This window comes from Syngnathus scovelli, chromosome 13, assembly GCF_024217435.2.
Source record: "Syngnathus scovelli strain Florida chromosome 13, RoL_Ssco_1.2, whole genome shotgun sequence".
In the NCBI taxonomy this organism is placed as follows: domain Eukaryota; kingdom Metazoa; phylum Chordata; class Actinopteri; order Syngnathiformes; family Syngnathidae; genus Syngnathus; species Syngnathus scovelli.
The window spans coordinates 7193489-7328400 of record NC_090859.1 but is presented as its reverse complement, the minus strand read 5'-3'; the positions used below and the strand labels follow the sequence as shown (position 1 = coordinate 7328400).

At 39.9% G+C, this 134912-nt stretch overlaps 6 protein-coding genes across 7 annotated transcripts; 4 read left to right on the top strand and 2 right to left on the bottom strand.

Moving 5' to 3' along the window:
- The first annotated feature begins 597 nt into the window (after positions 1-597).
- On the top strand, positions 598-10987 carry ghrb (growth hormone receptor b). Of its 2 annotated transcripts, none has more exons than XM_049738027.1 (9): positions 598-812; positions 2137-2215; positions 6121-6256; positions 6769-6947; positions 7115-7293; positions 8049-8193; positions 8539-8629; positions 8827-8896; positions 9082-10987. In XM_049738027.1, the coding sequence occupies exons 1-9, from the start codon at positions 630-632 to the stop codon at positions 9946-9948; spliced, it is 1929 nt and encodes a 642-aa protein (XP_049593984.1). In that variant the 5' UTR covers positions 598-629; the 3' UTR covers positions 9949-10987. The 2 variants fall into 2 exon arrangements, with proteins under 2 accessions (XP_049593984.1, XP_049593985.1); XM_049738028.2 differs by lacking the exon at positions 598-812 and adding an exon at positions 828-1133.
- A 1100-nt stretch (positions 10988-12087) lies between these two features.
- Positions 12088-15363, top strand: LOC125979443 (coiled-coil domain-containing protein 152). Its single transcript, XM_049737675.2, has 8 exons — positions 12088-12266; positions 12386-12491; positions 13040-13108; positions 13298-13362; positions 13445-13580; positions 13985-14112; positions 14350-14451; positions 14632-15363. The coding sequence occupies exons 1-8, from the start codon at positions 12204-12206 to the stop codon at positions 14755-14757; spliced, it is 795 nt and encodes a 264-aa protein (XP_049593632.1). The 5' UTR covers positions 12088-12203; the 3' UTR covers positions 14758-15363.
- Positions 15364-16222: 859 nt separating this feature from the next.
- Positions 16223-19399, top strand: nim1kb (NIM1 serine/threonine protein kinase). The gene is made up of 4 exons (XM_049738237.1): positions 16223-16378; positions 16636-16919; positions 17450-17718; positions 18307-19399. The coding sequence occupies exons 2-4, from the start codon at positions 16646-16648 to the stop codon at positions 19069-19071; spliced, it is 1308 nt and encodes a 435-aa protein (XP_049594194.1). The 5' UTR covers positions 16223-16378; positions 16636-16645; the 3' UTR covers positions 19072-19399.
- A 1322-nt stretch (positions 19400-20721) lies between these two features.
- Positions 20722-22166, bottom strand: LOC125979729 (growth arrest and DNA damage-inducible protein GADD45 gamma). Its single transcript, XM_049738238.2, has 3 exons — positions 21934-22166; positions 21636-21843; positions 20722-21542 (listed from the first exon to the last, which is right to left on the bottom strand). The coding sequence occupies exons 1-3, from the start codon at positions 22074-22076 to the stop codon at positions 21429-21431; spliced, it is 465 nt and encodes a 154-aa protein (XP_049594195.1). The 5' UTR covers positions 22077-22166; the 3' UTR covers positions 20722-21428.
- A 4405-nt stretch (positions 22167-26571) lies between these two features.
- On the top strand, positions 26572-28165 carry LOC125979429 (growth arrest and DNA damage-inducible protein GADD45 gamma-like). The gene is made up of 3 exons (XM_049737638.2): positions 26572-26842; positions 26967-27174; positions 27268-28165. Exons 1-3 carry the CDS (start codon positions 26742-26744, stop codon positions 27379-27381), a joined length of 423 nt encoding a protein of 140 aa, XP_049593595.1. The 5' UTR covers positions 26572-26741; the 3' UTR covers positions 27382-28165.
- Positions 28166-57167: 29002 nt separating this feature from the next.
- LOC125979463 (ephrin-A5b) lies at positions 57168-115224 on the bottom strand. The gene is made up of 5 exons (XM_049737699.1): positions 114539-115224; positions 66670-66962; positions 61349-61414; positions 61182-61262; positions 57168-60022 (listed from the first exon to the last, which is right to left on the bottom strand). The coding sequence occupies exons 1-5, from the start codon at positions 114655-114657 to the stop codon at positions 59898-59900; spliced, it is 684 nt and encodes a 227-aa protein (XP_049593656.1). The 5' UTR covers positions 114658-115224; the 3' UTR covers positions 57168-59897.
- Between the last annotated feature and the right edge of the window lie 19688 nt (positions 115225-134912).

Here is a 134912-nt window from a genome sequence, read left to right as displayed (position 1 = left end):
GGTGCTGAGCTCACTGCCAGGCAAGATCAATTTTATTTATCTATAGATTGTATTCCAATTTGACCCCTTGTAACACCTTTTATTGTTTTTGGTGTTATAATAGTACTACTGTATGTTTGAACTGTATGTTTGTTATTAATGGAAAACTACTTATGGGGGGTGGGATCTCGCAAATTTGCCTAAAATAACTATTTAATACTGAATTATGTTAAACAAAAAATTAAGGACTTTTATGTTGATATTCAGGCTGAACCTACATGGCTCTATTTTGGTGTACAGCGCACAAGTCTAGCACGTTTGTCTTTTTGGTCTCATTATGTCAAAAGGTGAGCAAGCATAATGAGGACTTTTGGGCTCTTAAAACACAAAAGGTAAGAAAGTTTATTTCCAACTTTTTTTTTTGAGTCATGCATGAGAAAAAATGGAAAAACTAATAATTCGTCCTTTTCAAAGGTTGAAATGCTCAGGCATGTTTCCTCGAGGAAGAGGACTCTTGACAATTCCTAAAATGGTGGCAACGCCCCTGTTGGCTTTATACGCGTCCTATTTCTCGCAGTTCCTGGAAATCTAACTTTTATAGCGCTTCCCAAGTTTCACCAACAGGTGGCGCACACAACATCAAGTTTTAAATGGTACAGCGCTGTACACTACACGGATTTGCCTTATTGATCGCCACACTTCTAGGTTGTCGTACCCGGTTGCAATCTCCTGGTGTTATTGAGGAAGTTCAGTCTTGCAAATTTTGTGTGGTCGACTCAACGAAACCGATGGAATCGCGTGGCTGTGAAACGCTTGTTTTCCACTTCTCAGCGGTGAGTGAGTGACTTCAAGTCAGCTCTCGTGTTTCACTTGTGTGTTTCTTCTGCATGTTTACAACTTGGTTTAATCATCTCGTGTCTCATAATCGTCTAATTTACGTGGTTGATAGTATGCTATAATAAGGCAAGTTGCAACTCTTCATTCAGTTTTTATTGTTTTGGCTTTTCTATGGGAATGTTGCACAATCCTCGAGAGCACGTCAAGGGAATAATCCAGCGAAAGCAGCGAAAACTATCTGGAGTGGATGTAAACAGAATGTTCTCCAATCTTGGTCAACAGGCTGTGTTTGTTCTCCGAGTTCGAGTTTTCCATACGTATGCGTTACTTGCAAATTGTGCCAGGTTGAGGCATGAAAACCCACTAATGTTCCTGTGTGTGTCTGCGTGTGTGTGCGTGTGTGTGCATATTATATTGCCATATATTGCTTGTTTTGTGATGTGTGTGCGTGCGTGTGTGTGCGTGCATATTATATTGCTATATATTGCTTGTTTTGTGGTGTGTGTGTGTGTGTGTGTGCGCGTGCGTGCACGCGCATACTATATTGCTATATACAGTGATCCCTCGCTACTTCGCGTTTTGTTTATCTCGGCTTCACTACATCCTGGATTTTTTTTTTCCAGATTAAAAAAAATCATTTAAAAGTCAAAATAAAACTTCTAAATTGAGGAAACACGTATCTAACCTTTAGGACAATGTAGTATTGCTCCAAATGTTCGTTTACATTCCTTTAGAAGTCCGTTTTTGCGTGTTAGCACGATCGCGAATTAGCATCTTTCCGCTCACTCGTTAGCCAGCCCAGTACTTCTTCTTGGTGATCGTACTTCGCAGATTTCACTTACCGCGGGTGGTTTTTGGAACCAATTATCCGCGATAAACGAGGGATTACTGTATTGCTTGTTTTGTGGTGTGTGTGTGTGTGCATATCATATTGCTATATATTGCTTGTTTTGTGATGTGTGTGTGCGTGTGCGTGTATGTGTTGGAGGAAGTTACGGGGTTAAATCCGAATCTAATTGGTTAGATAATTTGTATTTTGTCTTGCATCTACTTAGTATGTATGTACTGTGTGCTTCCTCTTTTAGGAATGAAACACTGCTGAACTTGAGTCAAGACCCCATAAGTGATTTCATTTTTTTATTAGTTGTAGATTAAATAAAGAGGGAAGATATTTTCTGGGAGTGTGAAGTTCTCTTATGCTTGAAATGAAGACAGGACGGAGTGCCCCTGATGCACATCGCAGATGTGCTATTCCGTGAGGATTCGATTATGTGGGCTATACTGAGCAATGAACGCACTTGCCATATGTTTCCTTCACAGATCAACATAATGGCTGCTGGTTTCTTCCTTTTTCTTTACTGCATCACCGCCTCAGCGTTGGAATCTGGTTCCGTCCAAGGTATGTTTTTTACAGATAAGGATTTATTTACTCAGCATTGTTTTGGTTTATTTGTTTAAGATACCTTGATAAATGGATTTGGGGAAACTCTCAGAGGAAAGTACAGTAATAATTAAATACAGGGTATTAGAGAAGCATTTTTGGGGGATTTTAAAACCCTGTGTTTTTATTAGATTCCAATGCAATTCAAATTGTAGGAGTTTATCCAAGAGCTTGTATAGTTGGAGAGTCCCGGGTTGGTGGTAAAATGCACTGAACAACCGCAAAACCCTCCACATGGAGAACAGCCTGCAGATTTCTAGGAAAATGGCTTCCCAGGAATTCTGCAGAGCAAAGATAGTCCTAACAATGGGAAGTTGTTTAAAGTGCGAAACCTCTCAACACCACAAAAAAAGCTTTGTGTACATGGATCCCATTTTATCCCTAGACATAAATTAGGTCCCCATTGACCATTCACATCCCAACATCCTGTGCTGCTTCTTGTTATGTAACTCTGTCTGCTTATGGTGGAGGATATTTTCCTAGTCTGGAATACCTACCATAGATTTCCGTCATGTAATTTGTAAGATGTTCAGCAGAAGTTGAGAGAAAGTAAAAAGCAAAATTGGATGCAGTACCTGATTACAATACAATAACAATAATAATACAATAACAGATGTTCATTAGAAATATTGTACAAAGTGTACGGACTGTATATTTTGCCCCAGATCATTGGAAAATGAATTGGTTGCTGTTTCCCTGGCGAAGTTAGAGCATCAACATCTTTGTACTTTTAGAGTAAAGGTTTTCTGGTGCTGGTCCCTCTTGGCTACTTTCCTCACATTGACATTAGCCAGGAAAAATAAGATGGTTTCATTGTGATTTGCTCATGTTTTGGAATGTGACACATTTTGCTGGTATTTTTTAATTTGGTACAAGCAAATGCTTAATTTCTTTTTGTTGGTGTATAATTTCTGTCTGAAATCAAGATTTAGTGATCATGGTTTCTGTGGGACAAGGAATAGTAAGTAACATGAATATTTTCAACAGTAAATGAATTAAATTACATGGACTAAATAAAAGCTCTGCACGGAATTTCATTTTTAACTGGAGCAGTCATTCTAGTGAAAATGAATTAACCATAATTAATCAATCAGTTGAAGTTAAATTATGTGTTTAGAAGAACCACAAGCACTATGAGCTCACTTGAATGTTGATGGAAGAGATTCTATTTGGTAGACAACTCAAGGGACAATATAGTTAGCACACAGTAATTATTATCAGGTCAGTACAAACAAAGAAAACACACTAACATGTAAATTATTATTATTGGCTTTCGAAGGTATTGTTCATTGTTGTCTAAAGCATTGGTCCCCAACCTTATTTGTGCCACGGACCGGTTACCTGTGGCGATAAATCCATATTTTAAGTAGGACTCCAGAAATGTTCTTTTAAATGCATCTTTCATTTTCTTAGAAGTCGTAACCTCTCCTTCTTCCGTCTCCTCATTGGGATTTTTTCCCTTTCCGAAGAAGCTTTCCAAACATCTCTGTTTCTTGCTGAACTGACAGATGTAATTGGGAGAGAAACGCCAAATTTTTCATATTTTTCAAAATAAATTCTTACTCGTTTTTGCTAGCTTTGCGGGCTCGAATGGGGAAACTTGTCACGTGACCGGGATGAGCGTCTTGACCTGACCGGTACCGGTCCGCGGCCCGGTGGTTGGGGAACTCCGGTCTAAAGGAAACCTAAAAAAAAGGTCATTCCCAGCTCTCCTATAACTATGAGGATCTGAATTAATCAAAGTACAATGAAGGAGGATATTTCTTTTCATCTTTTAGACTTTTGCAGCCTGCGGTAAGAAAAAAGTACAGCCTAAAAATAAAAATCGGCCTCGTAAACATGTTTACTTCTCAAAGTTCTGCTTTCCGAAAGAGTAATTGGCCATACATATTGCCATCTCAGAAATGTGTCTTGAGGCTTTAAGTGTGAACAGGCTGACGAGTCTAGTACGCTCTTGTTCTCTGACAAAGATTGAGCAAGCACATACTTTGACATGGAGCCAAAAGAATGCAGTCTGCTCAGTTAGCTGGTTAACACTATTTTAAATTTAAGTTCTTACAAAAAGCCCATCTCAATGTGTTGCACTGTGTTTGTTACACAGTCATTGTCAAGGTACAAGAATACAGTTTTATAAATAAATCCAGGATAGCCAAATATTGTGGTGTTCTTCTGGTATCCTACTCACAACAATCTTTAACAAGGTGGATGCCCGATCCTTATCTCTAAATCACAATAGTAAATGGCTATTTGGTGTATTACTCTTCATTGATTTAGGTCATACCTGTAACAAAAGCTTGTGTGTGAGTCTCGGCGTTCCCCCAGGGCTCAGGTCTAAGAACTTTATTGTTTTTGTTGTGTTTGCTGTGTGCAGCTCGTGTCATGGTTTTGTCATCCTGTTTCATGCAAAAGATATGGTAGATTCCTATTCCTTTGAAAGAGGTGGTTTTATAAATGTAAAAAACAAAAAAAATGGCGCTCATTTATTTCAATGAAATGAACTAAGGTGGCGTTTGCTTTGGAGTCTTTACATAGTACCTCTCGTGTGCACTTGAGCTCCCTTTGAGAACTGATGGTCATTAATTTAGATAAATAATAAAAAATAAATTAATTAAATAAAAAATTAAATAAATGTGTTTTATAACTAAAACAACTGACAAGATCCATCAATGGATGGAATGATGAATGGACAACTGACAAGAATGCCACTGTTTTAAACATTTCAGGACCTTGAAACAGTAATTCATGTTATTTACTTAGTGAGCATGGTTAGACTAGTCGGAGCGCATAGAATATATTGTTAAAAAAATTAGTTGACTTTCTCTTTAAGGTCCAATGTAGTGAGATAACACACGACACATGTTTTGGAACTGCTGGAAGAAGCTGTAGAGAACACAGGCAAGCACAATGGGGGTGGGGGATAATTGATTTTTCCCTGCATCCTCAACCCAGCTATTTCCTGGTAGTAGTTTGTCCTGTTGTAAACAGATTATGTTTTAAATATAAAGCATTTCAGAAAATCTGGATTTTCATTTGCGATGTAATGATTTAGAGCAGGGGTGTCAAACTCATTTTTTTCGCGGGCCGCATTGTAGTCATAGCTTCTTTCGGAGGGCCATTATGACTGTCAACCCAAATAATTGTATGAGCACCTCATATTATATACAGTAAAAGCTACAAAACTGACAAATAATTTGTTTTCAAATCAGACGAGTAAAAACTGGTCAAATATATATATAAAAAAAGATATTATTAAAAGTGAAGACAATTTGCAATTCTAGTAATGACACAAATTTGATGCACAATTTGTCTTCGTGGGCCACATAAAATGATGTGGCGGTCTGGATCTGGCCCACGGGCCTTGAGTTTGACACCTGTGATTTAGAGCATCGACACAGAAGCATTTAACAGATCCACAGTCTACAATTTTACTGGAGTTTACCTACTGATTAACGTCCTGCAGTCGAGTAACTGATTAACCCAGCAAACTAGTAGTGACTAGTTTTCCCTGGTTCCCTCTTTAGTTGTTTGCTTCAGTGTGCATGAATACAGCTCACTCGAATGTCAAGAACCCAGACAAACATATGATTCATCTTTTTGTTGACCTGTCTTTACCCTGTAAATTTGATCTAAAAAATGTGTCCTAGTAAAGATAGAAAATAGCTGCTTCTAAGAGGCGCGGCAGTATAATGTGGCAGCTTGCGCTGAAGAGCAGTAAAATGACTTCCAGGAAAATGGGAGTGTTTACACTGTGGCTTAGCAAGGGCTCAGTTACCCCATTAAGAAGCTTCACTCCAAGGCAAAAGCTGTCAAATTTTGCAGGGAATATTTTTTTTTTCTCATTCTTTTCTTTTGTGCTTTCCTAGACTCACCCATTAAGTACCCACATCTCACTGACTGTGTATCTGCCAACATGGAGACTTTCTACTGCAGATGGGATGTTGGTACGTTGCAGAACATCTCCAAGCCAGAAGATGTGCGCTTATTCTACATTATCAAATTGTAAGCAAACAAGTCCTGTCTAGATTAACAAAGTTAACAAACTCAAACAACAGGGCCCTGAAATGGAAATATTTCTTTTGATAATGTATTTAACTAAGATTTTTTTAGAAACTACTAAATGTAGCATCTTTTATAAAATTATCTGCATTCTCAAAAATGTATTCACAAAGTGATACCCACAAACCTCTAGCTAATTGTTTTACATTGTCTCTAAAAAAAAATTATACTCGTACATCTGTCTTGCATGAGCTAAAATAAAATAAAAACAATGGTTTGTTGCTTATCAATCAAAGCCAAACAAATTTACACTGACTTTTTTTCTGTACAATTTTACATTAAAGCATTTACTTTGTACTCAAATATTTACTATTTTAACCAGAGATAGATGTTTAACTAGTTTTAATAATTAAAAGACATGCTCGTTGTTCCCACCATCAATTGTTATTTGCAGTCACCTCTTAGTACACAATGTAAATGATCACATATGATTGTATTCTTTACCATCCTTGCAGACCCCTGTCCACATATTCTAAAGAGTGGAGTGAGTGTCCTCATTACTCCACAGAGAGGTTCAACGAGTGTTTCTTCAATGAAAACCATACTTCTGTCTGGATAGATTACACCATTCAGCTCCGCTCAAGAGATCAAACTATCCTCTATGATGAGAAACACTTTAATGTTGAGGACATTGGTAAGTTTGGTACAACTTACTATCTGACTATCATTATCCACTTCAGTAGAGGGTGATTAAAATAATTGATTTCGAAAAATTAAAAAAATATTTTAAAAAAGCACAAGGAGAAATAGTTTGACAAAAGTATCATGAAGAAATAATAATCAAAAAGTATTTCTTTGCAGTGCAACCCGATCCGCCTCTCGGGCTGAACTGGACATTGCTGAATATGAGTTTGACTGGCAGCTTCTATGATATCATGCTCAGTTGGGAGCCGCCTCCATCTGCAGATGTGAAGATGGGATGGATGACATTGCAGTATGAGGTCCAACACCGCAAAGTTAATTCTGAACGCTGGGATACGGTGAGTGTTGAATGTGATTTACTGGTTTTTCCGCACTTTGGGTTAAAAGGCGCAGACTCAATTCCGGGGGCTTTTCTGTACTTAATCCACACATTATAGGGCGCATGCATGCCATGATTTACGGTAAAAAAAATTAACATCACAGGAGCAAGGCAGTCAGTTTCGTTGTACTTGCACGTACTCTACGTGTTACGTACAATCCTCTGATTGGTCTACTGCCCCGATCTACGTAAAATGTAATGTCCTCTAATTGGTTCATCGGTTGCCTGTATATTACGTCTCAAAACAAAACAACTTTACAGATTTGCACAAATGATAGTATTTATTCATCAATGGCGGCGGAGGTACGTACATACTGTATGCGTTACGTACAGTCCTCTGATTGTTTTTTTGCCCCGATCTACGTAAAACGTAATGTCCTCTGATTGGTTCATCGGGTCTACATATTACACATGTATATTACGGAAGCCAGATAAAACAACTTTACAGATTTTGGAATTTGGTCCACACACAAGGCACACCCTTTTAAAAGGCGCACCTTCGTTTTTGGAGAAAATGAAAGGTTTTTAAGTGCGCCCTTTGGTGCGTAAAATACGGTATATATGTTTGATACTTTGCTATATTAAGCCGCTCTCCAACAGAGGAAGCTTGTTCTCCATTTAGACAAGTTGTTTGCTATTTTGTTTTCTATATCATTAATGATACCTAGTATTTGAAATATAAATACCCAATTGTGTCCATTCTGTTGCCCACAGGCGGAGCTTGTAAAAACCACACATTGTTCCCTGTATGGGCTTCAAAGTAATGTAAATTATGAAGTTCGGGTTCGCTGCAAAAAGCTCGGCGAGAAGAAGTTCGGAGGGTTCAGTGACTCTATATTCGTCCACGCCACATCTGAAGGTAAAAACGTTGACAGGAGATCTACTGAAATGGGAAAAATAGCAATGACACACGTTTGTTTTATTTTGTTTTGTAGGGCACAAGTAATGTTAGGGTTAGTAGAACCAAGTAATGTTTATTAATGTCAAATATGCCACTTCTGCCAATAAATTTGATTTGAAAAATTTTTGATTTAATTGAAATACATGTATTATACTAATTTAAATTCCTCAAAGGGGGACAGTTATTTTATACTCTGTATATTCTGTTGTACACTGCAAGTGAACCAGACACATGCAGGTTTACACCGATTTTTTTTCCTGTTCTTTTTTCCAATTATAAACAATATAAATTTTACTTTTCTAGTATCGAGATTTCCTTTGTTGGCTTTACTCCTCTTTGGCACCTTGTGCTTGGTAGCCATCCTGATGTTGGTCATCTTATCGCAGCAGCAAAAGTAAGTAGTTAGCTAATAAAACAAGTTTATACGTATATGATAGACAGTTTCGGGTTTGTCATTCAAAAAGCGACAATGCAAGTTCACAAAAAACTTGAGTAATGATTAACAAAAAAAAATGTTTAACAGTAAACGGTGTGCCAGAATTTCTGGTTACAGTTATTTGCATTTAACATTTTCCCATTTTCTTATTAAAGATTGATGGTCATTCTTCTCCCACCTGTTCCTGGACCTAAAATAAGAGGAATTGACCCTGAGCTACTCAAGGTATCTGTGGCTTTACTGGATTTTGACTTGCATGCAAACAGGATTGGCCGAAAACATTTATTTATATCTGTAATGATGTTTCAAGACCCATTTTTGAGTAATCTCAATTATTATTGATGTAATTAATGGAATTATAAAAAAAATGTTAACATCTGTATCAAAGTTGTATTTTTATAATCCCATAGAAGGGGAAGATAAAGGAGTTGACATCCATCCTGGGCTGTCCTCCTGACCTGAGACCAGAGCTGTACACCAATGACCCCTGGGTGGAATTCATCGATCTGGACTTTGAGGAACAGAGCGACAAACTAACAAACCTGGACACGGTGTTTCTCATGGATCGATCTCTGTTTTCCAACTGTTCAAATCTTTCCATCGGTTTCAGGGATGATGACTCAGGTCATGCAAGCTGCTGTGATCCTGATCTTACTAATGATGCAGAAACATCACATTTGAATTCTCTTGCCACAAACCAAATCCGCAATAGAGATCCGGCTACTACTTCTGGACCTTGCTTTGCAAGCCCAAGCGCCACAGCAGGAGATCTTCCTTCAGAAGACCCTGTCAGGCAGGCTTTGTATACACAGGTAAGTGAGATTAAGCCATCTGGGAAAGTCCTGTTGTCTCCTGAGGATGAGATGGAGAAAAACACAGTCAACGATGCTGAAGAAATCAAAACGGCAGAAAAAAAGGAGGACAAGAACACTTTCCAGCTCCGTGGAATATATAGCTCGGAGGTCAATGCAGTAAAAACGAGCCCATCTTTACCTGTATGCAATTTCAATGACTTATGTTCAACTGGTGAGGACTTGAGTTCGATCACATGTTCATCATCGGAGAACTACCAAAACCCTTCCCATGAATCATTTCCAAATCCCACATCCCACCTTCCCCCAACTCCTGTTTATACCGTAGTAGAGGATGTCGATAGACAAAACAGCCTCGTACTAACGCCAAATTCAATACCTACCCCACAGCTGACAATCTCAAAGGACATGCCGACACCTGATGGCTACCTGACCCCAGACCTTTTGGGAAATATTACACCATAAACATGCAATGACCTTCTAAAATTAAAATTATTCAGTCAACAACAGCGACAAACTCCTAAAACTGTCTTTGTGATTAATGACTGAGTCTTTTGCTTCAGTGTTGAATTTCAGTTCACCGAAAATAGAAAGGGATGACCATCCTGCTGCTATCTATGTGACCTGTGGTCTATGCTGCCCCTAGTGGCAAAGATGTGTATTACTTTATAAACAAAAGGGAACTGAAAGATGAGCCAGAGCTGGAATCTGTTGCCATAATTCTATACTGTGAGCCGCCACATATGTGTGGTTAAAGATTCATAAATTTGCTTATTTACACAGCTATAGTTGTTTGACCCTATTTTTTGTTGTTCATGAAACATTTTGGCCATTTTTTGCTGTTTTTATGGTCAAGTCAGAGCAATTACTTCAGATGGGATCTTGATGCTGTTAATTTCATGTTTTTTTTTTTTTGGGCTGTGTTTGAGATGTCTTGTTATGTTGTCAGTCCTTAATTGCCTATGCAGTCAAAGTGAAATTGAAAGTATCTTTTTGCCTCGCTTTCTTACTAATACCAGGTGAAATCTACGTTGCCTATAGTTTCCCTGCATCCCTGTATTTTTTTTTTTTGTTGTAAAGGAAGAGTTTATTGACTCAATCTTTGATCGATTCTGCTATATTTTTCATCTATGCGATTGTCGGGAGTTCACTGTATTGTACCACCTCTTCTGAATATGTCTCCGTGATTTAGTTCTTGAAGGCAAATTATTAGCCATCTGCTATCAAACAATTTCATTTTCCTTTTTTTTTTTGAATAATTAAAGGCCTCTGTACAGCTGCAGTTCTAAATAAAACTATACTTTTAAATCTGACATTTTAAATGTAAGTAGTCCTTCACATAAACAGGTTCTGTAAATGCTGAAAACAATTTCTTGACTGTATAAAGAGGGTTGTAGCTATTTTATATTCTGGGTCAACATTCATGTCACTTAAATTCCCCAAACTTCACACATCTTGGTATGGTTTTGTTCAGCTATAATAAAAATGTCTACTGTCAATGTGATTTCTGAGCACTATCTGCATTTGAATGTTCTCAAGTTCTTGTACTGTGTAATTCATCTATCCATTCATTTTCTATAGCGCTTGTCCCCACAGGGGCCGCGGACGTGCAGGAGCCTATCCCTGCAGTCATCGGGCAGTAAGCGGGGACACCCTGAACCGGTTGCCAGCCAATCACAGGGCACAGAGATGAACAACCATTCGCTCATGCACTCACACCTAGGGGCAATTTGGAGTGCTCAATCGGCCTACCAAGCATGTTTTTGGGATGTGGGAAGAAACCGGAGCGCCCGGAAAAACCCACGTTGGTACGGGGAGAACATTCAAACTCCACACTGGGAGGCCCGGAGGAGGAATCAAACCCGCACCCTCCTAACTGTGAGGCGGACGTGCTAACCAGTGCTCCACTGCCCTGTGTATTTCATACATGCAAAAATTGCAAATCCAATGATCAGCATATCCATATCTAATTTGTGCCAGTCCTCATTTTATGACATTTCTTTTAGCCAAGACCCTCTTTTCAGATGTGCCCTGGAGGGATAGAATTGGAATTAGAATTATTAGTCACTATAGTACTTGATTTGCAGTACTTGGGCGGTAACTACAAATACACAATTATTTTTTTTAGGTAGAATGTCATGTGCAATATTTATTTATTTATTTATTTATCCATCCATCCATCCATTTTCTGAACCGCTAAGTCCCCACGGGGGTCGCGGACGTGCTGGAGCCTATCCTAGCCGTCATCGGGCAGTAGGCGGGGGACACCCTGAACCGGTTGCCAGCCAATCGCAGGGCACACAGACACAAACAACCATTCGCACACGCACTCACACCTAGGGACAATTTGGAGTGATCAATCGGCCTACCAAGCATGTTTTTGGGATGTGGGAGGAAACCGGAGTGCCCGGAGAAAACCCACGCGGGCTCGGGGAGAACATGCAAACTCCGCACAGGGAGGGCCGGAGGTGGGGTCGAACCCGCACCCTCCTAACTGTGAGGCGGACGTGCTACCCAGTGCTCCACCGAGCCGCCTATTTATTTATTTATTTATTTATTTATTTATTTATTTATTTATTTATTTATTTATTTATTTATTTATTTATATTTGCTTCAATGGTTGTGCAGCGAGTCATCGGTGCCTGTTACTCGGACGCATTTAAGCTAATCCTCCCCTGCTTCAAGATATTTTAACGCTTATTTCGTACCATATCTTCTACATGGCACTGTTAAATGGAATTAATCTTGACAAATTAACAGAGGAATTCATCGTACTCGAAAATGTAAGTTAATATTTAACTTTTGTCTCCAGGCCAATTTTAGCGTGGTGATTCTGTATGTACAGAACTGCAAAACAGGTCTATACCGAATGTGTTAATAAAAAAAAGGTTTGTACGCGCAGACAATTACAGATTTAAATGGTAAAACCATCTTGCTGGAGACGATGCTGGAAGACGCCAACAGACAAGTGAAATTTTACGAGACCAAAGAGAAAGCAGTGACTGAGGGTGAGTTTCTGTTTTGTTTTTTTTAAACCTCGTGGTTCATTTGATGTTGATGTGACACGGTTATGTATGTATTACGTAATTAAAGTACAGTATTGAAGGTATACAGCACCAATGTCAATTTAAAGGCCCGGGGGCCAGATACGGCCCGCCACATCATTTTATGTGGCCCGGGAAGACAAATTGTGCATCAAATTCTTGTCATTACTAGAATTGTAAATTGTCTTCACTTTTCATATCTTTTTTTTTTTTGTTTTTTATATTTGACCATTTTTTACTCGTCTGATTTGAAAACGAGTTATTTGTCAGTTTGTTTTGTAGCTTTTACTGTATATAATATGAGGTGCTCATACATTTCTTTGGGTTGACAGTCATAATGGCCCTCCGAAAGAAGCTATGACTACAATGCGGCCGGCGAAAAAAATTTGTTTGACCACCCTGGTATACAGCATGCCTTGATGAGGCGTTGTTGTTTTTCTGAGGCGTTTATTTGTCGCCTCCTGCTGGACATTTTACAAAAACGATTGTGTCTCTGATCAATTTTTTCTCAGAAAGAGATGCCCTTCTTGTCACAGTGAACCAGCTACAACAGGCTTTGCAGGAGCAGTGCGACCTCAGAGGTAACACAAGTGCATGTATAAGGAAACTATTGTTACTTTGGACATTGTAACTGGTTCAAAAAGATGTCAATTCTTTTCTGTAGGGTGTATCACCAATGTATTGAACTGTATATAACATCACAACATAACTAATGTTTCAGTTTCGCCTATATAAGAATCATAACGCAATTGTTTATTTTCTCACACTAGTGGAAAATGAGACACTGAAAAGCAATATGGAAATCTTGAAGCAACAAAGCAAACGAAAAGCAGAGGTAATATTTGATTATCAGTGAAAACTGGCCTTGATTCAAGAGCTCCTTTTCCACTTTTTGTATGTGCTTGTCTTTCTATCAGGATGGAGAGGCTGAGCTCCAACGACTGCTCTGTGAAATGAAAGCACACAAAGACAGCCACAAGAGGAGGCTAGAGACTGTCAAGCAAGAGTGCAGGAGGCAGGTGGAGGAGACCCACAAAGAAGCTTGCAGTCAATGTAAGAGCAGTAAACAATATTCTCACGTGAGAAATTTCATTGAGCACTTTTACTAAACCATTAGAATACATGACACATGCAAGTAGTCTGGTAAAAAAAAAAAAAAAAAATGTTGCAGACATGTGGGCTTTAGGCAATGGATTCACAATCAAGGCAACTGTAACATGCAGTTCCTTCATGCATCACAAAATTGAAAGTCTGTGCAATTGAGAATTGAACACATTCAGAATGCTTTTTTTTTTTTAACACGACAGTACCACATGAATGTCACTGAAAACAGTTTAAAATATTTTTATCAGGATGAACACTTTCACTTTCTTGATATTATTCTTGGTATGAATAGTTAAGCAGTATTCAAGGCTAACTTAATTTTAAGGTCAGTGATGGAATGTCTATTATTGCAGTGCAAGCCAAAGAGGTTGAAGTTATGAAGTTAATGGAGCAAAAAGATCTGGATCTGGAGGAGATGAAAACAAAGCTGAAGGACCAGGAGAGAAAACAGCAAAGCGAGCTTCTGAAGCTGCAAATTGAGGTAAATTAAATGTTGGTCCTCCATCACTGTTGATTGAAATATCGTCTGTTGTTTTTTTTCTGTGGCGTTCAAACCACCAGAAAAAGTAGTAAAGTGCAAAGTCAGCAGTGCAGCTCTCATAACAAGTACCATCAAAATGCAAAGAAAAATTATGCTGCTACATACAGTTGCTTTAAAGTAATTTATTTGTACTTCTGTCATGAGTTTTGAATGATGTTGGTTCATTTTATTTTGTAGTTTGGTGAAAAGTTGGGGAGAATCCAGAATACTGCTCAGATGAGCCAACACCAGCAGAAAGAACATGAATCCGTTCTTTCTGCACAAAATTTCTTCAAAAGGGTGAGCATGTTTTTATTCATTTATATTTATGTTCTAAAGCAATTCTCAAAGTCAAAGTTTCATTGAATTAGAAAAAAATATGGCAACATTGTTTTAAACCATCATTGTTAGCTTGGTAAATATTCTGAGAATTGTAATCTTGGTTATTGAGTATATGGTCTGTGCTTGTTTGTCCATTAGAAGCTGCAATTCATTCAGGAAGAAAAGAACAAAGAGATTGGGGTTCTACGTCAGAGAATTAAAGAGCTGGAAGACAACCAGCGCATTGGCAACCTCTGCAGCCGTTCGAAGAAAAGAAGAACCTAAACTGTTTACACGTTAATAGCACTAATAGGCTACTGGCCTGCCAGTTCCGAAGGTTCGTGTTTCCTGGGTGTTTACATTTACTTCTTATTTGAATTCAAGTTTTTGACTTCCCGTGGGGTCATTTAACAGGATAATTGTCTCCCATGCACGATGTATTGTCACACATTGATCTGCAGCGTGACTGCCATTCTGGCAGGTGACCAGTGTGCTGAGATCACAGTTAAACACAGGCTTTATTCCTGTCTAAGGCCTTAATCCAATCAGACACTTGAAGCGGTTGACGGCTGGCAGGCGGAGGACTAAGTAGAAAAACACGAGACCATTTGACTTTCAAAATTCTATTCTGTTGATCTTTCCCCAGTTCATTTCAACTCATTTTATGATTTTTTTAAGTTAGCGCAACTCAGAATCACTAATTGTATGTGTGTGCGTGTCTCCAGCAAAGAACGATTTGGTACTTATTTGATGCATTGGTTAGTGAATGATTCAAAAACTGTTCATTTTCAATTGGAATGATTGCACCTTGATTCGATATGGTACGGATGAAACATCTGTCGAGTTCATTGATGTGTAACAGCTTATTAAATTCTCTCCAACCCCCCCAAAGTTCATACTAATTAGATTCAAAGAAACAAAAAATCACAAGCAACATCAAACCAATTTATACCTGGTGCGCATCGCTCATGATAATTCATAATATTTATGCAGAATTGAAATGATCTTTCATGCAACTATCCTTCCATATGCTATAGCGCTTGTCCTTGTTAATGTTACTGGTAGTGATGGGAAATGAAGCTTCAAATATGCTTCATGAAGCAGTTGTTATATTTTTCCCCCCCTCAAGAAGGCACTCTCTGTTCAAAATTGGGTTAAAAGTATACCGACTTGACATTTCTAAAATGCCTTTATTTCTAGTTGTATGTAGTTCTCCCTCCTGACTTTGGGAAAGAAGCAGGGGACACGCTAGACTGGTCACCAGCCAATAGTAAATAATCATTTTCTATTTGTTTAATTTTTGTAAAATCAGATCCTTGATAGGCTAAACATTGTCATGAAAAGTAAAGGTAAAGGTTCAGGGTTTTGCTGTCTGTCTCACCGTGTCAGAACACCTGAATGGAGAAGCTCCTCCCGGTAAAGCTTTGACATGATGCTCTGTAATCTCATTATCTGTGCTACTCACACGCGTTTGAGTAGGAGCCCAACGCTAAGCTCACCTAGAACATTGTGTAATACAGTTGCGTAACAATTCATCTCACAAAAGCTAACAAGTTACTTGTCACCGCATTCAATACAACCACACACAGCAGCCATTTTTCACCTTTATCACATTTATTATTAAAAAAAGGTTGTGCCTCATTTTTTGTTGTGAACCAATATCTGCGTTTTCAGAGGGTTGGGGCAAACTAAAACAGGATTATAGCTCAGGACACCAGCATAAGACATCCTCCCTCAATGAGCCAAAAGGATGGGTGGAGGTGAGGGGTGTGGCCTGAGAAACCTTCGTCCTCTTCATTAGTATTGTAGCGCATTGGAGGCTGTGATGGGTAACAATTCCAAAGTTTGGAGTTAGTTTTACCCCCCAGTATGGTGTTTTGACATCTACCAGCAGTTTGGAAACTTGGTAAGAATATACAGTTCTTAAATATGGCTTTGCATTCATCTGTGTAGTGTTTGATACTTTATTGTATAGCCGGGGTGTCCAAACGACATTCTGCCGTCCACTTTTAGTGTTGTGCAGCATACATTTTTGCAAACGGAGTTCTATAGTCACCAAGACCCCCTTGGTCATAGCTTGCTATTCACTACACTCATGGTTGCATTTGCAATGACATTGGAATATTGTTCTGTTGTCTAAAATTTACCATGATGGGTTTGCAGATCATCAAAAATGCCAGCTGGACAGATCCAGGTAACAAGCCCCAAACTCCACCATAGCCTTTACTGCCTTACAGACAGCTCAGACCCTGAACAGGAGGGAGAGGAAGCAGATGGTCCACAATGTCTTACCCCGCTGCAGAAGCTCACGATGGACATGCACAAGGATGACAGAATCATCAAGGAACTTGTCATCGGCCGCAGGGTCGGCTTCTACAAAGTTAGAGGAGAGATTGGCCACGGGACCTTCTCTAGAGTCAAACTGGCTTTTCATGCTCTCACAAAAGGTACCTGCAATATTGAGCTCAATATTGTGAGTTTGTGATTATTTACTCAAAATAATTGATTTGAGTAAAACTGTAAATTCTATTTGCAATGCACGTTTCTACCGTCAAGATACTCAAAGCATTTTAATTCGGTTCTCTCAACCATATTTTGATGACACAGCATCAGGGGCAGCAACTGAGTTACGGTTTTAAGTTGTGTTTTCGTATTTCTTCTTATCAAGATGTATTGTTAGGTTCTACCGTGTTCACCTTCTGTATAGAAAAAAGGATGTATGGATGGATGGTGATGTAGCTAAAAAGAATAATGCAAATCAATCAAAATATACATCAATAATCATTTAATTAATGCTAGCTGTTGCTGTTATTTGTTTGTGTGACCAGAATTTATTTTCATTCATTCCATCAGTGTAAATTTAAATTTGTTTCTGATTTAACACAAAACCATCATCCATTTTTTAATATCCTCATTTTTTCAAGGTTATTCATCCAAACAGCCAATGTGTTTGAATTCTTATTATGTGTCCTCATAGACAAAGTGGCCCTTAAGATCCTGGACAAGTCAAGATTTGACAATCAGGCCCAGCGGCTTCTCTCCAGAGAAGTCAGCAACATGAACTCCATCCAGCACCCGAATGTGATCCGTCTCTATGAAGTGGTGGAGACGCCAAGCCGCCTCTACCTGGTGCTGGAGTATGCTGGTGGGGGAGACCTTCACAACATAATTTGCAATCAGGGAAAACTGGCAGACAACACCAGCAAGATTACATTCTCGCAAATCCTCTCTGCTATTAAATTCATGGTGAGTCAGCGCAGTGAGCATTCACGCCACTCACAAAAGTTTGGATAATTTGATGGAATTTTAGGATGAACATAAAATACACTCGCTTAATTTGAGTTAAATGAAAACAATTAAGGGGGCACTGGTTAGCACATCGGCCTCCCAGTTAGGCGGGTGCGGGTTCAATTTCACCTCCGGCCATCCCTGTGTGGAGTTTGCATGTTCTCCCCGTCCATCCCTGCGTGAGTTTTACCCGGGAACTCCAGTTTCCTCCCACATCCCAAAAACATGCTTGGAAGGCCAACTGAGCACTCCAAATTGCCCAATTGATGGATGGATGGATGGATGGATGGATGGATGGATGGATGGATGGATGGATGGATGGATGGATGGATGGATGGATGGATGGATGGATGGATGGATGGATGGATGGATGGATGGATGGATGGATGGATGGATGGATGGATGGATGGATGGATGGATGGATGGATGGATGCAAAATCCTCAACTTTTCGTCAAGTATTATAACCAGGATTCTACCATAGAATATCCAATATTGATGTTTTCAGTCTTCAGAAACAAAACTATCCGTAATGATTTACCTTGCAGCACAATAATAACATCATCCACCGAGACCTGAAGGCAGAGAATGTTCTGTTCACCGCCAGCGCCTGTGTCAAAGTGGCAGACTTTGGATTCAGCAAGCAGATTTCCAACCGCAATGATACACTCGACACCTTCTGCGGCTCACCTCCGTATGCCGCCCCGGAGCTCTTCAAAGACGAGTGCTACCTGGGCCCTCCTGTGGACGTATGGGCAATGGGGGTGCTCCTTTTCTTCATGGTGACGGGCACCATGCCGTTCCGTGCTGACACAATGGGCAAGCTGAGGCGCTGCGTCATCCAGGGCACCTACAGCATCCCGCCTTGGGTTCCTGGTCCCTGTCAGAGGCTCATCAGGGGTATCCTAAAAGCAGATCCCATTGAGCGTTATGCTGTTGACCAGATGCTGGGTTGTGATTGGCTTTTACCTGTGGAATTCCCCTGGTCGTTAGCATCTCCTGAACCAGCGAGCCCTCTGCAAGGACTCTTGGATTCCAAAAGTAGAGACTTTGTGAAGGAAGAGGAGATGGGGGAGGTCAGGTACTCCCTGGAGAAGCTCGGCTTTACCTCGGCACACCTACGGAATAATCAACTGAATGATAGTCGCAGCCCCGTTACAGGCGTCTATCGAATCCTGCAGCACCGAGCGCAAAGAAGGAGAGGGTGCGACAGCCTGCCAGTGGTACGAGGGATGGTGCGGGACCCCAAGCGGGAGGGACTTCGAGCATATCGGGGCCTCAGGCACACCTCCAAGCTCTGTGTGATTTCTTAATATGAAGGTCTGCTCAAACTGGTGATTTTATTTACACAAGTTTTGTGTTTATATTGATTTAAATATTTCTTCGATTTAATTAATTACCTTGACAACCAATCAGTGGAGCACATTAAGAAAGCAACTAATCAGTTTTGAGGACCCTAGATGCCTTTCCAATAGATGCCAAAGGTCTTATTAATTCTTTTTATTATTATTGTAATGCAAATAATGTTTTTTTTTTGTAATTCTCTCTTTGGTTCCTTAATTCTAAATATCTGATGTTGTTGTATTCTTATTTGTTTGTTATTCAATATATTTAAAAAATATATATATGAGTTCCATTCCAGTGTGTTTTTCAGTCGTGTGTGTCACGAATCTGGGAATGAAGGACCCAAGTGCAAGGAAGCAAAGATGTGGGGCTGTGGCTCAGCGAAGAAATATTTAATTAAAAGGAAACACACATTTAAAAAAAAAAACAAGGCTCTACTGGTCAAGGAAAAGCTGAAGAAACAGAGTTGATTGAACTAACTCAGATCAGCTGTCAAAGTCTCCCATCTCAGAATAAGTCTTATCAGAGTTCAGGGATAGACTCAGAGTATGTTGAACCTGCTTTCTGGAATACCCCGCAGGAAAACATAACAGACAAAAAGAAAAAGAACCAAAGTACAAATCAGAACCAAACAAACAACATAACAGTGTGTGTGCGTGTGTGCGTGCATGTGTCCATCCGTGCATGCCTGCCCTGGGTTGAGAGCGTATTCAAGACGTGTTTTGGAAGCCTGCTACTAAGACTAAGGCATACTAAATGAATTAAAACATCCAAATACTGAACTGTATAATCTTTTAATCGTCTTTTAAAGTCACAATAGAACCAATTTGGTCCATGATGTATACATTATGACCTCACAAAGAATGTATAAATGATTCTGTAAATTTCTTTATGGAAAAACAAAAAATAAGCCAAATACAATTTGTGCTCCAAAGACAGTTGGTAAGAGAGCCCCAATTGAGTCACGTAAGTTTTATTCTTCCATCGAGCAGGTGGCAGAGTTACTGCCGCACCCAAACACAGCTGAAACTGCGTCCTTGTGTGGGCTGTTTACCAAAGGTCCAACAAGTTCCTGCGAGTAAACAATAGTCCTATAACAGCAGCTGGCAGGACACCAGATGCTGCGCGGTCAGGACCCCTCTCTTTTTCACAACCGACCCAGACCAGCTAGACGGGCCCACCAAATCCAATGTGTCACTTTTTTTTTTCTATACAGGACCACTCACTAAAGCCTCAGCTCCTCCCCTTTCAGCCATGCCCTCGCCGACCCCCTCCTGGAGGAACAGCAGATGGTGTGGCGTGGTTGTGGAGACATCTGCAGGGCAGACAATGGGGGCTCTGTCCGGGTTGCTGGAGCTGACAGGCCCGGAGCTGCGCTATTGTGTTTGTAAGCTTTACACATGCAGATTAAATGATGGGTGAGGGAGGGGTGCGGTTGTTCTTGTGCTGCAGGGGGACAGCATTGAGCAGATGACTGACCGTAGCCCCCCTTTCAGGCAAATTTTCTGAGTTTAAAACTTTTATTAGGACACGCACTCCTCCGGTCCTGCAACCCCATTTGCCAATAGACACTTTGCATCACTGCAAGAGAGAAAAAAAACCCCCAATACAAGCCAAAGTTATAATTGTATTTTTTTTATTCAGCTTTTCCACAAATTTTCCAACAATATCAGATTTTTTTCCACAAGTGACATACTCTTTAGTACAATTCTTTTATATTTAGCATTAATTTAATTCAGCCATATTCTAAAGTGAAACCTTTAGGGAACAGGCATAGTTTTTTTTTTCAATATTTATCTTTTTTTTTGTCGTTGTTAAACTTCTAAAGTGAAACCTTTAGAGAATTAAGACAATTCTGGAAAGTGGGAAACATTTTCGCTGACTGCAACTGTTGCCATGTTGCTCAGTCTTGCAAGAGGCCATGGTTAAAAAGTCTCTTTTTAACAAGTCCTCTTCCTCAGCACCGCTTCTTCTCCTGCTGCGCGTGCTTCAACGAGCGACGTGCTGCGTGCATGAACGAGATATCTGCGCACGCACACGCCGCTTCTCCTTCCTCTCCAAACCTCATCCGCACAAAGAATGAGGGTCGATGTGTCGCTCTTGAGGCATACCTGACCTCATTCACATAAAGAATGAGAGTCATCTTGGCATGGACGGGACAAGAAGCGACGGTTCACGGGGGCCCCTCGGGCCGGCGCCGTGCTGCCTGGATTGGGAATCCTCCTCAGGAGTATCCAGGGATGAGCAGAGACAGCCTCATCCTGTCCATAAGGATGAGTCTTTGCTACTTGCAGGGAAGCTTCACATGGAGGAGCCCAATCCCGCATCAACGTCCAGGGAGGCTGATTTCGGGAACCCAGTCGTTCAGATTCCGGCTCTCCTCACAGAACAGGTGCAGCTTCTCCAGAGAGGGGTCCTCCCAAGCCCCTTCAGATGGATTCTGTTATAACAGAACGAGGAGAAGAAATTTAGAAGGTGTCCCCATTTCACACATAATAAAAACCTTTGCATTGGTGTCAGGAGTTCTACGTACCGTGATGAGGACACAGTGAGCATCTTCGATCTGCTCCGACTTGCCAGCAACAATCTCAGACAGACGTTGCTTGTCGCTCACTCTGACGATGCTGATGTCATTGTCGAAACAGAAGGACTGGATGAGGGTGAAGTGAATCTGCAGCGCAATGTCACACTCGAAATCCTCATCCACGGCAAGCACGCAGAAGGACACACTGTCTGGATCACTGTTCAAAGAAGAAAAAAAATTATAAGCATCTCCAAAGTAAACAATGCTACACGTTTTGTGCAGATTTTGTGTTCTATAAAATACTTACAGATTCATCACTTTGGCGCACTCGTAAACTCCTACAGTGAGGGAGTCGTTGTCCATGGCAGTAACCAGCACTTCTTCCAGGGCTTTGCCGGTGCACTGAGCACGCTCAGTGGATTTCTGGGTGAGAACTTCCTCGAGAGTCATGTTGATGAGGTTCCTCAGAAGCACAGACAGGTAGCTATGAAAGGCTGTGTGGGTTTGATCCGCAGAAAGAGCAGAGTGCCCTCGGAGGAGAGGCTTGTGCCTTTTATACAGAGCAGCTTGTAAAAGAGCTTCCCTCTGATTGGCTGTGGCCGCGTGTATTGGTATGATAATACTATTGTCACACTTCTGGCTCGTGGCAGATTGATGGGGGTCATCGAGCCACGCACGCTCCCCCTTTGGGATGCAACAGCCTGGCCCGAATCTAAAAATAGCCTAATATACGCACACAAAACTGTGGTTGCTTCTTCTTTTGTGGAACTTGCAAAAGAAAAATCACGTGACTCGGGGTGAGCGAGTTCTTGCACCAACTATTCAACCCAAAACATAAAGTGTGTCACGCCCGTGCCACTTCGCTCAGCCACACCCCTTTCGTTACCGTAATGTCTGTCACCTGCTTCCTCTTGTTACCCTGTGTATTTAAGCCCTGCCCGTGTGTTTCTCCCTGTCGGTGTCTACTGTTGTGTCCATTCCTGTTCGTGCCCAGTGTTCCTGTTCGTGTCATCTGGTTTTCCCTCGGTCTGTCTGAAGGCTCACGGTCAGAATTTTAATCTTGTCCAAGGGGACTTCATGTCGGTCAGTCTGTCTGTTTTGCTGGCCGTGAGTCTTCCTCCCGTCTGTGTCGTTCGTTCCCCACCTGCCTCCCTTCCAACTCCTTTTCCCTGCAATAAATCCTGGTTCAAGCTGCATTTGGTCGCCCTGGCTCAACTCATTCCTGACAGAAGACACCGACCATCACAGCGACCAGCGCTTGGACCAACCCTTTGCCGGCTCCCGCAACTGCTGCATGGTCGCCAAGGAGATGAGTTCAAGCGACGCAAGATGCACGGTTGCCCCCCCCCAAAAACAGATCCGACGGCGCGAATCCAGCAGCCGCCACTTGTTCCGGCGGCGCGGATCCAGCGGCTGTCACCGTCGGCCTTCAACGGTGCATGACGCACGGCCGCCCCCCGATCCAGTCCCGACGGCGCGGATGCTGTGGCCGCCACCAGTTCCGGCGGCGCAGATCCAGCGGCCGTCACCCAGTTGGCTTCAACGGCGCATGACACACGGCCGCCCCCCGATCCAGTACCGACGGCGCGGATGCTGCGGCCGCCACCAGTTCCGGCGGCGTGGATCCAGCGGCCGTCACCCAGTCGGCCTTCGGCGGTGTGTGACGTGCGGCCACCTCCCCATTTCCTCCCGGCCCATGTTGGACAGTCTTGGGTTTTTTTTCTTTTTTGGAACGTCGGGAGCCGTCCCTTGTGGGGGGGGTACTGTCACGCCCGTGCCACTTCGCTCAGCCACACCCCTTTCGTTACCGTAATGTCTGTCACCTGCTTCCTCTTGTTACCCTGTGTATTTAAGCCCTGCCCGTGTGTTTCTCCCTGTCGGTGTCTACTGTTGTGTCCATTCCTGTTCGTGCCCAGTGTTCCTGTTCGTGTCATCTGGTTTTCCCTCGGTCTGTCTGAAGGCTCACGGTCAGAATTTTAATCTTGTCCAAGGGGACTTCATGTCGGTCAGTCTGTCTGTTTTGCTGGCCGTGAGTCTTCCTCCCGTCTGTGTCGTTCGTTCCCCACCTGCCTCCCTTCCAACTCCTTTTCCCTGCAATAAATCCTGGTTCAAGCTGCATTTGGTCGCCCTGGCTCAACTCATTCCTGACAAAGTGAAGATTTAGACTTGTATTGCGGTTGTTGAATTTTTTTGTAAATGTAGCTTTCATTATTATTATTAATATTATTATTATTTTTTATTTTTTTAATGTTCTTAATGGCATAAAGAAAGTGTGCAACCCCCCCAGCTCTCCCCCAGCAGCCCATGTAGAGAAAGGGCAGGTGGACGATGCCATCTGTGGACTCGGGGCTGGCCTGACCATAAAGCAGCCCTATTGTGTGTGCAGAAAAGCTTTCCATTATCACAGTTTCTATACAAATGCAAATGAGCAGCGCGTGCCAGAACGTTGTGCGTGCTGCTGCATCGGTCACGCAGACCACGTGATTATCAGCTGTACACAAAAATCCTTGACTTTTTTTTTTTTTTATTTCATTATTTTTACGCTGCGGAGCTCCTATGGAAGGGACTGCTTTCAACTTCAAAACGTTTAATGCAAATAGCACACTTCTTTGCAATTTGCTCAAATGTGACCCAACAAGTAGCCTTTTGCTCTGATTATGCTTTTGGAAGCATAATACTGCAATTCTGGTGAATTCATAACATTATCTTATTGTTGCATATATTGCATTTCTAACCCCTATCTAAATAGTCATTAGGCGTAAATGAGTGATGTGGTGAAGAGGCGGTGCAGAACTCAGGTTAGGACAGATTGATTCCCTCCATTGTTCAACTGAAGGCAAAACGGCAGATGGAGAAGTGTCGCGATGCCCCCCACAAACCCAGGTCAACCCCAACCCCGGGGCGCCACACGGATCTTTTGTCCACAACTTTGCATGTGTTGCCCTGTCTGAGTTTTGATTAAATTTGAATGCCAAAGAGGTCACAGTTGCAGTTTGCGCTCCTAACATTTACAATGAAAAGTGCAACCTGCCAAAGGCGCAATAACGGTGATAAAAATCGCCTGCATGTGTGTATACTCTCAACATGCGTAAAGAATGTTTAGAGTGTGTTGTCTATAACAACAAACGCTTATCGGGAGATTATTGCGGCAACAAAAAAGTGTTTACTTGCAAACTTGCAACTTTCAGTATCTGTCCCGCATGTGCGCTCGTCATGCAGGTTCAGCTGCAAGAGGCTCACGCAGTCGTATATGAAGCTATTTGATGGCGCAGGCGCGTGCAAATCGATACGATCCTTTTGTGGCTTCAGCACATCTGTTTCACGGAGGCCTCCTCAGCCGGTTGTCGCGCGTCACAGGTGTTGGTTTTGGGGACGAGCTTCTGATCTGGTGACCCGCTGCGACTCAGAAACCCCCACGCTCATTGGAGAGCTGACGCATAAATCAGCAAGGGGAAAAAAAAGGACTGGTCAGATTATATTTAAAAGTAAAAGGTAAAAAAAAAAAAAAAAAAAGAATCGCTGCATGACCATCACTACTAACGCTGTGCTTACACAAGAAATACAAATCTGGTGTTTACTTTTTTATGAATCTTTCTGAAAAATTTAAATCTGCCAAACACATAGAGAACTATAAATCAACATATACTGCGCAGAGCTGAACGTATTTATTATATTATTCACAATCCAAAGTTTGTAATTGAAAGAAATAAAAAAGTGCCTCGATCGTGTGCGGCCCACGATGCGCAGCAGGTGCTGGCCGACTTCCTTTGTCCACCCTTCCCTAGGGGGACAGATGGCGCCCCTCGGTCGTCATGGAGATCGATGCAGACTGCGAGATAAGACACGGAGGCATATCTCCAGATGCCACGCGCCTCGACTGAGGTCCGTCTTTGCGTATGCAAACTAGTGGCGCGTGCCACTGCATTTGACTTATACATGCGAGCATGTCCTCCTCCGAAATTGTAAAAGTCCAACTCAGATGATACGTCTCAAAGAACTTGCCAAGAAGCAGACAATTTTCATTTCCTTCTTTCTCTCTTTTTTTTTCATTTGATCAATGCCGCACTACTTCATGACCAATATTGTTACCGAGAAATTGAAAATGTTGTATTACAATATTCTGTACTATTCCCTATATTTTCATAACTTTGCTTAATGCATCATCTTTCCCTGGGATTAAATCAATTATCAAGGTATTATAAACAGCTTTTAAGAAATATCATTACCTTGGAAAATTCCTTTGACGCCAATGTTGTCTTCATGCTCTGCACGGGCTGCAGAACAATGCCATCAAATGGAATTGCGGTTGTTTTTTATTAAGTTGCACGTCTACTATGGTTCAATATTTTTCTGGAAAAATAAGCTCCCAAAGTTACTGTTACTTTGAAACTTCTGAATTAAAAAAGCCATCATGCTGGAATTTCGGCACTCAAGTGTTACTATGTGTGAGTTGTCATTTCAAGTAAAAGTAAAGAAAGTGCAATTGTTATTTACAATTATAAATGCTAAGATGCATGCACCTGTATCATGACTCACTTTGGCATCATACTTTCATCATTAAAGTAACATGTCATTTTATTTTGTTAACTTAAGACTTGTATTTTTATATGACCATTAGGAATGGTACAAAAATCTTAAAACATTTCCTGTACAGTCAACAAACATATGACCCTAAATTTTGTTCCATTATTTCTTTTGGAAAATGTTCCTAGCAGATTTACAAAAGATTTATACATCATGGCATCTAAAAAGTCTGAAATGTCTACAAATATGTTTAAACATCCACAACCTCACCATGTTGATTTAAAAAAAAAAAAACTTTGACATAAGGGTTTTCCTCTTGTGTGGTTTCATTATTCCAAAATCATCGAAAGGTCAAAAAGTCTCGTCTGATCCTTTCATTCAAAGGATGCCGCCCCGACTTTGGAAGAGTTCTAAAGGCACGCGTCCCAGAGGCAGACGGAGGGCAGCAGGGCTGTTGTAGCCATTGTGCCTGAACGAGCCAATCAGACAGCAAGCGTGTGCCGGGACTATAGTATAAAAAGTGGCAGGGTCTTTGAATACAGCACAAATAGCTCACCAACAACTGAATCGTAAGATACCCTACAACTCACCATGCAGTCTGCTGGAAAATCTCTGAAGGAAGCGCTGCTCTGCGCTAAGGGCGAAGATCGACTCACCGTTGGGGTCTATGAGAGTGCAAAAATAATGACCGAGTAAGTTGGAATAAATTTCTGCCGAACATTTCACATTTTGTCTGCTTGGATTCTCTATCATCACCAAGATAATCAAATCAGTTGCAGCAGCTAACCATGCGTTTTTTTTTCTATGCTTCAACAGTGATCCAGACAGTGTGTCCTTCTGCGTGCTTGCCGTGGATGAGGATTTCGAGTGTGACATTGCGCTGCAGATCCACTTCACCCTCATCCAGTCCTTCTGCTTCGACAATGACATCAGCATCGTCAGAGTGAGCGACAAGCAACGTCTGTCTGAGATTGTTGCTGGCAAGTCTGAGCAGCTCGAAGATGCTCACTGTGTCCTCATCACGGTACGTAGAGCTCCTCGCACCAATGCAAAGGTTTTTATTATGTGTGAAATGGGGGCACCGTCTAAATTATTTCTCCTCTTTCTGTCTTAACAGAATCCATCTGAAGGGGCTTGGGAGGACCCCTCTCTGGAAAAGCTGCACCTGTTTTGCGAGGAGAGCCGGCGTCTGAATGACTGGGTTCCCGAAATCAGCCTCCCCGGACGCTGATGTGGGATTGGGCTCTCCTATGTGAAGCTTCTCATGTAGCAAAGACTCATCCTGATTGACAGGATGAGGCTGTCTCTGCTCATCCCTGGATACTCCTGAGGAGGATTCCCAATCCAGGCAGCACGGCGCCGGCCCGAGGGGCCCCCGTGGAACCGTCGCTTATTGTCCCGTCCATGCCAAGATGACTCTCATTCTTTGTGTGAATGAAGTCAGGTATGCCTCAAGAGCGACACATCGACCCTCATTCTTTGTGCGGATGAGGTTTGGAGAGGAAGGAGAAGCGGCGTGTGCGTGCGGTGATATCTCGTTCATGCACGCAGCACACGTCGCTCGTTGAAGCACGCGCAGCAGGAGAAGAAGCGGTGCTGAGGAAGAGGACTTGTTAAAAAGAGACTTTTTAACCTTGGCCTCTTGCAAGACTGAGCAACATGGCAACAGTTGCAGTCAGCGAAAATATTTCCCACTTTCCAGAATTGTCTTAATTCTCTAAAGGTTTCACTTTAGAAGTTTAACAATGACAAAAAAAAACCCCAAGATAAATACTGAAAAAAAAAACTATGCCTGTTGCCTAAAGGTTTCACTTTAGAATATGGCTGAATAATGAAAAATAATAGGGAAAAAAATCCAGATGTTTACTTAATTAACTAGTATTGATCTATGATGTTTTAGCAAACAGCAAATGTGTTGTAAAAGAAAAAAAATGTTTTCACTTTGTCAAATGATTTGCCATATTAGATGCAGATGAAAAAATATTTTTAAGGAAGAAATAAAATGTTTTAATTCATCACATTGGTCTTTCCTCCCCCCCACTGCCAACGTGGGTGCCATGCCGGCATGTTGGTTAGATAGGCTGCTCCATCGTGCTGAAATATCAAGTCTTTACACTTGTGATAAGAACATTCTACTATCACAAAAAAAAATCATGAAAGTATAAAATTTATGAGGTATTAGATGAGCTACCATAAAAATGACCTTCAAGACTGTTGAAATTAGTTGTATAGATAAACAGTCACAGTTTTGGGTCATTTTAACCTGTCAAACTCAATATCTGGTATTCAATGGACACTATCCTGCATGTTTTTTCTATCAATAAAAGCAAAAAAAAAAAAAAATCTGACTCAAAATTGCAACCATCTATGTTTCTAGACTCAGAACCACCACAACATTTGAAATCTTAATCTTACTCGTGACAAAATCTACTACATACCACCCAAACGCTAATGCAGCGTAATTAAAGTGACATTTTGGACTTGGCACGCGTGCTTTATTCTCTTGCGCCGTCGCAATTCAAACATTTCCACTAGTCCTTTGTGACTTTGAATTCAGACTCTAAAGTCAAACTGACCTTCAAAGTCTTGTGTCACCATTGCAAAGTCAACAGCTGCTGTAGTCTCCACGCCCCACTGTCACACACAAAGCAAGACCAGCTGAAACGCAATCAGCACTTTAAATCTCCTCGGCAACCCACCCGGCACTCACTCCATCTGCTTTTCAGTTTAATGAGCTGACGAAAGAGAGGGTGAAGGGTAGTGATGATGTCGGCTTCTGCAATTCAGCGATGGGTGACAGTAGCTTGAGGAAAATTAGCACATCTCAAGTCACAACACTGCAGAGTTCCAGCATGATGAAACTATTTGAATATCATGCATTTTGAAAGGACAGTGAACCTCAATTTATTGTTTTAAAAACATTCTCGATCCACCCACAGGGGTGAGACCATGGACTATAATTCTGTACGTAAAAGTTTGTTCATCCTATATGCCACATGTGTCAAAGTCAAGGCCCGGGGGCCAGATACGGCCCGCCACATCATTTTATGTGGCCCGCGAGGAAAAATTGTGCATCAAATTTGTGTCATTACTAGAATTGCAAATTGTCTTCACTTTTAATAATATCTTTTTTTTTTTAATATTTGGCCAGTTTTTACTCATCTGATTCATCTGATTTGAAAACGAGTTATTTGTCAGTTTGTTTTGTAGCTTTTACTGTATATAATATGAGGTGCTCATACATTTATTTGGGTTGACAGTCATAATGGCCATCCGAAAGAAGCTATGACTACAATGCGGCCTGCGAAAAAAATGAGTTTGACACCCCTGCTATATGCTTTAAACACATTTAAACTCAGCACCTGTTCTCACTTGCGCAGCTCTCTAAATATCAGGCAAAACATGTTTTTTTTTCAAACCATTTATTTTAATTCTCAGCTGCAGTTTATATTACAAAAATAGGATATAAAGCAAAAGTTTAATATTGACACAAACTGTTCAAAACACCAAAACATATAATTTGTCTCATTACATTTTTCTAGCTCAATGCTAATATACAATGTGAAGTGGCATAGACAGGCTAACAGAAATTAGCATATATGTTACGTAAGAATAAACCTTCCAACAACTTTAACACAAATCGAACAACTTATACAAACAATGCATGCAAAAGACATGTATATGCAAAAGTATTGTTACAAACATCACCTGAACAACTTCAACCTGAGAAACATTAGCCCGCTTTCTAAACTACGCCATAAAGAGGTCCACTGCTGCAGCCACATGCTGCTTCTCAAGTGTCCCTCCTCCATCACCCCCCCCCCCCCCCCCCCCCCAAATCCTTTCTATGTGCAAGAGAACACCAGCAGATGGTTCTGATGGACAGCATTCAGTGTGCGTGTGGGCTCTATGCATCTCCAATTAACCTAATTGAATGATTAAATTAATTATTAAAGAAAGCATTTAATGTAAATATTCTCATTGCTGCCAGTAAGCCAGCACACACATTAGCAGCAATTTAAATATGTTTTGATCATAGTAAAAACTCTGTATATCATCATATTGTTAGGTACATTTTATGAATAACAGATATTTTTTTATTATGTTCTTATAGAGGCCGTCTGGTAACTATGCTAATGCAATATAATGCTGCATCATTACCATGAAAAACAGATGCACACCCGCACATGCACACACACACAGCTGTTGCAAAAACAGTGGAGTGCCCTACCATGCAAGTACTGCAAGTTGGGGCCCTCAAGGCTTTCATACAAACGCAGCAGCAGTGATGGTGGATGCACATTTATAACAACAACAACAACAACAACAACAACTATGAATCACATTTGGAGTTCACTGACATTTACAGCAATATCAACTACCCTCATAATAACGGCTATACTGAATTGTTCAATTAATGTCAGTTTTAATTCAAACCACAATTGACTTTATAAAGTCTTTTATTGGATGTCATTATATTGTATAAGCGGCCATAAGGTTCTGGTCCTGTCTTTTATATTGGGCAGTAAGTGTCACACTTTTTCTAAGGTTTGAGGATTTATTTTGATTTGTTAATGATTAAATGTCAACCCTCATGATTAAACTTTGTAGGCAAAGTCCAAAGCTGCAAAAAAACATTATCTTCCAACTCCTCATGTGTTTCAGCTTTTTATTTCATTTAATTATTATTTTGAGAGGGACAATGCACATTGATGAAGAAGTTAAATGTTAGCATACAGCTGATTTACATTTGTAGACCCCGGACAGGTGAAATAAAAAATAGACATATCGGGAAGAAAATTCTTAAATAATTCATACGTTCATATTTACACAACAGTCTAGTTATATGGTTTGCTGCCGTAATTAACTCGTAACAAGCACACTTGACTCTTTCTTTTTTACGGTTCACTATCTGCCAAACTGCACACAGCACACTCAGCGATGGCAGCAAAGACGTTATGGTTCCTAAAGTACAAAAAACATCAGAGCACCATCTTGTAACGTGAAAAAATTTAGAAGTTGTAGCACTTGTATGTCAAGGCACTTGTATGTCAAGGCACAAGTGTGTAGGATCTGTATTTTCACCTATTGGTGGTTCTGGACTATCTACCCAGTGTTAATTGTGTGTGTATGCGGAATGCCAGTTACTAAGTCCTAAGTTATTTTCTCTTTTGATATACACTAAAACCACAGGTGAGTTTTTGCTTTAACATGTACTCATGCATTTATTGTAAACACTACAATGAGTTTGTGTCGTGCGTCTGTGTTTGTGTGCTGCAGAAAGGTGGCTAAATGTGTTTGTTCCGCACCCCCTCCACAACTCGACTCGCCAAAACAAAACTCAGACAAAAGCTACAGCCAACACTTCTGCACCCTCCTCAATGGATGCAAAGAGCAGAAAAATGAGGGGAGGGGCCTTCAACAAAAGTGCATGGGGACCTTGGACCTCTCTCCTCTTTTGTGCTAAAGACAAGAGAGGTCCAATAGCAGCTGCTGCGGCTGCATTGGACATTTGAGACGGTTCCTTTCACCCCAAACACAAAGTCTGGAGCTGTGAGTGTGCAGGCTGCAGGGTGGGATGGGGTGTGGGTGGATTCAGTGAGGGGAGGGGTTGGGGCACACAAAACCCAAGGCACACTTTGCCAGATCATCGTGCTGACTCGTTATTCAGCCAGCAAATCAACAGAAGGAGGAGGAGGACTTAAAGTGCAGGAAGAAGCCTTTAAAGTTGTGAGGCGCATCAGTCACAGAACAAAAGAGGCCTCCGGGTCGACCATATGGATGCACGCATATCATCTGTTTTCCAAAGAAATCCAGTCTGAGCCAATAGCAGCTTTAGCTTGCCTTCATATTTACCTAGTGACAGCAAGACTGGTTTCTGATTGGTTCTATATGGGTGTCCTAGCAAAGGGTCTCAATTAGTTGATTAGCTGGTGGTGCTTTTTTTTTCTTCAGTTTGTTGAGTAAACCTCATTAACATGTGCACGTGAAAAGTGCACACTCAGGAATCATTTCACAACTGATTAAAGTTGCTTCATCTCGGGGACAAATATTTATATAATCATTTAGAATGCCACTTATGAGCGCATACATAGTATAAAAATACATGTTGGATTGCAGGTAAAACTGGATTAGGTACAGATGACAAAAAAATAACAGAATCAAGGCACAGTAGTACAAAAGGTCATATTCAAATTGGTATTTGTCACCAATCAAGCGTACGTCATCACTTGAAAGTGCCAGTGGCATTTCGTAAAGTGAGGTAATTTGAGGCACCACATTCTGTTGAAACACTTTGCTTGTGCTTATTCTGCCACCAAACGGTGATGTGGAAATACTGCATGTTGAAATTGCGTTGCTCCTTTTTGGTTTTATAGGATGCAATACTACCACCTTGTGGTAGCAAATTTTCTCACTGGACTTTAATTACTACGAGAGTTATAACATTGATAACTTTAAAATTAACATTAAGAATTAAAATTAGGATGAATACCCCACAAACAATCCATGGGAATAACCAGAGAAGATCCAAACATATAAAGCATCTAGAATTATTTTTGCTACACTTGACCCTGTACTACCTTTTGTGTAAGCAAAAATTACAGTAATAAGTACTGTATGTGTGGCGATGACTAGCTCATTCTCTGTTTTTCAAACTTACAAATTTACAGAACACAGAGTTGTCAGATCAACAATGTGTCTGACCTCATTCTTTGCAACAAGGTGCCATAATGAACTGACTTTTAACTGTATGTAAACTCTGATAATGGTTCTTTCCTTCTCATTCCCAATTTCTCGTCATTCTGTGTGTGTGCGTGTTTGTGTGTTAGTGGGTGGGTATGCTCACAAAAGACTGGAAGTCATTTCAGAAAGAAATTAACACCACTGTCCAATACTCTATCCCTCCCGACACCACAAATTGGATTCATTCACTTCACCGACTCTGGGTTTCAGTAAATTACAGGACTCAAAGCCTCCCTACAGCTTGTCATAAACAGACACTCCAATACGAAACAATGTCTCAACTAATACTCTAGTTTTAGACATTTTGTGAATGATATTTCATGAAAACAAATACTACATGGCTTAGATTTGTGTGTGAGAAATGAAAAAGTTGCTTATCCTGATGAACGATCATGCGGGAACCTGTCCCAAATAATTTAGGTTGAGAGGCGGGATTCCCAGTCAATTCCCCGAAAAATAGAGACAAAATGAAAATGATAAAAAAAAAAAGTAATTTATTTGGCTTTTTTTCTGTGATCCCATAAAAAAATGAAATCAGCCAGCACTTCCGAATTTTATTTGAAAGTCTGAAAGTTGTTTTCAAACTATTCAAATTGTTTAGCCACAATCTCATATCCCCACGGTCTAACCAGTGTACCACTGTGCCGCCTGGCATAAAATTCACATATTTTATTCATTACATTTCGCAAGGACAACACCATGATACAAATATTAAACATAGCTGTGCTTGGGTTTGGCTCTTAGAACCATTTCTGCAATTTTTAACCTGACATCAACTCTCATATTCTAGCCCCATTACCTCCCTGCATTCACGCATAATCAAACAAATTAGCCTTTATGCAAATGAGATGGCAATCAATTATGTTAAAAGCCTGGTATAAATGACAGCCATAATTAAACTCATAATACTGGTAGAGATATTAGTGGAGCGTAATGATAATGCATATGTAGGAGAATGTTGCATGTGCTCTAGGAAGATGCAAAAAAAAAAAAGTAGCTGGTGAGCTGTTTTTTTTCTTCAAAATTTTTGTATTTTGTTCAAAAAATCTAATTTCTTGTCACTTTAAAGTAATGTACATCTGTTCAAAATTCATTTAACAACAAACACTTGCCAGACAAAGTAACTATGACTTTGTCCGGCAAATGTTTGACATGAAGGTTTCACTGTGCTACACATTATTCTATCGAATCAAATTGAATCTACTGGTTACATACTCACATCCAGCAATTAGCCTTTTCTTCATAGTGTGCGAAGGAAATTGCAAGCCCTCACTGATATAACCTTTTAATTATCAATGTTTAACAAAGGTCAATCACATGTCTCCTGTGACCTATTATGTTATTTTTCAGAACATGTGACATTTGGCTTGCTCATATCATTAGTTTTGCTGACTGCTTTGTATCCAAACCTCTGGCTGTTTAATTAACCTTCCTATATGCCATACATGTCACATAGATGGGTTACTATGGCATCAAATGAAACAACAAAAACACCTAGGAAGAGGCAACAAAAAATGAAGAGATTTTGTGTTGCTGCGCTCCGGAGTAAATAAACAAATAAATGAATATTCATGTGTAGATCAGTAAAGGTTAGTTATGGTTATAAATCTTGAGCAGACAAGATGATACGCTGATGCTTGTTGGTGTCTCTAATGCTTTGCTGTCTCCATTATCTCCTACTCATTTGGAGCAGGATATGGATCGTTATTGTTATCACTCCACCGCTGCGGTTCAGAGTCTGATATCACCGTCCAATGGGATCGCAGAAACCGCTCACGCTCGCTGCCTTGGCTGACTTCGAAGGGTGACAAATATGACAATTACTTTGTGTATTAGGAGTTGGCCCTTGTTTCTATTGCGTATAAACAGGCTGGCATGACTGAGGTATCTCATAAATTCTGTGAGGCACAGTGTACTTGAATTTTTAAATTCTTACAATCCTACTGAGATATCTTTGACGGTCCAGACACATGAATAAGTCTGGCGGGAGGCCAGAAAGCATCAACAGGTATACAAAGTGGATCGTATGCTATCTGGAGTATAGATCCAAGAGATAATATTTCTGCATGACACCAGAATGACATTAAATCAGACACGCTGTAACGCAAATGTAATATATGAATCAAAACACGACGCTCCAGGAGAGACCTTGACTGCTGAGCGGGATGAAATACACCGTATGTGTTTGGATATGCTCCGTAAATTGATTTCTGAGAGATCCTCTTCATTGTTTTTTTTTTCCGAAAGACTATATAGACTCACACAGAGAGTGGTGATTCATCCAACAAAAACGAGAAGCACATTCTCTGTGTCTTAATAACTTAATAATATTTTCTCTTTTTCAACTTTCTATTGCGATATCATAAATTGACTGTAATGTACCAAAAGAGTTTGCTGCAACAGATCGAAAAATATTTGTTTTAAGTTTTGGTGAAGTAGCATGAAGCTCATCAGTCAAGGTTATTTCTCCATTCCGGGATCCAAGTAACTAAGCAATTGCATGTTTGTGGTCATGTGGTGGCTCAGGTTTTATGTGTTGCGGCAGCTGCTGTTTTTGTTAGAAGACTGTATTGCATTCAAAACATGTGCTCTGCAAAATTCGTCCTCATTCTTCAAGAAATAACATACCAAAAAACAAAAGAAAGTACCGTTCATCTTTAGGCCTATCCCAACTCTGTTTACGAAAACTGTTAATGTTGTCAGGGTAATTAATACCTTAACATCATTTGAAGAAAAGTCATTCTGTGATGATTGCAGGATGATGATGTCACAGGAGAGACAAAAGATTACATCCTGCATCATATGCAAATGAGAAATACTTTCATGTTCCACAGATATGTACCTTCATATATCAGATGTAATCCATTTTTACAGTGATGTTGTCCTCATCACACCAGTAATTGTGGTCATTATGCTTCTCCTGATTTGATTCTTATCTCATCGCCTGGTGGTAAGTGAATATATTTATGAGTGGGGGGGGAAATTGCTGTTAAATGACTTTCACTTATTTTCGATGCAAAGTCGTATTCAGTCATTGCCTGAGATACTCAGATGGTTTCTGAATTAGAATTAGAGCAAAAGTTGGTATCCAAGCTTTATTCTTGGTTTAGTTTACTGCTCTCCAGGTGGTTGATTTGTTACCACATCTGGTTTATAGTTCTGATGTTGGAGGTTTAAATTCAGGCTCTGGCCTTTCTGTGTGCAGTTTATATGATGCCCATGTGCTTGCTTGGATTATATTATATTATATTATATTATATTATATTATATTATATTATATTATACTATATCATCCATCCATCCATCCATCCATCCATCCATCCATCCATCCATCCATCCATCCATCCATCCATCCATCCATCCATCCATCCATCCATCCATCCATCCATCCAGCCATCCATCCATCCATCCATCCATCCATCCATCCATCCATCCATCCATCCATCCATCCATCCATCCATCCATCCATTTTCTGAACCGCTTAGTCCCCACGGGGGTCGCGGGCGTGCTGGAGCCTATCCCAGCCGTCAACGGGCAGTAGGCGTTGGACACCCTGAACCGGTTGCCAGCCAATCGCAGGGATATTATATTATATTATACTATATTATACTATACTATATTAATTGTATTGTATTGTGTTGTGTTGTGTTGTGTTGTGTTGTGTTGTGTTGTGTTGTGTTGTGTTGTGTTGTGTTGTGTTGTATTGTGTTGTGTTGTGTTGTGTTGTGTTGTGTTGTGTTGTATTGTATTGTGTTGTATTATATTATACTATATTATCGTCACCAGTCACAGTTATCGAGTGCCTTCATCTTAAAGTCAGCTGGGATAGGCTCCACGTTACTCACAATAACCAGTATAGAAATGGTTGGCTCATGGATGGGAGTTTCTTTTACAATTGCAACAAGCTGGAAAGGTCAGTCGAACTGTTGTTCGTGATTAACAGCAGATGTAAGATTCACATGAGCAATAACATGTTTCCTGATTTTAAAAATTCTTCTTGTATTTCACAGTTAGCCTATATATTTTTTTAATTTAACTTAAAGTGTGTTTGTAATGATTGCAGGCAGACTGTTTATTGGACTTCGATGATTATTTATGTCGAGACCTAAGTGAAAACATGTTTTCATATCGTCAAACATACAGGACTGGCATCCACATGGACACTTTATTTTCCGCTCAGGAATTTTTTTTCTTCCTGGCAACCTGGTGAGTCCTTCCCATGCTCAACGGATGACTGATACCCGATCTGGTCCAAGACCCATGAGACCCTCATTTAAGTCAAACTGAATGCTTTTGTGATTAATAAATGATGGTTTAAATGGACCACAAGTAAGCATGGTTTGAGTTAGCTCTCTGCTGAGGAATGCGACACATATACTGTAACGGAAATAAAAAAGGTCTACAAAGCTGGTTTGGCCAATTGGTGCTCTTGGTAATGTTCCATTGATGTTTACTTCTTTTTTTAAATATGTCAAAACAATACACTAATACAATATGTATACTGCTTATGAAAAGACTCACACTTGAGGTCTCAAAACCTGACAAAATGTGATAAAGTCTCAAAGGTTACATACATTTATTTTCAATTTTTTTTTAATGTTTTAAAAACAGCATTGAACAATTACACTCTGCTGACTGACAAATGATTTTTGGGGTGTTTTGGGGGAGGCGGGGCTTGCATGAGCTGAAGCCCCGGGGGCCTTCTCACTCAGAAGGGACTGCTTCTCATGTCATGACCCTGAGGTGACACTCACTATTTCTCACTTCCTACGATACGCATTTTCCCACCGACATAATGACAGTGTTGGATCACCTGAACGGAACTTCCAATGTCAGTATTGTCTCTTTATCTAAAGTGAAAGTCTCATTAGGGTGGTTGAAAAATAATAAGATAATTCTTTGGTTAAAATGGAAATTCTCATTTCCTTACCAAAGTTAGTGTATATTGTTTGCTACTTTTCACGTGTACCTCCCTGGAGAGTTGGTCATGCACAGTTAAATGAATTTTAATGACCACTTACGATACACATCTCTGAACGAGGTATCGATTGAACGAGGACCCCTTGTTTTAATGAAGCAGTGTAAACGCTTGAGCAAACTCACCCTAAGCCACAAATAAAGGAAAGCTCAAGAGATGCGTGTAATATTTCCCCAGTTATGAATTAAATGCTATTGTATGCTTATGAGTAATGGCCTGCCTAAAAAATGTATAGCACATGGACTCTGAGGACAATGTTTACTGCCCTTTGAATAATTCATAACAGTAAGGTCACATTAAAATGCATAAATAAAATTGCAGCTGTTACCGAGGATGTTATTTTTCCGCAACTATACATAATGTCCTGGCTAGAAGGTATTTTTGTCGAGCCATAAGCTGCATCAATCTTGAGGATCCGTCTTAAAATGCTGGGTTAAGAACAACCCTACGTGGGTTAAAAAAAAAAATGCACAAAATAATTTTTTTGTACAAAACAAGCCAACAAATAGAGTTGTTTTTTTTGCAAAATGATTTTAGCCAACTTCCTGGATCGGTTCAGTTTTTAGCCTAGCAGTTTTAATGATGTTGCTTTTATTTGTTAACCTGACTTACTTTCCAATAACAATAAGAAATTCTTTGCACCGCCGGTCGATTATCCTGGAAACTTACTATGGAGTCAACAGCATTGGCTACATATAAATGTTTGCTTTTTAAATCATCTTTATATAGTTGCAATCATCACATATTTTACCTAAGCAGGAGGACAGAAATAAAACACGTAAAAATCACATTAATTGAGGTCAGCGAAACTTGTTTGCATAAAATGGTGAAATCAAGCAGCAAGGGCAAGTTGTATTGTCAATGTTGGTGGCACCATTGACTTTTCATGTCCACTTCCTTTAGACCTCGTTCTAAATTTAGATCACAGGATTGTAATAATGGGCTGATAAATTGACTTGGCAGGGCCTAATATAAGGAAATCCCAAGAGAAAAGATCGACTGTCGAGGTTATAATCATCCTCAGGGAAAGATCAGCAAAAACTTCTAAGGAGGAAATGAATGTATCATGATTCATAGGAAAGTAACTTGATGTGTGTTCGATCTTGCACAGCAGCATCACCTTCACTTGGATAATATATATATTTTTTATATTGATTTAACTCTTAAGTAGCACAGTGAGGTAGTGATTTGTTTTAGTTGTGATTCGCATAGTTCTGGGCTCGGGCCTTCCATTTTTTTGTGTTTGTAGATTAGCCCAAAGATTTATTGGAACCTCACAGCCTTATTTGCAATTAATTACTGGGTGATGGAATTTGTTTTGCATCTCCCCAAACAATGAAGTCACAGTTTAAAAGTTTGGATTTGGATCAGTAGTAGATGTCTGATTGAGCGCAGACACAAATCACTTTGTGTGATTTGAGGGAATATCATAGTTTAGGTTTGAATAAGCACTTTGTAAGTGTTAGAAAAGCACTGTGGTCAACTGTAGATTACTGCATAAATAAGCAAATAGTTAATGTAAGCGAACAAATGGGATCTTAGGTTGAAGAAAAAAAAAAGAAATATAAACAGTGACCTTCCACCAATCAAACTCAACTTCTTTGCTTTACTTTGTAATAAGATCATTATGCGTCCTCCCTTGCTCCTGTTTCATCCCTTACAGCGGCATAAGTTTTAGTTGTGACATATTGCATTTTTCTTGGGACCAGCATAGGTGGTTTGTGATACCTGAGAATCGGTTGAAGGAAATGAAGACTGACTAATTTTATAGCACAGTATTGAAAGAAGAAAACAAAAAAATACTGAATGTGATATATCGTAATTTGAAACATATTTTTACTGTAAGGAGTCAAATGTTTTAAAAATATTATAGAAAAGAGGATTTTTTAAAAGTTTTTGTGCACTTCATCATAATTTCAAATAACACTAATAATTATATGAATTATAATAGAAACTATGACTCTTTTTGTGCACTTTATCATAATTTCAAATAACACTAATAATTATATAAATCATAATAGCAACTATGATTCTAAAGTAAATTCAAACATGACCACGAAAATGGAAGCTACGACAATACAGAATATTAATGCTACCAGCAGAGGGCAACACAAATTACCACTCCTCTGGAATGTGCCTAGTTCTCAGCTTTTGACATATCTTTTTTGTGTGTGTGCAACACAAGATGGCCTGGTCAGAGGGTAGTTTGGCCTTCTGATGCTCTGGAGTAAATATAAAAATAAAGCATGACACAGGAAAGCCCTAATTAGTCTGTCAGTACTTCTCACAAGCTCACCATCCAGACCCCCGCAGCAGCAGCAACTCTTCACCTAACACTCTCTGACCCTCCCCACCTCACACTCTCACCATGCAGTCACTCTACCCTCCTTACCCCTCAGTATTTTTTCTCACTGTCAGAGTTGGTCATCAGTGTGAGACTGAATGTGTCGTTGAGGTCAAATGAGCGCGGGTGTGTTTATTATAGATAAAACAGATAGAGGGAATGGCCGGGCCCTGGAGAAGGAAACAGCCTGACAAATCCAATAATTCAGTAAAACACCTCAGAGGAGTCTTACTGTTGCTTTCTGCTTCACTTAGTCTCCCTGAATGAATATGTTTGTCTAAATATGACATGCAGTCCATTACTGTGTTGTGAATATTTGTGTCATTTTTCCTGGACCACTCTTCTCCTTGCGTCTTCCTCTGAGTGAATCCCATTACACATGCCACCATCACTCAGCTTGGTTAATGGAGTGAATAATATGGACAATTCATTGTTAAGAGGAATCTGCATTGATGATATGTCTCCTGCACCAGTCAACTAATGTCATGTTAGACTCTGAAATGTTAAGCACTGGAGGCGCACAAGAGGTTTATTTAATGGCCTCCATTACCATGCACATGCACTGATGAGCCAGTGACGATTATTTTTTTTTACCCAGCAAAAAAAAAATCAACTGCATTTCGAATATTAATTTGTTCCCGATGGAGTGGTGAAATAGTATCTTGTAGCCACACCAAGGATCATTATGCTAAAAGAGAATCCGTACATGCTATTGGCTAAGGGTTAGGGCTTGCTCATTTGCATGAGTCAAAGCCAGCCTCTCTAAACAAGATCAGTAAGAGTGAGAAATTACCTTGAAATTACTTTGAGAAAAATAATCTGTATTTTTAACATGTGTTAATATATTAAAACATGTTTTGTTTGAATATGTGTGGACGATTGACAATGATAATAAGCAAAGTACTGAAGCACATTTGCTGAAGCAAATAAACAATCATAGCATGATCTGTTTTTTGGCCCCTGGGGTCACACTTAAGTAGTCAGGGTTAAAGATGCAGAAAACTGGCCTGCCCTCTGTTTCAGGGGCCGAGGGCAAGAATCTCTGTAATCAATGATAATTAGGTTTCAAAGACAAACATGTAGCTGGACTACAGAAAATGAGTCTCTAACTTTGGAATCAACTTTAATTGAAACCCGGAAACCACTAACATTACTCATCAAACCGGTATCTTTGCAACTAATCAAGCTTTAAGTCAGGCCAATCCGCATTGAACAATAAAAAAACAAAACATTATTTCTCCAAAAGTATTAAAAGCTATCTTAAACCAACACTTAAGTTTGAAACCTTTGTATAGCTTATGAAGGATGGAACCGTTTAGGTTGTCTCCTTGGAAAGCATACGTTCCACGTCCATGTATTCGTCTGTTAACTTACTCTTCTTCCAAGATTCCTGCAGCACAGCATGGAATCTGTGGCTCACATGGGCTTAATGATTTTATCTCGGCAAACACGACAGCATTAACCAAGAATGTGTGTGAGGAAAGAGCAGCCAGCAGGGAACATTTTCACAGCCTCTTCAATATTGTCTTCACGTCAACCACATCCATAAAAACATGTGAGCTGTGATTAATCACTGTCATGGGACTATTAGAATTAGTTTATAAGCATGGCAGTGCATTTGAGATAAAAATTTAAAAGTATTTAAACAAACGTGTTACTTTGAAAATACACACATTATAAACCAGAAAATTTGGATACACTTAATAATTTTGTTCTGTCTTTTCACCTACAACAATTTCACCTAAAACCGACATTTTGCTTGCCAAAACAATTTCCCACCTATTTTTTTTTACTTTGCCATATTATTCCATCATATCTTACATTTTACATTATACATGTTAGAACTCACACACGTTGGTCGGAAATGCGACTCAACCGTACACGAACGTAAAATATTGCAGTAGCTTCACCAAGTATTGAGTTAACAAACGCTCTGTGCACATCTGCAAATCACACCCATAAAAATACACACTTTTTTTCTGACTTAGTAAAACAATTTGTGATTCACACTGACATTCTTTAACATATTGAATCTCACTAAAACAGCTGCACCTAATGTTTTGACAGGTGAATGTAAAACACGACGCGAGGTAACCTGTTAGTGATTTGACATTGGGGCACTTTTACGATATGGCGCCCTTGCTGCATTGGTTACACAGAGGGGACCGTGGGAGAAAGTGACAAAACTTTGAAGGCAAAACATGCAGGAGCAAGGAGAACATGCATAGTCTTCACAGAAAGACTCTTACTGTGAGAAAACAGAGATTCTGCACCACTGTGCTGCTCAGCTATCCGGCACTTTACGATAAACATCCTAAGGTAAATACTGCACATTATAAATCTTATGAGGACATTCCGCTTGGGAACTTTTGCTTGTACAAATAAAAGTGAGAATAAGCACAACCAAACGCTGTAGACATGACACAAATTCAGCTGCTATTTTAAAAAGGAATTCAAGCTGTGGATATTGCGGTGGAATTAAACGGCACGAGCAAAATCGGGATGCTCTTTTATGATCAGGAATGGAATCAGAGCTCATTAGGTCGAGTTTGCTAGCCTAAAATGATCAAAGTCGACTGATATATATCTCCCCAGGAAGTTCCCGTTATGGTTATGTCTTGTCGCCTAGGGGCTCAGCGTACCATATGGAAGACATGTGCACGTGGTTATTTCCTCATGTAGAGACAACCCGCCTCTTCGCTGTGTTCTGTGATATAATTAGTAGCTTCCTTTGTCGAGAATGAGGCTACTGTTTATCTTTGTCAAAACCTGTCCGTTAAATCATTATTAGCTGGCTAAATGCTGTTGGAGGAGTGAACTGCCTCAGTGTGAGTTATGACCAAATATCTGCTGTGTCTGACTGGCCAATAATGGATGGCTCTGGCTTTAGCTTAGGTCCAGTTTGAAGAGCATCCTAGTACCTACAGGCCTGGAAACTGAGGAAATATGAGATTGGGGCAGCCGTGAGTCACAGGAGGAAATAGAAATCCCCATATGAAAGCCAGAAAAGACATGACATACATCAATGTAATGTAATTTTTGCACTTGTACACCCAGATCGTACGAGTACTTCTTCTGAGATTAATAAGACAAACTCAAAAAGTGACTCTTCCGGGATCTTTATAATGGGTTAATTTAAGTATATGTTTTTTATGTTGAGTTAAAATATAATCTACGAACAAGACAATCTGCAGCCATTTTCAGATCTGGGATATTGTGCTTATTTTGTATATTCATCACACCGATAGGCTTTCACATGACACTGACTGGTTTTTAATTTTGAACCAGTTTTTTATTTAATGAGATACTCCAATCACAGTATCTTAAAAAAGTTTAAAAAGTCCAAAAATGATTGGAAAAAAAGTTGTGGTGCGGGACATTTACCTCTTCACCCCTCGCTCATGGTCATCTGGGACAAGATGAACAGTAAAAACCCTTTTCTGTCACAGTTTTGTTTTCCAAAGAAGCAAGGTGGTATTTGTTTTAACTTTATTTATTTAGGAACAACACAAAGTGTTATGTATTTTTATTTATGATATCATCACCCTTTTCTCTCTTGCCGTCACTGGTGTTCTTATCTGTTGACATCCCACAAAATTAAAACGCCATAGAAAAAGAAAATACACACTTGCTGAGTTAATCTTGTTAATATTTTTTATGTATTTATTCCTTTTTTGGCTTTATCTACATACACTCTTTACGCAGTCTTTGGTCAGACAAACAATCAAACCTCAAGCTGTAAAACTGCATGAGCAGATGTCACAGACTATGCAGTACAATGATTAATGTGGCCAAACACTTCCTGTGCTTATTATACAAGGAACAATTGCTTGCTGACTATCAAAGGGCGGCAGTGGTCTGAAGTTTAGGGAATAGAGTTAAACAGCAGGACACAATGATTAATGTTGTTGGCCAAACTTACCAATGTCATTAATTCTAGCATTGTATACATATTCATAAATCGACTTTCTCAAAATATAACGTAGTATTCAGGAGTCAATAAAAGCTGATAATGTTAACTTTGTGGTTGCGCTCCAGGAAAACATCTCCAAGGGCATTTATCAAGTAATGGTATTTTTTTTAAATCAATGCGCACTGACAGTTTTCCTTTCAACTTAAATAATACACAACACAATTTAACATTATAATATTTGAAATTAAAGTAGTGTGTTTATAAATTGTTAGTTCCAGGGAATCTCAGTTCTCTTGGATCGTACATAAGTCAAGTGCTGTATTTCATGCGAAACGGGATTGCACATATTTAAATCACATTAAGTATTGAGAAAAACCAAACCATAAAAGTAATGTGTTTACAGAGTGCAGAAACATGCCAGGGATTTTCACTGAAAACAGCAGAGTTGTTGGCACATTGATGATTGGAATGGTCATCAAAATTTACACACAAAAGAATATTTTGGCTCAGATGAAGATGGAGGGTCACAATAAGGTTACATATTTCATTATATCATCCATCCATCCATCCATCCATCCATCCATCCATCCATCCATCCATCCATCCATCCATCCATCCATCCATCCATCCATCCATCCATCCATCCATCCATCCTCATTTTATTATTATTATTATTATTGTTGTTATTACTATTATCATTATTGCTCTAGTTGTTATTATTATTATTATATACCTGTCCCACTGCGCTTGCTTCCTCAAAAATACTAAAACTAGTCTCACCCTTCCTCGGGGCTCTTTTCGTAAAGTCACCACTTGGACACTTTAGTAAAGACTATTTCATATGTGATGACCACCACTGTTACTGTTGGATAAAAAAGTAAGTATTTAAAAATGATGATGAAATATTAATAAAAATCTGAATAAATAAAAAAACATGTTTTTCATCAAGTTATTAGAAGTTACTTTTATCTTATGGCAGTCTTACAAGAACAGGTCACAGATTCTGTAAAACCTTCGACACCCACAAGAACTTTACTAAAAAACTTCAAAGTGTGCAGTTTGTGCAAAAAAAAATGAAAAGTTGATTCCCGACAATAACGAGGTGAGAGGGGTACTCTGAGGCCGTGTAACAAGCCTTGGCTGTGGCGCTCCAACCTGTGATTTCCGCCTATTAAAAACACAAACCCTGAGCTCACTCTGGTCATCATTATGGAGACTTGTTTCTGTGAGGGTCAATGCTGACATGGTGCTTGGCTCTGATAGCACGTCTCCATCTAATTGTAAGAACACTCATTATGGCTGATAAGGAAGAACATAAATCATTCAGAGAGGTTTGACCCGCAGCTGCCCCTGGATGTTTTTGGCTGCCGGGGAGGGCTCTTACAGGCTGACTCAAAAGATCTCATTATATCTTTGTCTTGAAAATGTTAGCCACGCCCATCATTGAGTTGGAAAGACAGCTTGTCATGCATATGGCCTTTTTCCTGTGTGGTTGGTTAACAGCGACCTGATGCAAAGTAGCTGACCATTGCTCTAAGTCACAGGTGTCAAACTCAAGGCCCGGGGGCCAGATACAGCCCACCACATCATTTTATGTGGCCCGCAAAGACAAATTGTGCATCAAATTCGTGTGTTATTACTAGAATTGCAAATTGTCTTCACTTTTAATAATATATTTAATATTTGACCAGTTTTTACTCGTCTGATTTGAAAATGACTTATTTGTCAGTTTGTTTTGTAGCTTTTACTGTATATATTATGAGGTGCTCATACATTTATTTGGGTTGACAGTCATAATGGCCCTCCGAAAGAAGCTATGACTACAAAGCGGCCCGCGAAAAAATGAGTTTGACACCCCTGCTCTAAGTATATAAATTACCAGGTTCTGAAAGTAGATAAGGCAAAGACAAGATGGCCTGTAGCCTAATGGGTCATGGAATTCTTCCATCCTATTTTGCTGTTATACAGTTAGATGTCATGTGTGGATCAACTTTTGTATGTATGTATGTATGTATGTATGTATGTATGTATGTATGTATGTATATACATATACATACATATATAACTTTTGTTATGCTCCCCGTAGCCCCCTTTTGGAGCTAGGTCTTGAAGTGGGGCTTGGCCCAGCCTGCACCCATGGGACTCGGCCGGGCTCACCCTGAAAGGGCAACATACGGACCTCTTCTCATGGGTTCGCCACCTGTGAGAGGGGTCATAAGAGTTCAGTGCAATCTGAGCTGGGCGGCAGCCAAAGACAGGACCTTGGCGTTCTGATCACCACCTACCAAAGGTGGCTTTAGAAATGTGGAATGTCAACTCTCTGGCAAGACACGAGGTGTGTGTCATGTCCAAAAGTACAAGATCTTGAATACGGGCTGCCAAAATGGGTTTTCTCGGCAAGATGTCCAGATTGTCCCGTCGAGAAAAAGTGAAAAGCTCAGTCATCCGAGAGTGACTCAGAGTCGAGCTGCTGCTCCTCCACATTGAAAGAAGCCAGATGCGATGGCATCTGTTTAGGATGCTATCGGACACCTCCATAGTGAAGTATTCCGTCCACATCCCATCAGGACGAAGCCCAGGGGATGCCCGAGCACACGATAGAGATTCTCCTGGCTGGCCTGGTCACGCCTTGGGATTCCCTTGGACAAGCTGGACAAAGTAGGGCTTCCCTGCTTAAAATGATGCAGATTCTGGATAAACGGAAGAAAATGGATGAATGGCAATCGGCATGCTGCCAAAATCATATCGCTGCTGGCCACAGACAGAGCACTTTTTTTTTTTTTTTTTTTTTTTTACTGAACATACATGTGGTTAAAGCAGGCTTTACTTAGACTTCCTGTCATTTACCTAAATAGTTCTATGTGGGTTAGAGTGCACGCCTAACTAGATGGGGAGGAAGAACTCAAAGATTGGACAGGAAATCAAAATTAGTAAGTTCATACCATGTAGCACAAACTCAACAGAGTCCAGAGAGATAATCTCGAGGCGTACAAAAAGAGGGTCATAACACTCATAAAAGCTTCACTAGATGCCTGTTAAGTTTTCTTATTGAGGAAAGGAATGTGATTTTGTGCCATGAGAAAATATGTACGCAAGCCTTTAGTCATGTGTTGTGCAATGACAGAAAATAGTCTTATTTATTCATCCTCTTTTGACCCCAGGTAAACTTGAGTTTAGAGTTGGGGGATGAGACTGTTCGGCAGGGAATGTGCTTCATTTTGAAAGTGATTGGCCTTTGACCCTGTCTATACTCTAATTCGCTGCTTGAGCGTTGACAACGCCTTTCTTCGTACGTTTACACACACCTCGCTTGTCTCCTCCGCAGAAACAGACCTACTCATGACTGCAGGAGTTTGACGTACAATATTATTTCAGCACATGAATAATTTTCTTCTTGACACACCGTAATCCAGGACAAATATTCTCTTTTTCTTTCCTGTCGGAATTTGGATTTGTAATCAGTAATTTGACTGAACAGTATGGAAAGAGCAGACCGGAAAACCTTGCTTCTCGGGACTCAAAAGAAAAACAATCATTGTACTGGCCAAAACGTTTATTTTTACTTGGCAAAGTAGACATGGAAATACCCATGAACCGATGCAAACACTCACTACAAGTACGCTAGCATTCTATAGGTATTCTTACTTTACTTCAAGAATGTATTCTCCAGTCTCACGACAACTATGAATTATGATTCACACACTGTGGAATAATTTTCTGCTTTGAGTATTTTTTATGAAGGGAAAGCACAGTAATTTCACATGAGTGACTTAGCTCTGTATTATGATCTACAAACTTTCACAAGTATCTAAGTCAATTCCATTCCTTCTCCAAAAGACACAAGAGAGACAAACGGCTATAACATTTCAAGCATGGACCATTACGCCTCACTGGGCTGTATAAACAGACTGAAATGCATGACATGTGAATCTGGAATGAGCAATACAACTCGTGAACCAACTCATTGTAAATACAAACTCTGAATCGCTCAGCTGTCAGCTTGGTGGTTAGAGGGAATACTGGTATATTGTAAAGGTAAAGGTCTCATATGTAACACGCCAAGCCTTATGGGGTATTTTATTTTTGTATCCACACAACATCCACGGATTGGATAGATTGCTCCTATTGATAAGCAAACGTGGGTAAAGTCGTCTGTTTATTGTTTATTTATTTGATCCATTCATTATTAATCTTTATTTATTTATTGATCCATTTATTTATTATTTGATCTATTTATTATTTAATATTAAGCTATCTCTTATCGATTTTAGTATTGTCTATCTGTTTATCTATCTGTGTCCGGTCTCGTGCCGTACAACAGAGGTTACTAATGAGTGTCTATGTCACGCCCGTGCCAGAGCACGCTCGGCCTGCACTTCGCTCGACCACACCCCTTTCGTTACCGTAATGTCTGTCACCTGCTTCCTCTTGTTACTCTGTGTATTTAAGCCCTGCCCGTGTGTTTCTCCCTGTCGGTGTCTACTGTTGTGTCCATTCCTGTTCGTGCCCAGTGTTCCTGTTCTTGTCATCTGGTTTTCCCTCGGTCTGTCTGAAGGCTCACGGTCAGAATTTTAACCTTGTCCAACGGGACTTTATGTCGGTCAGTCTGTCTGTTTGCTGGCCGTGAGTCTCCCTCCCGTCTGTGTCGTCAGTTCCCCACCTGCCTCCCTTCCAACTCCCATTCCCTGCAATAAATCCTGGTTCAAGCTACATTTGGTCAACCTGGCTCAACTCATTCCTGACAGTCTAAGTGTATTAGACATCAGCAAAGTCACAAAACCTTCCATTGATACGCCGCACTGGACTACAAACCGCTGAGTTTTTGTGCAAAAAGTAGCGGCTTGTAGTCCGGAAAATACGGTAATAACATTTGACTTCAAGCACCGACTTTGTATTTGAAAATCCCCGTCAATATAGAAATTCTCAAGGACGGGGATGACTTTGTTGTTCCACTTGACCATAGGCAAGTCATATTTGTAAATAACTCGACAGTTGAGATTTCCCAAGAGAAGGGTATCACATCTTTATTGTCCTGTGTCTTGACGATTTTTCTGCTGATTTTTTTAGATGGTTCAACAGATTTCTTACCCTGCAGACTTAACTGTGCCACACTCTTAACGTGTGACTTCTTGAATAACTCTGCTTGCTCTGAATAAAAACGAGGCACTCATAGCTGACCATGATGCGCTTCATCTCCCAATTTTTGCTGGAGTTTCTTTTTAGGGTGCATGATGCTTGTTATTTAGGCAGCTTAATGAACCATAGGTTGGCCCCCTAGTGGATGGCTGACTACTGGTTGAGAAAGTTCCTGATTATTTGTGCAGCAGAATGTAATCATTGATTTAATCATGTTTTAATCGTGGCAGACAAAATTAGGATCCCGATTTAAATTAGATTCTTTGTGCAGTCCTACCCTAACCCTAATCTTTACAAAGAAGTCAGCAGCATAATTATGTGCAATGAGACTAAAAAACAACAACAATAAAAAAATAAAATAAATCAATATGTCCAATTTAGCTTATTCACTCTCACAAGTGTTTTGCATAGTTTTAGTCACAAAGTGTTGTGTGCTTGGTGGTAGATTTCCCACTGACTTTTGAAAATGTGGTGAGATCTTCAGGTTTGAAAGGAATTAAAATTTATAGATACATAAATAACATTAAATCCTTTCTACTCATTCCTTTGGGATTTGGTTAAAAATGTGCCCTGCTGATGACCCTGATTGTGGGTTGATAAGGATCAGCTCACAAATGACAAAGCAGTGTTGTAAAGGTCTAAACAACAAGAACATGTGATTTGAGGCTGCCTAATGGCCATGCAGATTTATCGCAGTTTTCTGTGTGTGTGTGTGTGTGTGTGTGTGTGTGTGTGTGTGTGTGTGTGTGTGTGTGTGTGCGTGCGTGCGTGCGTGTGTGTGTGTGTGTGTACTTGCCGGTATGTGCCTAAATCACAAAGAGCACAATTTAGCTATTTGCACATTAACCCTCCATGTTTTGCAGTGTAAACATTGCAATGTCATGAACTCATCTCTAAAATCCCCATTTTAAAAAACAAGTGGCGCATGAGACAACATAAGGAAAAACTTTAAAAGTTACTACAGACATTGATAAATTAGAATAAACAAATTCAGCAGACCACAACATTACTCAAGTACCACTTTTCTAAAAAAAAAAAAAAACGCTTTACTTGTCTTCTTCCACTGCAGTGTGTGTTAATCTAATTAACAAACCTTGTAAAGGTGTCCACACACAAGTGCAAATAAACCTGATTCTCAGCAGGTCAGTGCACCGCACAGAACCGTAGCATGAGAAACAGACCCAGGTGTCACCTCACTGTAAAGTTGACTTCATTGGCCTGGCAATAAAAACATTCAAGCTAATGAACAAAGCAAAGGCTTATAAAAAGCGGGGAATGTCTAACACAGAGGAGCAGGAAGAGGGTTTCTCAAATTACTGGTTTAGGTTACTGGTTACTTAAGGAATGTAAAAGACAGAATGCAGAAAAAGGTGTTGAGCAGGTTGTCAAAAATTGAAGGATGAAAAACAGGTATAAAGTAAGAGTAAGTCACTGGAATGCCCTAAAAAACACGACTCATTGAAGGGCAGAGCATAGCCCAGTGAACTCGTATAAAATTATTAAATTAACCCTCAAAAAATGAAATTAGCTGGTCTCATTTTACTCCATCATTTGAAATTAAAATATTTTGCTCCATCGTCATGTTCCTTACCCTAATTTACCCGTTGTAGGACAAAATGGAACACAATCTAAAATAAAACTAAGGTTCTCACATTTCAATTATTTATGATACAAGAGTAGCCATGTGGCTTGCTGAAGGCAAATTGACTTTATGTGTATCACCTTTCAACATTATAAACTTTTAAATAACTTTAAAAAGAAGCAAAATGCAGAATAGTGAAATAATCAAATAATCAAAGGTCTCACAAGATATCCTGATAAGTCTTTTTTTTGTTTTGGGCATTTATTGTTTCTGATTTACAGCTTTGAAGTTTATCATCTTTTGTCATGATCTTACCAACATTTTGTATGTTGCATGAAATCTCTGGAAAAAAATAAGTTTACTATCAACTCATGTTCAAACAGGTCAAATCAAGTTCTCTTGAATTCCACCTATGTCCTGAATGTTTCCCCCAAGAAACGGATATCCCTTACATTTTGCGAGTACAGTAATGCAAAAGCTCGCCACTAGCTGCAACTTCTTCACACAGTAGTACATTAATAAAGTGTCTTACCTTTGCCTGCAAGACGTTCAATATAAGGCCACCTCCTGCTGGGTCTGAGGGCTCATTAGTGTTATAAATAGCACCACAGACTACCTGTAATCAGAATAAAAAGCTCTTAACATTGACTGACGACATTTTAAAAACCCCATATTAAAGTAAAGTACAATTCCGATGTCATGAACATATGTGTGGGAAGCTTTTAAGGCAGGCAATTTAGTCTTGCCTTAAGCAGAGTGGCTTCAAAGTAAATTACATTTCACCTGAAGGGTGAAAGATAGAAGCTCGGCCTCACCTATCAATGGCACTCTAACTGAAAGGGAGAACGGCAGTGTAAATTGTTGCATGTTATGGCTACTCTTGCATTCCAAGAATTGTCAACACAAAAATAAAAGAGCAGCTTGTAAGGAGGAGGTCTTAAACCTACTAAACCAAAAAGCCATTGCGGAGATAGTGCTTCAATCCAAAAAAAAAACATTTATTTACATTAAACTTAAATATCCGGGTTAACTTTCATACAAGAGAAATAAAACAATAAAACATGATCTAGTCATGATTTTAGTGATCTTAGTGGTTGAAAAAACTATCACTACTTCTTCAAAACCAAAAAAAGCCAAAAAGCAAGCCCACCTGTCCTAACTCCCTCATTATAGGTAGGAGGTGGCTGCAAAGGAGGAGGAGACCTGACTGGCACTGGGCCTATCTGGCTTCACATATAGAACAGAAATAATTCATAGGCCAGACCACAAATAATAATGATATTAAAACAATCAATATAAGAGATTAACTAGGCTCCAACATTGCATTTACCTGCATGTCTGTGTTCTGTCACTCACTTTGTTTTATATTGTACTAATTCTACTGGGGCAGAGATTGTTCCTCCTGTGACAGGTTGTGTATTTGCTTGTGCATGTTAAACAGTGTTGCGCGGCCCTGTCACCGAGTTCTCATGAGGTTACAAGCGTGTGTGTGTGTGTGTGTGTGTGTGTGTGTGGATGCATACAGTAACAATGTGTGTGTTTTTACGTGCAAGGGGGCCTCCTGGGTAGGAAGAAAACCTGCCTCTGCGCTGTCTGCTCTTCCCCCCAATCCCCTGTGTTTTGTTTTAATGTTGTTGTTATGTTACTGTAACATATTGTCAAAAGAGTCATGGAGACACCTGATAAAACAAAAGCATACGACACAAAAGGAGTAAATAAGCAGAAGATAAAAAATATGTCTTCATTTAATAGCCGTAAATGTTCAATACGCAGTGCACATTTTATTTGTTATTTTATTTTTTAGCAATTTTTTTTGTATTTTTGTATTCACAGTACTCCGTGTCTAAATAAAAGATTTCAACAATTTCACTGGTCTTGATACAATCTCGGAGTGGTGCTGCCTCTGTGCCTTTTCTCTTTTTACTGATCTCATCCAGCTTCGAGCCATCGGCAGCAAGAGGACAGCGTCATGATTTAATGGGTTCTCTTTCACTCAGTCTTTATATTTAGTGTTGAGTAGAATTGCACATGGCCTACATAAAACTGAATGGGGCTTCATTTTAACAGCGGGGCACAGAAGTGGTCGACCATGCCATTGTGTGGTCTCCATTATGGAATACGGGGTAGCTTAGTAATACAGGCAGTCAACTGATGACAGCCAATGTCATTTTTCATGTTCATTTAAAAAAAAAAAAGGCTTTCTCCTCAAGTTTTCTGTCTGTATTGCCACAAGGTGAAAGATCACTGCTACCAACGAAGGCAGTACAATTGTTTGGCTACTGATATTATCTCTTATTCTTCCCCAAAATGGTTTGTTTAGCAAAGGCCACAGCTAAATTCCTTCTGTTTAAGCATTCAGCTAAATTGAAGCAGACAGGAGAAGAAAAAAAAAAAAAAAAAACGCCAGTGGAAGCATTGAGAGTTGAAGTGGATATTTTACAGGAGGCTCCCCTTGTGAGATCAAATTAACACAAGCCACAGGAGTCATTCTTAGGACTCACATGACAGAAAATTAATCAAGTTAAATGAAGGATTAGAAATTAAAGAATGTCAAACTGGTAGCACACCAGTCAGTAAAATATGTTGGGTACTTTCCAGTACAGCCTTGTATCACATTTTTATCCTATAGCGACAGTCAATGCATTGAATCTTATTTAACTTGAACTCTTTTGCTTACTTAATTTCTTTCTGGATGGGCCATTTTCGCATTGTATGTGTACTGAAAAGCAGATATCCCAGAAAGGACACTTTTAATACTCCCCACAATAAGTCCCAAATGGAAATCAACAGCACCCGATCCACACTGTCCATCCCATAATGACATTATTAGACTGGTCTCTCTTTTTTTGTATTTAACACAGTCCAAAATCTTTACTCAACATAAAAATCTGTAAAGTTCCCAATAAGAGCAATATCATTTTCCAAGCACAGGTCTCAAATGCAGGTCCAGGGATCCATATAGTGTTGTCTCTACAAGTGGTCATCTGAACCAAGTTAGTCTCCTCCTAAATTTGTGAAGGTGTCAATAATGGCACAGTCTCGTAACCTTACAAATCTATCAACTCATTTGCATTTGAAAAACAGGTTGAAAATTAGAGTTGAGATACATCTCAGATGACTTAGAAGAAAAGGTGGCATTACTCTCACTTTCATTAAGACAGGGGTGTCAAACTCATTTTTTTCGCGGGCCGCATTGTAGTCATAGTTTCTTTTGGTGGGCCATTATGACTGTCAACTCAAATAAATTTATGAGCACCTCATATTATATACAGTAAAAGCTACAAAACAAACTGACAAATAACTCGTTTTCAAATCAGACGATTAAAAACTGGTCAAATATTAAAAAAAAAAAAAAAAAAGATATTATTAAAAGTGAACACAATTTGCAATTCTAGTAATGACACACAAATCTGATGCACAATTTGTCTTTGCGGGCCACATGAAATGATGTGGCAGGCCGTATCTGGCCAACCGGGCCTTGAGTTTGACTTTGACACCTGTGCATTAAGACCTATTAGCATTTAGCCTTCAATGAACCTGACACACATGTACAGTATATCGTTTTGGGCCATGGGAGGTAGGCAGAGTACCAAAAGGGAACCTCATATTAATACAGAGAGAACATGCAAACTCCTCACAAAAAAACCCCCATCTGTGATTTGAACCTAGACCCTTCTCACGGTGATCTAGATGATCATCTACTATGCTGTTTGACAAGTGCTTTACATGTTTACTTATTCTGTATTTTACATCTCATTGCAGTTTGGAAGGGAATCTCGCAGCTGCTTTGTCAACCGAAACTCAGACCAAACAACGGCAGACACACTTCCTGCTCCCTGTGACATTCTCCCGAAGTTTCATCACTGCTGACTTAATGAAAGTGACGAGCCTCGGAGCACCCGCAGTAGAATGCTGCTAGGGTGTGTGCTGCACAAGAAGGGACTGACAGAAAACAGCCTTTTGGTTTTACTATTTTCTTTGCTTTCAACAAAAAAAAAAACTCCGAGTGAGGTGGTCAATCAATGCTGAGTTGCACACTTTCAATGTGATTATTTAATAATGCCTCCTTGGAGAACCACACGAAAAGATGAAAATGATGGGTTGTAAGGGATTACATGCCCAAAATAATCTGCATATGTTACAGTCTTTAGCAGAGCAGACACGGTGAGTGGCAAATCCTGAGCTCTGAACATGTTTCTGAGTTTAGCCTTTGTAATCGGGAGAGTTTAAACACACAAGCAGCCGAACGGGTTAAATACTAAGTATATCCCTCGTGGGTAACGCTGATTGAATGTTTCCTTTCTGACACTTTATTACATCAAAATCTGAGAATCACATAATCTCAAGATCCCTAAAGATGCAGTGATGCATCAGTGTCAAGTCAATTTTTCTCATCCAGCTTCTTAAATCACTATGAGTCACCATTCAGTACTTGTAAAATACCGAACGGGAAGTGTCAGTCTGATGTATGTATTTCTACAGACCAAATACGCAGATAACAAGAGACTGGTTATCAGTGGGAAGTCCAGGTCAAGACATTCCCACAAGCTGCCATCAATCATCATGAAATATTGGAACAGGATGTGCCCAAAGTAATGATTGAGGGTGAAAGGCTTTAAATGATATTACTGCCACTTACAAGTTGTAAAGATAAATAAACAATATGAAATTATGGTGATCGTTACAAAGCAAAAATTAAATTTTAATGAAATAATAATAATTGGCATCAGGTAAATGTCACTGACGTTGCGGTTTGATTTTGATTTTTAATTTACATACTTTTGCATTTTGGGATCATAAATAATTTATGATGCTTACTTAGAGTTCGTTGACACTACAAAACTTTAATAATTTGCTGTAAGTGTTTCGATGACAGTGATGGTTTTCACTTTATAGTAAAACTGTAATCTTTTCCACACACAAAAAAAAAGCAGTACAAGAGCAACTTATCCCTTTTGTCCAATTATTATTTATGGACTCCAAATAAGAAAAGAGTTTACCTGTAATGCAACGTGGCATACGGGTATCTGCTATTAATTTTCTATCAACAACTCACTCACTGATTGTACCAATACGTGCAGAAGAGCCCGTAATTTACATACTCACTGCACATTGTGTTCTCATTGCCTAAAAATGTGAGCCACACTAGACTTGTCAGAACATGAAACATTTTGAAAAGATGCCAGCGTATAGGCATACACATGCTTCCCGTTCCACTATGAACCGCCTCCAAATTTCGATACGCCAAATTATATACTGTCAGGTTTGGTTGTATTCACCCTGTTTCACAACGGCTGACAAGGTTTCTCATGACTGCCGTTGCAAATTTGTTGACGGTTTAAAAATCTTGGCAGGCATCTACAGCAGTTATGGTCTGTTAAGTTTGCCCATCATGACCCCCTCACCCCCACATGACATCCCGTTAGCCTTTACAAGTGTTGATAATACAAACACACATAGCATAACATGGGTACCTAACTCACACTGCATTGTTTGCAATTTGATTCCAGTGGCAGGAATAGCATTTTTGCCTTACAAGAAGACACATGATCAAAAACAGACTTGACCTTGGAATGATGTATAATTACATTCAAAGACAGAACAGGCTGCTTCATATTGTTTTTCTTCTGTGTCTTGTCCGAGACATATCAGCGGGGGGTGGGGGACACCATTGAGGCATCTTTCTTTTGGTTGTGGTTGACGTTTTCATTGAGAGTAACCTTCCTATCATGTTGTCTACGTATGTGAGGACAGATTGAAGAGTTGCGAGGGCTTTCGTTTTTTTTTTTTTTTTTTTTAAGATAAGATCTTTCATGTTTGGAGCAAACTTGAATATACAAAAACAATTTTAGCAATGACCTAAATTTTAGCAATGATATTCTTAGTTTTCTTCCTTCTTGAGAAAAAAAGCTATATATTATATATATATATTATATTATATTATATTATCCATCCATCCATCCATCCATCCATCCATCCATCCATCCATGACATGCAGGTGTTTGAAGTGTACTGTACTCATGGGAAAAAATGTGGTGACTTATTTGAATTAAAACTGCATAAGCTATGCAGAGTGTGGAGCTAAAAGGCGTTTTGTGGTGAACCTCACAGAACTGCTCCACATTCGTTCGACATTTATCGAAGCTTATTTTTGTTTTTTCAATCTGCATATTACCTTCAGATCCGAAAGTAACAGCTGTTCCCCCACTTCTTCTGAACTCAGTCTGTGTGATCAGGCAAGATAAACAGGCTCCGACTGAGCCTCTATGTTATTTCTGTCACACATTTGCGTCACCATTAATGATACAAATCACACACCATACAATGACAAAGAAATATTTATTACACCTTTTTTTCCATGATTGTTTTCATTAGTTATAGCTGCTCCAACACGTGTATTTACAAAGAAACGCCCTTTCCGTAGAAAAATCTAGCGAGAGACTGAGCAGGGAAACATTAGAAGAGATCGGGAGGGGCTAAGAGGTAAAGTCACAAACATGTTAAAACAAACATGGAGTTTGAGGAACTGGTTGTTGCAAAGGTAACAAAAATCTTTTCCCAAGCAATTGGCATTGGTGGCACAAATTCAGATGAAACAGACACCAAACCTTTTGGACCAACACTCCGAGTGACACCATTTGTTGAAAACATATAAAACAACTGGCGATAGACATTTAAAACATCTCCTGAAACATTGTCGGAAAAAGCTAGTGGTGATGATGACCAAAGGCGCACTGAAATATATTTCAATAAAACACCTGTATGAACTGGAGTGACTATTTCTAAACAGACTCATTTTGTATATTTAAAAATCCATCTGGTGCTCATGAAGGCCCCTACATGATTCATGAGTGTAAGATGACCACCGCATGTTCAGTTTGCTCAGCATTTTCACAAATTTACATCCCAAGGGTGTAACGTATCCATTTTATATAAAATACATATAAAATGAAAGAGTTTTCTAATATCAAACATTATTTTCTTACTGATCACCCATCAAGAGGGGTGTGAACAAACAATCTAACATTGTTTGTTAACATCAGATTCAATTTTGGATACACAGTATCCAGGAAACTGGTTGTTTTTGTCATGGTGACATGGCCAGAAGTGACGATTTTAAGATGACTTGAGTCAGATGTAGGTTGGTGGTAGATGTTAGGGAGTATAATGAAACCAAAAAAATCCATCTTTTAATATCTGCCCAGGTCTACAGGGATGTGAAACAAACCCCCCAAGCACACACATGAAAAAAAACTCCACAAAAGACAACAAAGCTATTCAAGTGTGATCATGCAATGCAAATGCAGTTGAGTTAGTGAATGCAATGTTACAAAACATCAAACTTGAACATGCATGTAACCTATGAATGTGTTTAGCACCCATGTTGAGCAGCAATCTAGGAGTAAATATGCACTCTAGAGAGAAAAAGATTCAATTCACATGAAAGTGGACCATTAGACTACAAAATAAAAAAAATGTGATTTTCTTCTGACTTTTGTAAAAAAACACTCCCAAAAAGATTTTTTTTTGGTATCTAAAAAAAATGGAATCTGACATACGAAATTACTGCCACTCTTGTTTTTATATTATTTGTATTTACCTATAAAGTATTTGTCACTATTCTTAAAATGCACTGGACTGACACTTGACCAAACCAAAAACGGAAATAGCCAATAGAACTGTTTGCTTTCTGTAGGAAAATTATGTGGTTTACAATTTACCATGAAAGACCGCAAAAAAAAGAAAAAAAAAGTAGAGCAGTGAGTGTTCCCACAAAATCTGGAAATGTTAAAATTCTATGATAAAATGAATTATTTTGATTCAGAGGGAATAAAATATCAATTGATGTACTGTACTGCACCATCATGATCATTTATCCAAATCTGTGTTTAAAATGAAAAAGACAAAACTCACCTTTGCTATCTATATACTTCACTTTAGGCATGGAAACATCCCTGAACTCTTTAGGACACGTGCCACCATATACAATAATTGTGTAATGACGATGATTCACAAAAAGAATAATGCAAGAGGAAAGCTACAATTGTGACATTCATTAATAACATATTTTGAACACATATTCCGCCATTTGTACATCCTGATAGCACATCAGATTATTTTTTTCCTTCCTTCCTGGACTTGATAAAACCAAAAACAGATTAAAACAGACAAACACAGACAGACATACGATAGTCAGTATTATCTTTTTTTTTTTTTTTTTTTTCAAAATGAAACATATTTTATGCTAATAAACCGCATGACTTATTGTTCTAGTGTGTTTTATTGCCTTTTTACCAGACCGGAAATCACAATAAATAAAGCACATGTTGCCAGGACAAAAAAAAACAACACAACAAAACATACCTTGCACATGTCATCCCAATATTTTACTGTACATTGGTGTTGTCAGCTACACTTGATGTATGTGGTTTACTAAAAAACAAATGAACAAAAAAAAAAAAAAAAACACCACTAAATTGCTTCGATTCAGACACGAACATGAGTGCTTCTTTAAATGTTGCCAATATACTTTCACCAAAGGCTACTGCACAGTCTCTCAACGAATCACCTGAGGAAGGTTACAACATTGTGGAAGGTTGCCCTCACCCCCCATGCAAGCAAAAAATGTCCTTTCCTCCAACACATGCGTCCTTCCACCATCTTCTGACGTGAGATGTCGTCATGTTACTTGACGGGGTCTTTGAGTGATCCTGCAGCGCTTCCGAAAAAGACTAATGTTTGTGTGAGTGTGTGTATTTATGTGTTTTTGCACAGATAAATGTTTAATATCTAGGAGATGAATATTGAGATTCTGCCTCTTTCCACTCTTTCCTGCCAATGTCACTAGTCAATCACAATGGTTGGCAAAATGAAGTTTTTCATGGTCCCTTCCTCTTTCACTGACAGATATTGTCAGTGTTTATCTGGTTTCCTTAGAATTTTTTTTTATGTAATAAAAAAGTGCTCAATAAAGGGGAGGGGTTGCAGAGTCGGGCAGCCTGTGCTCCAATCAGGACAGTCAATTTGTGGGAGTTTTCTCAGCACGACCGCTATAAAGACAAGAACGCTGCCAGGAGGATGATAGCAGAGCTAAGCAGGAGTACGGAATTGCAGCACCGGGCGGAAGAGTTCACGTCCCTTCGAGAAGGCTCCGGTGACTCGTGACTGATGTCATCTGAAGGGGAAAAATATGACATTATTGCATTATTATTGAGCTGGCAAATTATCAAATACGCCGGGAGGAAAGTGCATGATTCTTATACTAAACACATGTGTGAGTGTGTCTTTATATTACAAATAGTAATGAGAGCATGTAGGGGTCACGCATGCACTCCAACTCACAAAAATCTCTACGGGCTCAATAAAATAATAATTTGGATGGTCTGTGGTCTTTAAGGGGATTTCTAAACCACTAAATACTACACTGAGAAGACAGCAATTACGTCAGAAAGTTTACTTTAGAGTTACAGTTTCAGAGGTTAGCTCATTTTCGTAATTTGAAGAAAAAAATGATGAAACGTTTTGGAGTTGGGAGGCCATTAAATGGCACGAGAGTTATTGTTTTCCTTAATTTCTGAGACATAATTAAAACGTACATAATCAGGTAAGATTTAAATTAAGTATTATTTCTTGAGGGCGGCTCGGTGGCGCACTGGGTAGCACGTCCGCCTCACAGTTAGGAGGGTGCGGGTTCGATTCCACCTCCGGCCCTCCCTGTGTGGAGTTTGCATGTTCTCCCCGGGCCCGCGTGGGTTTTCTCCGGGCACTCCGGTTTCCTCCCACATTCCAAAAACATGCTTGGTAGGCCGATTGAAGACTCCAAATTGTCCCTAGGTGTGAGTGCGATTGGTTGTCTGTCTCTGTGTGCCCTGCGATTGGCTGGCAACCAGTTCAGGGTGTCCCCCGCCTACTGCCCGATGACGGCTGGGATAGGCTCCAGCACGCCCGCGACCCCCGTGGGGACTAAGCGGTTCAGAAAATGGATGGATGGATGGATTATTTCTTGAACGTGTGTGTGTGTTTGTGTGGGTGTGTGGGTGTGTGGGTGTGTGCGTGTGTGGGTGTGTGGGTGTGTGTGTCATTGCAGCAGCTTGCTTTAATAAAATTTACAGTAAAATCTTATTGGGTATGTTAAAATTTGTGAACATTTGAAACAATTTGCTAAATGAATAGTCAATGTTCCAACCCTGAATTTCCTTCAGTGTGGATAACAAATCTAATTCCAGAATTCTCAAGAGAAGACAAAATTCCCCTAAACCAACAGCCTCAACTCTGTCTACCGACACACACACACACACGCACACACACGCACATGCAAACAAAACCCTACCGACCTCTTGGTTCTAGACTGTTGTGACTGTTTTCGTCAAAGTCGACCCCTTCCTGTACGCTCCCAGAGTTTCGCACACAATTGTCTTGAAACACAAAGAGGAGAGAAGAAGACGTGTGATTACTGAAATCGGACGTCACACATCTACAGTCCCAACAATGCGCAACTTACTTTGTGGCCTAACAAAGACTTTGAGTCGAAGGCAGCTCCTTCTTCCTTTGGCGTCAGTGAGGGAAGCTGTGGAAAGAAAAATCCAGCAACTATTCAACACAAATAACATAAATGTTTTTCTCAGTTCTTCTCTATTCTGATATATTCCAAAGAAACTCATTTTCAAGAAATTTGCAGCACAGAGTCAAAGCGGTCCATTTTTGTCTGTCACTAAACACAAGACATGTAGCTAGCATAAATATTAGAAATATAAATTCCACAGTATTTCACTATTAACTACTAACAAATAAATAAATAGTCACAATTTGTGAGTATGAACGAACAAGCTGACAAAGACAATGTTTTTTCACGAGAAAAATTCAACTTTATCTCTCTTTCTGAATTTACGGCTGGTAAGATTATTGGTGCGTCGCTCCCCTCCCTGAATGACATTTACACCTCCCATCTCGCCCGCAAGGCAACCTCGATTGCGAGAGATGTGAGTCACCCGGCTCACTCTTTGTTTGACCTTCTGCCCTCTGGGAAGAGGTACAGGAGCCTGCGCTCCCGCACCACCAGACTCGCCAACAGCTTCTTTCTCCAGGCTGTTAGGACCCTGAACTCGCTACCCCTTCTGCGTAGCGTGCGGCACTGTTGCGCTTTTTCTGGAATGTCTGCTGTACGCGCACTTGCTCCTTTTTTTTGCTCCTCTTATTTATTTATTTATTGTGTTATTTATTCATTATTTATTCAGCACGCTGTTGTTATACTTGTTTACTTGTTTGGCTGTTGTGGGCCATGTCTTGTCACCGTGGGATAGGGGGGAACGAAATTTCGGTTTCTTTGTGTGTCTTTGGCATGTGGAGAAATTGACAATAAAGCTGACTTTGACTTTGACTTCCTTCCCTCATCCTGGTATAAAAGCACTTAGACTCCACATACATGCTTCCATAAAGCAACTTAATATCATCCGTGTAATTCAATTTCTCATTTCGGTAAAGTGAGACAAGTGAGACAATGACAATAAAGATCTCTTCTATTCTATATTCTATTCTTATGCTCACCTTCATGTGTTTCCAGAAACCTTTGAGTTTCTTAGTTAATTTAGTCATTCATACTCAACTGAACTAGCCAGCCTTCCACTTGCGCCTTTGCTATTGTCTGGAATATTCTGATGTGTCCTCTGGCACAATCTTCATCTGACAATCTCCTAATCTCTCTCTCTCTGGCTTCACATGAGCATAGAAAGACTGACCTCAGTCATTTCCTGGTGCTTAAACATGACAAAGAGCTCATGAAAACATTTTTCCTTTGCGTTTTCTGTTTAGATGGCGACTATCAAAATTTTACCGATGCATGTGAAATTGCAAAAATGACTTTGTGATGTAATGACACATTTTATTTGTTTCAAATGTCTTGTCCTGTCTGTCGTAGACTGCAACTGAATGTATAGGTGTCGGTTGAAACCCGTTCATCCTCATTCATCTAAAACCTCAGTGTGACACATTCAGACCCAGTGTTTCCACTCTTACAGGTGACTGAGGCTTTTCTTTCAAAAAATGCAATATCAGATGGCGTGGAGATAAAAAGTCATCGTAAACCCTGGTATGAGTGGAATATTGGATGTCAAGTAGCAGAGGGAGGATATAAACGTGTCTGTCCATGGCCATCCAATAACTTACAAGTGTCTCTTTGTGTCTGGAGAGTGTGGCCATGATCTAGCTGTGTATTCTTATTTATCTTATTTGACTGGAACTAATTAAACATTTCTTGAAATTATCTAAAATAAAATCTTGCTTCACTAAAGGTCAAGGCAGACCTGAACCTCTTAGCGAAATCATCCACCTACTGATACAGAACATATTAGTAAGCAATCAATCTATGCATATATTTCCAAATGTCGCGGAGGACAGCCACACACAAAAAAAGATGCTTCATTGTAGTTGTTTGTTCTGCAAACAGTGACAACGACACATCAACAATAGCTGAGGCTACTGTCATGTTTTTGAATGCTAAAAAGGCCAAACCACTTTAGAAATACGAGAGAATAAACCTCAGCAGAAAGAGTAGGAAACACAAAGCTGCTCATTTCTTTTCAACAACTGGCCGCGAGTGCAATTATGCATCATGGGGTGTCATATGACGTAGAATGTGTTGTTCATGACCACATTTACATTTGTCATGTAAAAATTGGCAGACATTTTACTGTGCTCTTATCAAGAATTGCCCCTCGTATTTATTCAGTTTTTTGTGTGTCTCACATTTCATTCCATTGTCCTGTGTTCAGTAACTACCCGCCTCTTTCACAGCAAATGCAAACATCCCGTCAGACTCCAACACACCACTGAGGACACAGTCTGCTTTTTTTTCCAAATCCTCGAGCAACATGGCTGAGCTCCGCTACCACTTACTGAAAGCTCTACCTACAATTATACCTCCACGCAAACCAGTAAGAAAAAAAAAATACATTAAAGAATATTCTAGGGCTGTCACGTGAATACTGCTACCATTAACACTATTTTAGCATGAGAAACCTGAAGACAGAAAGGTACAAAAAAGGAACAACAATAATCAACAAAAGAAAAGTGAATCACACTGACTCACAGACTCAACTTTCTTTTACCAACTCTACTAACAACTCTACTCTACTGAATCACACTGACTCGACTTTTAAAAATGGTATACAGTTAGTCACCTGTTTTTACCAACTCTACTCATCGGGGCAAATCGCCATATACATACATTTATGCTATTATCATATTTAAAAACAGCACAGATGACACAATATAAACATTTACAATGTGGCATCAAACAAAAAATAAACCTCTAAATTATTTTGTCTATCTAAATTCAGAAGACTAAGATGTGTTTGGAAAAAAGGCAATAACGCACACAAAAATAGAGTTTGTATCGCCTCACGATCACTATTATTTCAGCTTTGGTGCCAACAGAGAATAGCAGGTCTCTTTGTAAAGGGAATTAGCCAGACCACGATAGAAATACTCGGGGATCAGATGTGTAAGGATTGGTTTATGTCGGGGCCTTTTGTGCTTGTTTCTCTGCGAGAAGTTAAAGGGAAAGCTGCTTGTGCTATTCAAGCTCACGTCATTATCGATGTAGATCTGTGCTGAGTGTACACAAGCGCTGAGCCCGGCCGTTTGAAGAATTGGAGGCTTTACGGGGAGTCAGTCATCTCTCTCACATGGGGCGAGCCAGACTCTCAACTGTCTCCTCTGAAAATTGGATTTCTATCCCCCGAGATTAGGATCAGGCTTCCCCTGCTCAACTACAGCTCTATAAGAAAAACATGCCGCCCTCTAAGGCCTTGAGAAGCCAGGAGCAATGACTTCATAGTCATCTTAGTAACCTTTGGCCTTGCTAGACCAGCCGGCAATTCTGCTCGGCCTTTATGCCGGTCTGCCAGACGGCCAGTAGCCAACAGCAGGTGTCATCTATTTGACGTGACCCCGCCTCCACTTCCCTCCTGCCTGGGGCCAGTGACAATCACCGTGGAGGAGGATAAAGGAGTATCTGTCTCACTGAGGCAGGCAGACATAACCCCTACCCCCACCTCACTTTGTCACTTACAGAATTCCAACCCAAAATTGACGTGCAATGCTTCAGTGAGCGATCAGCTATTGTTATGTTTTGTTCCAGTAAGACACCGTCTGCAGTGGGACCAATAGCAGCAGCTGCTAAAACATAGTTAACAGCGTATACAATTAGCATGAGCATAGCATAATGCAAACATGCAGCCTTGAGTTCACTATCTGATTCTGCATCAGTGAGATATTCAACAGCTGTAGCACATTATTTTCCTGCACATTATGAAAATCTTTCTGCACATCTGATAGGCCTCCTGTCAACAGCAACAGTCTAAGCAAAGGCTCCTGGGTGTTTCCACTTTTCATCTGTATATGCTTTCCAAAACAAATGTAGAATAACAAATTAAAAAAAAAAAAAACAGACGCAGCGGAACGCTACCACACCATTACAGAATCGTCTGCCTACTCTCGGGATGGAGGAAGCATGCAAACGACCAAGTGAAATTATTAAAAAAATAAATCAACATTAGTAAAATATTAGTCCATCTTAAGCAAAAAATCTTTTGAGCCATGATTGGAAAATGTAATCTCATTTATACAAGTATGCTCAGGTTCAATGGCCGATAAAACCATCAGGTTCAATACTGAAAGCCAATAAAAACATTACAGTACCAAAATATTATAGACTTAAATTTTAGACTGACCATTTTTAACAGATTTGTGAGAAACAAAATATTTTAGACTTGAGTATTCTCTGTACATTTCAGGTCTTGCTCCAATTAATTGTTGAATGTCTCTTGGGGATTGCCAAACAAGTTCTTATTGGTTCCTTCTACTTGTCTTTGACTTGAAGTGTTTTTGAAATACCTCAAATCTACCATCAGGAGCCACTGTATCTAGTCTCGTCCCTCTGTTCTGCCCCTGCAGGGCAGTGACATCACTTAGGAAAACATATGTTTCCAGCTGCTTGTTTTCCCGAGTTTTCTCACAAGGAGAAAAAAGAAAGAAAGCTGAGCTTCAGCCAGTAAGCAACAAAAGACATTTCAGTGTAAAATATTTTTTCTGCTCGACTTGTGTCTGACTCCAGTGAACCAGAACAAAACAGTTACAGTGGGATTTATTTACTTGTTGTTTTTGCAGTATTGCTCTTAAACGTTTTTCATATTTCTAAAAGGTTAACATATTCTATTTGTAACCAAATGTGTAGTGGAAAGTCAAACACTAATGTTGTCTGACTAACAATCAAAACATTTTTGGGGTAAAGTAGTAAATTATAGTATTAGTATATATGTATAGTATTCGTAAAATGTAAACAACCATCGTGTCTGATGTTGCCTCATTTCTGCAAGTGTCACAATTGTGTGGACTTTTATAACACAAACCGAAAGACTGACCTGATTTATGATTAATAAAAAAAAAATAATAGAACAATTTATTAAATGTCTTTAATGTTACAAAAAATGTTTTGAGGCATACATTTTTGTTTTTACTTTTTTTGTAGTCAACACAACTGATTGGCTGACTTTGATTCTCAGTCCTAAAGTTAAATTTTTTATCCCAGTATTTTTTTAATTATTATAAGTATACTTTTTATTTCATATGGCTATTAAGAATAAAATGTTAAACAATGAAATGTGTTTGACTTTAAATATTCCACAATATTGTTGAAACCTGCACAACATAACTCAGAGTTAACTCAACATTGTAAAGACAGACTTAATGAAATAAAGTCATTCTTTTGGGTGATCTGTTAATGATACCAATGAGTAGTTTACAATAATCGCCATCCATACTCACAGATGTAGTAGTACTCTCTGCCAGGACGAAACTCAAAGCCTAATGAGAAGGGTGTAAAGAGCTGAAACTTTTCTGAAAACTTGAGCGGTCCGTTTGAAGACAAAGGTCTGTTGCACTCCCAGCGCTTGAAGCCCTTGGCGGTGTGGTCACATGAGCTGTAGCCATCATAGTTCACCATGTAAAGCACATAACGCTCAGCCCGCTCATCCGACACCGTGCTGATGTAATGCGGACAGTAGACGTCAAGGTAGTCATTTATGCAGACGTCAATGTGGTAATCCCCCCGGTAAAACCTGAAAAACAGACAGAATAAAATCATTATTATTAATAATTAATAATAATTATTAGAAGATCCGGAAGAGACAGTACTCAACAATAAGTAGGAGGAGTTTTGCACATCAAGGACTTCATTTGAAGAGCAAATTTGTGCATAAAATTGATCTATCTATCTATCTATCTATCTATCTATCTATCTATCTATCTATCTATCTATCTATCTATCTATCTATCTATCTATCTATCTATCTATCTATCTATCTATCTATCTATCTATCTATCTATCTACCTACCTACCTACCTACCTACCTACCTACCTACCTACCTACCTACCTACCTACCTACCTACCTACCCAACCAACCCATATCCCTCCCTTGATTTATTTGTTTAATGCGGGTTAATCCAAAGAAACTTGGGCAAGGGTTTCCATTAAACAATAACAATATGACAGTGTAAAGCTGCTCATGCTAATACTAACATCCCGATATGGCAAATACTGGGAGATCTCTGTATTCATTTCTCAATTAATGCTTTTTGACTCATTCACTGCCACTGACAGCTATATAGACATCAGAAAGTCAGTTTAACAGAGATGACAGTAAATGAGATAAGAACATAACTCATAGGGATTGTTTGAGCCCAGCCCTAATGTTGATTTTTCATGTGTTCGTTTAAGAGAGCAAACAGTCACAAAGATGTTGGCCGGACATACCCCAACAGTTTTAACGGTCGCAAAAACCTTGTTAAAATGTTACAAGAAAATCTGTGACCGTTAAAACTGTAGGTGCATTTTCTTTGTGATCGTTGCCGACTTTGAATGAACACTGAATATAAAACAACTTTCACACCACGCAGCGAGATATGGGCACAATCATTAGCCCATGATGTCTACCACAGAGTCTATCTATCAGAGTTTTATGTTGTACAAAATTACCATTCTGTGACCAGCTCATAAACATATCATGAGCAAATGTCACCACTTGTCAAGAGGATCATATCTAAAAAGGTTTGCTTGTAGTATAGGTACATGGTTTTGTCCAGGGTACACTTATGCTGTGTTGGCAAGGTCTCTATACGTATATCAGATTCACTCAACCAAACTCTCTCAGAACACTCCACTGAATCACTCCAGCACCCTGGCAGAAATCGTCCTGTGAAACCCCTTCATCACTCGAAAGCCATGTATCAGTGTCAGCGCTAAGCAGTGATGATTTGTGCTGGTGCAGAACTTAAGGGTTAATTGTCTGGTTAGCATTCAACTTAAGAGGATCCCATTCTGGACTGTGATTTTTACTAGCAAATAAGAAAGCTTGAAGACAGCTTTTGCAGGAGTTTGGGAAAATGAGGCATGTGTTAAAGCTTAACTATGGCCCCCAATTTTGCCTACTGTAAATTGTGTGGAAAAGAGATGGGGAGTAAAAGCTCAGTAGGAATAAGACAGGTATTCATTCGAGACGAGAATGATTGGAAACATATATTCCCAAAGGCGCCATATAAGGTTGCATATCTGAGGCTTTTAGCGGACGGCGATTAAGGCCATAGCGGCTGGTTGTGTCACTATAGCTGCTAATGGGCCTTGGATCAGTATCACTGACATACTACAGATGTCTTGAATACTGCTCTTGTTCGTTGACAAAGAAGTCATGAAGAGGGGGAACAGGCCGGCGACTGTGTCCAAGCTTCCATTGGGATGGCCGATGTGTTTGCCAAACAACACAACAGGTTTGTTTAGTTTGGTAACACTGGAACGAGCTGGCTCCAGTTCAGAAGTACGAGACAAGACCTGCTCCATGTGGAGAAGTTGTAGCTGAACCGTAGCCAGGTGTGACTGGAAAAGAGAAAGGTTTGATATACAGCTGTTGCAGCTGACATGTTGGGGTTACATGAGACGCGAGTAGCATGATGGGAGGTGTTCGGGGTATCAAGTTGTCGCTACACAGATTGTACATGTGCTGGAGGATTAGTGGCCACAGATGAGTGCACGTGTGGCATTATTATCCACATAGTATATTCTAATCTTTTTCTCTTTTCAAATATGAAACCAAAGACAGAGAAAAATATGGCACTACCTCCAAGATTTTGGTTCCAGGCAAACACGTGTCCTCCCATGGACTTAATTTCAGTACAGCTTGCTGATATTATGACTAGCGGGGGTCAAACAGCGCCACGGTATCATGACCTTAGCCAGAAGCAATGGATGGTCTTTCTTTGTCCTGTCTTTGCTGAACCCCATGTGTCAGCTTTAACTTTCCTCGTGTCAGCAGCTGTCTATCAAACCTGACTCAAACCAAAGAACTTCTAACTAATCAACAATATAGTTTGTTACAGATTTTTGAAAATGATCAATCTCTTAGTGCTTAAATTCAGATTATGTCTGGAGTGAGGAGAGTATTTATTCACGGTTTCAACAAGCCCCGTAAAGGAGTCTCAAGTGAACAATTCAGACTACCCCTGAATACAAATGCAGTTATCACCACCAAATGAGAAGTCAAACAGTCTGGGGCCACTGTTGCGCCTTGCAGTCAAACCTGGAAATAGGTTGTTCCGTGTCTAATATTTTAGGATTTGGCTCCTTTATCATGGATGATACTTTTGAAATAAAAATACAAATAATAATTAACAATACATTTAATTACTTTTCCAGCAGGGCAGAAAGCTCTGAAGATTGTCTCAAGAGACAGAAAAAGAGAGAATTCAGATTTCACAAATTTTCATTTTACTATACACTCCATATGTTTAATAATCCTGTCTCTTCTTCAAATGAAACTGCAATTAATAAAAGCTTTGTAGAGATATGAGGCATACAAAATATTTAGAGCAATTTTCACTATTGGTGGGTAATATTAAAATAGAAACCATGGGAAAATTGAGCACAAGAAGGTGGCCCAGATGTTGTCCAGATGAACGTATAAATTTGCTTTTCAGCAACAGAAATAAAATACTTCAAACCTACAAAAGAGCAGCCTGACTCAAGATGGATTCAAATGGGCAACATTTCGAGCTTTTACTGTCCTTTGGTTTCGATTAAGAAAGAAGCTGATCGGAGTTTTCCCTCTGTTGATGTCTGCTTTGATGTTGACTATCTTTTCTCTAAGCGCATCCGGCATCCCCCACTGTGCCTTCCCGAGACAGTTTTTCTCCCAGGTCATCAAATACAGATGTAAAAGTGAACCGCTGGCAATGATATAACATACACAATCATTTCAATTAACTCAAAAGAAAACACACTTAGGACGATGTGAGAATGGGGTTAAATTGTTTGTTTGTTGAGGCAACTTAGTGACATAGTGAATATTTACCAGATTTCATTTATTTTAGGGGGGGGGGCGTCAGCTTTTGGTTTTCTTTTTGGCAGGTTTAAAACAAAGAATTAAACAATCAAACTTTTAAAACGACACTACAGCACCGTGGATCATAATGGGCCCAGCAAGCTATAATCCTGAATGCATTTGTCGTGGGGATGAATGATTCTGGATTGGTTGAATGACTCAGCTAGTAAAAGGGATTCATCAATGAGTTTGTAACTAGAGCTCTTAGCAAGACACATAACTACAGATAATCCCCCTTTTCAGTCACCCCCCCACACAACCTTGTTTGCTTTCTTTATCTCCATCTGTTGTGTTGGCCTGGCACCTTTAAGGTACGGCAGAGCCAGTATGGAGAGAAACAACCATGCAGCGTTTGCTTTGTGTGCATTTGGAGAAAGAGATAGGAAGTGATAAAAAAAAGAGAGAAGCAAAAAGACTGCAGAGGGAGTGATGAAAAGAATTTATGAGAGAAAAGAAAGTTATGGAGCAGGTAACCAATAAAAAGAAATGGAGTGAAGCATACAAAGGAAAATATTTCCCCGTTATTTATTATGCATTAAATGTGCTTTTAGATGCACTGATTTGATCCAGCGGTGGAAAAGGGAATCGGTAATGGTGTGATGGCGAGGAACTATAACTCTTTTGTTCCTTGCCTTGTGACTTCAGTTAAAAGAGCAGCTTTCCACAGTATTGTAAAACATAGAGATACTTTTGGTCATACTATAAGTAAAAAGGTGTATTAATATAAATTACTGCTGCACAACTTACGTACTTCCTTTGTACTTGCTCCCTGGTTTTCCCACTAGGGGGTACTCTGCAAATAGGGTAGGAAGCCAAAGGTTCTGACATGAAGTCACTAAACGAGGTCAGGCAATCTGCCCACAGGGTTGGGAGTCTCCATCAACCTCTCTCCCTCTCTATGCATGTCCCATCATTCGTAGCATTGCCGCAAGGAAGTTAAAGTCATTATTACTGAGTTAGCTAATTACATACACACATCTGTTTGTGGGCTTTTGCTCATGTGCACACACGCAGTTATTAAACACATAATGTCCCTGTCAAGGGGCTCAGTCCGATGGGGAGTTGACAGCAGTAAGATGGGAAAATGGTTGTAAAGTATAGACAGTCCTGTGTTTTTTTCCTCTCTCTCTCTCTCTCTCTCTCTCTCTCTCTCTCTCTCTCTCTCTCTCTCTCTCTCTCTCTCTCTCTCTCTCTCTCTCTCTCTCTCTCTCTCTCTCTCTCTCTCTCTCTCTCTCTCTCTCTCACTGCTGGGAACAAAGCCAAGGGGAGATGAATAATTGGTCTCAGATTGAAAACACATTGCTGCATGTGGGAAGGCACCTAAGATACCTAAAAAAATACAACACAGGCCGGAGAGCGAGAGGAAATGCCGACGGGGAGACTGTACAAGTGCTGTCTGTTTATGGAGGCTGGTGGTCCTCATTGTGCAAATGACTACTCTTTGAATTCAGCTGGAGCCACAGTGTGTTATGTGCCTTGTAAAGCTTTGTGTACAGTTCTCTATCTGTATGCATCATTCAATTAATTGTCTGTGTCAAAGTGATCGTGCAAAATCATTTGTCAATCATAGATTACACACCCTAAGTTCTATCACTACATGCTAATAGCAAACAATACTAAATTAAAGCACATGAAAGGGCAAAAATACTAGTGGGACCATTTTTCAGTTTCATTTTCTTGTGATTAATAAAGTCATTTAAAATAAAACAGTTTCAAACTTCACATTAAATTGTACCACTCAACACCAAATTTTAAAGGCTTTATGTGTCTCCTAATGTCTTTTTAATGCTGATTTCCAAACTTTCTTCACTTATTTTCAAATATCAGGTTTTAGAGGTATTAGATTACATTGTTATTATTATTATTTTATTATTATTACTATTATTATGATGGGTGAGAGAAAAAACAAGTGCGGATTTGGAATTCACTCAAAAGAAAGTTTAATTGCAGCATCTCAATTAAAACAATTATCTTTCCAGTGTTAATTACTGACCTCATTATAGGTCAGTCAACAAACACACACACACACACACAATACCCCCGCCCCACACACACGAACACACATACATATACGCACAACAGGAGACTGTCATTCTGCTGGTGTAAAACCGCAAGGGTCCAGAAGCTGACATGATAAACCCCCTTCAGTATCAACAATACTTGCCATGGTTGCCATTACACCAGGATACAAAGTTCTGATCAAAGGAGGCTTCCACTTTTAGCCAACACATAGTATTCATACCTGAACGTCTGCAAGCACACATGAGCACGGACATACAAGAACCTGCACCCGAATGCCAACATAACTCCAGGAGGCCTGGAGAAGGTCCCATTAAAATAACCCCATTAATAATGTCCCATCATCACCTACTGCTTCCAAGTTTGCTGCTGAATGCTAAAAGCCACATTATAGTTATGAATGTGTTAGTATGATAGTGTAGACGTTCCACAGAAATGCCCTTTAAGAGCGAGGCTTCCACACTGCTGCTCAGCAAGATGATATTGATCTGACACCGTAGACTGTGAGCTGAGGTCAGGGGTTAGTGACAGTCCATTATTCAGCTTGAGAGCCAGTTTTTGGTCAGTGTCTGAACCCAGGTGATGGACTGACCTCAGCACCGTCCATCACAGTTGCTGAAGAATGGAAGGTAAAGTGCAGGACACGTCGGCCTCCATTCACTTCCACATTAATTGACTGGTAATTTCTATTAAATGTCATGCTGTGCTATTTAGAATAAAGACCTTAGTTTAGGAAACAAGAAAGCGAGCTAATAATTTCCAAACTATAAATGTCATGCGTATGGCCATAAATTAATCTCAATTAAATTGCAGACCGATGAAGTGGTCGTGTTATATCGCAAAAAAAAAAAAAAATACTTTATTTCTCAAAAAATCTTTCCAACTCTTTTTCTCATAACGTTTAGCAATTAATGGAGGAAAAATTAGGGTTTAGGTTTATTGATTGATTGAGGTATCTTAGTGTACATTACAATGTCTGTTTGTTTGTGTATATTTGTGATACAATATATGCCCAATACGTGCACATACTTAGTTCTAAACTTGGGTAATTGGGCTTCTCGGGAGATGGCATTCAATTATGAAGTGAGGTGAAAACAAGGACTACATTTAACCATACCCACAAACTCACGCACGAACACACATGAACAAACACAAACACATGCACAGTGGTTCACACCTGAAGTGTGTTTGACGAGCATGGCCCTGATCACCACAGTGCAGACTCAGACCTCTGACCTTCCTCCCCAGGGGCGATCCAAGCTCCCCGGCCTGCCCTATCACTTTACTGCACCCCAGGGAGCTAAGGCCGCCCCTCGTGCTGCTGCTCCCCACACATTCTAAACCCACAACCATGGGAGGAGGGGCTGGCGGCAAAAGAGAGGAACCCACAACGTCTGGAGTCAATCACCCGCCCATGACAACCCAGCAAAGCTGCCCCCCCCATACACACACACCACAGGTCCCACACACACACATGCTCACACACACATATTATAACACCAGCACTTATCCACGAGTGAGGTCTCACACACTTCAAAGTGTAGTAGAGCAGTCTTGGTTGAGTAATATGTGGTCTATGGGGAGTTCCTAAAAAAAAAAAAAAAAAAAAAAAAAAAAAAAAATAGTGTTGTGTTGGAATGTTGGATTAGTGATAGGAGAAATGAGAGATCGAGTGAGAGAGCGAGAGAGAGAAAGCAGCAAAGTGGCAAATAAACTATTGCGGAGTGAAAGGAATGTGAAAGACAAGAAACCAGAATGATGTGAGAAAATATGAGAGCTTGGGAAGAAAGGAGTGGTAGAGTACACGTCTGATTTAGTTTTTGTCTCGGTCTTGTTTGTGTGTATGTCAATCCATTCGTGGGAGTTCAATTATCAATTAAAACTCCAGTGCCGCATAATGTAATCAAAACAAACAATATGAGGATTTGAATAAATCTTTTTATAAAAACACATCTTGGAACTTGCAGCACCGCAGCACAGCTGGGGGTGTTCTAAAAGGAGTCTGCTAATTCATGCATGCTGAGGGTCACTTGGTTAACTGAGGCAGGTAAGGGCATAAGTAGGTTAATGCAACTGGTAGAAAATAACTGGATATGCACAAACTCAGTCAGACTGTCCTTGAGTTTCAACTACAACTCACTTTACAACATACTGTAACTTAAAGCAATGCCATCTTCAGCATATTGGTGCAGCCCGTACAAAATATTGGTTGGAGGGCAAAGAAAGTCATTTACAAAAAAAAAAAATCAAATATGATAATAGTAGTCAGCCAGCTCTAAAATAACCATTGACCACTTAGTAACCACAGTTGCTTCCCTTTCAAGTCCCGCAGCAGGCTCAGAAAAACAGCACATGTAACATCATGTAAGAGCTAAACATAGAAGTGCCCCGCATGCCAGTATTGAGCTGAAACACCACCTGGTCTTCTCAATCTGCCCCTGCCAGGCCTCATATCACCACGCAGCCGGTTCCCCTTGACACAGGATGTCTGTCAAAATCTTGTCCGTCAGTCAGCAAATCAGAGTTCATCTCTGATGTCCACGTACCGCTAAATGTTGAGAGTCTGCTCTGATTGGTTTATGAGAGATTTTGAAAGGAACACAGTGTATTTGATATTCACACCCGCTGAGCCGTTCCAGTTCAAGGCTAGCGGAGGTTCCTTATAGTAGTCACTCATGGTAATAGTGCAACTCCTTGGCTGTTTGTGGGAAATTTTCAATGCATACAAATTGAATTCATACTGTTACCCAACATTAATAGGCCTGATACATGCGGGTCCAAATCTTAATTTAGCCAATTCAACCAAAAATCAAAACATTTTTAATCCTAAATCTTGAAATCTCCTTTAAGATAAAGTATGAATAGTCTATTCTGACTCATCGAAGCATTTAGAGTCAACGTGTTTATTTTTACGATAGAAACATAATTTGTGTTTACGTGCGCTCAGCGTGGCGCAGCATGGCACAGCGTGGTCTGCCAAATTCCCAGTCCGCATAATAATGAAGATGCGGCAGTTCTTACAACCGAGCGCATGTGTGCTGTCTACAAAAATGGAGCCCATTATATATTATTGTGAGAAGAGGGACCACAGAAATCTGGAACTGACGGGGAAAACCAGCCAAAAGTAATATCACCAGCTGCTGGCCACTCACATTCAGCATTGCACATTTCAAATATTTAACGAAATTCACATCCAAGACACGGTATGTGCACCTTCTGCTCCTCATATCGTAGGATGATGCAAAAATGACCCAGGATCAGCTATCAACCTATTTCTCACTGTGATGAGTATCCCACATTGGATCCAAAAAGTTTGGCGATGACATGTGCTGATGGAGAAGGTCATAAAGAAGCGTTGAAACCACAGTTGCTAGATCACCTCATCTCAGGCCACTTTCCATCGCTTAGAAAACACTTGCAAGGAACTTCGTGTATGTCTTAGTCTTTCTTTGCCTTTCTTTCCACTCTTTCTTTGTACATTGTGGTCCCTGGTTAAATATAACATTTTCAGGAAGTCAATTCCTCCACTCAGCGCATCATTATTAGCCTGTTTTAGCGAAACAGACTGCAGTGATTAGCCCCAGCCGCTGAACCGTGTGCCGCATCGTTTAACACACCACTTCGTGTAATTGATATTGGAGAGGTGACGCTGTTCTGCTGGACACACCGCAGCTCGCTTGCTCTCACCCCCCGATTTGTTTCTGATAGTGAGCGAGGGCGCCGTCAGTATTGGAGTAAAAACAAGGGTAACTTATCATTGAGGTTTAACGTAAATTTGAAAACAATACCAAAAAGCTTTTCATGTCGACCTGCAAAAATGACAAAAGAAATGCCAGGCCAAAAGTTGACAAGTATAAAAAAAAAAAACACAAAAGGCCATTTTCTCCCACGGGTGATGAGGAATTCGCTATGGACGGCATGTTATTTCTGGAGTGGTATTTTTCTTTTCAAATGGATTTCTATGACATTCACAAGTCTCAGGAAAACTCACACAGCCAGCCTCAGACTTTACTTTGTCATTGCGTGCAAAATCCCAAGTTATACACAATGCACATATATCAAAAGTCTGGATGGGAGATTGTGTATTGCTTTAAGATTTGTAAAACTGGCTTATTAAAAAAAAGAAAAGAAAAGACTATCGTACCCTATCTGTGAATCCACGTGATAAATTTGGATTTTTAATACACAAGTACTACAAATTTGGTCATGTTTTAACATTGGCCTTTTATAGTAAGCATAAAAAGAAACTGAAAAGAGAAAATTCTGATCCACAGAAGAATGTGACACAGTGGAGTGTGGAGAGCAGGTTAAGCAAAATATACAGCCGTGAATGACTCCCTCCTTTCTCATCTACTACTCCAAGGGAGGCAAAAAGAGCGATGTGGGGTGGACCTGTCATCGTTAGCCTTCATCTTTGCTCATTTTACACCACCATCACTTCCTTCAACTCTCCAATTGCTCCTTTTTTCAGGGGCAGCCGTTTTAACCCTTCATAGCGCTGGACACAACCCCTTTCTCTTTATATGTCCACATTTACTATCACCACTATGCACACTCTCCTCTCCTCAATGGCATTTCACCACCATGATTACCGTTTGGAAAGAGCAGCGTCATCTTGTGTGCAATATTTTTTCATCCATAATCATTAGAAAGGTTGTAAAAAGAAATGAGCACTCTCATTGAGTCTTCACATAATGGACGCTGGTTGGATTGTGGCTACTCACAATCATCCTCTATCATTATTTTTTATGACTTTAAGTACTGTGGCCCTTAATGTACATCCTTCCTCTCATTGCATTTGAACCCAAAGAGGTGGGAGCAGGGGGTGGGGCATCCGGTTATCAGAAGAGCCACCATTTTAATGTGTGCACCAATTAGAGCAAATTAGTCCGAGGAAGTAATTCAAACACATTACATTATTGGACAATTGGAACTTTAATTTTCATGACAAAAGGTGGTATTTTGAACTTGGTATTTCAATATATGGATATTTCCTGGGTGTTTTTTTTTGTGTGTATTTTTTTTTTCTCGTCGAAACGTGGGGAAATAAGAGCTCTGTATGTGTGTGTGTGTGTGTGTGTGTGTGCGTGCGTGCGTGTGTGTGTTTATTTGGCGTTCTTAGTGATAAAACATGTAAATATCAATTAAACAAAATCACACGAGAGATTATCATCATAACTCACCAAAGCTTTTGAAACAGATTCAGTTACCTGTGCAGTTATTGTTTTCCGTAGTAAAAGCAGACATTTGCAAATGTCTTGTTTTGATTAAAATAATTAATCTGTTTGCTTGAAAAAAAAAATTAAGAATAATTGCTATTGAGATGCTGACATTAGAGCATTAAGGTAATTAAATGGCTCTTAACTATTTCTCGATCATCAAAATAGTTGTGAATAATCTGATGATCAATTACTTGTCAGTTAACCGATTAATTTGAATTAATCAATTTCTCTGCGTTTTTCAGTGCTTGTTGTTATTTGATCCAAGTTTTGATATTTTTATACGAACCAAACAAATGGAGCAGGTGGCACACCGCATAATGTGCAGTATGCTTAAACTATATATACAAAGAATGAAAAAGCTGTAGTTGGAACCTGGATCAATCGGCACACACATTCACACAGTTTCTCACAAATGCACGGTCAAATATAGAGTCTGCACACCACACTCAACACTCACTGTGCTAAAACACACATAAAGCACTTCAGAGGATCAACACTTCTCAGATAGCATTTAGCCTGTGAACAACAGTCAATTACACAGACACAGAGGCTTTCAGCAGCCACCTCAGATGTGGACGTAAACCTTTGGATATATTCCATTTGTACTGTTTTTCTATTTGCCGTCTGGGTTACATAAATTGGACATCACTGTAAACAAAACATTTCAAAGTCTGAATAATAAATGGATTGACACATTCGTATGGTCATCATCATTCATGTGGAAAACCGGTCTACGTGCATCATGTGACGCATTCAACCTGTTCTATTGCACAGTCAGGTCATTTCATTTGAGAAGAGGTCTCCGTTTAACACCTACAGGTCACAGAGTGCCGCGTCTCTTTATCATCGGGCGCATGCTGAGCCCCTGAGCGTAACCCGAGTGTGGAGCTGCAGGCAGCTAATCCACCTCAACAAAGCCTTTCTACTACCCTGACAGTCAAAGCCATCATCAGTCAGGTAAAGCAAACTGCTCAGATTCAACCATACACACAGGTGGCTTTACTGACCACTCTGGGTGTGGACATGTGTGTGTATTTATGTAAGTGGCTGGAGAGAAGAGGACACACATTTGTTAAACATTGTGCCTATTTGCTTTTGTGGCTTGATGCGTGTGACATGTCCGGACCTGAGCGTACATTCAACTTCGGATTGATTAGATCGACTTTTCTCACGGCAGGTAAAAACTCAAATCCCCATTATCCCTCATATGATTACATTCAGGTCATTCAGGTCAAGACACCACACACTGGGTACGAGACAGATAACTTTGTGAGCACTTTTTTTTTTTACATCAAGCACTTGCGTCTAATCCAGTACAAAATATGTATATTATTTTAACAAAGATTAATACTCAGTTTAGATTGGTTTGATGTGCAAATAAGAGAAGAAGAATTAAGTTTAAGATAATAATTCAAGTCAGACACAGAAAACATAACATATAATTTCATACAACACATCACTAATTGAACACAATTTCCTTGATTTTTCAATTTGGACAAATATTTCTGTAAAACAATTAGACTCATCACATATCGTAATCTTCCAACTAGGGTCAAAGTTGTTTTAATTGCTCCTTAATGCTGCTTTTTTTAAAATTTGAATTGTATTGTTTCTTTCTATATCATTAATATCAAATATACTGTATGTTTGAATATAGCTACTGTGATGATTTAGTTTCCCTTACAGGATGTTACAGTTCAGTGGTGTAACAAAGGTAATTTTTTTTTTTTTTTTTTTTTTTTTAATACTCAGCAGGCTACTCACGATTAAGATGCCCCCAATAAAGGAGAAAGACTAATTCTTACAACCTGCACACCGGCAGAGTGGAACTGCATTCTTGTGTGCCTTCTGGCTCTCGTCCCTCTACACTTGTCACCCGGAAGCGCGGGGCTGTGTGTGTGCGTGTGTGTGTGTGTGCGTGTGTGTGCGTGTCTGTGTGTGTGTGTGTGCGCGTGTGTGTGTGTGTGTGTGAATATGCCTGCCGGCCTGAAGAGCTTCTCACAGGCCCCGTTAGCATGCAGCCGGTGTCAGGTGACAAGAGCCCGAATAGCAGTGTGCAGATGGGAGGCAAGTGGCTGCTGTAGCTGCAGACTCCAGATTTGTCTTACAAGAGCAAAAGTAGGTTGGTTGTTGTAAAATTCCCCATTGCACATTAGCATGTCTGGAAAAACCTTGTGTGGCTTGTGGCGTTACAACTTTTAAAGTTTCATCATTTTAAAAAAAAGTGAAAATAATACCACCCACTATAACGGTAATGAGAATTTCAGGCTAATATTCACACAGTCAAATTGTTGCAGACGTTCACTTATTGCTTTAGTTACGTGTTAATTCTGCTAACCTACTAGCACTACCCGGCTTTTTACTTGCTTTTGCCCTAAAGTACCAATGATTGCATCAACGGCATAACCGAAGCGGAACGTCACCGGTTACTTTTTTAACACCAGAGACTCACTGGCCATTTTTCTTAATGCTGAAATCAATTTTTGCTATGACGCTGACATTGTCTTCTTTTTGTGTTCTTTAACATCTTTTTGACAAAATCCATACACACATTTGTATTAAAGTTTAAGATCAGGGGGTGTTTGAGAATATCTTTCGTTCTTCACATGTCCTGAGTGTTGTTGTTAGTCACCTAAATGTTGAACAGAGGCTGTGATTTACCGAAGTCAAATTCCTTGTTTGGCACGCTCAAACATGGCGAATAAAAAACTCTTGAATCTTGAAATTTTTGTACAAACTCCGTAGCCGAGTTGGCCAAAAGAGCAAAGGAAGTGAGCAGAGTGACACACCAGCCGTGTTCCACGTCACTTAGGAGAACAGAACATTAAGGAAAATCAGATGTTCATCTCAAAAATAATCATGCTGTCACTGGAGCCCAAAATATATATTATGACATTTTTGAAGCACTTACATAATTAATCAGTGTATGTACAAAGCCTTGTTTGTCACATGTTTTGTATAAACTGTTTTCAGAAAGCCATTAACACGAATGATTGCCTATTCAGAGTTTTCTGATTAGTTGATTTTTGATGAAAGATGTCCTCGTTAGCTTGCATTTCATTATCCTAAAATGTTACTGAGATCACAAGATTTGAGACATGGAGAATTTTAGAAGCAAAACAAGTACAACTTAAGTGGGAATTAGTCGTTACATTCAGGCCATCTTTTACAGTGTGTTTCCATTTCATCCTATATTTGTCTTTGTAAAGACAAATTCTGTCACATTGGAATAAATATTCACTTCTTTGCACACAGAGACACACGCGCCTCGGGCTGCTCTGCTTCTCATTAGCACTGCACTGAAGTTCACAGATGTAAGCATACAAAGGCATGCAACATAAGTGTTAAGTTAAAAATGGACACACGAGGAAAGCTCACACGTCACAAACTAAATGGCTTTCCTCTATCAGAATGCACATCATTGCATATTTGACATAATTCTTTGACTGTTCCACACACTTCAAATAGAGCTGCATTCAATCACTCACTAGCTTGAGCTTTAAAACCTTCTTGGGCATTGCCAGCTGAGCCCCCCGGGCCTCTCGTCACGACCGAACCACTCAAAGCCACACCATAAATGGAGCAAAGCATCAGGGTGGTCAAGCACTTAGTGGGCCCGGTTCAGTAAAATGACAAGTCAGTGATTCTGACTCAGCAACGGCTGATAGGCACATCTGTGGCCGTGCTAAGTGGGTGGCGCTGACAGCGAACACAGCACAATTGGATAATAATCCCATGGATGAGTTTTTAAATGGGCCCAAGTGGTCTCTAAGCACAGAATGGTTGCTCTCACACTAATATGAACTCAAGAGCAAGGAAGAAGCTGAAAGTGTGACTTGACATCATTATTGATTTGATGGATTAAAATAGCCCCTCCGCGAGTCGTCACCTTATCGTGGTGGAGGGGTTTGCGTGCCCCTATGATCCTAGGAGCCATGTTGTCGGGGGCTTCATGCCCCTGGTAGGGTCACCCATGGCAAACGGGTCCTAGGTGAGGGGCCAGACAAAGCACGGCTCACAAGCCCCTTATGATGAGTAATATAAATGGACTTAGTTTTCCCTCGCCCGGACGCGGGTCACCGGGGCCTCCCTCTGGAGCCAGGCCTGGAGGCGGGGCTCGAAGGCGAGCGTCTGGTGGCCGGGCCTTCGCCCATGGGGCCCGGCCGGGCATAGCCCGAAATGGAAACGTGGGTCCCCCTTCCCATGGGCTCACCACCTGTGGGAGGGGCCGAAGGGGTCGGGTGCAATGTGAGCTGGGCGGCAGCCAAAGGCGGGGACCTTGGCGGTCTGATCCCCGGCTGCAGAAGCTGGCTCTTGGGACATGGAATGTCACCTCTCTGGCTGGAAAGGAGCCCGAGCTGGTGTGCGAGGCAGAAAGATTCCGACTAGATATAGTCGGACTAGCCTCCACACACAGTTTGGGTTCCGGTACAAGCCCTCTTGAGAGGGGCTGGACTCTCTTCCACTCTGGAGTTGCCCACGGTGAGAGGCGTCGAGCAGGTGTGGGTATACTTATTGCCCCCCGGCTGGGCGCCTGCACATTGGGGTTCACCCCGGTGAACGAGAGGGTAGCCTCCCTCCGCCTTCGGGTGGGGGGACGGGTCCTGACTGTTGTTTGTGTCTATGCACCAAACGGCAGCTCAGAGTACCCACCCTTCTTGGGGTCCCTGGAGGAAGTGCTGGAGAGCGCTCCTTCTGGGGACTCTATCGTTCTACTGGGTGACTTCAATGCTCACGTGGGCAATGACAGTGAGACCTGGAAGGGCGTGATTGGGAGGAACGGCCCCCCTGATCTGAACCCGAGCGGTGTTCTATTGTTGGACTTCTGTGCTCGACACGGATTTTCAATAATGAACACCATGTTCAAACATAAGGGTGTCCATGTGTGCACTTGGCACCAGGACACCCTAGGCCGCAGTTCGATGATCGACTTTGTAGTCGTGTCATCGGATTTGCGGCCGCATGTTTTGGACACTCGGGTGAAGAGAGGGGCGGAGCTGTCAACTGATCACCACCTGGTGGTGGGTTGGCTCCGATGGTGGGGGAAGATGCCGGTCCGACCTGGCAGACCCAAACGCTCTGTGAGGGTCTGCTGGGAACGTCTGGCAGAATCTCCTGTCAGGAAGAGCTTCAACTCCCACCTCCGGCAGAGCTTTTCCCACGTCCCGGGGGAGGCGGGGGACATTGAGTCTGAGTGGACCATGTTCCGCGCCTCCATTGTTGAGGCGGCCGACCGGAGCTGTGGCCGTAAGGTCGTTGGTGCCTGTCGTGGCGGCAACCCCCGAACCCGCTGGTGGACACCGGCGGTAAGGGATGCCGTCAAGCTGAAGAAGGAGTCCTATCGGGCCGTTTTGGCCTGCGGGACTCCGGAGGCAGCTGACAGGTACCGGATGGCCAAGCGGAACGCGGCTTCGGCGGTTGCTGAGGCAAAAACCCGGGCGTGGGAGGAGTTCGGTGAGGCCATGGAGAATGACTTTCGGACGGCTTCGAGGAAATTCTGGTCCACCATCCGGCGTCTCAGGAGGGGGAAGCAGTGCAACGTCAACACTGTTTACAGTGAGGATGGCGTGCTGCTGACCTCGACTCGGGACGTCGTGAGTCGGTGGGGAGAATACTTCGAAGACCTCCTCAATTCCACCTACACGCCTTCCATTGAGGAAGCAGGGCCTAGAGACTCTGAGGCGGATTCTCCAATCTCTGGGGTCGAAGTCACTGAGGTAGTTAAAAAACTCCTCGGTGGCAAGGCCCCGGGGGTGGATGAGATCCGCCCAGAGTTCTTAAAGGCTCTGGATGTTGTGGGGCTGTCATGGCTGACACGCCTCTACAACGTTGCGTGGACATCGGGGACAGTGCCTCTGGATTGGCAGACTGGGGTGGTGGTTCCCCTCTTTAAGAAGGGGGACCGGAGGGTGTGTTCCAATTACAGGGGAATCACACTCCTCAGCCTCCCTGGTAAGGTCTATTCAGGGGTGCTGGAGAGGAGGGTCCGTCGGGAGGTCGAACCTCGGATTCAGGAGGAGCAGTGTGGCTTTCGTCCTGGCCGTGGAACAGTGGACCAGCTCTACACCCTCGGCAGGATCCTCGAGGGTGCATGGGAGTTTGCCCAACCAGTCCACATGTGTTTTGTGGACTTGGAGAAGGCGTTCGACCGTGTCCCTCGGGAGGTTCTGTGGAGGGTGCTTCGGGAGTACGGGGTGCCGAGCCAACTGATAAGGGCGGTTCGGTCCCTGTATCACCGATGCCAGAGTCTGGTCCGCATTTCCGGCAGTAAGTCGGATTCGTTCCCAGTGAGGGTTGGACTCCGCCAAGGCTGCCCTTTGTCACCGATTCTGTTCATAATTTTTATGGACAGAATTTCTAGGCGCAGCCGAGGCGTTGAGGGGGTCCGGTTTGGGGACCTCAGCATCGCGTCTCTGCTTTTTGCAGATGACGTGGTGCTGTTGGCTTCTTCAGGCCGTGATCTCCAGCTCTCGCTGGAACGGTTCGCAGCCGAGTGCGTAGCGGTCGGGATGAGGGTCAGCACCTCCAAATCCGAGTCCATGGTCCTCGATCGGAAAAGGGTGGAATGCCCTCTCCGGATCGGGGATGAGATCCTGCCCCAAGTGGAGGAGTTCAAGTATCTTGGAGTCTTGTTCACGAGTGAGGGGAGGATGGAGCGTGAGATCGACAGGTGGATCGGTGCAGCGTCGGCAGTAATGCGGACCCTGTACCGGTCCGTTGTGGTGAAGAGAGAGCTGAGCCAAAAGGCAAAGCTCTCAATTTACCGGTCGATTTACGCTCCTACCCTCACCTATGGTCACGAGCTATGGGTCGTAACCGAAAGAACGAGATCTCGGATACAAGCGGCCGAAATGAGTTTTCTCCGCAGGATGTCCGGGCTCTCCCTTAGAGATAGGGTGAGAAGCTCGGTCATCCGGGAGAGACTCGGAGTAGAGTCGCTACTCCTCCACGTTGAGAGGAGCCAGATGAGGTGGCTCGGGCATCTTATCAGGATGCCTCCTGGACGCCTCCCTGGGGAGGTGTTCCGGGCATGTCCCACCGGTAGGAGACCCCGGGGACGACCCAGGACGCGCTGGAGAGACTATGTCTCTCAGCTGGCCTGGGAACGCCTTGGGATCCCCCGGGATGAGCTGGATGAAGTGGCTGGGGAGAGGGAAGTCTGGGAGTCCCTCCTGAAGCTGTTGCCCCCGCGACCCGACCCCGGATAAGCGGAAGAAGATGGATGGATGGATGGATGGATTAAAATAGTTGGGAGATTGTGCATCTGCCTTGCAGTTCTGAGGTTGAAGATTTGTGGACTACTTGTGTGGAGGATGCTTAGGAGGTTTCAACTAGGTGCTTCAACCCGATTCGCCAAAACTTGTATGTGGCTTCATTGGCGACTCTAAATTAGTTTTTAGATGTGAAAGGTTTTGTTTTGTACTGGCTGGCAACCAGTTCAGGAGGTACACCAAGTTTTGCCCCAACTCAGCTGGGACAGGCTCCAAATACTGACGATAGTTTGAGATTCTTTTTTTGAAGTATAAAGATGGTAACCTGTAAACCCATTTGAGGTGTCAAAACAAATGAATCGACAAGTCATCCATTATCAGATCAAGCGACAACTATTTTAGGAATCAAGTAATTGTTTAGAGTATTTATGTCACCGAATATTGTACAAATCCTTTGATTTCAGCCATTTAACAGTAAATACTCTGTAGTCCTTCATGAAAGTAGAATGATTATCTTTTGTGTTCAACCAAAATAAGACATTTGCAAACATTTGCTTTTACTTTAAAAAAACAATGACAGAATCAGTTTAAAAAAGTTGGTGAGTACATCAATTCTTCACACGTGATATTGCTTACATGTTGTTTTTATCGTGAAACTTTACCAACAATAAATAAATGAATAAATGAATAAGTAAATAAATAGATGTTACACATAAGTACACGGAGAAAGCTTTTTTTTAGGTGAAGGAATTACAATATACTCTGTTCTTTAATAGCGATTATTTTGCATTTCTTAGAGCTGGCTGTGCAAGTTTGAACAACACAGGTGGATTCTCAAAGGAAATCTTCATTTGACAACATTTCCGTATTGGGGTTTAAATACTTCATGGCACATGTAACCTTTTTGATGCCAAATTTCCATCTTGTAAAGAATTAACTCAGTTAATATTGCAGAAACCTTTTTCCCCCCAGAAGACATTTTCTACTATATTTTAGAGACTTTTGGCTTTCCGGAAACTTGCTGAGCCATCCATAATTTAAACCAAGAAGTGCCAACTTCAGTTTCCATTCAGTTGAAAATCACCAAAATGCCAGACAGGTTTTTTTTTTTTTTTTAAGTGTGACAGTTGAGATAAGTTGCACTGCACTCCTACGAGCAAAATTCTGAGGTTGGTTGAAGATACTGAAAAGAATGGAGAGGAGTTGTTGTGAAAGAGGGGGTGTTGGGGCCTCAAATTGGGATCTAATCTACATGGTCTCAAGTGAAGGTGTTGGCTTAGAGTGCCAGCCTGTCAGCGCCAACATCCTCCACCATATTCCCACATTCCTCAGATAAAATAGCTGGTAGGAGAGGAGTGGAAGAAGAGAGACCGTTGAAGGAGCTTAAGGCCAGTGGAGCTGTGTTGGATAAATCCTGCCACTGAGGTCTGATAATTGTATCTCCTTCCCTCGTGTGTGCCAGACAAAACCCATTTGTTTCTCATCTGTTCCCCTGATTTGGGCCTGACAGGTTGGAGTGAGCTTTAGAGTTGCAGCGACGAGTGATGGAGAAAAAGATTGATCCAGGCTTTTACACGGTTAATGATGTGATATGTGGCTAAAAAAACATCGGCCTCAGTACTACATTGTTCATCTCTTACTCTATATTCATAGAATGACCAGCCACACGACAATAATAATGAATAAATTTGATTTTTTTTTTGGCTAACATCTAGATCACAGGTGTCAAACTCAAAGCCTGGGGGCCAGATACGGTCCGCCACATCATTTTATGTGGCCCGCGAAGACAAATTGTGCATCAAATTCATGTGTCATTACTAGAATTGCAAATTGTCTTCACTTTTAATAAAATAATATTTTTTTAAATATTTGACTAGTTTTTACTCGTCTGATTTGAAAATGAGTTATTTGTCAGTTTGTTTTGTAGCTTTTACTGTATATAATATGAGGTGGGCATACATTTATTTGAGTTGACAGTCATAATGGCCCTCCGTAAGAACCTATGACTACAATGCAGCCCGCGGAAAAAAATGAGTTTGACACCCCTGATCTAGATGTTACGCAATATATTTGTACAAAAGTATTGTTCTGTATCTTAGATCATCACAGTCAAGGACAAAAATTGGACAATCGAAGTGAATCCTTCACTTTATGAATATACGTATGTGCCAGACAAGCAGAGTGTTCCAGCAGGTGAGGGGGCGGGGGATTGCTTGGGGTTCCCCTCATGAAAAATAATGCATATACAGTATGGAGAAGCACTTAAGATAAAAGCCGGCTAAATGTTGCAGGAGAACAAAGCAGGAAAATGGACAGGCAGAGACCACATCTGTTCATGGAGAATGGACTCTTTCTTTGTGAGTTCTTCCCTTCTTCATGTTTTGCACGGATGTAGGTCTCTCATCCCTCATAATCCCTTCCTCAAACACAGATGAGTAAGTCCGGACACATCGCCACATTGTACGACTCGGCCTTGCCTGCGGATTTACTTGCTAAATAAATTCTACACGCACACACGTGCACACGCACACACACACACGCGCACAAACAATTCAAAGTGATGCGCACTGAGCAGTTGTCTTAATTTGATTTGTTTTAACTGTATGGCAGACTGATTTTCAAAAGAGATGGCTCTATTCAATTTTCTGCTAAGTGGTACATTAGTTAAATGAATGTCTTTTTTGTAATTAACTATAAGCACTGTTTTCTATCAAGCAAAATAAAAGATTGCGTAACAAACACATATATGGTAAACAGTTTTTTCCATAGGGATTCCAAACACACACCTACTGCCGAATGCATCAAATCAAACCAAGTAAAGTTAAATCTCAATTCTCACAAAGGCAAATTCAACTATGCATATGCAAGATGAAGTTGCTACCATGTCAGCTTTCTTCAAAAAACAAAAAAAGAAACGATGCATCTCTTTATTGAAAGAAAAATATAACTGTTAGTCCTGAATCCAATTTAAGAAACTCCCCTTGCTCTAATTAGTTCAGCATCAAAAATCAATGTCTCGCAATGGCCCAGTTTGTCACTGTAATTATTAAATATAAAGACTTTTCCTGTCGAAAACCCACTCAAGCACAGTGAGCACATATAAAGTCTACACAAGAAGGCCAGAGGTGAGATTCAAAACTAGAAACTCTTGACTGAGAAGCCCATGTGCTCTTCTGCCCCCCCCCCCCCCCCCCTGCCCTCCACAAAAAAACCTGTCAATATATAAAACTTTATTTTTGCACTCTAATTAAAATATTGCTTGAGGTTAAAATTAGAGAGGCAGAGGGCATTAATTAAGCCTCGTTGGTGATAAAGGGTGATAACGAATTGATGAACCTTTTTTAAACGTGCATGTATACAGTGCCTTACGCTTCCTAACTAGCTGTATAAACTAATCCTGAGGTGTAAACGGCAATAAAATCCAATTCCTCGGAGGATACATCATGTAATAAAGTGAATCAAAAGTAAATTATCGCTTTTTGCAAAGGCAAATATATCATGTCATTTGTGGATTCACACCATGTTTAGTTGTGTGAACCTGAAATGTCACACTACCTGCACAATTTAGTGTCTCTCTCTGCAAAGACCTGAAGTGATACATCAGCTGATCTTTTTTTCTACAACAGACTATTAATTCTAGAGCAGAGTCCAAAGTTAAAATCTCATCTTCGGCCAAGTTTTATGTTCGAGTTAATGTCAAACACAGCTACAGAGACAGGAAATGTCTCCCATGAGGCTTGGTTCCCCTCTTTCTTCTTTTTTTTTTTTTTTTTTTTTTTTGCTGTCTGCTTCCGACTAATGACCATGCAGTCTGCTGGCAAATGGCCCATCTCTATCACCTATTTGGCTTTGTGCTGCCTGTGTGGCGAGTTGATGAGCTCATGATGAATGTGTACTCTAATTAATCAATAAATAGTGTGAGTTGCTCCACATACAACCTAACAATCATCCCAGGGCTGTGAATGCCTAGTGTCGGGGTTAGCCGGGTTCAACTTTTATGAATGAAAGAAGAATGTGATACAGATGTCTCTTGAGTCTTAGACCACATGCACTAATAGTTCAGGCAGCAGGGGATTTCTTTCTATTTTATATTATAAACTATATTAGAGAACAGATTATTTTAAAAATGTAGCAAAGTTGTAAACTAAGTAATTTTATTCATTTTATTAAAATTTTATGACCAACACATTTGTATGGAGTGTGTCAACCATATCAAAACTAACTAAAGCTCTCACTGCATTCCAAAACAAAAACACACAAACTTCAGTGAGAAGACAATGGGGCAATAACTTTTCCTCCCTAAAATGTCTGTTGTGACAGCACAACAAATAGCTAAAAGGATAAAAAATATGTACAGCGTGTATATATCTCTGGCTATTTAAATTTACATCCTTTGTTTGTTTGTTTGTTTGTTTGTTTGTTTATTTTGTTTTAAACAATTTATTTGTTCACTTTCAGCAGGCGTAATGAAGAAGTGAAACCTGTGGTGCTTCCAAACAGAGCAATGTAAATGTAAGTAGTGGATACATACCCTGAAAAAAAAAAAAAAACTAAGAATTTAGAAGCTATAAAGATCCTGAACAAACTCTGGGACCTCAAAACCCGCAACCAGAAAGATGGATTTCAGCAAGGAGTTAATCCTGACAGATGAGAGCAAGCCAACCTCGGATCCGTTTCATACATAAGCCTCCCACCAAGGCATGGAAATGACATCAACTTTTATGACATCAACAAACATGTACTCTGGCAACAATCCACTTTGCCCCTCTACAGTATACATCAGGAAAAAAAAGTTGGACCCAGAAATATGTCAAGTAGAGCAATAAATCTACAGGATACAGTGTTTTTATTTACACCCTCATCAATCACATTTCTTTTCCGGGTTATCCATCCAGCAATCTTGGTCGGTTACTGTGGCTAAACATTATTTTACGAGCCTCCGTGTGAAAAGGAAGGAAGGCTAAAGTCTATGTGAATCACCATTCTTATGAGCCACGCTGAGTCTGACAGCATTTATAAATTATGTTACCAAATTATAGTGTAGATCTGAAATCAGCATGTTTAGGGTACATGGAAGTCTTAAAATGAAATACACAAAAACGTGAATGCTCAAAAAGCTACATTTCATAACAAGTGCAACTGTCAAAGCACGCAAAACTCCTCTAAATTATGATTTTGTATGGGATAAAGTGTGATAAACTCGTTTGATTTAACTCTATTTCCAGTTTTGCAATGAGTTCTGACCCCTGATCACAGATGGCTGTTCTGTCTGGGTGACATTGCACCAACCCAAACAAATATTTGACATTGACCAGCATTCTGGTCAGTCAATACCATTTGTCTGGATGGGTCTCTGGATGGATCACCACACACGGGCCCGCCATGCTTTCAAAGCGAGTGTTACAGGCGGTTGTATTGAATTGTTTTGGTGCATCTCCTCTCATCTGCTGCTTGTGCCTAAGAATGTTTGTGTGTGTGTGCGTGTGTGTGTGTGTGTGTGTGTGTGTGTGTGTGTGTGTGTGCGTGTGTGTTGGGGGGGATGGAAAGCAGAGACACCCTGATAACGTCCGCTCCCCCATTTCCATCTTTGTGCTGATAAAGCAGGGGGCACACACATTGAAACACCTCTATAGCATATCATCAAAAAGAGATAACACACTTGAGTTCATCTGTCGTTTTGTCTTTCTCGTACTCATTTTTCCATGTAAGCAGCGTAAATCAAAACCAGCCCAATGTGATCGAACATTTCTGTAGAATTTTTTTTATTTTTTAGATTTTTTTTTTTTTTTGTATCTACTGACATTATGACTGAGAAGGGTGCTTTGTTTAATGATAGATAATTTGAAATGAGATACCGTGCAGCAATACCTCAGTCCGTCTTGTTGGTGGAAAGCCTTGTGACAAAATCCAATTCTTCATTCAGTGCAATTCAGTCAGCTTTTTCATCTGTGCAAACAGGGCTAGTGACGATGAAAACATTTGGTCTAGTCAAAGTTAATCTTTAAACACTTTTCACTTGCCATGTTTTGTTGAAACTGCACCTGTTGAAGGATCTTTCAAAGATTTTCTCTTTTTTAAATCTCTGTTTAAAGGCATCAATTGTTTTTGGGATGCATTATCTTTACACCATGCACAATAAAGCCCCTGTAAGTGGTTTCAAAGATTTCTGGATAGATTATAAATATTTGAAAATAAATACATTTGAAGACTGAGAACAACGAACTAATAAATTATGAGGTTGTTATTGCTGCACATAGCATTGAATTGGTTTTCACATTTTAGCTTTCTAGATTTTTGGCTAATCCTGCAAATAATGAGTCACCTAAGTGTCCTGCATAAATCCACGCTATAAGAACGTGAGTGGCCCAAAGACATTTGGAGACCACTTTGCACCCAAGACCATTCATCAACGATTATAATTTATTCGATAAATTGATTTTCACAACGATTCAGAGGTTGTCAGATTAATGAATGAAATACAAAAAAGAAATTGCGTCTTTTGTGTATGACATCTGTGGAAGTGGCCAGTATGCATACTATAACCAAAAAAGATGCAGAAAATATGACAAGAAACCCAAACTGAATCATTGGGAGGAAATTAGAGATCAATGAGTTAAATGCCTGATTTTATTTTAGCCATATTACAATTGTTATACCAAAAACAGATGCACAAGTTTAAATGAGCTAAAATGCAGACAACTGAGCTGAATAATAAAACCTGTCCCCACAAACTGTTGATAAGGCCAATACATGTAAGTCATTAAAGGGCACGAAGTAAACATCCAGACGGAACTCGACTCCTGCAACACAGCCAAGCATCTATGTCACCCGATCCTGGTGCTGTGGGACCTCACTGTTGTAAATCAAGAGCATCCCAGATCAGTTTGTGAGACAAGACCACGAGAGCACAGACAGGAACCAAAATGTGTGTCTCCAATAACACGCACATTCAAAAAGGTCTCGCCCACAGCACACATATTTGACGCAGCATTCAGGCTAGATTTACAATAGAGCCCCACAAACAATAGGACAAGAAGAGATCACAGGACTACTGACATAGCTGCATACACACTAATTAGCCACATTGGCCCGGCCACAATGGGCCTTTTCTTAGCCTCCATTCGCAAATCACTCGGCGGAACACATACTCATAAGATGGCCATCTTGTCCGGGATCGCTGCCACATTTGCTGTGATACCCTTTTAGAGCCGGGGGTGAGAAGGTCCAGCCCCCCCCCCCCCCCCCTCGATGATAAAAACGAAATGAGACAAGCTGGTTTTTTTTCCCTGTTTTTTTGAGAAGTTTGCACTGTTTGTTCAAGTGTGTGACAGTCGCAGTGTGAATGGAGGATGCTGTGTTTTGTTCCGTCTCTGTATGAACGAGTGTTTTGTTTGCAGGGTGACATTTAGACAATGACAGTGGGGCGGTTCCAGGGAGAGGTGGGATGGTGGTGGTGGTGGTGTGGGGGGGTACGTAAGGGGGCTGTTGGTGACGAGCATATGAGCAACGTCTGAAGCTTTTGTGGAAAACTGAAGAATGGAGGGTCAAGAGGTGAAGACCGGTCAACATCAAGGCAGAAAGTATAATGAGCTGGAAACAGAATTTCCTAGATGTTGAGTTTCCCATTATTGTAAGTATGCAGTGAAAGTCCTGCATTGATGTTCATGCTTATCTGCAACATAAAATGCCAAATGTTTACAATTTGTGACAGGATTGACATTTCTAAACTGATTAAAACTCAAACAACAATAATGTGAAGCTCATTCCATAGTCATTATTCTTCTGTCCAAACTCTTAATGGACTTGTCAGTAAATCTATTTTTTAAAAAGATAATATAGAAGTAATAAATCGTTGCTTTAGTCCAACATTAGAGTACCCGGGGATTCAATTGAATTGCCATTCAAAACCTAGGAGAACGTTAGTTTGTGTTTTTCAATCACTAGTATTTAAAGTGTTTGATGTCAAGAAATAATATGAATAATCATATGTGCATTTCTAATTTAATATTATTCACAGGTTGTTAATGTGTGGCTTTAGGGGCAATTGAGCCAAGTGGTTATAAGTTATCCACTAACAAACCAGTTTAAAGACAACATATTATAACAGATCATATTGATAAACACTGGCCTATCTAAAATGCAAGTATTCATGCAACTCCTTGAGGTGCTGTGTTGTGTTGCAGGTGGTCACAAAGGTCAGATAATCCCCTATGCCTTCACATCTGTCACTCAAACACACACGCAGATGCATGTACACACAGCAGCAGTGTCGGTCCACGAATGATGATAGAAGATTAGAGCAGCGTGCATGGCGGGACGTCGGCGTGGGGATTACTCAACAGATCATATCTGGGGTGTCGATTTTCATATTAGTTAAGTCATAAGGTTGAATTGCAGGAAAACAAAAGCACTGTCTAAAAGGAAAGTAGTACATTAGTGTTACGGAACTATGGCGAAGTGATCGACTGAGAGACAAACTTACAGTACGTGAGAGAGGAGCCAAGTCTAGCTTGGGTTGTTAGGAGACCAAGATTTATAAGAGTTGGTCATACGTGGATACACACAACGCGCAAGGCATTTTTTTTTTTTTTTTAAATCAAGTCATCTGTATGTCCCTTATTACGTTAATATAGTAATATCAATTTGAATTGATATTCAACTGTTTTGGAATAATTATTTGTGATATACTTATGATTCAGGTCATTATTAGGCTATACATTTGAGGAGAGGGGTCAATTACTCACGCTTTTTCTCAATTTATGGCAGACCTCAATCGCTAATTAATGTATTAATACTCCTCAAACAATTTCACCCCGAGACTCAGTTTCCAACTTTAGTAAGCAAAAGCATCTCATATGCATTAACTGTGTTCCAAATATAAGATTAATGATGGTGGTTTGGACTTTTTGATCACAAAACCATGTGACTTGTTCTATTCCATAGGCTCTCTAAGTTAAGAACATAAGCAAACCCCAAAATTGATATTTTGCAATTTGCATAGCTAGTCAATAAAATAAACATGTGTGTCTTTGTCTGCTTCCCCTGCTGCTTTAGGCCACAGAGCAAAATGACTGAGATGCTACAAGGCAGCGGTTAAAAGGAATCACATGTTTGGCGTTACATGAGGAAACTCTGTCAAAAACGCAGAAAGCAAATCTTTGAGGAGAAAGAGTGGGAGAGAAAAAAAGTGACTGGGTTTCAGCTGTTGCCTTTATGGCCCAACTCTGACCTCTCGCTCTATTACTGCGCGTTAGTGACATGAATAAAAAAAAAAAAAAAAAAAACTAAACAAAAAAAAAAAGCCCACACATTGTCTCGGGAGGTTTTACTGCGTGTAAAATATGAGGTGTTGATAAAGCGCTTTGTGGTTGTCGGGGGACTAAAAAGAGAAGCCAAGAAACCCTTTCATTTGTTATATATTTTAAATGTTCTATTTGATATTTTCCATCAATTTCTTTGTATGTCTCTTTAAAAAGTCCATCAAGACAAGTTTGCTTGAACAGAAACAGAAGGCAATGAACCATCACCTCACCCAAAAATAATGAAAGAATGTTGGTCAAGTTGTATGGGATGATGTCCCCAAGAAAAACACCATCTTTTGAGGAAAATCCTATCAATGTCACAAAGGTTACGCTCCCTCAAGATAACCCGCAGCGTTGCTGTGAGCTCAGACAGATTTTTTTTTCACTCCACTCTCCTTTTTTATGTGATTAGGTGTCAGCAGAATTTTCTTTGGTGAGCAGACGACGGCTTTCATGTCAGAGGTTTCTCATGGTCTCATGCACTATCGAGTTGCCTGTTTTAAGTCCGCGCAAAGTGTGAACAAAGTACACAATGTCTATTTGTAGTGTAGGCTGGTCAAGTGTGAATCCATATGTACTGCAGCAAAATAATTATGTCTGTATATGTAGGGCAAGGTTCGTTTCACAGAAAAAGGCACACAAAGATGACATTGAATTTGAAAGCTTAACGAAACAAGAGGTCATTTCATAAAACCAGTGGATTAATTTTCTGGGACTGAGCTAGGGATTCTCATGTCATCTTGACACTTTGCTTGGACGGTGGTATGGTATGATCTCAACTTTTAATATACTTTTCTACTCAGCTGTATGCGTGTAAAGACCCCCACATGGTTAGGATTAGTATCCATCAAGTCTGCACTCACTGATGCTATATTAAGGAGTTTTCACGAAATAAAAGTGTCCATGGAAGAAATAGATCTCTGCCAAGACTTACAAGACAGGATAATTTAGTGCCTGAAAAGATTCCTGTGTCAAGCATATACAGTACACTATATCCTCACATATTTATTCAACTGCTGGAAGTGCCAGTCGTCTTGTCAAAGAGGTTAGCCCACTTCACTTAAAAGAAAATACCAAAATACAAAAGCAAAGTGCAACTAACAATATGTTCTGAAAGTGAATTTGGTACTGTCTACTAAAAAGTAATGGGCAAATGTTGCATTTATTCCTTTTTTTTTCACAGTAATAAAACACTTAGCAGGCAGCACGCATATGAAGCAAATAGTGTCCCCGCCCTTCGTATTGTGTGCCAATGACAAGTAATTATTTATTTATCTATCTATCTATCTATCCATCCATCCATACATTTTCTATACCACTTGTCCCCACGGGGGTCGGGGGCATGCTGGAGCCCATCCCAGCAGTCATCGGGCAGTAGGCGGGGTACACCCTGAACCGGTTGCCAGCCAATCGCAGGGCACACAGAGACAAACACTCGCACTCACACCGAGGGGCAATTTGGAGTGCTCATTCGGCCTACCAAGCATGTTTTTGGGATGTGGGAGGAAACCGAAGTGCCTGGCGAAAAAACACGCAGGCACGGGGAGAACATGCAAACTCCACACAGGGAGGGCCGAAGGTGGAATTGACCCATACCCTCCTAACTATGAGGCGGACGTGCTAACCAGTGCTCCACTGAGCCACCTTTATTTATTTATTTATTTATTTATTTATTTATTTATTTATTTATTTATTTAAACCAGTGGCAGAGCTCGGGTGAGTGGCTACTGGTTGCCCAGAGTGACAAAAATGATCAATTCCCCATAAAGACATCAAAAGCATCCGATTATATTCTACTTCACTTGATAATCATGCTGAATTACACTTGTTAATTTTAGCATGGTTACTCATTTCATGGCAAATATGATGGACACATCGCAAAAACTCCCTGTCAAATACGCGCTAGGCAGCTTACAGAACTATTTGTATACAAGCAATTAAAAAGTCAATTTTCCATAAAATTTCCCTTTAAAGTGTTTGAATTTTATTTCTTCCATTTGTCGCTGCCAAACGTCTGGGCTGATTGATATGCGACTAGACTTTTCTTTGGCACTCTAACTTGTACACATGATGACATTGGTGGCCGTCCTAAATAGTTGTTTAATGCAGTACTGCTGTAGGTTTGCATTCAAAGGGATGCTTGAAATGTTAATGGGAATGTGATTTACCATGGGAACTTCATTGCATTCTTCTTGTTTTAGAGAACACTGAAAGGAACCCAACTTTGGCCAGATAAAAAGAATAGTGAGGTCTCACAGCCAAGAAGCGGTAGCAGCGAAGCTAAATCGAGAGCGCCATATAAATCTTGGCTTTAAAGGGTGCGGCAGCAATGCGCAATTACACACACACACACACACACAAACACACACATGCAAACGCATGCACACATTACAGCTCTGCGGCAACAACTGTTCACAGCTGATATGTTAATGGTTCATGTGAGGCCAGTTTGGTGCCAAGGTTCCCACACCAGGCCCAGTTCTGTTCAAAAGGCATTCATCTCCAAAGAACGGAGAAAAATTACACGTGGAGGTTTGTGCCAGTCCGCATGTACCCATGTATGTGTGTGTGTGTGTGTGTGTGTGTGTGCGTGTGTGTGTGTGTGTGTGTGTGTGTGTATCTGTGTGTTTGTGTGTATCTGTGTGTGTGCGTGTGCGTGCGTGTGCGTGTGTGTGTGTGTGTTCAGTATGTGTGACAGAGAGGGAAAGAATGGGTTGATGACAGCAGGCAGGGAAACGGAAAGAGGGAGCAGTGTAAGTCAGTGTCAAATCCGAGCCGCCATCGTAGCACTATTATGCACTTAGGGCAGGGATGCCATTGGCAAACAGTGACTGAATAGAATTAACTATAGCAATGGAGAGAACAGCAGAATGGAAACAGGTCACCTCAAAGCTGGAGAAGTGTAAAGAAGCAGGTGACGAAGAGGTGAGGAAGAGCAAACCGTTAAGGTGACGATGGAGGATGTCAAGGGTGAGAAATGTGTCATGACGGGGGAGGCCTTTCACTGCAACGCTAACCTGGGACTGCCTCAACCTGCCTGAAGCCTTTCAAGACGATGGTGTGTTAACACTATATATTTGGAAAAGTTCTCGAAAAAAGCCGCCATATTGTCTGTCATTGTTTGGGTGTAAAGTCTTTTAGAGTTACATACGGTGTTCATTCTTATTGATTCTGCAGCCAAGTGTATGTTTAACACATATTTGAAATTAATTACGGCATATATTTTGTTTGTTCAAGGACATATCTAAGATGCAATGCAAAATGTATGTTGTCGGCATGTTAGCTGAATATAATTGAAATCAATAATCAAAACATTTTGTTTTTGAGCCTTGTAGTAACTACTGCTTAAAAAACAGACATACGCATTTTCACATTGTTTTGTATATGACAAGAAATTATTTGAAGGGAATGGCATCAGTAAAACTCAACATCGAGGTTGCGCCCGTTTGTATACTGAAAAGGCAGCGATTTATTGTTGGAAAATCGTGACCGACCAATATTTTGCTCTGGTCCACTTGCATCGCTAAATATTAATTTACAAAGTAATAAGGATTTTGTTCACATACATGCTATGACAAATAGGATTTTTTTCTTCTGATCTGTAAAGAAAAAAGTGTTTTTCGATATTTCTACGGAAAGTGTCTTCGGTATCATGAGAAATATACAAATATACCAAAACAAAATGAAGCAAGATTTGATTTGACTGATGATTGTCATTTGCTTTTTCAATTTGCAAAGTGAAAATTTTCAATTCCAAAATCTAATTATATTTGAAGGCTTTATCCATCCAGCCCTATTGATGTATATGTACGTATATCCAAATCTCCAGCATAAATACAAATTGTATAAAGTAGAAATGCTCTGTATTGTTCATGTCAATTAAAACAATTCTTTTATATATATTTTTAAAGAAAACTTTATCGATAGTGAATGATTAAAAAAAATTCCATCATTCACAATATACATTAATTATTAACGTTTGTTAGAAACTGTAGTTTAAGAATGTGGTAAGAAAACAGAACATTTGATCTTTTTTTTTTTTTTTTTTTTAGCCATTCCCCTACGGTTTTGCCCTCATTCCCCAGCTCAGCCAGCACGTGCTCACATGCTATCTGCAGGCCAAGGCCAAACACCCGCAGGGAGCGACGCCATCCTTCTTTACACATTGTGCTGCTTCTTACCACCTCCCACTTAACCCTCACCACAGTCATAAATATGCTTCCTGCTGCCCGGAGACCAAACAAATAAGCTGATGTCGTTAGGAAACGCAAATAAATGTTGAGTTGCAAAGCAAAAAATTGGACGGACGCAGAAGCCGACAGCTGAAGGGATGCTGGCGATTCACCAACACAATTTCACACACACACGCACTTGAGTCTGCGGCAGAGCGAGGTGTCAGAGCCCGTTAGAGGCCTTTGGCTGGACGCAACTAAAGAACAAGCTGGACAAAAGCGTTGCCTGTCTCCCCTCATTAAGTGATTTAGGATCCCATGTTCCCCCTACTCCTTTCATCGCCATCCAAAGTGAACACACTTAAAAAGCTCAAGAAGAATGCCAGGGCCCGCTGACATGAATGGGGTGAAGAGGGGCAGGAAAGCCAAGTTCATGGCAGAGGACCAGGGTATAAATTTGAGCTACGCTGGCCATGCCTATAAGCCAGCATTCAGATTAAGGGGGTTGGGTGGGGCGGGAGTGCTTTAACTTGAATAAACTTGGGTACGCTCGAGGCTCGGCCCTCGGGTGGGAAACAGCAGCCACTTAATCCATTAACAGTTCTTCCGCCACAGAAGAAGCCACCATTTCCCATGAACGGCTAGTTGAAGTGAAATGTGCCATTTTGATGCTACAGACTAAGTGGGACATGATGGAAAGATGAAGGGGTGGGGGGGGGCGTGATGGAATATGAGGGAGAGCTCCAAAATCAACCTCTTGAAAGCCTGAACTTGGTCAAGCCGTTTCAGGCTCGAGGTGTTCAAGTGGACTATTGTATAGTTTGGAGGATTTGCAATCCAAACACACAGGATGGAGTCTGTTTTTATATTTGTAAACATTTCTACCTCAAAGCTCACTTATTTCTTTATTTAGCCTCATTATATTTAATTAAAACAATCTACTATGAATGTTCGTTTCTCAAAATTCATCTGTATGATTGAGACAAAATAATTGATACATCAAAACAAAAACTTTCTAGAAATGGAAGACCAAATCCTGAAATAGGACAGCAGTACTGCTCTGCATGTTGTGAGTTTTTATTTTTTATCTAAGTGCCTCATAAAAGTTTCTGTTTGATTGTTTGGCGACGACAGGCTCAGGAGGAGACTCCCTCGTCTCAATCCAAACAGCCACTTTAATCCGTGCACTGCAGCATTTTTTTTTCAATATAATAAAATTGTTCATGACTTAATAACAGCAACTTTCCTTTTGATAAGAGACTGCAGTGGTGCGATGAGATGAAACACACACCACAGCAAAACTACATAGGCATACACACTATATCAAAGGATAAGGAGACCCAAATGGTTTGTCTGGGTCATTATGTCATGGGTGAGCCTTTAGATCATAAGAAGCAGTCATCTGTAGCTGAACATGCGTTTGAGGACATATGTGACATTTGGGAAACCTCTAATTTGGACTTTTCTTGATATAGCTCGGTGCTGCATCAAACCAAACACTGCATGGACGGATTCTTTAAAGTGCCATTAGAAGGAGGCCTAATTGGAGACTGTGCGTGTTTGGAGGTGTGCGGAACATGCATAATCTAGACATGGAGAAAAGAAAAGCTCCCTTTAGGAGCCAAAGTCCAATTAGTGTGGTAAAAAAGGTGGAAGCCAAAAATTTGTTTACAACAAGGCTGTTTTTTTTCTACTCTATATGAGACGGAGGGAACCCAGTTGGAGACAACAGAGTGGGTGTGGCTACGCCCTGCAAACCGCAGGGCCTTTGACATTACACTGCACAAACCACGAGGTCAGAGGAAGGTTGTTTCTTCCGAGGTACAAAGGGGTGATTTTTCACCCACTCCATGAGAACAGCGACAAATAATGAACTCTCGAGACTGCTGCCATCACGTTCGGATTCACACGCGTCAACTCCATTTTGGAGCGGAACAAAAGGGCAGTAGACCAAATATTGGTGGGGAGGGCACGGCATGCACTAGACATGCCATGCCGGGTGAGTCTGACAAATTTTAATGCATTTCCACTTAATGTAATATTATAATATTTATCGTCAGACAACCGACTGAGGTGAAGACGTGACAATTTGACAGCAGCATTAGCGATACAAATAAAACCACAGGTTTGCACAATTGTTTGACTCTAAATATTCATAGTGACCGTGACGGCGACTCTTGACCAATACGGGGTCACTGCATTGCTCACAAAATACAAGATGGAAGACGACAGCTCATGCTTGAAAGTAAATGTAGCAGAAAATTTGTGAGGCTTAGAATAGTTTGGGTTTTACATTTTTTTGCTTACACTTTCATAAAAATGTATTTTAAAACATTTATTTTAAAAATCTGTGTTCTAATTTTGAGCTAATTTTTGTCATATAAATTGATTCAAAAATTGTATTCAAACTGAATATCGAATCATAATTACAGTATACGTATATATTATTTCCATCGAACATGTTTTGTTTTCGTCACATTTTTTAGGATGACGCAAACTTTGAACATGTTTTGTTTCCATCACATTTTTAGGATCACACAAACTTTTTTTTAACTGTTTTTTAAATAATTTTTGAGAAGGTTGGGACTGGATAAAGGTACGGATTCTTTTTGTTTTTTCTCTTGGTAATATAAACATATCTTTAGATTTTCTGTAACACTTGGCATTTGTTGACAAAATTCAAACGCACAAATGAATGAATTGAGTGTGGATACCTTTTAGAATTGTTTGGCCTTAAAAGTTTGTGATCTCACTGACATCTATTCTAAACGAGCCAAAGAAATAAATAGTACAACACAGAAGGAAGGAATAACTCTCTCTCGCGAGCTTATATATACTAAATATCACTAGATACGCCTTTTTCCCCTCAGTCGACTGCACACATTAATCAGAGGGACAAAAATGTTTTGTTCTTAAGAAATGCCAGACTAAATCCTTCTGCATTCCAGGTACAGGCCGTCACCACCCTCCTTTCTCATCGTCTGCTGGGCTAAACTAGAAAAGCATTTTGGACTGTCCAGACAGCTCAAGCTACACTTACTATGACATGAAAAGCCGTGCTTAATTCAGACTGTCTCATGGCTGATTAATCATAATTTATGATCAAATAGATGACTTACAGGATCAACATATGCCACCCTGCTCACAAGTCCATGTGTTTTTTTTCTCTGTGCATAGGCACCAATTGCTTGTTTGTGTAACACTGTCTCCCCAAAGTCTGTAAAACCAACAAAATCAGTGTGCCGACACCAAAATATGCACATTAGTGCCCTCTTTTAGATTTGCAGCCTTAAATAGCACTTTTCTTCTTCCTACACAATTTGAAGCAGAAATAATTAAAATGCCACACAATAAGATCAAACATTACTGATTAACCTAGCTAATTTAAAAAAAAAAAAAAAAAAAACATTAAAAAAAAGTCAAAATTCTGGGGCAGAACTGATCCTTTGTGTCATTAGGCAGCGGTTAAACCTTATAATAAAGGTTTAGTTCTTGTATGTCGCACACATGGACAAGTGAGAATTGGCAGCTGAACAGTCGGGGGTTAAGGATTTTTATTTTTTTTTTGCTCCATAGCAGAGAATTCTCAGACAGTATTAATCACCATGTCCTATCTAATGGCAGCGTCAGCAGCAGTCAGCATCTGGATGACAGACAAGGAGAATGGAGTACATGTACGACACATCAGAAAACTATTAAAACGTATTTTATTTGTTTTTATTTCAGACCTAAACTGGACTCATTTTCTGGATTTGTGTTGATTTCATAACTTGATGACCACAAAATATTTTTCCATGTACAGTATTGTATATCTTTCCATATGTTTATTGTTGTATTTGATACCACCCAAATAAAAACAATATATATTCATCTGTTTTTGTTAATTATGTTAAATTATATGCAGTAATAGATAGATCCCCGATTTTGGGGTTTTGCTATAACCTGCTGTGTCTCTGTCTTTAAATGTAGTGAGAATACAGCAAAATATTAATTTACAATGGGGAACAGGTTTTCAGATCGCAATACATATAATCGCAATACATATAATTTTGAAGTCCAATTTAAATATTACAATAAAAAAACTGTTAATGGATTATTTTTTCTTGCTTTTTTCCCCTACTTATTTCTTTGAATGTGTGTCCAAACGTGTTTTTGCCTGCCTATATATCTGTGTTTAATGTCGAGTGTATAAGTGTGCGTGTTTGTGCATGTGTGCGCGTATGCGTAAGCGACAAAGATCACGAACAGATAGGCGGGAATGGTGAGGACTAAGGGAATACCCCCCCCAAAAAAAAATCAAATCAAAAGTAAGGAACTGCAGCTTCTTGTAACCTTCTAAAGTCCTTTGCAGGAGGCGTACACGAATCATACAAATAACAAATTATGGGAAAAGTTGGTGTCTTTTCACTTTCCATCTCCAAGAAAGGATCCAAGGATGAATCCAGTTCCCTTCGGGCAATAGGAATTGTGGGTTATTTCTACCCTGGTGTATCTGGCATAGTTTTGGTGAGCTGTCCTCAACTGGCCAATGGGAGTGCAGCTGCTTCATGGCTCATTGGTTCTTTTAGGGTTGCGAGCTAAATCCTGGTTGGTGACTTTCTGAGATGACGCACCCCTCCTTTGCCTCCTCAAGTGAGGGGAAATGATTTGCACATTAAATCGTTTGATAGTGGAGTTGAGGGACTGTAATAGTTTTTTTTTTTTTGTTGTTTTTTTTTTTTTTTTACACTTTGGAGGCCAGGTGGCAACGACTTTAAATGATGATGATGTAAGGAGTTGTAAATGACTGAAAATGCAATGCTACTTTTCAAAATTTAATGTAGTCTAAAAAAAAAAAACTATTCTAATAATATTTATTTTAATTATAAATAATTTTTGTTTTAGTGGTATGAAAGCGTAACTGTGTTAATCGACCTGAGCACCACGTCTCCCATTATTCTGCTGGGTTGCTGGGCAAACTTTGGAGTGGGCCTGCCTCTCTACAGGAGTGGCTTGGCGTATGGTAAACGTTTGTGACGTCTTAGCTGCCATGTTTTGTGAAGCACCCCCACAACTTAAGCGTATCGTGTGTCAAGACCTCACTTACATTGCTTTCAGAAGGACCATGTGAACTTGAGGAGCGGCCATACGACCACAAGTATCTTTATAGAAGATCAATGTGTCCCCTTTAGTCAAGCCCATAACCGAACAGACTGAAATCATGAAACTGAGGGTAAGTGACAGAAATGGAACCTAAGGCCAGTGACACATGGTGCTATCAAAGCAAGGTCCAAGCATGCAAATGACAGTTTTGCCTGTGACAAGATTTTTTTTTCTATTAAATTCAGTAGCATTTTTTACAAGACTAAAAAGAAAATGTATTTTCCTGAAGATAACAAGTATTAACAAACAAAGTGTAACCAAATCTCTGTAGTAGAGGAAAGCAGTTACGCTGAATGCAACCTGGAAAAATTAGATACAATTTTTAAATTCTTATATTTTATCAATAGGTTAATAATGAGTAAATGTACACAATGATATAGGCACATACATATTGTTTTTAGAATTTGTTAGGCAGAGTACGAAATTTGATCTGTACTAGTTATCACTATTATATTTCAATGACAATCTTAAATAGATGGCCTCCATTGATCCCTCTACCATAAAATATGTTTTGTTTACCAGCAAAATATGTACGATGAAATATAATAAATATAATATACTGAAAATGTAATGTTAAAGAAAATTATTCAGTACTTTTTTTATGTCAAACAAATATATTTAAAATGTTTAAAACACAAATAATATGAGCACACATTTACAATTACATTACTTTGAATAATACTGACATAATATATTTTGTAAATTTTAACAATTGTGTATTTTTTTTATTAATGAATATACACCTTTCCTTAGAAAAAATAATCAAGGACACTAAAAGTTATTTGGCAAGTTTGATGACCATGTTTTTCCAACTTACAAAAGTCCACGTCAACCTTTTTGTCCTCTCTCCTGTGCCAGAATCAGAGACAGAAATATGAGTCGTGAACCATAAAGACTACTGATTGAAACCTAAGCAGCCAGCATACTCAGGAAACAAATAAAACATCTTTATGAGTTTGCTTTTATGACCTTAATAGGTTGAGTCAAGGTCCAGTGACCTCTAAATGCTCTATTGGACAAGTCGTTTTTTTTTTCTCAAAAGACAACAGACACCAGCCACGGTTGATACAAATTCTTTTGCAAGTCTGCACAGTGTCACTGTTTTTTCATGCTGATTACCAGATACTCGCAATAACATGTTAGATGCCCACAAAATGACAATAAATTCATGTAGCAGTATTTAATGTATATTTTACATGCAAAGTCATTAAATGAAAAACGAACAAGAAGCAAGAGTTGAAGTTCCATGTTTTAACAGCAGTAAAGGAAAAAAAGGTGGACATTTCGAATCTTTATGCGCAGCAAAAGTATACAATAGTTTACAGCTGTTTTATTTTTACTATTTGAAAGTTTCATAATTGTAACTTTGAACATTGGTACTCATCAAATTATACATCTAATATATACTTTATTTTGTATTTTCTATTATGGGCATTACTTTTCCTTCATTGATGAGTTGTGAGAAATTGTTTCGTAAATTTCCAAATTTTCAAAAACCTCAATTGAGTACTTCAATCTGATGCAGATTTATACATTTTATTTAGTTCAAAAATATATACAGTGCATTTTGCTTTTAATTTTGAACGTCTTTAGTCATTCATCATTTCATAACAAATAAGAATAAAATCAAAAATAAAATAAGCAAAAATCAACTGCAAATTATTTCTAATTTATTCCCAAAACGTCAGTACTTTATGATCATCTTCCTCCATCTCAATGAGCACTTTCTACATGTAGAACTTTATCTTTTAGTAAACAATTTGTATTTAGAGTAAACAACACACTGGTAACTATTTAACAAGTTATCTGTTCATGTGAGAGGCAGTAATTTGATAAGCGTTATTAAAATGCCGTCTTGCAAGGCCATTTTATTCAAATTAAAATTGCCATGCAGTATCATGCCTTGTTTTATTTTCTAAAAGATGAGTGCTACAAAGAACACGAGTTTTATGTAAATTGAGCAGAAACTGAAACCTGTCTCCTCTGTGGGTATCAGGTTGCTTCTCTGTGACATTGTCTCTTTTGTTACACAGACAATACAGGCTTGTTGAACTATTAGCTTCTCTTTGTGGAAGATGTGATGTCCGTCGTGTCACCACTCACAATGAAAAGCCTTCCTAAGAATTCTCGAAGAGTTCCGAAACCTCCATAATGTCAATTCTGACAAATACGTTTTCTGTTCCAAGTAAAGTGTGAATGAACTTGCATATCAACTCGAAGCTTTCCTGGCACAAATAAGTGGAAATGGAGGCCAACAATATAGTATCTGAGAATGAACGGGTTTGTTGTCCAAGGCCGTAGTACTCCGCTGGAGTAGAGGCCTCTCATTGGTGGAGAACAGGCCACTGTGGTTGGCTAGCGCGAGGACATATTCTGTGTCGACTCAGCGCTGGGACCTGTTCCGCCAGATGCCCTCCTCTCGTCCCCTGCAATGTTTGCAGCCCCACGCACGCGATCCCTCGCTCCGCTTGGCTGCACCCTCTCATCGCATTACTTCTGCTATTCTAACTCCTCCATCAATTATGCACAAGAATAACTCTGGGCCCTGATGGAGCCAAGACATAAAAGGGGATCATGGATGTGAGCGCTCACAGCGTTGGCCCACGTGCTGCCGTTGTACTGATGCCTTGACCACTGATATGAGCGCCAAGGTACCAACTCAAATACTATAGTGGGTGCACCAGGTACCGACCACAGATGGTGCCTAAACACAGGTTGGACAAATGTGCCAATGGGATATTTTCGACTTATTTTCAGATAGCAAGTTGTTGCTTAAAAGATAAAACTGTAGATTTTATGAGACTTCTCATCATGGTGTAAATATTCACCAAAATACATACATAGTTGATAACGCTGACCAATTTTAGGTAGACTTTATCACTAAGTCATTTCAGATTGTATTATTGTTACAATTTTAGCTCAACCGTCTGTTGCCTTTTAGACTGTGGCTGCAATAACTCACGTCAGATGCAGTTCTGACTTTTTACTAATGTTCTTGATGTATGTTTTTCTCACACAAAAAATAAAGTTTATATAAAACGTATTCGTGTCTATAGAATATAATGTAATTTTTATTAAGGTAGTTGGTAAAGTTTCGCATGATGGGCATTAGAATCTGAATAACAACAATAAAAACTTTGAATTTTATATAAAAATCCCAAAAAGATTTGGCAATAAGTGTGGTGAAAGTTTAATTTGGGAATTGCAAAGAAAATCCATAAGAAGACATTACATTAACATCTAAGGGAACATAAATAAAACAAAGTATACAGATAAAATGTACATTGCCAGATTAAGAATTTATATCATTTTTTTAGAAAATTTGAGAATTTAAGTCAACTAAAATTACTTTAAACGTAACATAAAGAGACGTCTCTTTGAAACAATGGTTAAGTGTCAGATCTTAAAATGCTTGTGATTGCCCAACATTCGTAACCTACTTTTTTGTTCTTAGAGACAAAATGGAGTCGAATTCGCAAAATGGCGGCTTCAGCCTCGCGCACCGCCACACAGTGTGAGGGGAAAAAAAGGCAAAGAGGAGAAGTCAGACATGTCGTCACGGAAAGAGATCCAGACAGTCGGAAAGTTTAGCAAATGAACCAGTGCTTAAGTTGATTAGCGATAAAACAGCTATTCAATCCCCAGAATCAAAGTAACAGTTGCGGAAAAGTATTTGTGAAGGGGGGAAAAAAAGGCGACATAATGGCAACGCCATGATTAAAGTCATAGTGGTCATGACCTGGATTTCTCCTGGTTGCGTGTGAAGGTTTGTCCGAGCTTTATCGTAAGATCACAAACAGCCTATTTAATATTTCACAAATCCCAAAGCACCAAGTGAGCAGAAATCCTGCAGGAGCAAACATTCAACGGGTCGCAGAGTCACACGAAAGGTTCAACAAAGTCAGACCGAGTTCACCATAAACGGCCACTGACAAATTGACGGCATTTGTGAATTTCTAACCACTCTCTATATTCAATTATACTGTGCAATACAACAAAAACAATCAGCACTCGTATATTTCCTAAAGAAAGGTCAATTCAGGGATGTTGCGATACATCGTAATGGTTGAAAACGCACCATGGTGACATGATTGATTCAGTCAAGCTTGCCGAGAGACACAAAAGCCTTCAAGGTTTGTTGCCATTCAAACTATTATTACCCTAATGAGGATTATTTTTCCCATATCAGTCGGCTAAATTGCAGCTACCTATTAACCCAACTGATGTATTCAGTGAAAGGGTTATTTTATTAACTCACCAACTATAAAATTAGATGGCCCTGTATTTTTAATCTAATCCAGATGTATTAAAATTTTCTCTAACAAAGACTGCCAGTATTTTATGATGTTATAAACCATGAGTCTGGAACAACATTCTGAATTGATAATATGACTCTCAAGTTTGACACAGAAAGGAATTCATTTAATTAAATTTAACAGTATAATGGTATTAGTTTGAAACAGTGTAGAATTGTAGGCACAATCATTCGACTTTCATTCTAGAACTACAAAAACTACAACGCAAAAGTTTTGGCAATCTCACTTTGAATTGACATTGTGGTAGACAAACGGCATTCCTTAACATTCCAGCTAATGCTAATATTTTGCAATTTCAAGAACAGAAGGTGAGGGTGAGTCCCAGCAGTCACCTCGCTCTCCGCCATATAGTTCTTCCCTGCAAAGTGCAGCATACTTGTGCAAACTGTTAGCAGCTTAGTGGCTCTTTAGGAGCATCTTGGAAGCAGTTTTTAGGAGCTTTACTGCAGTCATTAGGAGGTAAGACTGATTAATGTGAATGGTCAGGCAGGACCTGGCTTTCTGAAGGAGGAACACGGAGGGGTGAAGGGTCCCACAGGAAGTGTTTTGTGTCCGGGCACAAAAGGAGGGCTGACCTCTTAAGCCCCTTAGAGCCTCTTTGCTAATACCCTCACCGGTGCCTACAAAGACACAGGGGATGCCATTTCACCACTCACATTTAAACAGCATTCACAAAAAGCCTCACCGAGATTCGAACAGCAGAAAAGTGAATCTCTGTGCAGCGGAGTGAAACTGAGATTAGGCCTGAAGAGTCTCCCGCTAATCCATTGACTGGGGCGCATATCAAGCAGAAGAAAGCTAAAGTCACACAATATCTTATCACAACACAGAGGGGGACTTATGAGACCTTTTTGGTAGCATAACAAATCTTCTATTTAAAATAAAGCGGAGATCAAGGAGGTGTTTTTTTTTTTTTTTTTCAACTTTGTGTCTGGATGTATCATAGTCAAAAGAATAATTGCTAAAAAAAAAAAAAAACACATTTGTGTTGCAACACAATGGACAACTGCTATAGAAAATGACTTGATGGATAAAATGCCGGTTTTCTTTTTTTTCTGAATATTACTCAATTTTTTAATCACACATAAAACTTTAGGATTCCAGGTGTAGATACAAATGGTTTTGGATCTTGACTGGGTACAATTGTTGCTGTTTTTTTAAATAAGCTAAAGCACTGAAGGAATTAATGGATCACACTTGTTTGTATTTTTCTTTAATTTAAATTAATCCCTGCTAATGTTGCTGCAGTTAGTTTTGTCAATCCAGTCGCAATAAAATCAGAAATATTTTCATTATGTTACTTTACCGAAAATATTTCCTTTCTTACATTCCTAACAGTAAGGATGGGTGAGTTCCAACTCCAGGAATCGGTATTGGTGCGCATACCAGCCTTATTTCACGGTATCAGGACTTCTACCTTTGAGGAAAAATGCTGTATTGGGATATAAAGGTCTTTTTAAAAAAAATATTTGTCATTGTTTCCCGGGCAAATTTTATGTATCAAAGGTACTAGTGGTATTGGTTCTTGGTATCGGTATCAGCGATTACTGAAAAAACTAGTCCTCATACTCATATTGAACATCCCTACAAATCAGTGAATACAGGACCGGTGTACGAATTAACAAAAAGTCCAGAGAGTACAATGAGACAATCTGATTTTGCAGGAAACTGCTGCTCAACGTCTGTCATGAAGTAAGAATTTGTCTTCTGTAAGTGCGCTGAAAGCACAGCAGACCTTAAGTGGAGCATTCACACATGAGAAAAGGTCAAACAATTTCACACATTCGACCACTACCTACTGTGATGTCATGTTTAATTTCATGGTAAATACTGTATTATACTTTTCATGCATCCTCTATTTTTCTTTTAGAAAGACTGTACTTTTTGACGGTTTCTATGACTTATTTTACAATTGACGAATAATACAAAAAAGCTAGCAGACTTTGTTTAAACGAACGGCTAGAATAGAAGCTTAATGTTTTATTGGATGATCATGAATGGATAATAAAAAAAAACAAAAAAAACAAGATAGAGAAGCTTGCCAGGTTACAATATAGTTCTACTTGCTGTGAAGGAGACCAGAAAGTGCTATTGTGGTAAGCTAGTAGTTTTGCCACACATAATAGTAACTTCTCGTCACTAGTGGCTGTCAATCAAAGCTGGGCCGCCTGAGGGCCTCGCCTTATTAGTCACAGCGTAAAAAAAGAGAGGCTGGGGTCGCTCCTCTCTGCAGGCAGGGTCATCGAGAGCATGAGGAATGACGGGCGGCTCCACAGGACCATTGATACCCGCTCCGCAAAGAGTTACAAATCAGAAACTCCGAATACAATAGAAACTCTAAGTCTAACTCATCTGGTGGGTAATACTCTTGTAGGAGGGCACTGAGGTTAGCCGCACAAAGTTGTAAGAAGATCATTTGAATTTGTAATTGTGCTATATAAGGCAATATTTCAAGATAAATTACAACTTCGTTAGAGGAAACGGGGCTTGTTTGAGGTGGGGCTATCATGGACTTGTACTTGGACTATGTTTTGTCTGGACTCTAATTCTATAAGAAATGTATTTAAATACATGATAGAAACTGAGTTTCAATTTGATTCATAGGCGGCTTATTGCAGCCTATTCAAATGAGGTCCATGAGGAGAAATCCTTCCCTGTGTGAGATGTGATACTCTTTCATTTGGGACCTAAAAGACTGCAGCACAGCGAGGGGCATTACTGGTTCTGCACTAAGTTAATAAAACGGAAGATAAACCCCAGATAAAAAACCTTTATCCTTTTGACCTGCACTTATTGATACTTTCTAAACCTCCTGGGCAGGAAATCACATTCATTCAGATCTCTTTGATCCTCCTTGTGAGATTGACACTTCCTCTCTGCGGACACGCTGGTTCTGACCACACCCTGTGACTTGCAGGCCTGTCGCGTAGCCTCTGGCCTCTCTCCTCCAAGGAGGCTCCTCTCACCCCCATGACTGTGTTATCCTGTTGTTAGAATTTCCCTTCTCTACCTTGGAGAACGCATTGACACCTTCTCTGTCTCCTCCTTCTCTCCGTCTGTCTTCCTGCTACAGGCTTCCGAGACAACAATAGCGGTCTTTCAAGCAAACTGTGCTGGCGCTGGGAGAGAGATTCGGTCTGAGACCCAGTCAATATTTGGAAGTGGTTGCCTTTTTGTGTCCGTTTTTAATCCAAGCGGAACCGAGCGGCAGGGAGCCGGGGAAAGGCTGAGAGGGGGAACGTGAGGGTAAACACTTGACACAATGCAAACGGGCCAACTCACAATACCACTGGGAAACTATCACAATATCACTCTGTCAGCCAGTAAAAAGTGGAGTATTGTTCTTTTAAGTGAAGATTAAAAAGAGAAAACAAATAGCGGAGGTCATTGCGCGATGGAGAGGAAAAGTGGCCGAGTGTCATATTGAGGTGTTCTCATGGCGGGGGTATTAGCTCCAACACAAACAAACACAAACCTCGAGTACGCACTGAGAGTGACAGCGGGAGTAAACAGTGCATGATCAGAGATCATTTAGGTCAATAAGAGCACTGATCAAACATGAAAACAGGCCACTGAAAAGATTCTTTGATTACAGGATCTTGCATCTGCTGCAGAAAGCTTTGCATGACTATTGTCACGGATTAAGGAAACCCCCTGGGGTGACGGTGCTCCCACAGAATGCTGGGATACCTTCTCTCCCCAGCTGTCAGCTTGTTAGTCCCACCCAATGAGCTTCTTTGATGAGGACCGGTATCAGTTTCCATAGCGTCGGAGACACAAACAGCTTGAGAGATTAGGAACGGAACCCGGCCCCGAATTCTCCCGGTGATCCCACCTATCAGCAACAAATAAACACCTTAGGCCACATCAACGCCTGCGTGCACACCATATGGACCCGAGTGGGTTTTAATGAAGCAGCTAAATAGCGGGTGAGCAGGGAATTCGGTAATAGCTCCTTGTCAGAGTAGCGGTAAATACCCAACTCGAACAATTTCTTCCATCGTTTGGTTACCGAAACAGACGGCGAAGCCGACAAGGAACATCTGCGGCTCGTTTTTCTTACATGAACGTTCCCGCCACAAAATGCAACACTTTTTATTTCCATTGCTTTGATTGAGATGTTTATGTCTTTGTACCACTTTCTGCTGGGCCATTAATATAATGTTTGGCACTTACACCGAATGAATGGTGGATGAACGCGAGCAAAACGTGCTTTGTAGGTCAGATATCAAAGACAGGTTTTGATTCCTCTCAACGTTCTGATCTACAAAGACGTGATTACAAAATAGTTAGAGACGGGAGTAACAAATGAGTTATCTTGTCATTTATGAAATATGTTGAATGGATTTTAATGAAGATTTCTGATTTTTGTCATCTGTCAAAAACTAGCTCCTTGTTTCAGAAAGGTTTAGAAAATAATGTCAATTAGGCGATAATATTTATTGACAAATGAATATGTCATCAGCCGGAATACTAAAAATTGAATTCCATTAACGCATGGATGGATTCGTTCTGACATTGTTTTCATTCATTTTTCCCTAACTGCAACTTGGTTTGTGACAGTAATTGGAAGGTAGCTCAAACACGTTTATACGACGTAGAAATCTGAACAACGAAATCAAATAAAAATTATGGAAATAATGAAATAAAACATTTTAGATAAAATATAACATTTTTCTTTGGGTACTAATAGCATATTTATTTGCTCATAAAATGCCATATGAACTGTAAGCAACACTCATCGTTCGAAAAGTGCGTTTTTATCCGAGAGCTTTTCACGTCGTACCACATTCCTAAAATTTCCGCACAAGAACCATCTCTAGATTTTCAAAATCTGCATAGCAACTACAGTTGAAGCGCAGCATACGGTGCATACGACATCCCTTGAGTGGCAGCTCAACTCTGGCGGGAGCAAACAATGTTAACCACTTCTAAATCACGTTTTCTTGTCATATTTGGGATATTTGGCATCGAAAAACATAAAAAGTTACATCGCTTATTTCTCATGAGTTTCTTTCTAAGAAAAATCCCAGACACTGAGAGTTCTGCACAGCATTGAGTTTTATGAGCTCCGCCGTCATTGTGGAAGCTTTTCAAACACTGGGCAAAGCTGAATCATCCTCGGGTTGTAAATCCCTCCTCCAGCCCGCTGAGTCTTGCTGTCTGAGTCTTATCAGCAGCATGCATCAGCAGAGGGAAAGAAGTTTCCCACATATCAAAGCATGACAAACCCAAATGCATGAATCCAAATTACAATGAGGTTTGTTTATTGCCCCCTTTGAAACAATGTAAACTAAAAAAAAAAAGGTATTTCCATATTTCACGACTCACTTCCTATTTCAATTCCAGAGCTCCTGTTGGGAATTTCATGAATGGCTGAGTATGGACTGCTGCTTTGGATGCCGTTTCTCCTCATTTTGGACAAATGTGTGACAGAGATAGCAGAAGAAGGGGGTACAAAAGCTAATCTAGAAGTTGGGACTCAAACACAGCAGGTCTTCAGAATTCCAACAGCGGTTGTGGTTACATTAAGCAGCAGGGTTACGGGCAACACATGTATGCACGGAATACTGAAGGTCAGACGGGAACCGGGTTTTTAGAATGACCCTTGCCTACATTATGCAGTTCGCGTCATCTTTAGATTAGAGTCATGAATGAGAAAGGGACACAGTCACTTAGAGTTACTCATTTATTTAGCTGCTTTTCTAACGAGACAAAGCCCAGGCGGGGTGCCGTGCCAAAACCGTCGCTAGGGCCCCCTCCATAGTTGGCGGTTCTGCCCCGGTTTTGACCCTGACAACGGGTCCCCTTCGCGCTGCTTAACCTGGAACTCGCCTAGTTACGACCAAGCGTGTGACCTCAGCATGTGTGGATCTCTCACAAGACCCAACATCATGCTGCGTCTTGGCTGCTGCTAAAATACCCCTGTATGCCCCCTTTATTGTCTGCCCCAGCTTGAGCCGGGTGGAGGGGGTAAAGGCGGTATGGGCCTGGGAGCCAAGAAACCAGACTTGGGAACAGTTTGAAGGCCATGAGAAGGGACGAGAGCCAGAAGCTGTTATCAGCGACAAATATCTGCCTTTTAGTAGCCCACCGACAACCTTGGATCTCACCACAATGTTTGCACTTGTATCTGTCAATGAATGGAGTAATAAGCAAGTTCTTTGCGTTTACTCTTTGGTTAAAAACACACAGCAAAAATCTAATTGCATGTTTTGATGTTGGATCTCATCAAACCCATTTTTTCTTCTCTAGATAGATAGATAGATAGATAGATAGATAGATAGATAGATAGATAGATAGATAGATAGATAGATAGATAGATAGATAGATAGATAGATAGATAGATAGATAGATAGATAGATAGATAGATATTTTAAAAAATGCCTGCACTGCTTTGCCCTTCTTTCAACAGACACCCCTAAAGAAAAATCAAGCAAAATACAAAAACCTTGTCTAATCAGTGACATCAGAGTAGACCTAATTTATCCGATTACTTAGGTACGTTTTACGCACAGTGCGCGTATTTGATTTTCAAATGAGAAGCGGCGCAACGCAGAATATTAAATGTGTAATGGTGCGTAAAGGCGCAGTGTGAACAAAGTATTACGAGTCCGTTGTTAATAATATACACACTTTTCAAGGAGAATGTTGATTGGGAAATACGATTCATCATACAAGTTGGGGGGCAAGATCGTGATTTCAAAACTCCGTCATCCAGTTTATGATGATGCGAATGTAAATAAAACTTCAATTGACAGCATATCCGCATTGTTTTGTGTTGTTACGAGTTAGTTTGCTTATGATTCAGCAAAATGTGGAACTTCCATCTTCACTGGGTTCTGTACGTGCAAGGAAAGCCGATGGGCGAGTACTTACTTGGGGTTGGTGCGGTTCCAGAAGACAGCGTAGCGGTCGGATACCACTTTGGAAGCCGGGTCCTGAGCGCACACCCCGACGATGAGGACGAGGAAAAACAGCATTTCCACCTGCGGCATGTTTGCAATGAAGCCAAACCGACGACAGTCCTGGTTTGTTTGATTTAAAATGTTCTGATGGATGCTGTTGCAAGTCAAGTCCGTTTAACACCTAAAGTTAATTCATAAATCTCAGTCTCTCTTATAAAACAGTACTTTGCTCTGTTTTCTTTAGGAAAAACACAAAAAGCTAATTTCACCGGGAAAATCCAGTTGACGTAAACTTGTGCAACTTGCGCTGCAAATGTCCCTGAGAGGAGGCACTCTTGTGAGCGCAAAACTGTGGGCAAAAAAAAAATCACGATAAATGCTCTCCACTTGATAAAGACTGGAAATATAGTCCTTATGCTGCCATTGTCGCTGCAATCTTCTCAGCTGCGGATCTCGAGCCGATATTCCTCACCAAGAAGCCGACGAAAGCAATACAAAAAAGCGGCGAGCGTCTAAACGCGTGGATGCAAATTGGTGAACACGATCGTTCTCAAACACGCAGTAACGTCCACGGACCGCGTCGCACGATTGAGAGCGGGTCAGAAGCAGTGTAAGCAACCAGAGGGAAGTAGACCAAGTGTGCGCTTTGGATCTTGCAGCCATGCTCCCCCGGACCAGCCCCCCCTCCCACCTTCACTTCTCTCCCACCCCCTTCTCTCACGCACTCCCTCTCCCTTCTCGCTGTAGTACCAGCCAGCCGAAGCCTGCTGCAAAAAGTGTCCACATCTCAATGGTTGTGATCAATGGTTCCCCAGTTAGGCTCTCCAAATTGAATTGGAAGGTTTCCAAATGAAAATAATGCGATTTTAAATGATTTAATGTACAGAAAATCCATCAAGCTGTACATGAATGTTATGAAGCATCCCTGGCGATTTTTTGCAGCGTGCACGTTTATATTTGAATGACAGTGGTCTCACTTACAAGAACAACATCCCTTCTACGCGGGGGTGCATCTCAGATTCCCTGACGGATCATCTCGTAAACCTGGAGCCACAACTAGCCTCTTTTGACAGCCTGATCCTCTTTGCACAACAAGAAGGTAAAGTTCTGTTTTTGTTTTCAAAGCTCCTCTGTCTATTTACTTACGTTTCTCTTTTTCACAGGTGCATCTTTTAAAAGGTTCAACAATACCCCTAAAGAACTTTTTTATGTTACATACAGTATGTGCAGTTTTGTTTTCAATCCCGAGCAACGAAACCAAGCACTTCAGAAAAAAACACCAATTTTATATATTTATTGTTTATTCCATTGAGGGTTTATCCTTTTGTCTTCGCTGCATGCAACATATAGCTTCATATGTATGAAAATTGACTGCAGCGCATTTATTTTGCTCCGCGACTCACTGCGCCGCGCAGTGGTGACCATGGAAACAGCATCGCGTACAAGAATCCACAAGTTGCCCTGTGCATAAATTCACTTTCCCAACTGGAATGGATTCTCAGATTTCATTCAACATTTGCTGAATGTAATGATAAATTATGTTTTGTAAAATACATGAAATTGTGAAATACAACAAATTTTGTTGAATTGATATTTACTGACAAAATGCCCAACTTAATTGAAGTCTAAACTGTGTAAAAAATGGATGGATTCCAATTAGTTTGATGGTTAATATAATCCTCAACAGTGCCACTGACAGCTGCTTGTCAGAGGAGCCAACTTCTCTCCCAAAGAGATGATTCATTCAACGTAATATTGGTGACCCTTAATAAATCACATATCCATCTAGTTGACCTCCAGTGTCATTGCATTCAGAAATTATGGGATGACTGACTGCATAAACCAAAATAGATTATGGTGTCACGGCCCTCCCCTGTCTGTTGTGGGAGGTCTGTTGTGGGAGGTTTCCACAACAGGCAGGGGTGGGGCCACCTGAGCGGTGGCACCTGTGCTGTTAAATTGTTTGTGCTGTGCTCATTTATTCTCTCTGCTCTCTCCTCAACAGGTAACACTTTTGGCTTTGTCTTCAGTTTGTCTTGCGTTCCAGTTATCTTTAATTTACTCAATGCAACACCTTCACATCCACCCAGTCATTTGCATTCATGCACTGCATACACCACTAATTCATACTCACACTTGCATACCTTGTATTGAACTATTCTTAGTATTTGTTAAATAAACCATTTTAATTGGCCTGAGCCTTTTGAGTTGTTTTCCCCACAGTTTTATTTGTTGTGACTTGCCATCATCCCAGGCTTGTCACACGTGGGGGCTCGTCCATGATTTGTGTTGGGGAAATTTGGTTTAGCCCAGTGTGGGTTGAGGACTGTGACAAGAAAAAAAATGTGTATTTGCAGAGGCAGTTTGTTGTTTAGCCAATGGTCGTGAGCTTTGTTATCACCAAGCTGCAAAGTGATGAATCATATTTATGCCCATTAAATGTTGGGAATTTGACTGGCTTGTTTTACCCCATCTATGAAGAAACAATCACTATAAATTGTTACACATCTTTGCTTTGTTAACACTCAGAAGGATTGTGAGCCAGGTCTACTTATCCAACATCAATGATACCAACCTCTAAAATTCTCACACACACACACCAAAGTCAAAGTATTCTCAGAAGAAACTGATACTCATAATGAGGATACATATTTTTATGAATGGCTCTCCTCACATAAATACACATCTGACCCTAAATAGGCTGGAATAATTTCAATCACAGAGAAAAAAAAAAAATGCGTAAATGGCCTGAAATCCATCGTGATCATCTCTGTGGGCTTTGTTTACAGTAAATTACACTCCACATCGTGTTTGTTTGGGTGTCGGCCAGTGTGCGTGTGCTTGCAGATGAACGCGTGTCACGTAAATGCATAAATTGAGTACACACAATCGTGCGGCCCTGAGACTTGATGAGTTTGCATGCGTGAATCTTTTGTATGGGAGCGTGTGTTGTGTGCGAACATGGGGCGAATCATCTGGCTGGATATGGCAGACTATTGCATGAGCAATAATCACCTCATCTCCCTTGCTTAAGTGGCTGTCCTACTTCATTTATGCCTGATACACGTCTGTGTTCCCCAAGACAATAGAGTCGTTATAAATTAGGGTCAGTGGGTCTGCCAGCATAAACCACGGCAGCGCATGCCGATGTTTCCCATGGCCTTATGATCGGGGCGTCACACTCACAAGTAGATCTCCAGATGAAGCACATATGACTTGATTTGTAGCAGAGAGGGAAGCCATGAGGCAAGAAAAAATTACTGAGGAATTGTAAAATTCTGAGATAATTGGAAACTGTAAAATACATCAAAGCTACATGCAAATAAGGGAAATCCCTTGTCTCGTCATACGTCGCCTTCAATTGATTTTGACAAACCACTTGCTTGATCAAACTGGCAACCATTTATACCTTTCAATATATAGAAAAGGATTTGGAAGAGAGTAATTACATTTCCAAATGAAAATAAAACATGAAAGATATTTTAAAAATATTAAGTCAAGCGACTGGATTTTTTCTTTCATTTATTGAGTATGCCGACTGAAAGTGTGAAGTTTACGCGTTGTTATATTAATTGGAAGATTATATTTGAAAGTATCAACAATATGATTATGTAGTTTCACTTTAAAGTAGTTTGAATGTTAAGTTGCTTTTGTTGCATTGCATATGAAATTATTTCTGTACAAAGATAATGTTTGAGACTTTCGCCCCACTTTTTTTTTTAATCCTATACCAGTCCAATGGTCTTTTATTTTATATTATTTTATTTTATGTTTCAGCGATGTTATTACTTTCGGATAGAATGTTTAGAAACATTGATATGATTCTACTACATGTGTATTCAGTTTAAAGTTGAGTTTAAAGTTGAAAGACACACTTACAGTATGCCATTCCATTCATGCTTCAGTCCACTTGACACCTACAGTAAACTCAAACTGGCTTGTGTGCGATGGACAGAACAAAGTCATGTACATCTTGTATTTGGAGTTAAAAATAAAACAGCACAAAAACATACAAAGAACCCCTCTGCTATGCTCATTCGCACTTTACAGGCATAAACATTTGAGTCGGTATATTAACTGGGAATGTGACCTTGGGAGGATACTGCAAATACAGTGAGAACTAATAATAAAATATTGCTGCCTTCCACAGCGACATCTGTGTTGGTAACCAGCCTGAAATGAAGATCAGTTGACTTTTTGTTGACTGGAATGTTTTAAAAGGTTTCCAGGGAGAAACAAATCAAAGTTTTCTACATATTGCGCTGCACGTTTGCTACAGTCTGATGAGTCATGCATTTCCTTTTCTGTCTGTTTTACTTTGAGCCCTTTTTAGTTCCTTATACTTTCTTCTCTGGATTGGGTTTCCTATTTTCCAATGATGCTATTGCCAACTCCTCATGGAAAAGTAAATGTGTATCTCGCTCACATGGGATTAGTTTATCCCTCCATCGCTCTTCTTCAACTCATGTCAAAAGCTGCAGGGCGAAACTTCTCAGCTGGTTTCAAATGACGCTCTGCTCAGAAGATGGTGATCTAAGCAAAATAAAAATGTTTACGTGATAGATACAGATTAATGAGGAAGAGTGAGTTGGGGGGGTCAGAATGAAGGATGGCAGGATGAGTGAAACGCAGAAAGACGTGGGAGGTCTGAGATATTTTTGTCCAATCTGCACTTGTGGGCCTGTGTGTGGCACCTGGTTGAACTCTTTTTGTATACATGACCTCCTGCAAACACAAACACACAAACTCACACATCCACATAAAAGCCATAGTGTGTGTAAATTCACATCGACAGGAAAACACACACACACCTCACATAACCCATTCTTAGCTTCATCCATGTTTTCATAGTAATGTGGGTCTGCTTGTAGCTTAATAATGTCCATGACCCATGGAGATTGCCGTGCTTACAGTCATTACCACTGAGTGCTGCTGACAGTGGAATGCTAACTCTGTAGTTGTTCAGCGGGTGGTGTTTTCACCAGGTTTGTGTATTCTGATTATTGGTATGTAGAATGTTTTCCGGTTATTGTTACTGGCTCATCAATTTGGTATTCATCCATTCATCCATCCATTCATTCATTCATGCATTAATTTGTTCATTCATTCACATATCCTGCATATAATGTAAATATCAACTTGTATAACAACCTCACATTGACATTTGAGGCCCCAGTTTCATGCTCAGAGCAAATGTAGTGTGGAGTGTAGTCTAATTGTGCTAATGGGAGGAATAAAAAAAAAAATGGAAATGTTGATAATAGTATAGACAATGCTGTCACCTTTAGGAATGAATTGTTATGACATCCATCACTCAACGGAATGCAGAATTCTCCAAATCATATTGCACCACCTGCGCCATAAATTAGACCTGCTGATAGCTGGTCTAAAATGTAGTCTACTTCCAATCACCAAAGCGTGAGATGTAAAAAAAAAAAAAAAAAATTTAAATCCTGCGGTCTCAACCTCCTAATAAAGGATCTGTGCACCCGAAAATTCTTGCAGAACTAAACTGGGCTGACCTAAAGTCACAGTGACCTCAGCCTTGATGATTCAACCACTGTTGTGGTGAACATTCAATGCTCAGATTGCCTCTGATTGGCTGTTATTACCTTTTCAATGAAAGTGCTTGGCTTCAATCACAAAATAGTATTCAGAATCCTCAAAGCTGATTGCTTTTAAAATACTTTTTTTTGTAATAATTTTGACGAGAAAAGCACAGGTCCATTTGGCAAGTACAGTATACATTTAGAACATTTTTAAGGTTGGCATTCTATTCGTTCATCTTGTAGCTGAGGTATGTCAAGATGGACCTTTGATCACTTTGAGAAGTGTAATATACTATAGATTAGAACCTAAAGATGGATAGACTCATCAGCTCATATGACTGGCAAATCAAGATTTCAACGTGACATGCTCCCAATCTTTGTGGGACACAGCCGTGTCAGGTCAGTCTGGCCGTGTTTCCAATGGATACCTGATCCGCCTCTGGGAGGATCTGAGTGAAAATATAACTAATAAAATTAGATTTTAATGCTGGATTAAAATAAATTACTAGTATAACCACGAGAGAGACCATTAATATCAAATGTAACAATACAATGAAACACACCAACAATAACAGTAGAATGTGTTTTTTGAAGTACAGTACAGAAGCTAGATGTCAGATTTTTCAAACATATTCATTAGATTCAATAACAACTAACATTTAAGACATAATACATAGTTCCAGAAAGTCATTAAGTGATTTAAGGAGACCATTAATATCGGACAATGACAGCTATGCAAATGATGCGGGGAGTCAAGGGCAAAATGAATTGACCTGTAGTGCAGTAATATTGCTACAAAGACAATTATGTAGATGATCACACAATTTAAAGTAACCAACAATCATGATTGACAATTGTGCAAATGAGTTTGAGAATCTTTGAGCTGTTTGAAGTGTGTGATCCACAACAGTTAAAAAAAGAAAAAAAAAGAATAATGAACTAGTCAGATCACAGGTGCACTTTGCCTCCATCCATCTTGATGATCACAGGCCTAGAGAAGCCGGTAGTGTTGCTTTGGTACGAGCTCGTATTTAAACCTGTCCCGTTTTCGCTATATCTAATCAAATTAAGAAAAAAGGGATAATTCCACACAGCACACCAGTGCACACTCTGGATGGAAATCACTGCCTTAGTACAACACCAAAATGGCATATCTGCGATTCTCCTAATTAGTAGACACCCTGCAGTGAAGTGTGAGATTTAACTGATGGGCATTAGCTGTGGTTAGTAATGATGGATCACAGTTGTCTTTGCCAGCCCAGCAGTGCAGCACAGACAAGACTCCGGGATTCATTTTTTTCCTGATATAGTAAGTCAAATAAATTGTTGAATAATTTTCATGGCTTTGATACTCTTCCTATAAAATCTGAAATTTGCTATGAATATGAGAAGTATTAGCTTTAGTATATTTTTTAAATATATTTATTGGTGTAATCAATAAGGAAATTCAAACTCAGATGTATATTTTGTGTTGCACCCAGCACACACACTGTAGTTCATATCACACACATGTACTAAGAATGCAAGACAAAATTCAGGGCTTGACAGTATTTTTCTACACGGCGTATGCAGATGTATTCTGATTTTTGTGCCGACACGTTTGCCAATTTGGCAGCCCGCTCTGTGCCACGCTGAGCATTCTGGCATAGCAAGTATGTGTCCTTGTAGATATACCTGGCGGAATAACAGTTTGGTAGAAGAAAAGTCGGTCTTGAGTTACACCTGCTCCGACTAGATCTAAATAGTCACATGCCTGATTTAACGTGGTTATGGTGATCAAGATTCATACAAACACATCCCTGATGTCGTCATGTTTCATTCATAAATACGAGTACATCGAATCCTATGAACAATCCAAGTAATCAGTTCATTGATGTTATTCTTATAATTCATTTGTATTCTGTTTTTAACGGAGATATGGTGGGACAGATTAACAATCAGTTGTGGGGATGGATACAGCAGTTGAAGTCCACGGCTACTGTGTATATCGCCTGTGGTTATCACCAGCTCATTTACCGTATTTTCCGCACTATAAAACACCGGATTATAAGGCGCACCTTCAATGAATGGCCCATTTTAAAACGTTGTCCATTTATAAGGCGCACCGGATTATAAGGTGTATAGAATAAATAACTCACCGTTGCTTTAACGTTAATGCAATCACAATATAGTAACACTCGAAATAGTGAAAACAATAACAATATCTCAATAACTCAACATTGTTCAAACGTTAATATCACACAACACACAAAATAAACATGTAAAGGTTACTTTAATAAATTAGTCCTCATCCACAAATCCATATTGGTCCATATATAAGGTGCACCGGATTATAAGGCGCACTGTCGGCTTTTGAGAAAATTGGAGGGTTTTAGGTGCGCCTTATAGTGCGGAAAATACGGTAATGAGGGTACTTACTTACCTTGTGTGTTGCCACACCAGGCAAGCACGGCAACAATGTTCCAGTCACGCACGGATTGCCGCATCCTTTCCTCCCTTCCTTCCTTATGGTCTATTGCTGCCATACACTTAGGTTATACCATTATTCAAATGAATTATCCAAATTCAAATCATAACGTGAGATCAAGTCACATTAGAGGCACAAGACAATGTCAAACCTCTTTTTCATGCAAAGTACACATTTAGAACCTTTCATTGAGGAGATACATAAAGATGGTTGTCTTTCCGCATTTAGAGCGTGCCAATCTGGTAGTATTCACTCCTTTTTCGCTTTCTATTGACCCACAGGGGGTATATGGCTCTCAAGCTGTTAAATGCTCTGCTTAGCTCACCAGCCATGGCACCATATGTTTGTTTGCTCCTTGGAGCCAAACATGGGGTCATCTCCACATTTGCCTTTTATTTTCTATGTGTCATGTCAAGAGACACTTTAGTAATACAAATTGGTTTGGCGGTTACATTTTAGTATGATGGATAAACTGCTTAACATTATCATCCCTTTGTTTCGTTGTTTTAAGTGTTTTTTTTTTTTTTGCGTGTTTTATGAGAAGTGTGTGGAAAAATGAGGCTCAGGCAAAATGAGAGGCAATTTAAGATGAAAAGGAGCCCACTTGATACAACCTGGCACGGGATTAATTTCTGTCTATGAATGTGGTCACTGCCACTTTACAGAGTGCTTTAGTTAAAAAATGCTATAGTTAAAAAATCAACCCTTCCCACCACTTGTCTACACAGTAAATCACATGAATTTATGTTTTAATATACAGCATTTTGTTCAACATATTTTGTTTTTAAATTTGCTTGTAAATACATAAACCTTAACTTTGAAAATAACCAGCGATGGATTTAAAATATTGCCCATTTGGAATATACATGTCAACATAGCTAGTGAGGTTTTTTTTTTTCTGTATTTTCATAGCTCTTTAATTTTCCTTGTGCAAATATGACAAGCAGATAACAAGCAAAGAACGAGGATTAAAACAACAAGCTTCTTATTGTGGCACAAAATGTCTTTCTGTGCCCATTCCAGAAGATGATTCAACCACTCAATATCATCTCAGTGCTAAAAATGAAAAGTATTGATCTTTCACTTCAAGCCGTTCAGGCGATTGAGCCTGTGAAAATATGCCTTCAGCCAGTCAGTTTTACAAAATGGTAAAAATGATAAACTGCGCGAAGCAGTCTGGTTCATCCAAAGGTAACAACAGTTCATGTCCTAATGATTTCAAGGAGGGGAGGCAAGGAGTCATTTACACCAACCAGTCATTTATGCCACTCTGATAACTGCTTCATCTCTGAGACATTTTTGTCCTCCATCACATTTGGACACCCTTCAGGTGTCAAATAGACTTGGATTTTTTTTTTACTGAGGGAATGGACATACACAACTTGTTTATAGACACCAATCTAACAGGTGTCTGCAAGGTGTCGGAACTGAAGCGAAGATCTCTCCTTCTTTGCAATCAGTCTGGGATGTGACTGCTGGCTATCAGAGTCGGGCCAGACACAGCTTGTCATTGAGGAAACGGTAACGCAGTGACAGGCCGAGGTCTGTGTTCACCTCAGCTGCAGTCCATTTCATAAATGCCTTCTCACTGAGCTCACGGCTGGATGATTAGATTAGTGTGACCTGTAATCCAATGACAGGGTCTGGTGACACACAAACATACCTACGAGGCAGTCTCTGCCCTTGGCTCCACATTACAACCACGCATGTACCTACTGACACACGTGAATGTACCAGATAAATAAACATGACACATCGACTGGATAGTTTTAGAAGAACAGTTATTGCGGGTGTAATATTGATCAATAAGAAATGTGAAAATGAGCAATAGGTCTCTTTAAAAAGAAAACAAAACAAAAAACAGTACGTACAATAGGTTAATGAAGACAAAGGGAAAACAGAATGGAATGCAAGACGGTTATGAGTGTTTCGCTGCAAGTGGTATGAGTCACGCTGACATCTAAACCTTAAAAATCTAATTTGAATCATTTGTAAAATCACATTTGGACTTTGTGAAAAAATTCTAATGTGTTTTTTATCGTGATTTTATAATTTCAGTGCAACTGGGGGTCGCACAGGACCATACACTTAACATGTATGATGAAACATTGAAAAATTTCATTTTATATATTTTTTAAAGTACATTTCTCAGTGCATGGGGAAACACATATTTTTTTTTATTATAATTTTATTTTTTTTTATTTTACAGCTTTATTTAGATCCAACTTGAACTACATGAAGAACATTTTACTCTAGCATTTTACAATGTCAGCTAGAATGATGGAATGGATGTGAGCGGTTAAGAGGAAGATGAGGCAGAGGGTAGAAAAAACAGGAATAATACGCAAAAGAATGACCATCAAGATAAGGTTAAGCGCTGTAATAAGATAGGGAGCCTGAGAGCCAAAGAGCAAAAAAAAAAAAAAAAAGAAAAAAAGAAAGAGTTTAGGTGAAATTTGAGAAAGAGGAAAAAAATCTCAAGGAGAGAGAAATAGAAGACAATGACAACTTAAGGAATATGAGATTGAACAGCAACAGATAGATGGCAAAGAGGGATAGGTAGGCGATGAATGACAAGAAAGAGGAAGAGTATTCAACAAGGCAGCCTTGGCTGCAGGTCATAGAGGCCACAGCTGAATCCACAGATGTTCCTCAGACTGGAGGATCCAATGGTGGCCTCCTCCCAGAAATAGGAGGTGATTTATCACACTGGCCATAAATCAGCATGTCTGACCTCCCCTGCACACAAGTCACACCCTTAACTATTTATTCAAATGTCCGACTATCCATTATGAGGCAAATGCAGCAGATGTTGTACAGCGAGCTGTCAAATTGCATTTTATTTCTAATGTCCTATATAGTTTTTCATATACTGTATAAGTACTGCAAGAATTATTTATGAAAATTTGCATATAACTGATAACCAAGGCTCAAGCTCATTTCAGAACATACATAATATAAAGTCTCATTCTGGCTCTCATACAAATGGTGCTATTATTAACATTTTTGAATTTTATTGATGTGAAATTTGATATTAAAAAGGCATATTTAACAATCACAAAAATCAAATCATTAAGTTTTAATTTGTTGTTCTAACATATTCCCTTGAAAAAAGGGCATTCAAAGGTCTCGGCTGCCTTGACCCCAGAATGGTTAAAACAATAAATTAAGAAATATTGCCCTTTTTTCTAAGAAATGGACAAAACAAAACAATGGAGAGTGTAAATATTGACTCGTCTAGTGCTTGAAGGATGAGAGCCTTTATGCCCTATACTGCCATCATTGAATAGACCTGAAGTGACCAAGAGCATAAATCACAACTGTCAGTTAGCTTTGAATAGGAACAAGATGTTGTTAATTAATTCAATGGGCCATAAACTAACTCCAAAGTTATACCCAAGCGATGTCGGTGACTTTCATTTTCATGCGACTTTGTTCTTACAAATATTTTAACAGACAACAATTAATGTGTGCAAAATTTGCTGCTCTACATTGATACATTTCACTCACAATAATCCACATTAATTCCTAGATTTTGTAAAGCATTACTTCGTTTAAATACCAAAAACATTCTGCACCAGATTTTAATTTACAGGTTACGTTTCGTATGATTTTACCATTGCCAACAGTCATTTATATGTATGAATGAAATATGTTAGACATTAAACCATCTGCCAACCCTGCACCAGCCACTTAGGTGTACCGTATTTTCCGCACTATAAGGCACACCTAAAAACCTCCAATTTGCTCAAAAGCCGACAGTGCGCCTTATAATTCGGTGCGCCTTATATATGGACCAATATGAATTTGTGGATGAGGACTAATTTATTAAAGTAAGCTTTACGTGTTTATTTTGTGTGTTGTGTGATATTAACGTTTGAGCAATGTTGAGTTATTGATATATTGTTTTTGTTTTCACTATATTGAGTGTTACTATATTGTGATTGCATTAATGTTTGAGCAACGTTGAGTTAGTTATTCTATCCGCCTTATAATCTGGTGCGCCTTCTATATGGACAAAGTTTCAACATGGGCCATTCATTGAAGGTGCGCCTTATAATCCGGAGCGCCTTATAGTGCGGAAAATACGGTAGTTTAGTTCTATTGTGAGTGAGTCTAATATGTTTTCATGTAAAGAGTTTTAGACTATCCAAGGATATAAAATATCAGCATTATGCACCTGATCCTACAGCCATATGCATTGTCACTTTACCACCTTTCTATGCGAGTGTGTTTGAAAATAAAAACAAGACTTAAAGTAAATATCACTCCATGTCTGTACCTACCTAATTAGACACAATCGCTACATGAGGCTTGTTATATCACAAGATAACAATTTGGAGTCAAGTACTCATGGTGGAACACATGGAATCTCATTATTTCCCATCAACAAGACAAAACAGTGGCCACCCTCATATGGAGAGAATTAAATCAGAACCACACATGCTTGGAACGCGTTCCACTGTTGCATTGGCAACATACACACACACAAATACATAAAACAGACACATAAGAGCCATACAGTGTGCCAGATTTTTTTTTTAACTTTATATGTGGTTTGGTCTGAACATATGGTATCCTTGCACATTTTAATTTGATGGGAATTTTTATTTTCTATACCGCTCAGGGCGCTAGACTGCTTCTAAATGGTGGTATCTTGTACAACAAAATGTTTTATTTACAAGTTGCTTCAATGCGACCAGTAAATCTGACAACCGTTCACGTTCACTTCTGTGGACAAGCACGAGGGCAATGAGCAGATTTCAAACAGGAGAGCCCGACTGAAATTTCATCCCGGGATCTGAGTCAACACTTTGATACCTCATTGCAATATACTGCAAAATCAAAAGTGCACAAAACAGTCAAACTAAAGATTTATTGCAACTGTAAATGGAAATTCTAAAATCCAACTATTGTCTAAGATGTCAGTGTGCAGGTCTATCAACGGGAGTATTTATAGACTAGAGACTGTTTAAAAAAATTGAAGGTGCAAATGAAAATAATTAAGAATTTTAAAATTCTAAAAGGTAGTTAATTAATTTAATCCCCAAATTATACCACATGTATTCCTTTCCTCTCTAGGCCTGTGAAATTGTACAGATGTAATGCACTGTCACCTTATTTCACGTCATGAGAGCAAAGCTGTGCTAACTTTCCTCTGGTGCACACGAGGAACCCACATTCCACTGGCTGCGCTCACCGCAGACCTCCAAACAGGGGTCCTCATTAGCAGGAACTTTTCTCTTAATAGCTCTTAATTTCTCATGAGCGTGGCGACCTTTTGAATATGGGGGTGAAGGGTCGTGGCCTGCCTCTCGTTAGCTCCATGAGAGTACACTGGTTACATGTTATATCCTGGTGATTGAACCTAAAGCTGGGGCTCAACCTCATTTCAAAAGAGTCTATTAGTTTACTCAACCTTAACACTCAGCTCTGTTTAGAGCAGAGGAGAGGGACACGACCTTACGCATAAGCTGAGAGCTTTAAAGAGGATGACTCCCCCCCCTCACACACACGCACTTTTTCTTTTTTCCTGCAAATACATCAATTGTAACCATACTGACCATACTGAGTCTTGACAGCAAATCATCTCTCCTAAACTTCAAATCTAGAATGCAGCATCGAATGCCAAGTCATCCTTTCTTATAAGAGATCACAGAAGGAAGAAACAAAATGTGTGGATGATGAAGGCTGGCTAGCGGAGCGAGTAAGTTGTGTTGACTTTTGCAACGGCAATATTTTGGAGAAAGTCACACCATGAATGGTACTTAAAAATGACAAATAAGAGGGAGGGTTATTTTTTAGGTTTCTGATGTTTGGGGGAAAGGATGAGGTCATCATGATGTCATGATTTGGTCTATGGGTGTAAGTGCGGAAGCTGCAAAGAATCAAGACCAAGCAGAAATTCACTGATCTGAAAAGAACGGAGAATGTAAATACAAGGATGAAGTTACCTAATGTAAGCAAGCAGCAGGACATAAGGTTCTCCCAAATAAACTTTGGAATTGATTCATGTTTCAACTGTTCGACTCATAGAATAACTGCAGACAACAAAAAGTGTTTTGCCGCCAGGCTTTTTATTGCTTATTTTATTACAAAAAAAAAATGTTGGGTCTCAGGTCCCTACCCACACATTATAAAATTGCACAACTGAGTAAATGTTTCATCGATATCACAGGTGTCAAACTCAAGGCCCGGGGGCAAGATACGGCCCGCCACATCATTTTATGTGGCCCGCGAAGACAAATTGTGCATCAAATTCGTGTGTCATTACTAGAATTGCAAATTGTTTTCACTTTTAATAATATCTTTTTTTTTATATGTGACCAGTTTTTACTCGTCTGATTTGAAAACGAGTTATTTGTCAGTTTGTTTTGTAGCTTTTACTGTATATAATATGAGGTGCTCATACATTTATTTGAGTTGACAGTCATAATGCCCCTCCGAAAGAAGCTACAATGCGTCCCGTGAAAAAAATTAGTTTGACACCGCTAATCTATATGGACATGCACCCGTAACCAAACAACCAACAGTCAGTGACTCAGTAGCTTAACAGCGAGGCTTGATGAAGTTCCACAGATAAAGCTGAAGCTTATTATGTTAAATCCAAATGATAAACACAGCTGCAGTGTTGGCACAGATTAGCATGAGCTAACAATGTTAACAGCATTAGCTTATGATAATAATATAATTAAAATGTCCAGATAAGTTGTCACGGTTTGTGGATGTCTAATGCCACAATGACACGTTCATTGACATGCATTTTACTGGCCTGGTGATTAAATAATGTATCCAGCAATGATACAAGTGAATCTTAAATATGTGGGGTAAATATAGTTCAATAAGTCATTGATAGTAAACAAGGTGAACAGAACTACTGAGACTGTTGATAAATACGTGATAAGAGTTATAAGCAGCATTAGCTTGTCATAAATCACACTTGATGTCATGGTAAAGTATATGTCCATGCAATGAATGATTGCCTCTGTGAATTAAAATTATTTCTTCTTTTTAAGATAAGGGCACTTATTTGTTTTTCACATTCAAATCTGTCAGTCAGCACACGATCACCAGCACTTGTCACTGAGCAAGGCAGAAAAGGAGACGAGCCAAACGATCCAGTCCACTGATTGTCAATCTAATGGAAGTTTGACTCGCCAATGGATCAGTAGAATGAGGGGCAAAAAAAGGGCTGGCATTTGCATAAACTGGATGATGCGTAAAACTGCTTTTTTTCGTCGAAAAGTATGGTATATGGTAAGATAAGACATAAGGACACAGTATGATCATATCAATCTTCAAATACGCACAGAAATATCTTGCGATCCCCCTCTGGGCCCAACAACAAAGATGTCAACTGGAACGAAGAATTCCTAATGATAAACAAAGACACACACAACACACACAAAGACTGAGAGCCTAATAAAACAGGGAATTAATCCTGGCAGCGGATGTGCGTCTCAGCTGGTGGTGTGACGGAAGACAACAGAGTGTTCAAGGACTGATAGAGAGCATGCTTGTGCATACTCACTACTAATATTCAAAAGCGCTTACTAACGCCTCAGCACTGCAAGGAAATATTACCGCTAATGATTTTTGCAAATGCAACCGGCAGAATCATTAAACCCTGTGACACGTCATGTACGCATCAGATGCTGTTTGATTATATTTTGCGAGGATTTTGTTGGGCTTTTATTATGAAAAAAAAATAGGATCATAGTGTTCTGATGACAAGCTTACATAAATACCCGTATTTCTGTTGACACTCTCTGCACTGATATATCCTTAAACCTTTAATTGTTTATCATTCCTTCTCATCAACTTACGTGTGTGTGTGTGTGTGTGTGTGTGTGTGTGTGCGTGTGTGTGTGTGTGTGTGTGTGTGTGTGTGTGTGTGTGTGTGTGTGTGTGTGTGTGTGTGTGTGTGTGTGTGTTTGTGTGTGTGTGTCCGTGTGTGTCCGTGTATGCGTGTGTGTGTGTTAATATTATCATTATTGTTTTATATTGCTCTTTATTGTTGAACTTGTGAGCTGTATTAAGCATTGTGATTGTGTGTGCGTGCAGTGGCTGCAGAAAATAAGATAACATAAAAGCCACTGGATTTTGTCAAGTAAATTAAATATTGTAAATATTCATGTGGTTGAACTTTAAATAAAAAATAGCTAATTCCTGAGCAAAACAAAACAAAATTATTGGTGTTTAAATCAGTTACTTTTCAGTTACAATTACTTTGAATGGTCTTGTTAACATTAAATGTGATGCTCATAGCGATGCATGACGTCACCATTGAATACTACGTTTACTTCCTGTGCTGGGTTTAGCAGTTTCTATTGTTATTATGGTTTAAAATATAAATATGTAATTACTTTCTAGTTAAAGTGAAATGTTTGATCACAATCTGCTTCAGGATGCTGTAAAAACAGATTTGTCACATTTCAAACTGTTCTCCAATACAACCCACAGAACATAAAAGAAAAAGAATGGATGAGGAAAATGTCTTAGAATTAGTCTTAAATAAATTAAATGTATTTTCTTTAAGCAAAAATGCAACATGTCTGATCATGCCACATTACATTTAATATACACATACTGTATAAAAAGTAAACTAGTGATAAATGATGATGATGATGATGATAGAACTTTATTTATCCCACAGCGGGGAAATTTGCAAGTGATAGCTGGCAATGTTACACATCCTTGACTCAAGGACAAATCAGTCTCTACCTACCAGAACCGGACGTGACCTTCAATTGCATTACTTCTCCATGGCCCCTTATTTTATATTAACCTTTTCATTGCAAGTGTCCCTTGCCTTTTTTTATTAGAATTCTTCACCATCCCAGGAGCCCGTGCAATCAAAACTCACTAAATTCAGAGAAACCCAGTCAGCCTGTTATTACTGGCAACTGCCGGTGCAACCATGACTTAAATCCACCAAAACCCCGTATTATCCACTAAACCCTTATTAAATAATTTAAGAATGGAGAATGAATAGACCTTATCAACAGGTCTAGAAATAACCTTGGATGGGAAGAAACCACATTAGAATGACCAATTCCCTGCAAAAAGGTTTTATTAGATAAGAATGGATTCCCTAGCGAACATAATGCAAATAGTCGTTTTTTTTTTTTTTTTTAAATGAGACATATTGTGCATAGTGCACAAAGTTTCCTAAATAGACAGCTAACAGATTTACTTATCAATGAAAGAAAGAGTGGAATAATGCCACAATGGAATACCAACTTGATTACTGAATCATCAATAGTTATCCTTGTTGCATCATCACTCCACACCCAGATTGAAACTGACAGCTGGATTGGGTCTGTCACATCACAAAATGAAGGCCGAAATCCAGAGTGGGCTGCAGTTAATCCTACTGGGCAAACAAACTGCCTCTCATCTCTCCTCAGAGAAATCAGCTTGTCAGATCATTCAGTGCTTGCGCATTAAAATGTTGCAACACATGCCGTTCAAACGAATAAAGCCATTATTGTGCCATGTTGGAACCTTTTCCTGGGTATTGTAAACCCAGTTTGAACTGGTTAAATAGTTCGACAGCTTTGTATCCGGAAACTTGACATGATAAATATCATAGGTCACCGCTGTCTCAACACAAGGGAAAATACTCAAGTCATTCCCATTCGACAGACTTTAAAGAACTTTTTCTATCTTCAGAGACCCTCTCGATCAATTAGACGCCGACTGTCATATTAAAAAGTAAACATACAAAACTGTTGTGCTCTATTAAGGGGGCAGCTATGGGTTTTTGTGAGATCATGGGTTAATGTGTGTGGAAAGACGTTTATCATATTTCCCCCACTATAAGGCGCACCGGATTATAATGCGCACCTTCAATGAATAGCCCATTTTAAAACTATGTCCATATATAAGCCGCACCGGATTATAAGGTGTACCTTCAATGAATGGCCCATTTTAAAACTTTGTCCATATATAAGATATATACATTTGGCCTGCGGGCCGGACTTTGGACACGCCTGCTATAGTGGCTCAATATTTGTCCATATATAAAGCGCACCTGATTATAAGGCGTACTGTCGGCTTTTGAGAAAATTGGAGGTTTTTAGGTGCGCCTTATTGTGCAGAAAATACGGTATTAGAATTCACTTTTCCTTATGAACTCTACGTTGTCAGAAAAGTAAGACATTGGCACAACGCAAGTCAATTTTCATCACGTGACATCCGAAAGATCAGGTCTCAGACTTACAGCAGACTGCCCTGCAGAGGTCCATAAAAAGGCCATATGTTTTCAAGTGGCTTTCCAAGTGGTGGAGCACGGCCCAGGACGTGATGCTGTGCACCAGATGGTTGCATTAAGCACACTTACTCCTTTCTGTTGATTCTTTCCGAAGCACGCACTTGGGAGAGCAGGTACACAGAGGTGAAGGCACACACAACACTGACCCAAAAAAACAACAACAACCCAGTCCATAAGTGTTATAAGTTCGTCACCTCTACCATGGAGCTTGTTTTTATCACTATTCCATCATTATAGAAAAAAGCTACCAGTGTTGAGCTTAGGACAATAACTAACCTATTAAACGACTGAAGGCCAAGACCTAAGAGAAGTGAACATGTGGGGAAAAAAATATATTTCGAACAACAAAGTTAGTCATGGCGTTAACATATGACTGATTATTGTGTTTGTCCTAGATTTGTTTTTCAATGGGAGAATGGGACAAACATGATGTTAAAGCAAGAAAACGAGACAAAGAAAATAAGATTTTGCCTACAGTATAGACCAGGAGTGTCAAACCAATTTTTTTTCGCGGGCCGCATTGTAGTCATAGCTTCTTTCGGAGGGCCATTGTGACTGTCAACCCAAATAAATGTATGAGCACCTCATATTACATACAGTAAAAGCTACAAAACAAACTGACAAATAACTCATTTTCAAATCAAACGAGTAAAAACTGGTCAAATATTAAAAAAAAAGCTATTCTTAAAAGTAAAGACAATTTGCAATTCTAGTAATGACACACGAATTTGATGCACAATTTGTCTTCACGGGCCTCATAAAATGATGTGGCGGGCCGTATCTGGCCCCCGGGCCTTGAGTTTGACGCCTAGACGAATATGATTAGTGCTGACTAATTGCGCGTCTCGCTTCACTCTACCCTTCAGTCACTGTCAGATCAAATAAGAAAAAGAGCAGAATTAATTCAGGTGACTATTATTATTATCCATGGCAGGATATGATCCTCGTCTAATCTCCTCATAGCCAGGGGTGAAGGAACCAGAGTAAAATGTGACAGAGCAATTTTAAGACACTTGATCATTCATTCATTAAACAAGGTTAGGCCTGAAATGCTTTCTAGTAGTCACACGTATACTAAACCACAAGCGCTTCTAAAACAAAATGTCATGGTCTATTTGATTATTTTTATATCTATATTATTTGTTTAATACATATTGTTAACTTGTTAAAAACAACACAATACTATAGTGTTTCATCAAATAATATTCTGTATTGATTGACAGTTGAGACATTTTCTTGTTTACTTCTGTAATGATGGACAGCTCTGACATTTTGTGATTAATTTGTTTTATCTGATTGGATTAAAGGAATTTTGTAAACGTAGCGGTTGGTGTGTTTTGCCCAACGAGTTCCTGTTTAAATGATAAATAAGCATTTTAATGCTAAACATATTTGCAGCTACAAGTGTTTTTTATTTCCGTGCAGGGTTCACTGCTGTTGGTCTTGGATTGTGGTTTTAATGCATGAGGTTTACAAGAACCACAATAGGGGTGCCCAGTAGGACCACCTCAGCCTATTCCTTGCATCACTACCTAAGACTATAACATGGCCAGACAATCTGGTCCTTAATGAGCAAAAACCACACAGGGAAGAAGTAGCAGATGTAGTGACACCATGGTTGTTGGCTCCAGTTTAATCTCCACTCAATCAATTTTACGGGATGGCATCAGTGGACGGTGTAAATTTCGACATATGACAAAACTCATTTTAATGTATTTTTTTACCTGAGATTTGGAGTGCTTTAGGAATCCCTCTCAGAATAATTTGACAAACACTAAATATCATGGTATAAAGCTTACCTCAGTCCCACACTCTGATAAATAGGAAGAACTGGAGTCACAAAGCATATTTGTTCACAAAAAGAGGACGGACAGGAGGACAATAGCTGATAGCTGAGTAGCAACCCGATTTGCAAAATTCAAGGCAAATGTGAAATACTCGGTGACCCGATTGCTGATATTGACGCATTAAAAATAAAGCTGACCAGTTTTCTGTCTGAAAAATCTTGAGAACACACAAGCTAAGGTGACCTACTACTCACTCTTGAGCATAA

Bases quoted from the DNA above. Each gene is read 5' to 3' on its own strand.
- ghrb (XM_049738027.1), top strand. From the start codon at position 630: ATGGTACAGCGCTGTACACTACACGGATTTGCCTTATTGATCGCCACA. The intron at 6,948-7,114 runs GTAAGTTTGGTA...ATTTCTTTGCAG, and splicing joins CTTTAATGTTGAGGACATTG to TGCAACCCGATCCGCCTCTC. The intron at 7,294-8,048 runs GTGAGTGTTGAA...TGTTGCCCACAG, and splicing joins ATTCTGAACGCTGGGATACG to GCGGAGCTTGTAAAAACCAC.
- LOC125979443 (XM_049737675.2), top strand. From the start codon at position 12,204: ATGGCACTGTTAAATGGAATTAATCTTGACAAATTAACAGAGGAATTC. The intron at 12,492-13,039 runs GTGAGTTTCTGT...ATTTTTTCTCAG, and splicing joins AGAGAAAGCAGTGACTGAGG to AAAGAGATGCCCTTCTTGTC. The intron at 14,452-14,631 runs GTGAGCATGTTT...TTTGTCCATTAG, and splicing joins CACAAAATTTCTTCAAAAGG to AAGCTGCAATTCATTCAGGA.
- nim1kb (XM_049738237.1), top strand. From the start codon at position 16,646: ATGCCAGCTGGACAGATCCAGGTAACAAGCCCCAAACTCCACCATAGC. The intron at 16,920-17,449 runs GTACCTGCAATA...GTGTCCTCATAG, and splicing joins TTTTCATGCTCTCACAAAAG to ACAAAGTGGCCCTTAAGATC. The intron at 17,719-18,306 runs GTGAGTCAGCGC...TTTACCTTGCAG, and splicing joins TCTCTGCTATTAAATTCATG to CACAATAATAACATCATCCA.
- LOC125979729 (XM_049738238.2), bottom strand. From the start codon at position 22,076: ATGACTCTCGAGGAAGTTCTCACCCAGAAATCCACTGAGCGTGCTCAG. The intron at 21,844-21,933 runs GTAAGTATTTTA...TTCTTTGAACAG, and splicing joins TGCGCCAAAGTGATGAATCT to TGATCCAGACAGTGTGTCCT. The intron at 21,543-21,635 runs GTACGTAGAACT...CTGTTATAACAG, and splicing joins CTCACTGTGTCCTCATCACG to AATCCATCTGAAGGGGCTTG.
- LOC125979429 (XM_049737638.2), top strand. From the start codon at position 26,742: ATGCAGTCTGCTGGAAAATCTCTGAAGGAAGCGCTGCTCTGCGCTAAG. The intron at 26,843-26,966 runs GTAAGTTGGAAT...ATGCTTCAACAG, and splicing joins AGTGCAAAAATAATGACCGA to TGATCCAGACAGTGTGTCCT. The intron at 27,175-27,267 runs GTACGTAGAGCT...CTGTCTTAACAG, and splicing joins CTCACTGTGTCCTCATCACG to AATCCATCTGAAGGGGCTTG.
- LOC125979463 (XM_049737699.1), bottom strand. From the start codon at position 114,657: ATGCCGCAGGTGGAAATGCTGTTTTTCCTCGTCCTCATCGTCGGGGTG. The intron at 61,263-61,348 runs GTAAGTTGCGCA...TTGTGTTTCAAG, and splicing joins AGTCTTTGTTAGGCCACAAA to ACAATTGTGTGCGAAACTCT. The intron at 60,023-61,181 runs GTCGGTAGGGTT...TTTCCCCTTCAG, and splicing joins CAACAGTCTAGAACCAAGAG to ATGACATCAGTCACGAGTCA.